We start from the raw sequence: 144,179 nt of genomic DNA on the forward strand, positions 1-144,179 counted from the left end.
GAGAACTTGCACCCCACCTCGTGGGGTTGTTATCTGAGAGAAGGGGGGCTACATGATTGGAGAACGAGAGGCCCCGAAAGCGGCCAGACAGGTAGAAGGTCTTTGTCTAGGTCACCCCAAAATATCTGGGTCACGGGCCCAAAACCTACAGCCTCCTAAGAGCTGCTCCACACCAGGCAATTCTTTTTCCAGGGACACTTAAAAGAGTTACAAAATCATCACTATTTCTTAAAAAGAGTATTACTATCTGCATTGCCAGCACTATGCCCATAACCCTTTAATCTATGGCAAGAATCCTATGTGTTTGCGCCCTTATTATCCTACGTCGTAGATGGCAAAACTGGGACCAGGGAGGCCTTGTCACCCGCACAGACCTTCAAGGGCAGATGGATGCCAGGTGAGGCTGTGTCTGAATCCTCCGACTGACATCAGGGGCTCTGTCCTGGCAAAGCCATCACCAAATGCCACTTCGGAAGTCCCGGCCCTGACTCAGGAAGTGCAAAAAGAGACAGACGGACGTGTTTCCAACTTTTCAGAAATTTTATTATAAAGAAATTTGAGAGAAGCGCTGGGCACCGAGCCGGACATTTGCCAGGGCCAGGAAACAGCTGCAAACAACAACAAGAACCCAAACCCAAACCAAACCCCCAAAACCACGCACACTTTATGATAAACTGCATATCTGTTCTCAAGTTTTCCTCATAAATAGGCAAAAGTTGTTGTTGGCAATTTTAAATAGGAGGACCTACGGTTAAAATGTAAGAAAAAGCGCAATGCCCCCAAGTGTGGCTGGCTATCAATTGTCCTGTCCTTGCTGTACAGATGATGAGATGGTTCGGCAGCCGCTTTGGTACACGTCTCCCTCAAGATAAAACTTAAAAAACAAAAAAAAATGTGCTAAGGGTCATATAAAATGCTTTTTTACCTTAAAGAAAACTACTTTCCCCTCCCCCCCCACAAAATAATCTTACAGATGTCTTCATCACGGTTCTAAAACACTTAGTCAACTACTTACACGGAGCCAACAGTTTATAGGTTTCATAATCTCTTGTTTACACTGTAAAACCACAGTTGCACGTCCGTGGCTGGGCTGGTCCCTGCCCCACGCATCTGGGGGTGGGTTTCTGTTGGTCAGGGACCCCCCTCCAGGGGCAGCCCACGTGCGCCTGGGCTGGGGCCAGGCGTCCAGACTTAGGGTACGGTGCGCAGGACGAGTGGGGTCCACAGTGACCCTGGAGCAAGCAGGTCAGGGGGCGGAAGGTTCCTGCAGGTTCTTTGGGCTGGCGGCAGGCCGTGGGCTGCCTCTGCAGACTCTGGTAAAGAGGTCAGGAAGAGACTCAGCCCTGGAGCACTGGCGCGTCTCTGTCAGCCTCGGGGCATTGGCATGTCACTCCTCTCTCTCCTAGGTCACCCTGCTTCCTGCCAAGGCCTCTTTTCTGCTGTGGGCCCTTCCAGCAGCCTCAGGAGGTGAGGAGAGGCGGGATTAGGTGAGGTAGAGAGATTTATCCCTGGGGAGCAGGCTGTGGGAGAGAGGAGGGGCCATCAGAGCCAGCTTTCGGGGGCCTGCGCACAGGGCCCAGAGCACCACGACGCCTGCCCACTAATCCTCACTCCCACCCCGGATGCAGCTGGCTCTCCAAGGATGAATGAGGGTCTGCACTGGTCCCTCCCCGACTGCAGGGGGCTGCCCCGTCCGGTCCTCGGTGCTGGGGGAAGGTGGCCGTGACATGTCTGTCCTTCCAATACCTTCATCACCCTCAGGTCGGTTTTTAGTCACAGTGTTTCATTTGTAAATTTCCAACAGGATTAAAAGAGGGTAGGTGCTTTGTTTGTGTTTAAAATAGGGTGCTCATCTGTAACAGCATAGGTGACCCTTGGGGGCATTGTGCTAAGCGAAATGACTCAGAGAACCACAAGCATTGTATGATCTCACTTCTATGCGGACTCTAAAATGCAGCAAAACGAACGCCCTCCAAAACCTGAGCTCATAGATACATAGATACAGATTGGTGGTTGTCAGAGGAGGGGGCTGGGCGTGAGCAAAGTGGGCAAAGGGGATCGAAAGGTACAAACTTCTAGTTATGAAACAAGGAAGTCCTGGGATGTCACGCGCAGCTAGGAGACGGCGGTTATAACACCATGTCGTATACTTGAAAATGGCTAAGAGAGTAATTCTTAGAAGTTTTCATCAAGAAAAAAAAAAAAATGTATAACTTGTGTGGCAATGGTTGGTAACTAGACTGATTGTGGTGATCATTTCACAATATACACAAATATCGAATCATTGTCTCGTACACCTGAAGCTTACAATGTTCTATGTCAATGACATCTCAGTTACAACAGATACATAAAATGGGGCGCTGCTGTGGTCTGACTTCCTCTGACATTCTGTGACGGTCCATTAAAGACTCCCCTTCTCCCCAGTACTCTGACTTTGGGGAGTGAAGCCGGTGGGGGGGATGGGCTGCGGTGGGAGGGTCAGTGCCTGGGTGGGTGGGGGGAGGGACTGGGGCTCCCTGCTGAGCTGAGTCTGCCCACCCAGGTAGACCTTCTCACCTGGCACAGCAGAAATGGGAGCACATGCCATGTTTGCTTGCTCCCTGGCGGGCCTGGCAGGGTAAAGAGCTAGAGGCCGACAGCCAGGGCTGGGGCAGCTGGCGCCCGGTGGCAGAGATGACCACCTGTCCACAGAGATGGCCGCCTGTCCACCAGATGTTAGCGCCCCACCTTCCATGTGGAGGGGCTGCTGCGACAGCAGCCCAGGGCCGCATTTCTCGGGTGTGGCAGTGGGGTTGGTTCTTGTCGGGGGGATGGGAGCTGAGGTTGGGGGGTGAAGGAGCAAGTGTGGCCTCTGCTCTCCTCTCCGGCTGGCTGAGATGAGGAGGGGCCGGGCTAGAGGAGGGTGGTCCTCATCGGTTTGGAAGGCTGGGCTCAGGACAGGAGAGGGGGCGTGGAGGATGAGGGTGAGGCGCACGTGAGGACCAGGGAGGGGGCAGGCGGCGCTGGGGTCTGCGTGTGGAGGGGATGTTGGGCCGCAGCGGGTGGTGGGGACCACTGAGGTTTGTGGCTCCGTGGGCTTGAGAGTTGGCTCCTTCTCCTAGGCTGCCTTCGATGCTGCCGGTGCCTCACCCGCTGCCCTTACCTGTGTTCCCAGCCACCCTCTGCTCCAGAGCTGCCCTTGGCAAATTGGGACCTGCCTTGCCCAGGGGGCTGCGTTCTCTGTGGGGTCAGGGGGACCCCACAGCCATGGCTGACTGACATGGGGTTTAGACAGCCCTAACCTCGAGGACAGAGGACCCATCTGTGAATGGCCCATGGATGCACTTGTGAAAACCACTGAAGACTAAGACGGGCTTCGGTTTCCCAAGCGGACCTCGGCACCAGACCAGCTGAGCCCTTCTGGGGCCCCGCTTCGCTCTGCGTCCTCTCCTGAAGACGGTGGGCGCCCGGTGTCCCTGAGGCACTCCCGCGGGGCTGACATCAACTGGCAGGGCCTGGCCGGTCCCCAGCCCTCCCCCCTGTCCCCGCCCCGTCCCCGCTCTCCTGCGTGGCTGGACTAGGGCAGCACTGACCTGCAAGTGCTGATGCCACACTCCCCGCTGGGGTAACTGCTGTCCCAGTCTCCGCTGTTCGTGGGGTTGGACGGGCCAGGCGAGCGGGACCCGGAACCGCTGGGGAACTCGGGGAGGTGAGGGAAGTCCTGCCGAGGGGGAGGAGGGGGGAGGTGGGTGAGCACAGGCGAGAGGATGGGGTGCTCGGTTCAGGCGGGGCGGGGAGGATGGAACCGTTCGTGCCCAAGGTGTTCACAGAGACACTTCCTCCGGTCCCGTACAAAACCTCCACGCTGCCTCTGCCGGGAATGCTGCCTCCTACTCCCCGGTAGGGCACCTTCTGACCGATCTGACCTGGTCCTAGTTAAGTCAAGGGCTTTGGGGGCTTTTCCCATCCTGCAGAACCAAGTCGTTGTGCTGAATGACCTTGTGCAAGTCTTGGAACCGTGTCAGTGGAATAATTAGTGGGGTCAGGCCTCGAGGGCTCTGGGCAGAGCCAGGGGCTGGGGCTGACCTGGCAGAAGCCGCAGGGGCTTCGGCCCCTCAGGCTAGAGAGCAGAAGGGGACAGAGGGTGAGAGGAGAGCCCGGAATACCCCACGGGTCTGAAGAATCTGTCTGGCAACTAGTCAACGGTTTGCTGCAGCGAGCGCATCTCAGGCCAGGTGCACCACACCCATTTCATTGAGGTGGTAAGTGAGGCTCAGAGAGGCGGGGTACCTAAGCTGTGGCTACACAGCTGGTGAGTGGCAGGGCCGGTATCTGCAACCCTAAGCTGCCCCCTTCCCCCACAAGGGGTCCCAGAAGGGCAAGTTTCTACTCGGTCCTGCTTACCTGTGGCCCTGAGGGTGAGGGGCTCATAGCCAGCTGCACCTGGAGCGCCATGGGGGCGGGCAGGACGGGAGGCTGGGGGGCCGGGGACATGCTGACGGGGGGCCTGAGGAGGGCGCTCTGGGCGTGGGGGGGCAGTGGCAGCTGCTGGTGCAGAGGGGGGCTGAGCGGGAAGGAGGGTGGTGGCGGGGGGGACGCGCTGAGGCCTGGCAGCAGCGACTTGGAGCCCAGCGTCCGGGCCAGGCTGGCGGGGGAGGCCCCGCCGCGGAAGGCGGGCAGGTCCGTTGGCGTCAGGAAGGAGGCCAGCCCTGGCATGGCGTACATGGGCGGCTTGGGCGGGAGCATCTTGGCCGGCGGGTTCACCTGGGCGCTCTTGGTCTCGCCCTGGTCTGGGGAGCTCTGGAAGGAGACAGACACCGGTCACACTGGAGAAGACGGAGAAGCCAGAGCTTGGGCCATGAGACCGGGCCATTCTGCAACCCATCGACATGGCCCCTGGCTGGCTCCCTGGCCCGTTGGGGGAGAGCTATGGACTGACCAGAGATAATTCAGGGTCCTTAGTGCACTTGGCATTGGCCATCCAACCACCCCCTGCTTTAACTCCTGGGGCTCCCGTGGCCCTGGGGAACCCACAGTCCTCGGCCGGCCAGTGAGACCAGCACCACCCAGCAGGACCAGCCTCTATTTACGCCCCTCCCCAGACCCTGTGCCTTTGCATGCGCTGATCCCTCGGTTTGGAGCACGCTCTTTGCTTGGCCCTTTAATGGCCTAACCCAGAGGCCACGTCCTCTGTAACAGCGTCCACACACGCCCTTACCCCAACCACACTACACGTCCGTGCCATGCTGAGCCCCCTGCGGTGCCGGTGTTGACAGAGGAGGCAGAGAGAGAGCTCAGCAGTAAAGCCCAAATTTGAGGAGAGGCAGAAGTGGGTTTGAATCCCACTGCAGCCATCTAACATGCTGGATCACATCAGGCAAGTCGCTGAACTCCTCTGAGTCCTCGGTTCTTGTTGGAAGCACTGAATGAAATATGATGCATATTTGTGGCCAGCGTGAGCCCGGCACGCAGTAGGTGCCCTGGAGAAGTGACCTCAGTGGCTGTACCCATCCATCCTTTCCAAGACCTATGGTGTGGACCATCCCCTGGGCTCAGTTCCTGCTCCATCCCTCCAGTGCCCCCACTCTTATCGGGCTGTGCCCAGGGTCCAGGTGTTTGTTACCTTGGAGACGAGGCTCGCCCTGTAGGCTGCCAGGGCCTTCAGATATTCTTTCTTTGCTGCTTCGGTCTTCCTCTTGTAGGCCTGAAAGACCCAAGGTGTGGGCAGCATTGCGGAGAGTTTAGGTGGTCAGCCCAGGTCACACAACTGGCAGCTGCCATTCGCTGCATTTGCCTGTGACCTCGTTCTGTTCCCTGTTTCCTCAGAGGCCTCAGGCATATGGTCAGTGGGATACGAAAGCTCTAGTCTAAGCCCCAGACTTTGAGAGTTGGAGGAACAAGATAAACGGGGATGCTCTGATTTGACAGATGAGGGAGCAGAGGCCCAGCCGGTCAGGACACTTGTGAGCACAGCTGGAAGACAGAACTGGAAGGGACCTCACTTCTCAGCTTGCAGATGGGCAAACCAAGCCCCGTAAGGACCTCTGTGGGAGCCTTTAGTTCCAGAGGCCGGGCCCAGGTCCAGACCCTCCAAGTCTGTCATTGTCTCCAGGACCTCAGAGCCCCAGGGGATGGCCCGAAAAGGGACTGAGACTCACCTGCTTCTGTTCCTCTCCCAAGCTGTCCCACATGGAGGCCACAATTTTGGACACATCCCCGAAGGTGGCGCTCGGGTTCTGTCCCTTGATGGCGGCCTGAGTGTCTCTGAAGAAGAGGGCATAGGCCGACACCGGCTTCTGCGGCTCATTGGGGTCCTTCTTCTTCTTCTTCTTTGGGTTCTTGGCCTTTTTTCCAGGGTCAGTGGAGGGTCTCTTCTCTCCTGACATCTACCCAGGTAGGAGGAGTCAGAAAATCTGAAAAGCCCAGGGCCTCCGCCAGCTAGAGCTGGACTGTCCTCGGCAGGCCCACCCCAGCTTTGTCAGGCCCTATTAACATACAGACAATGACTGGGCGCTGGGCAATATCCCAGGCTCCAACGCTGTTGGCATAGCCACTTCCTAGGTGGAGGGAGCAATGGGTAGATAGACAGACAGATAGACAAACGGACACACACACACACACACACGCACACAAATACTGGGTTTTTTGTTTAACTCATTAATGACAATCAGCATGATGGTAAAGTTGATTCAAAGAAATACAAGAGAAAGAGAAACTGGTTAATGCCCTGTAGAGCAATGAAACTATCTTTTTGGGGCTTAATTTAATCTTTTCTACTGAACAGTAGTCAATTATACCTCTGTAGGGACAAACTAATTTGCCTCGTAATGAGACAAAAATCATTTACATCTTTATCACCTTTTCCAAGTTAACCTTTACAGAGTATAAAAATCTTCTAATCAATAATGGAGAATGAATCAAAGCAGTTACTTAACCTCTCTGTGCCTCAGTTTCCCCATCGGCCAATCCGAGATAATAATGGCAGCTACCACAGAAGGTTGTGATAAGGATCACATGCATTAAGACTTAGTATGTGCTTAGAACACTGGCCCATGGGAAGTGTTTTAGAATATTTGGTAAATATATATGTAAAGAAAGAAAAAGGAAGGAAGGAAGGAAGGAAGGAAGGAAGGAAGGAAGGAAGGAAGGAAGGAAGGAAGGAAGGAAGGAAGGGAGAAAAGAAAATAAAAACCACCCTGCCTGGCCTATGGTAGAGATGAAGTTATTTTGAGGATGGAGCTGGACCGGGACCCAGAGGCACTGATTCTAGTCAGGAGGTCAGGGTCTCTGCTACATGGCATGGGTGCCATGGTAACTGCCCAGGCCTCTGTGGGGCCACCTCTGCGGGGGTGTGAGGCCTCATGAAACTAAAAAAAGGGAGGCAGGAGGTGTGGGATCAAGTCTTGATTTTGCCACTAGCTCACTGGGAGACTCCGGGCCAGCACATCCACCCCCGGCCCTTGTGGGCCTCTGTTTTCTGCCCCAGTTAAATAAGACACTTCTAAGAGGGAAGGAGACTTGGAGGCAGTGCCAAGAAAGGGCCGGAGCCTGGACAGCTGGCGAGCTCTGTCCTGACGTGCGATTGAAGAGGAAGGACCATCCCAGCTCCAGGAATACTGGGCGAGCCTAGTCTCCAGGGTTGGGGTGGGGTCGTCTTTAGTGCCCTATCCTAAGGTCAGTGCTGCCCTCTACTGAACCGCACATTTTTGTCAGACTTCTACAAGGCCATAGAAACCATGAGACGTGACCCTGAGGATCTTGCCAATGTCATCAGTACCACTGAAATGACCCACTGGCCATTCAGAAATAAGACTTGACCATTTCCCCCCCATTCTTCCTTTTTCTCCAGCAAAGGTACAGTTATGAACTCTTCTGGTCTTTTTTACAGGTAGACGATGCCCATTTCCATGCGGGGCCTGTCCTCCGGCTGACAGGAGGACATCTCAAGGCTTTGCCTCTCCACCCTCCGTACCTTGAAATGTGCTTCTGACTCCTCCTCCTGAGTCGAGCTGGAGGGAGAGGGGGTCGCCGACTTGCTCCCTGGGGGCGACGGGGAGCTGTGGGCGATGCCGCTTCGGATGCCCATCTGAGAAATGAGCTGGGACTGGCTGAGGGCGCTCATGTGGCTGGCCAGCATTGCCGGGCGGCCCAGGAGGGGCCCTGGCCGGCCGGAGTCGTAGGCGGCGACCTCCGAGTGGACCATCTCCTGGATCTAAAAGAGGAGGACAGGGCATTTTGAGTTAGAAAGGACCCGCCCTGCCACAGCATGACATCCACCTACGGGACCCAGAGGAGGGGTGTGTAGATGAAAAGCGGAGGCAGCTGGCTCCTCCCTGATCTGCTGTTTCCCCATGGGTCCCTCATAGGTGAGGGTCTATGGTCGTCTGACCCCTGCATGATTCGGTGACGCAGTGGGGGGCCCATGGCTCCTCGAGAGTTTACCATGCCATTGACATTCACCCTAGACAGATGGTCAGCATTTCAGCCCTTGCTGGACAACTCGGTCCAGCTGTGAATGGATCATGTTATGATGCTGAGGCTTCTCCCCTGGCCACACGATCAGTCTCTGCATTTACTCACTATGCAGCATGATAGCAAAGGGAGTGGACGCTGGAAGCTGACTGTGTTTTGGATCCTGGTTCAGCCACTTATAAGCTGAGTAACTTTGGCCAAGTTACTTAACTTCTCTGTGCCTCAGGTTCTTCATCTGAAATAGGCAGGTAGGTAATAATTAAACCCACCTTCTAGGGTTGTTAAGGATTAAATGTGCCTGGCACATAGTAAGCCCTGTACTGTCTAAGGGTTTATTAAATATATAGAATTATAAATCCCTTAATAAAGTTTCGCACTTTTCTTCCCATAGGTCAGTAATTTTCTTAACTGTTCTCTATTATATTTTCCAACTGGTTATTTTAGGAATATAAAAAAGCCCCTGATTTTTACATATAGCCATTTGTCATACAAAACACATATTTAGAATAGTGTGTACTCTTCACATAAACACATATATACACACACTGTTCAGTGAGACCTACCGATTCACGTACTCATAATTATTTTTATTTCCTCTGCATCTATGGTATTTTCCCTTTCTCATTTCTCTTGTTGAGTATCTGTGATTTCCTCTCACTTTTTCTTCAGTAGGCAAGATCATGGGTTGTCTATTATACTATGTGGGGTTACTTTTTCTCCTCAGAAGAATCAAATCTCAAATTTGTTGATCACATCTACTCCTCTGTTTTCTATTTCTTTAACATCTAATTTTATCTTTATTAATCTCTTCTTCTGATTTTTAAAGATTTCTTATCGTTGCCTCACCTTGCATTTGAGTTGCAATTTTAATTCATTATTTTCATTCTCGATTTTCAGAAATATGTTTCATGCTATGAATTTTCCATTGAGCATGACTTTTTAACATTTTTCATAAACTTCAGCATGTAAGATTTTGGTTATTGTTCTTTTTTATGTATATAGTTTTAATTGCGATTTTAATTTCTTCTTTTACCCAAGAGTTGTTTAAGAGGAGTTTTGAAATTTCTAAAAAGTTAATTTTGTTTGTTTGTTTATTTTCCTTTTTGGTACTAATTTCTAGTAACAAAAGTGGTCACAGAATATGGTCTATACTATCTGCATTTTTGGTTAAGTTTTCCTTTGGAACCCAAATGCGTTTAAAGTGTGTACGTAATCCATAGTACTTAAAGACAAAGGGTAAGCTGTGTTTGCAGATTAATACAGGAGTACAGCATGGATCTGTGTGGTCAGTGGTGACTACATCATTCTGATTCCTCTCTTCCTTTCTGGCTCTTGAATCTAACACAGACTGTCTAGATTACTACAGCTAGGGTGCTTCCGTCGAAATCTCCCTTTAATGCTTAAAGTTTTTGTTTTGGGAATTTGATGCTGGTTTTTATTGCAAAAAAGAAAACTGGCAATTATTGCTGCATTGTGGAGCGAACTTTAATATTATTATAAAGCATCTCATTTTTGCCTTGAATTCAGTGGAGTCTGATGTTAACCAACATTGCTATCTTTGCCTCTGTGTGTGTGTTTGAATTCATCTGCCATGTCTTCAGTTCCAAAGAACTTTGTTTTTTATTTCTCCCTCAGTTTCCATTTTTTAGAGTTATTGTTGTCAAATGTTGGTGTTTATGTTTATGGTCAGCTTTAGAAAAAAAACCCGAGACGTTTCCTTTTTTCTTTATGCCCCGGACCAGTAAAAACATAAAAATTATGTTTTCCTTAGAGAAATGAGTTTAGATATAAAACGACCTGAGGCTCAGTGCATTTTGAAAGATTGATTTTCCATGGCTAATAGGTCTGTTTTAATTTCCATGTTCTCTTGAGTTAGTTTGGGTAAATTATATATATATTTAGAAGATTACCTACTTTATCTAGATTTTGACACTAATAGCTTATAACTGTAGAATAATATGGGAATATAATAACTGGGATATTATCATATTTTTAACTTACTCAATGGTTTTTGTAGTCAAATCCCTATTCATAATTATAATATTCTGAAGGTATATTGCTTCTGAAATTTGTCTTTCTCAAAAGTCTATATATTTTTAACTGTCTATCCAAAAGACCAGTTCTTATATTTAAAAAATCAATTCAACAACTCTTCTAACTATTAATTAAATTAATCATTAATTAATTGACTTCTTTCCCCTCCATTAATGTTGACCTCAGGTACCGTGTGTTTCTTTCATCTAGCTTTTCAAATTAAACTATGTTTCACAGCTTCTTTTTTAGTGCTAGAAAGATCTAGGGCAGAGGTTCAAATAGGACAATTTTGCCAGGTAGGAGACATTTGGCAATGTCTGAAGACATTTTTGTTTTTCACAACTGGTGTGTGGGAGTGGTGGGCATGCTATTGGCATTCAGCGAGTGGAGTCCAGGGATACCGCTAAACATCCTACAATTAACAGGACGCCCCCCAAAAGAATTATGTACCCTGAAATGTCAATAGCACTGAGGCTGAGAAACCCTGTTCCATAACTATGATTTTTTTTTCCCCTGAGGTGGATTTTAGCAGCCCGATATAAATATTTTAAAAATATTCTACACCGAAGATTCGATTTTCTTTTTTCGGCCTTAAGTTATTTGAAAAAGAGTCTTTATTTAATGTATCCTTTTGTTATTGAGGCCTGAGGACATGACTCCTAGAACTTTATATTTTTGGCACTGAGGTTTTCATTATGGCTTAGGATATAATCCATTTTTATAAAACTTTCATGTACATCTGAAATAATGTTTACTCTGTATCATACACATCGCTCTATGTGTTTATTCACTAAACTGTTTTGGCTACTTTAGCTGTGAAACCTCGAGAAGAATGAGTTAAAGCCTGCCATGGCTATTGTGTTCCCAGCAGATTCTTCATATATATCGATGGGAAATTATTCATCTCCATAAATGTCCCAGAATGCAATATTTTCATTATGGCTTCTCATTTTTTTTAATATATAAAAAAAGCATCTTTGCGTCAGTTGATGTTTCTGTCTTAAATCCTACTTTATCTCTGATCATCATTACGCTCTTTATTTTTCCACTGTTTTATTTTTGTCCTGCACTGCTTTAAGTGGGCATCTTATAAACAGCATATAGATAGATTTTTGGTTCTGAGTTCTTAATACAATATATTGTGAAATATATAATGGATTATTATGTTAATCATAAACTTGAGAAACAATTTAAAAAATGGGCAAAGGAGTTGAATAGACATTTTGAAGCCGGACAAATTTGCCAGCAGGCATATGATAGGGCGCTCAATATCACTAATCATCAGGGAGATGCAAATCAAAACTATCGACTCGCACCTGTTAGGATCGCTATTATCAAAAAGACGAGATAACGTGTTGGCAAAGGTGGGAATTTAATTGGTGCAGCCACTATGGAAAACAGTATGGAAGTTCCTCAAAAAACTGAAAATAGAACTACCATGTGATCCAGCAATCCCACATCTCAACGTTTATCCAAAAGAAATAAAGTCACCACCTCGAAGAGGTATCTGCACCCTCACGTTCATTGCAGCATTATTTACCATGGCCAAGACATGGAAACAAGTGTCCTTGAACAGATGAATGAACAAGGAAAATGTGGTGTACATACACTATTTATTCAGCCATGAAGGAGAAGGAAATCCTGCCTCTTGTGACAATATGGGTGGACATTATGCTAAGTGAAGTAAGTCAGACAGAAAAAGACAAGTACTATATGTCCTCACTCATAAGTGGGATCTAAATAATTGAATGCAAAGAAATAGAGAGTAAAATGGTGGTTGCCAGGGCCAAGGAGGTGGGCGGCACGGGCGGAGGTGGTCAAAGGGTACAGACTTCCAGCTCTACGATGGTTAAGTTCTGGGGATCTAATGATGAATGGGATGGTGACAATAATTAACTTCATTATGTACTTGAAAGTTCTAGGAGTGTAGATCTTAAAAGTTATTACCGCACACACACAAAGGTAATTAATTATGTGAGGCAAAGGATGTGTTAACTAACCTTACTGTGGCAATCACATCACAACGTATACACCTACCAAATCATCACATGGTACACCTTAAACTTACATGTGTTATATGTCAGTAATATCTCAACAAAGCTGGAAAAATTTTTAACTCCTCCCCCCAAAAAGAGCAGAAACTTTTCAAATCTAAAAATCCCTCTTTCTATCAATACGTACACACTCTTCCTTCCATAAATCCTCAACAAGAATCCGACATTATTTTCTCAAGGGCAAAATGACATTGGGGCTCAGTGTTTAGGGCTTGTTTTTTATGTTTTTTTTTTCTTTTCAGCTGCCTGCTTTAGAATTCTTTAACCAGATATTCCTGACTCAGTAATTTAATATATTGCCAACACTTAATAATGGAAGGCTTTTGAATTTTTGCAAGTCTGCAAAGTGTAATGCTCTCACAGTTGCTCTGATTCACACTGTCCTGATTACTAGAGAGTCTGAATACCTTTTCAGAGGTTTACTGGCCATTTGGGTTTCTGTTTATATTGCTGTTGGGAGTGTGAGGTAATTAAACACTCTAGAAAGCAATCTGATATTTACTATGAATATTTACTACTTTTCCACATGCACAAGAAGACATTTATGCTGCAAGAAAAATTTTAAAGACTTTGAAATGGGCAAAGGAGTGTCCTTTCAGTGGACTGCTGGGCATTGCCTAGAGGACTCCGGGTTCTCTGTTTCTAGAAGAATGTTTGCTTTTGTCTTTGACCAGGCTATTTTATAACTTTGTAAGCTGTAGGAAAATGACATTAGTGCAACTTATTTTTTACCATTAAAATTTTTTAAATCGTGGTAAAATATACGTAATGTAAAATCGACCACCTTCACCATTTTTGAGTACACACTCCAGTGGCATTAAGTATATTCACACTATTGTGCTACCATGACCACCGCCCATCTCCAGGGCTCTCTTCATCTTACAAAACCGAAACTCGGTACCATTGAAACACTGACCTCCTTTCCCACCCTCCCTCCCTGCAGCCCCAGACACACACCACTGTTGGCTCGGCCTCAACGATGAGTCCTAAATCCCTCCTGCTCCTCTCCCTCCCAAGCCGTGGTGGTCTCTTTTCTTATTCCTCTGCCTCGTCTCCCCGCCTTCACAAACACCAATCTATTTCCCATACAACCTCCAAAGGGATCTCCAAAGTATGTCGGTCAGACCATGCTACTCTCCTCCTTAAGATTCTTCATTGGCTTCCTGATCCCCCTTAGAGTAAAATCCAGTCCACTCACCACGGTTTTCTAGGTCCTGCATCATTGGACCCCAATAATCTAGGTCTCCAGCCCCTATTGCATGCTGTCCCCATCGCGTACTGCGCTCTGGCTCAAACCAACTTCCTTCGTTCAGGTCATCCAACACACAGAGGCCATCCCTGCCTCAGACTTCTCTCGGATGGGAGCATTCTTCCCCGTGGGTCCTGCATGTGGATCCTCATTGTTCAGTCCTTAACTTGAATGGCGCCTCCTCAAGAAGCCTTCTCTGACCACCTTGTCTAAGAAACCGCACCTCCCTGCCATTACTTTCTATCATCGGATCGTTCGTTTCCTTCGTAATTTCAAGCTACACTTATTTTGTTCAGTTATCTGTGGATTGTCGCTCTTCCCCTCTGGAAGCTCCGTGAGGAGAGGCCTATCCTGTTCACTTGTGTATCCTCAATGCCTTTGGTAGTGCCTGAAACGCAGCAAGTTGGTACTTTTAAAAATATTTCTTGAAGGATGGAAAAAGGAAGGGAGGGAAGGAGGCCTCACCTGGTAGGCAAAACTCCCCACTTGCCTCTTTTCTTGAGAATGTGATGGGATGTGAGTTGGGTATGGCAACAGAATGAGGCGGAATTGGTACAGATAGGAAGAAGTATACCATTGGTTGAATATTCCTTTCTCAGAATCAGACTCAGGATAGGACATAGTCATTCCCCATGGAATCAACAATCTCCTATGAGTTTATGAGCCAAATAAGACTCAATCTTCTCTGCGTCTTTTTGAGTTTCCTTCACTTTCCTTTGCCCTTGGCTGATTTGGGGGCCCCTACTTTGCAGAGGGTAACTACATTTGCGGATGGCTTCCTGGGTCTCCCTGCCTGGAATGCTGAGCAAGTAAGGCCCCAGGAGTGACCCTCAACCAGTGAGGGACAGGACGTTGTGGACAAAACCTTGGCTTCCTCTCCCCTCAGCGGGACAATGCTGAGTTGCATGCCGTATGCCTCCCAGAGGGTCTGCGGCAGGACTATGTTCCAGTTGCCACAGTGGTTACAACTTGTCAACCCCCCTTTACTGACTTTCTTTCTTTCTAGTGGCACCTCCCTTCTCCCTCCACAGCACTTCCTGGGATCACTCCCCAAACTATTTGTACCCAAACCTTTGTGTCAGGGTCTGATTCAGGGAAATCCCAAATTAAGACATCAGCCCTCTCTCAGCCTCCAGCATGGCTTCCTTGAGTCTAGGTGCCATGCTGGCCACTGGAGTGACCCTCCTGGAGTGTGAAATGTCTCCTCAGAACCTTTCTGAGGCTCCCCTGTGTCCTGCTCGCATTATCCTAGGCTCGTAAAACGCCCACGAAGGTCTGTGCCCTCGCTCTCATTCTGACCTCTCTGGCCCCTCCCCAGAGCTCCCCGGGAACATGGGGGCTTCTTTCTAGAATGAAGCCTTTCCCTCCTTTGGCTCTCTGGTCCTTTCCTCCATGTCATTGTCCTTTGAGACTCACCCGAAATGCCACCTCCTCAGAGAAGCTTTCTCTGACTGCTCTCTCCTCCTCCTTCTTCTTCCCTCCTCCGGCCACACCCTCCTCCTACGCCTTTCCCAGGGCTCACTACGGTGGGTACCAAGCATCTGCTTATGTGCAGAGACACATAACGTGCCTCCCCAGCCCCGGGCAGGTGGCCTGGCATACAGCTGGCACTTACGAGGTGTCTGGTAACCAAATGAACCAAGCCTCCTGCTTTTCCCATGGAAAAAACATAGGAACGCTTCCAGGAGCTGCGTCTGCACCCTCTCCAGGAAGGAAACAGTAACGAGGCTCTGCCACGAACGTAATTAGGTTTGCCTGGCTTAATAGATTCTCAGGGCTGCAGGAACACAAAGGTGTTTTTCACAAATTCCCATCTGCAATCTCTGTGGAGAGCAGCCCAGGTGCTCGGGGTATCCCCACACGGTGGGGAGGGAAGAAGAAACGGTATCTTTCTCCTTCCCGCCTTCTGCTGATTCAGAGCACTAACACCCCGCCCTGCTCCCCTGCAGGGATGAGGTGTCAGTAAACACAGCCTCACACTCCACCCGGGCATCCGAATGTCCCTCCTGGAAGCCAAAGCGGTTCTGCTCGTAGTGTTCTCTCCTTGAAGCCTCTGCCTCAGTTTCGGAGGGTCCAGGAACTTCTCCTTAACTTCCAGGCACAGTCAGATCCCGAAGGAGAATTAACAAACCACTGATGAGCATTTTACAATCCCTCCCACGGTCTCGGAGTAGCCCTTCCTAATGATAATAACATCCCTGCTTTATAGGGGATGATAACGACAGTAATAATACTATTATATTTAAGGAGCACTCATGAACAAATTTGTTTAGGAGCTTCATGAACAAATCTTTGACATGATGAACATATCATCACCCCCATTTTACAATAAAGAACACTGAAATTGAGTGACGTTAAGAGACTTTCCCAAGGTCACACAGCTAGGGGAGTGGAAAAGTCAGAATTCTGACTATCTTCCAAGACTGAGATTTCTTTGTTGTACCAACACGGATCTCAATGGCTCTAACACGGGTGGAAAGTCATGAACCTGCTGTCATGGGGTGACGGTGAGGACCCAATGTAAAGATAACCTGTATAGAGCCTGGCACATAGTAGGTGTTCAACACTAGAAGGTTTCTTTTTCCTTCATCCTGTCATGAATTTGCTCAAGGTGTGAATTTGAATCGAATCCCAAAGGGGCTGAGAAGAGATCAGACACAATGGAAGTTTTTGGAATATTAAAGAAGAGGGAAACCAGGAAGAAAGCTCCAATGACAATAAAAATCACAGTGCAAGGCATAGCACAGGGGCGGTCCACAAACACTTGTTACATTTACTAGTTCAGGAATTGGCAAACTTCTATAAAGGGCCAGATATTAAATATTTTAGGTTTTGCAGACAAGGTGGTCTCTGTCATAACTACTCTGTGGTTGTGGCACAAAAGCAGCCATAGGCAATATGAAAATGAAGAAGTGTGCCAATAAAACTTTATTTACAAAAACAAGCAGAGGGCCAGATTTTGCCTGTAGCCATAGATCGCCAACCCTTATGTTAGTTGAATGCTACCCTTTATTTGGCAGTTACCATCTGCCGGGCACTGACCTTCTGACCACATTTAATTCTCACCCAGTGGTGTGAAGAAGATGTATTTATCATTATCAGTTTACAGATGAAGAAGCTAGTGCTCAGAAAAGGAAGTAACCGCATTTGGAGCTGGGATTCAAATCAAGGTCTGTCTGGTTCCCATGCCCATTTCCTCCTGCACTACACCACTAGCCCACCCACCCTGCCCTGGCCACCAGCTGGGCTCCTGCTCTGACCATTTAAAATCAGAAAGCCCTGGCCTGGTGCCAGACAGTTGGCCACTGTCCTCTAACTCTGAGCTTCCGTTGCTGTCTTGTCCTTCACTGGGCTTCTGCCTTGAGCTGCCCTTATCTCTGTGGTCATTGTACTGTTCTAATTCTCCCAGGGCCCCAAGCCTGCTCCTGTTATTCATTCATTCATTCATTCATTCATTCATTCATTCGATATTCCCTGAGAGCTGCTAGATGCAGGAGGTAAATAGCAGACTAAAAACTCTCCATCCAGAGTTTGTAATCTAATGGGGGAGGCAGACACATCCCTACATAATTTTAACCAGTGCAGCAGCAAAGGTATGCAGAGGGACCTGGGGTGGGGGCGGCAGAGAAGGGGCCCCTCCAGTGCCTGGAGAGCCAGAGAGCCTTTCCACATGAGAAGACTCTGAGCTGACTCTTAAAGGGGAAGGTTGCAGAATACGAGGGTGGGGGGGGTGGTTATGTGGAGGGCATTCCCAAGGACAGAAACTGCATATGCAAGGGCACAGGGGAATGGAGCTGGGTGATGGTTAATTTTATGTCAACTTGACCAGGCAATGGGGTGCCCAGTCATTTGGTCGAACATTATTCTGGGTGTGTCTATGAGGGTGTTTCTGGATGTGATTAACATTTGAATCTGTGGACTGAGTAAAGCAGATTGTCCTTCCCGATGTGGGTGGGCCTCATCCAAGCAGTTGAAGGCCTGATTGGAACCAAAAGGCTGAGTAAGAGGAACCTCTGCCTGCCCGCTGGGACACTGGTCTTCTCCTGCCTTCAGGCTGGAACCACACCATCGGCTCTCCAGGGTCTTCAGCTTGCTGACTACAGATCTTGGGATTCCTCAGCCTCCATTATCATGAGAGCCAATTTCTTCTAATTATCTATCTATCTATCTATCTATCTATCTATCTATCTATCTATCTATCTATCTATCTATCGCACTGTGCCTGCAGGTGCTGAGAGGACGGCCCAGGTCCATGCCGCTAGCTGCCAGGTAGTCCTGGGATCTGCAGCAGAACCACCTCCCTGGGGAAAACTGTCTCAGGACTCTGAGAAGTAGCAGAGATCTGTGTATTATTTCCTATTGCTGCTGTAACAAATTACCACAGCCTTGAACACAAACTCATTATTTTACAGTTCTGGAGGCCAGAAATACAAAATCAGCCTCTGGGCTAATGACAAGGTATTGATGGGGCTGATTCCCTCTGGAGCCTCCAGGGAGAATCTGTCTCCTTACTTTTTTCTTTTCTTTCTTTCTTTCTTTCTTTCTTTCTTTCTTTCTTTCTTTCTTTCTTTCTTTCTTTCTTTCTTTCTTTCTTTCTTTCTCTCTCTCTCTCTCTCTCTCTCTCTCTCTCTCTCTCTCTCTCTCTTTCTTTCTTTCTGATGGGTGCTGTCCTTATTTCTTGTTTCATGGTCCTGTGTCACATGGCCTTTTCTCTCTGCTTCCAATGTCACATCAACTATTCCAGGGGTTGCCCCTCCAATCCCCCTCTCATGAGGACTTGTGATTACAACATTGCAGCCACCCGAAGAATCCAGAATAATCTCCCCACCTCAAGATTTTTAACTTAATCACATCTGCAAAATCTCTTTCGCTATGTAAGGTGACATACAGCCTCCATATTAGGACATGGCCATCTTGGCAGGGGGGGGGGCGCATTATTCAGTCTACCACACCCCAAAATCAACGACGTGGGAAGTCACAACCTAAGCCCCCACCCCCATCCCTGCCAACCTTCCCAGGGCACGATGCTCTCTGAAGTTTCCTCAAGCTTTAATAGTCAACTATTTAAACATTTCCTTTTATGAAAAAAAAAAAAATCCAGCACGAAAGACAAGGGAAAAAAGCCAATAGAAAACCTTCCCCAATGCCTGCCCCTCACCTGGAATCCTTGTCAGTAAGTATTTCTAATAAACTTTCATGCTTGGTGAGAGAGAGATCCTTTGCACGCTGACAAATTTCTCCTGAAATCTGAGATGTCTTGTTTAGAATAATAGCTATAGTGCACAGGTGCCCAGCTGCTATTGTAAAATCAGTAAGCATTTAATTGAAACAAATGACTATAATAATAGTACATTATCCCCGCAGGCCGAGCATCATCACAGTTTTAATTATTGAGTTAAGAGTCAGGCTAATTTATCCTTTAAAGCAACAGCTTCATTCCTGGTTACACTGATCATCCTGTTATGAATATGAAGGTGCCAGCAGGGAAGGATGTAAATGCAAAGTAATTTGTCCCCTTTGGGCTGGTTTTGTCTTTGAAGAAAGATTTGCAAACACTGGGCAGTGAGACACTGGATCTGCAAATGCCAGGCTTGAGGTGTGAGGTTTCTGGTCAGGTTGGGATGAGGGCTGTGGTCCTTACGCTTCCCATCTCTGGGATGCAGGCCCTCACTCCTCTGCTCAGAACCCGTACTAGCTCCCCACTTCACTTCAAGTAGAAGCCTAAGCCCTCACTACACGACAGGCCCCTGGAACAACCACGCCACCACCTGGTACCTCTCTGTCCTTCTCCTCCTGCTGCTCCGCCCTCTACCTCTCCTCCCCTGTGAACGATTCACCTCCTTGCTGTCCCTTAAACATTGCAAACATCTTCCACCTCTAGCCTAGTGCCCCTGCCCCCGCCCCCGCCTGAGGGGACATTTGGCAATATTTAGAGACATTTTTGGTTGTAACGACTGGGAGATGCTACTGGCATTTAGTGGGAAGTAGCCAAGGAGGCCGCCAAACACCCTGCGATGCACAGGACAGCCCCACAACGGAGAATTACCCAGCCCCAAATGTCAACAGTGCCAGAGGGGGGAACCCCTGTAAGTTAGCTGTTCCCTCGGTATGGGATGTTCTTCCCCCACCTGGGGGTTACCTACCCCACTCACCCCCTCACTCCGCCAGTCTTCATTCTCCCCTCCCCCTTCCTATGAGGTCTTCCCCTCCCCCACCACTCCTGCTTTCAAAACCCCTTCCTGCTGCCCTCCTTTCTTTCCAAAGCACCAATCACCTGGGAATACACTATATGACTTATTTATTTGTTCACTGGGTCTTATTTTGCTCCCTCTGCTAGGACTAAGTTCCACATGGGCAAAGAGCTTTGTTTTGTTCACCGGTGCATTGCCAGCACCCAGAACAGCGCCTGACACACAGCAGAGGTTCGGTGAATGTTCGCTGAATGAATTATCTACCTGGACTGCTCTTTCCTTCACCTCCCACGTCCTCTCAGCCTCCAGGTCGGGTACATGTCACCTCCTCGAGATCTTCCAAAGCCACCCCCTTCTTGCCATGGTTCACAGCTTGTTAATTTTATGTGTCAACTTGACTGAGCTAGGAGATGCCCAATAGCTGGCTGGTAAAACCCTGTTTTGGGGTGTGTCTGGGAGAGTCGTTTCTAGAAGGAGATGCCATCACCACTGTGTGCACCTGCCAATCCACCGAGGGTCCTAGCAGAACAAAAATGGGGGGGAAGGACCCATTCTCTCTTCTTAAGCTGGGACATCCATCTTCTGCTTTCGGACGTTAGAGTTTCAAGTTCTCTGGCTTTTGAACTTGAACCAGCCCTCCTGGTTCTCCAGCTTGCAGACAGCACACTGTGAGACTTCTCAGTCTCTGTGACTATGGGAGCCGATTCCTATATTAAATCTCCTCTCATACCTATGTCTCTACATATCCTACTGGTTCTGTTTCTCTGGAGACCCCTGACTAATACAGAGCCCATTTCTTTTTCCTGAGTAACTAAAAGTGTCTTAATGGGCAGCAAGTGTTTTAGGGTAACTCCCATGTGCCACATGGCACATTCCTGGTTTCTTGAGGGCAGAAGGTGAGGTCTGTGATCAAAGACAGAGGGCCCACATGGTAACAACCTGTAAGTCACAGACAGGCCCTGGGACACGAAGAAGGCAGGCACAGGCCCGGTCGTTCAGGCGGGACCCCCAAGTCTAGCAGGACAGAGAGACGAGTGATCCAACCACGTCAGTACACCGCGACACACACTATTAAGGCACTCCCCATTAATACACACGCACGCACACTCAACAAACGCAGCGTGTTCCACGGCAGCCTGTGTTCCCATCTCTTCTGGTGAACAGGGGAAGGTCACGCCGCAGGGGAGTCCCATTCAGGGGCGTCCCGTTCAGGCATAGGTGATCCTTCCAGCACGTTACTATTTTGTGCCGCTAAGGAACGGCCTCTTGTGGATGTTAATCCAGCTGAACTCAGCAGGCAGTGGAGGAGTCCACGCTCTTCCCCCTGCCCCTCCGGCCCGCCTCCTCCCCCTTGTCCTGTCTGGGCACGTGGCGTGTGAAAGTGCACGCCTCTCCCCAATCTGTGTGCTTGTCCTTGTCTCCGTAACTCAGCAGCAAAGAGGTGTCTTTACACCCACTCCCATCAAGCTGCCTTCCCAGTTCTTACTGAGAGATTAGTAAGAATTTAACACGTGCGTTTTTTTTTTTTTTAAACTGCGTTGGAATGTGCATTAGGATTGGTATGGTTTTCTGTTGGTGCTCTGGTTACAAAGTTGCCTAGACCTTGAGAAGTTTGCCTCAGCACCATTTTTTCTCACAAACTCTTACTATTAGGATTCTGAAGTATTTTCAGGATTGTATCTATTGTAGTATAGCAGAAATATCTGCATTTACTAAGCATCTGCTATGTGCCAAGCACTGGGGACTCACGGTGGGTAACGCAGGTGCAGTCCCTGACCCATGGGAGACAGATCTCGATCAGTTCCACACCCAAATCAATATGTAGTCTCAGGGATGAGGAATGCTGGAAGGAAAGCCGTGGGTCACCATGAGGTTGTTAGATGCAGACTGGAGGTCTGGCTGGAGTGCAGGATTATGGGGACAGGTGAGGAGAGGGAGAAAGATGAGTTTAGAGAACCAGGCAGGACCGGCCTGGGTAGGGCCTTGAATGCCAGGTGAAGACATCTGGACTTTACCCTGAGGGTTCCTGGGAACCCGGAAGGGTTTTAGGCAGAGCAGTGACTTGGCTTTTAGAAAGGCCAGCTTGGCTGCTACGTGGGAGGTGGCGGCTTCCGGGCGAGAAGTGACGCAGACACCATCCGAGATTCGGATGGGTGGGACGTGAGATGGCCGTGAGCGATGCCGTGGGAGGGGATTCGGGGCTGGCCATGGCCGGTGGTCAAAGATGACACGTGATCACCGATGACATTCACAGGCCGGTCACAGGGGAGAAGCGACATGTCCGTCCAGGCGGGGGGCAGTGGCCAGCTGTGAACAGGCTGAGCTTGGGCACGGATGGGGGGGAAGGTCCGTTACATGGCCTGGTGCTTAGAGGAGGGAGGGAGCAATGGACACTGACCTGGGGCCGCCAGTGGTACCCACCCGGCCACAGCAGCGCAGAATCAGGCAAAGGGGGGGGGGGATGCAGGAGGAGCCTGCAAGGAGGCCGGGGAAGGGTGGGCTGAGCAGTCGAGGACAGCAGGAGCATCGCAGTCACACAGGCACACTGCAGAGGAGGGAGAGAGGGTCGGAAGAAGGGGCGGCCCAGCTGGTCTAAGATAGCCAAGTGTCAAACGTGATAAAGGCAGCACGTGCCCAACGGATTGGACAATAATGAGGCCACCAGGCCCCGAAGTGGAGCAGTTTCGTAGTCAAGGGGGAGGCGGAGGCCAGAGTGAATGGGAGGGGAGGACATACAGCCAAGCAGGGGCAGAGGCCTCTCCTGCAAGCTTCGCTGGGACCGTGAGAGAAGTGGGATGGTAGGCAGGTGTCAAAGGATAACTTTCTATTTAGATGCCAAGGGGAAGTACAATTACGGAAGGCGGGGCTTCCTGTCACAGTGATGCCCCCACGGGGACCTTAGCTGCAGAACTGATGCGCCACAGCACGACTGTGACATTCATGAGCCACGTTCCCAGCTTTGGTCTCAAGCAAGCCTCTCGACAGCCCGGGGAGGTAGATGCTACAACTCCCACTTTACAGATGAGCAAATGGAGTCTCAGAGAAGTGAAGTCAGTTGCTCCTTGTCTGCAGCTCACCTGGAGCAGGGCCGGGATCCCAACCTGGGTCTTTCTGACCCCAAAGTCTGAGCAATTTTTACTACTGAGGACAGAAGGGCTCGGCTGGCCCCCGGGGACAGAGTGCCGGAAAGGGAATGGTTTTGTTATCACCACACAGGGAGTGGGCACAGCTTATCTGTTTTGTTTTGACTACTTCTGAATTCTTCTGTATCTCTGTGAAGAATTGGGAGGAAACTGCTGGACAGAAACAATGACAAACCACCAGGAAACTGCTGTGAGTAAATTAGAACCAGAGGCGAGCTCAGGGTCCAGAATCAGCATGATGGTTGTCCCCATGTGTCAGGGGGCTGCTAGGACTCAGGGTTCACTGGGGCCAAGGTAGGGATGAGGCTGGTGGAGCCCCAAGGGGCAGATCACAGGGGATGAAGGCCGGTCCTGCAGGCACTGGGGAGCCTGGTGGCCAGTGAGATGGGGACAGCCCAGGAGGTCTCCTCCTGGGTCATAGGCCAGAGGCGGGGGTCAGGAGGCAGTTGTGGCAGACATGATGGACCAGGGAGGCTGAGGAAGTGGATGGAGCCAGTGTGCTTGGTCACAGGAGGCTGATAACCAAAAGGAGCTGTTGAGCTGCGAATCTTCCATCTTCCCGATTTCGACCTTCAGTTCCTATTTCAAAGGGAGCCTGATGCCCTTGCCCACAGCACTGGGGCCGAGCCACATTCTGGAAAGGGGCATTTGCTTATCTGGCAGGATCCTTTGCTTCTGTATCTAAGGGGTGGGGAGGCTGTATTTTACTATTTTATCTCATTTGTTGGTTTATCTCATTGGAAGGTAAGCTCGGTGGATGAGGAGTTGTCATTTGCTCAGGGCTTGGGAGAGAGCCTGGTACATAGTAGGGGCTCAATAAACGTTTCTAGAATGAATTTAAAAAGTGCATGAGCAAATCCCAATGAACTGAGGCTGAGAAACTCCATGTCCTGCTCAAGGAGCCAAGGTTTGGATTCAGAAAAGGGGGTCATTTCCCTTCCAGCAATGAGCTCCCCATACACAGACATCCCTTTCCCATTGCTAGTTCAGGGCCCACTCCTATTACCAACCCACCCGCCCCCACACAGACACACACCAGGCCACCGCCAATGACCCTACTGGACCCCCATCCTCAGTACTGTCTGGGGATGGGGTGACTCTGATGGTGGCCCAACACCCTCTACCAGCAACTCAGTTTGCCTCCCTAACCCCTGCTCGCTTTTCAGAACTCAGCTCAAATGTCACCACCTCTAGGAAGCTCTCCTACCTAAACCAAGGTGATTGCCTCTCTTGGCACCTTCTTATTTGTTCATTGACCTTGCCATGATCGCAACTATACATTCACCATGTGTGTATAGGATTCTGGTTGTGTGCTCCATTCACGAAGGCGAGAACCTGCTATGCTTGGGGCTGTTGCCCCGGGATCCAGCGTCAGGCCTGGCACAAAGCAGGCACTCGGCAGATGCTAAAGGGACAAGCCGGGCAGCCCTGGGAGCTTGGGGCCTCAGAGCGGCAGCCTCCGCAAGCTCCAGGTCAGCCCAGTGGGTACCACAGCCCTAAGTGGGACCTGTCTCCTCCACCCTCCCTCTCCAAGCATTTGACATGGCGTGGCCAGGCCCCGGCTTCCTTCACGCCTCTCTTCATCCTGCTCCTCACGGCCAGTCCACACGCTGCATGTCCCTGTCGCTTTGGCTTTGCTAATGCTGTTCCTTCTGCCAGTGATGCCTCTCCCATCTCCACACACCTACAGACTGGCTGAAGTCGGCTGGTCCTGCTGTGCCCCTGGAGGCCTGAATGACCTTGACAAGCCACTTCTGGGTTTCCCCAATTGAGGGGCTGTACAAGGGGCAGAAGTAGCACCATACTTGCATTTCAGAAAGCTACACTGGCTGCTCCGGTGGGAATGAACCAGTTCGTGAATGACACAGAGGGACAGAGGGAGAAAGACAGAAGCAGGGAGACCAGGTCAGAGGCTTCCGCACTGGCCCAGGCTGTGACAGGGGGCGTCTGAGCTGAGATGGGGCAGTGGGCCTGGAGCGGGGAGGGATTCAGGAGGCAGGCCCGGCATGGCGCAGAGGTTCTTGGCAGGTGGTGGGACCCCATATGAGAGGGAAACACAAGGTAAAGGAAGGGTTACACACCCCCTTAACGCTTAACACTCCACATTCAGAATTACCACACGGTGCTAATTAAAACCATCTTTCAAAGAATTTATTATAGGATATTCTGAGCTAATTATAAAGTCTCTGTAGCTGTTCCTGAGCAGTTGGCTAATGCAGTGTTGAAATCTCTTTGGCCACCCTCATTTAAATTATTCAGCAGGCCCGGCAACAGTTGTGAACTGTAATTTAAACAGGCAGCTCATGAATATTCAATTAACACAACAAATACTGGTGTGTTTTACTGCGTTGCTGCTCAATATTTTGTATCCTCACCCGTGTTTACATGTTTTCATGAACCCTTGAGAAAAGCGTTGCCTATTGAAGTCCCTGGTTAAGCCGAGATTGAAATGCCCAGGAGAGGGTTGGAGGCTGCAGGCGTATCCTCTCTCTCTCAGAAGAGTTCCAGGTGGTTGGGCTGGAAGGATGCAGGGATGAAAGGCTCAGAGAGGGCAAGGACTGGCTCTGAGGTCACACAATGGGTCCAAGGCACAGACAGGACTCAGTTCTGGGGAGGTTCCTATTGCTACTCGGCCACAAATTAATTGACGAAGGGGGTCTGGGGATGTCTGGCTCTGAGACAACGTCAGGAATGTAGAGGGAAGTATTCTATGCTGCCCAGATGTTTAAGGGCAGATGCTGCCAAAGCAGGTCCAGCTGTTCAGGGCAATGGGCTGTTTCAGATTCCAGGCTGGCTCCACCCTTAAAAACCAGAGTTCCCACCCCTCCATGGCCAGGTCAGAAGAATACGTAACCCCTTTCCCCAGCTGCGAGCCCCTACAAGCCAAAAATAGTTTCGAAGGCTCCAAAATGGCTCCTCACTTTTCCTCACATTCCTCCTCTGAGGCAGGCACCAGGATGAGTCTCCTTTTTACAGAAAAGGAGACTGAGGCTCAGAGGGCTAAGAAGCTTGCCCAGGAGAGGGCTCTCCTCTCCTCCCTCTGCTGACACCCGCACCCTCAAAAACTCATTTTCACAACTCCTAAGGAAGCTCCCAAGTGTTTTATAATAGGGGAAAGTCAGAAACAGCCTAAATGTCTGTCAGTAGAACACTGCTTATGTTCACAATGAAACATCCACTGTGACGAAGGACTGTTATGCGACCACTGAAAATAAGGGCGTGACCTATCATTATGGACACGGAAATACATCCACATGGAAATCCTGTTGCAGAAAACTGGCAGGTCTAGAACAGACTAGAAAGTACAGGACAAGGCACCATAATATAGTCCCATTTATGTAAATTATATGTGTACAATTCACAAAGATCTGACTTGAAAAGATACTTAGCAAATGGTTAGGGTAGTCATGGTTATTTGTGTTTGGTGCCGTTTTAATGATCTTTTATTTCTTCTTTGTATTTGCTTGTGTTTAATTTTTTTTTTAAATGAACATATGCTATTTTTAGAAAAACCAATAAAGCTATGTTTTTGGAAGAAAAAAGTAAAAGACATAAGACTACTTCATTTCAAAAATGTATGGGATACAGCTAAAGCCGTACTCAGAAAAAAACGTACGGCCATTAACTTTTTATTATTAAACAATAAACAATAAAAGTAAATGAACTAGAGAATCTAAAATGAAAAATTTAAACATTTACAGGAAAAGGGATTACTAAACATAAAAAGAGAAATGAATAAATTAAGAAAAAAGAAAAGTAATAGTATTGAAACATAATTCTGATGATTAGTTTGCTAAATAAAAGGAATAAAACAAAGTAAAGCAACTAATAACATGGATAAAGCTCTGGTAAAGATGAGCAGGAAAAGAGAGAGATACTACAATATACAACTTTAGGATTATGAACGGGGATCATTACAGGTACAAAGCCTATAAAAATTATACGATAATACTAAATACAATTCAATGGCAATAACTATATAGACCTCAGTGTAATGAACGATTCGTTTTATGAAGATGGCATAATCTGCATAATGGTTATAAAGATTATAGTATAATCTGCATTTTGGTACAGTAATATGAGAAAGCTAAGTTGTAAAAAAATATACAGACCTATTTCACTATAAAAATGTTTAAAAAAATCTCAAATAAAAGAATAGTACATTAAATCATCTCATGTTTTTTAAAAAATGTATGCTTTAACATGTACATATACACGTATACCACGACCAAGTCTAATATATAAATACTGACACATCTATTAATAAAATTCATCATCTCAAATATACTAAGGAAGAAAAATTATATGATCATCTCAATGCATACTTAATAGGCACTTGATGAAACTCAACAAAAATTATAAGTAAACTGAAAGATAAAGAATCTTTTTTAAAACCATGCTGAAGAAAACTGACTTCATGCTTAGGGTGAATTTCATTCCCATTAAACTGGGGGTAAGGCAAAGATCACTGGTCATTGACCATCACTACTTAGTGAAAGCTTGACTCAACGCAATGAAACAAAAAGAAATGAGTTACAACCACCGGAAAGCATCTTCTTTATAGATGAAATAGAATTTCTAGAAATCCCCAAAACCTCAAGTTCTAAGAAGTTAGCTTATGAGATTGCCAGATAAAAACAAATACAAGAAATACACTGATTTCTTATTTACCCACAAAAAATAATTATGTTAGAAAACATAATCAAAAAGTTCTAAACATAATAGCAATGCAAAAATATAAAATTCTAAAGAAAAAGATTTATAAGAAATATGTTAGATCCATATATATATATATATATACATAATACTATGTAATACTATAAAGAGAGACTAAATTATTTAAATAAATGGAGATTCATATTGTGTTTCTGAATGGAACAACTCAATAGTGTAATGCTATGAAAAACTCCCCATTTTAACTAGTGGAAATAATAAAGTTCCAATATAAAAAAGCCATGGTTTTGTCAAAGTGACTTAAAAATTCACCTGAATAAAGAAATGGGTGAGATGTGTCAGCAAAGAGTGAGAAGAAGAAGAGCAAGAACGTTGGAAAAATTGTATCGCTAGACATTAAAACACACTATGGAGCCAGAGGGATTTAGAAAGTGTGGTGAGGACGTGAGAAAATCAGATCAGATGATGAAATAGAAAAGAAAACCCAGAAACTCGTGAGCATGTTTTTCTAGCTTATAATAATAGTAACAACTCGAGTCAGTGGGGAAAAGGACGGATTTTTAAATAAATGATATAGGTAACCATCTAGCATTTGAAAAAATAATATTAGAACCAATGTGATATTTCGTTGGAGAAGGGCTTTTCTAAGTTTCCCATTGAAGGCAGAACCAGAAAAGAGCACATGATTAGATTTGGGTACACAGAGAATGTAAAAAAAAAAAAAGGTTTAACATAAAAAAAAAATGACATGAGAAGGAAAATATAATCTGAGAATAAATACTTGCAACAAACATGACAAAAAGGATAATATTAATATATAAAGAGCTATGCTAAATAAAGAAAAATTCACAAATGCCCCAGTGGACGACTGGACAGTGTGAAAGAAAAGACAAATCACGAGAGAATACATTAAAATGTCCAGCTACTGGGCAAGATGTGGTGTCATTGCTAGAGCAGATTAATAAGGCCTTCGGCACAAGGTATGTGACCACTGGTTCAGCAAACATGTTTCTTTCTGCTCCAGTTAGAAAAGAGACTCAGAAATGTCCAGATGTACATGGGGTAGACATAATATTCATTTACGATTTTGCCTCAAGGGTGTGGCACCTCTCCTGCCCTCTGCCATAATATAGTTTGAAGCTATCTGGGAACCGCACTGATCTATTACACTGATGACATCCTGCCAATCAGCCAGGATCAAGCCAGAGGTGGCGCACGTGCCCGAGTCCAGCATATACTCTAGAGGACGGGGCACAAACCACACGGCACTTTTCTAGGGGTACAGTGAAAGTGAAAGGTGAACGTCTGCATCTTGCTTTCCCTGCCGCATAGAAAGGAAGCACAGGGCCTATCAGGCCTCATCGCGTTCTGGGAGTTACACGTTTCACCCCTAGGAATGTGCTCAGCTCACATACGGGTGATAGGGAATGGTGCTCGCTTAACGTGGGGCCCAGATAAGGAAAGGGCTCTATAAGAGTCCAGGTTTCATGCAAGAGGCCCTGACCTTTAGGCCATCTCATCCAGCAGGGCCCATGGTGTTGGACCTGTCCTCAGCGGGAACACACAGTTCGGCATTTCAAATCACTTTGCAGGCCCCCAGAATTCTGAGTGGAGCCACACCACTTATAGCATATAGTTATATACTCCTTTCAAGAAACAGCTCCTGGAGTATTTATTACTGCACTGTGGCAGAGACAAAATGCTCAACAAGGGGGCACCAAATAGCCATGCAGCTAGAACTGCCCATCAAGAGCTGGGTTCTCTTGAACTAACCAAGTCATAGCATCAGACGGGCCCGGATGGAAACAGTACATCTAGGACCAAACCCGAGCAGGACCAGAAGGCTTGAGTCAGCTGCACAGGGAGAGAGCCCAGACTCTCATGTCATGTGCCACAGTCACACCAATGCACATCCCTCAGCTCAAACCTGTGGCTGTGCTGGGGAGGGTGACCTCTTGCACAATCGGCTGAAACAAAAAGAAAAGGCCCAAGTATGATTTACAGATGGGTCAATTCTCTACGTGGGTACAAGTCAAAAGTGGGCGGTCACTCTATTTTAGAGACATTCATGGAGTGGGGGTGGTTCTGAAAGGGAAAAGAGGGAGGAAGATCTTCCCAGGGGTGGAGCTGTGAGCACTGCACCCAGCCATCCGGCCAGTGTGGAAGGAAAGGTGGCTTGAGGTGAGACTCTACGGTCAATCTCATTATTCATGGTAGTTCTAGAAAGTTCTATCATGTCACCACGAACACTGAATTAGCATGAACATTGCTCCTACAGAAAATACAGGTTTAGGTGCCTGTGAGCCTCTGGGCACAATATTTTCATCAACTGATCAATGTGTAGCTTTGTTTTATGTGTGTTTCTGTTTAAAAACACCTTATTTGATTATGCATTGTTGACTCATTAACGTTGAATTTGAGGCAAATAACTCATGCCTGAATATACAACTCTTTTCTCTGTAAGGCGCATCACAGCTTTCCTGACTTAGGAACACTGGACAGCCCTTCGGCGCTATGCTTGGGGCCATTTGAAACAGTGAAATCAGCCACAAAGAACATGAAAATGCAAAAATGTGGCATGAACTACTGAGAGTTGAATCAAGAAGGCAGAGTGTCACCTTGTTTGACCTCAGCTGGGAACCTGTGCATTGGCCGACATGACTTTTTTACCATGTGCGTGTCCACGAATAACCACAAAAGCACAATAAATACTGATTTGGAGGTTATAAATAAATTTTAGCTAGTAGCTAAATTGGCAAATACAGAAATCTGCCAATAATAAGAATGGATTGTATATAAATTCACAGCCGGGGCCAATGGCCTGGCTGTCCTGTCAAGAGACCTGGGAGGACAAGAATTGTGGACTTGGAAACAAACTTCTCTGGAGGGTAGAAGCACATGGATGGAGATATGGGAGTGGACGTGAAATGTGATTTCTGAGTCACACTTGGTCAACCAGGAGGCATTCACCACGGAAGAGGCACGAAACAATCACGTGAACAACAGGGCTCGGCCCGGTGTCAGTAGCCGGCCTCCATCATCATCACTGGCCACTCCGGATCTCACACTGGGCACACACATGGAGTGGCCACGGTGGCGAAGTTGGAATGACGGGAACTCCCAGTTGCCAAGGCCAGTCTAGCTGCTGCTGCCCCTGAATGTCCCATCTGTCAGCAACAGAGACCAATGCCAAGCCGCCAGCATGGCACGCTGCCCTAAGGGAACCAGCCGGACCCTGGATGCGGAGGTGACTATACCGGGCCCCTTCCATTATAGAAGGCCCAGGAGTTCATCCTCTCAGGGACAGATACTCTGGGCGTGGTTTGCCTCTCCTATCGGCAGAGCCTCAGTCAGCATCACTCTCTGAGGATGATCAGAAAGCCTGGACCACAGGCATGGAATCCCACATAACACGGTATCCAAGGCGGCCACTTCACAGTGACAGAGGTGTGGGGATAGTCACCATGGGATCTCTGGGTCATATCACACAGTACACCAGTAGCTGGACTCACAGAATGTTGGAGTGGCCTTCAGAGACACCACTCCGAAAGGGCGAATGCCGTCGTTGGAAAATGTGAAGAATACAGGGGCCGAAGCAGGGGCGCACCTCCTCATCCTCACTCCTGATGACCCACTGGGGGCTCTCGTGCTTCCTGACTCTGCAATTCTGGGCTCTGCTGGGCTGGTGGACCTGGTCCCCAAGGGACCCAACAGGAATGGCTGCTTCCAGGGCCCTTTGGACTTATGTCTGGGGATTGGCAGGAGAGAGCAGGACTCACCATCATGGCGGGGGGAAGTGAACCCCAAGAGCGGGAAGAGGCAGGGCTGCTGTGATTGAGCGGGAGCAAAGATGAACATGTGTGCAACCCAGGTGATCCCCTCAGGCACTTCCTGCCACTTCCTTCCCCACTGCAACGGGGAATGGACAGGTGTGGTAACACCGACCTGTGTGTGGGTGCCAAGGACTCAGGCCTCTTGGGGGCAGATGAGACACATAAGCCACCCTGGCAGCAAGGTGATAGCTGAGGTTAGGGCTGGGGAATTACCTGAGGATGAGGGGAGAGGACGAGTACCAGCTGCAGCCCCAAGACCCGAGGCAGCGATGGGGGCTGTAATTTGCTCCATTAAGTTTCCCCCGGGAACACGGACCTGGGGTACCATGGAGATGCTGCTTCCTCCCCCGCATGGAGAAGTGGAGCTGTGGGCGCGAGGGGCGGACTGTGATGGCCATGAAGACATAACACTCAGCGCTCCTGCTCTGGGAGCCCCGGCGATCGCTCTTCTGGCTCCGTGAACATGCTCTCGCTGAAGCCACGCTTCCCATGGGCCACCCCGGGGGTACTGTGCTCTGACTGAGCACACCAGGGGTACCGAGGCAGGGCCATCTGGTAAGACACGCAGCTCCTGCAATGGGTGACTTTGGCTCAAGGACTCTCTATGGCTTGGCCAAACCTTTCTTGGAACTGTGCTGTAGTCTGAGACTCTTCCTCCCCAACCTCCCTCCCTCTTTCCACAGGGGTTAGGCCTGCGTTTTGGTCTGAAATTTCCCCCACTTCCTGCCTTCTCTTTCTCTCCCCTCGACAAATCTCTTACATGTCTAGAGCTGCTTCTTGGTGGACTTGAACGAATGCGACCAAATCTCTCATTGGGGTAAAACTATACCGGTTTGACTAGTATTGAGAAAGGCACTGATGCCCTGCTCGGGGTGGAGGATGGAACATAAGGATGCTCGATTAAAGCCAAAAAGGCCCTAAACTAACCTCTAAGGAAGGCAGGTCCTGTTGACGGAGGAACCTTCGTTCACTTGAGCTCAGAGGTACGTCTTAGGTGCGGGGTGAGACGTTGAGACTGAGGAAATTATAGCATGAGACAGAACCGAAGGCAGCCTAATGCTGAACAGGTGTGTGCGTGGGGGGGGGGGGCAGGGATAAGAGAGAAGTTATAACAGAGTCAGTGTGGCCGAAAGGGGACTTGGAGGTATGGAGCACACATCTGTGGTGGGTGCCCCCTAAAACCCTCAGGGAACTGACCTTGTCCACCAATACTGTGGCAGGTGGATTTCTTAAGGAAACTAGAAAGGATGCAGAGTTTTCCATGTGGGTTGGCAGGGAAGAAAAACAAAGGCAGCTCATACAAAAAGTGCTTAGAGACAAATAATAGCACCGCTATGGCTACCATGCTGAGCATTTTATAAGCACCATAGCATTTAATTTTCAAAACAACCCCATAAGGAATAGTAGCATATTCATTTTACACAACAAGAAAACTAAAGTTCAGAGGAGCTAGGTAACTTGTCCAACACAGTAAGTACCTGGAGGAATTCAGATTTAAATCCGGGTCTCTCGAAGTCCAAGGTCAGGGACGTTAATTAAAGCACCGACCCCCTCAGCAGGGCATGGGCACAGAGGCACAGTGTGAGTGTCCACCTTCAGGGGCCACAGCAGAGGTCTCCGGTGTCATCGGCCGGCCTCTGGTCACTCGCATTGCGGACACTTGCTTGGGTAGCAGCCCTTTGCCATGTGCTGGGGCACAGTGAACCTGGTCCCTACCATGGTTGTGAATCGTTTTGCAGGGGTTTAGGAGAACATACAATTTTTACTTAGTGTGATCAAGGTCCCAATGATGGGGACGTATAGAAGGGCGTGGCCAGTTTGGGGGCTGGAGTTAAATCTGTTTGTCCCAGCAAGCAAGAATATATCAAGTTCTCCAGGAGGACAAGGGAGCAGGCAGAAGGGAGTCTCCAGTGAAAAGGCCTGGGGGCCCAAGGGAGAAGAGGAGTCCGGGAGGGGATGGCAAATGACCATCTCAGGCTGACCCTTCGGGTCCAGACTCTCCGGCGGGGGCCCCACAACTCTCTGGCACGCAGAGATCCCAGTGATCTCCCCTGGTCTGGGCTTTCTTTCTCTTCCTCTATTTCATTCCATTTCTAATCCTGCCTAGGCCCTTGCTGCTGTCCAATTACCCATGAAGCCTCACACGGATGAGACAGTCTACAGTCCAGGGAGATCAGGCCCGGCACCTTTCTCATCATAGCCTGGGATGGTCCTCGTGGCAGGCTGTCTACTCCAAAGCCTGAGCCAGCGGAAGGTACGTGGGGCTGGGAAGACTCAGGAATCACAGGCAGAGGTGTGGACCCTCCCATTTGTCTGGGGGAAAATGCTTGCAGCTGTCACAGATATGATGAAACCCTCGAGGCAAACGGAAACACAAGTGACAGCCCCGTGTGCCCTAAAAACATTGGAGAATCTGGAACTCGGCTGAAGATGGTGGTCGCTGAAAAGGCTGGTTAAGCACAGGGTGAGAACCTAGGGTGGGGCGTGAGTCTCACAAGTTCCCAAGTGACACTGATCCTGTTGGCCTTAGGACCTCATTCTAGATGCAGATACTGCCGGCCCACCCCGCTCCGCAGATCCATTCCCGAGAGTGTTCGCTGCCAAAGGCTCACAGCTGCCTTTCTCCAAGAACTGCCCCAGGTTAAACGGGACCCAAGTTATGCACAAGCCACACCTCCATTCCAGCCTGTCACCAATGATCGACTCACAGACTCAAACCGCGGTACAAATGCCAGCAGCTCTGTGGTCTAATTCAAGCTTGAGAGCTCCCTCCCTGTGGGACCGGGCTGACAGACTTCCCATTAGTGTGGATCTGAACACCATCTGCAATATCTCATTCACGCCTTGCAACAGCCCCATGAGGAAACTGTGGCACAGAGAGGTTAAGTGGCTTGGCTGAGGTCACGCAGCTGGTTACAGGTGCAGCTGCCTGGCCCCAGAGCACTCCTTTGCCACCCGCTGGGCTCTCCAGACTTGTGGCTCTGATCTGCCACCCCAGTGACGGCCGCCCCCTGCAGGGCCCATCCATAAAATGTTTTTAGAGATGTTCTCTCCCTCTGCTTTCCACTGCTCCCTATGGAAATCTGGGCTTTGTCCAATCAGCATATGAAAGATGTGAGGCTGGCGGGGAAGTGACTTGCCCTACACAGCAGTGGCAGAGACAGGGCGTGAACCCAGGTTTCCTGACTTGGGTCTGCCCATCAGTTTCTTGGGTGACAGGAAGAATTAGCAATAGTTCATTCAGAAGACAGTCTTCAGGGTTGCAGCATCCCAGACGCACAGCTCCATCCAACAGACACAGCCCGGCGACGCTCTCACTACTCACCCCAAATTCCTCTCCCTTTTCCTTGCTACCGAGGGTTTGGAGAAATAGCGATTGAGGCTAACATTCTTGCCTCTCCCACCTGACTGTGTCTCAGTGAGAGCTCTGTCTACCCACGCTGGACAGAGCGACAGGGGCGAGAGTCCCACAGGGGCAGTGGGCTGGAGTGAGGGATGCTCTCTACCGCATTAAGGGCGTAAAATGCTTTAGGTCAAGACAGTGACGTCCTCGTGCTGCCTCCACAACTTCCTGGCTGTGTGTCTCTGGACAGGCCACTTGCTGTCTGAATCGCAGGCACACATCCGTAACTGAGGATAATTCCATCTCCCTCCAGAGTTGATGAGAGGGCTAGATGAGATAAGGTGGTCAGCACGGTAAGAAAGAATAGGCTACAGGGTCCCCACTGGCTTTCCCACCAACTGTGATGTCATGGTACCCTACGGTTTGTGAAATATCTACACAGGCAGCACTTATTTTTCATTCATTCATTCAGTCAGTCAGTCAGTCAGTCAACAAACTCTTATCAGGCACCTGCTACATCCCCCGCACAAAGCTAAGCACCAGGAGTATTTCATCAGCACATTTGCTTCAGCTCCATCGTACGCGAGGCTTCAGAAAGAGACACTAACGCCCAAGGTCAACCCACCAGGGCAGAAAAGGAAGCCCAGGGCTCCAGACTCCCTGTTATGTGTGATGGCTTGGACACCAGGCTGCCACCATCATGGCCGAGGGCCATAGGCCGACCCCGCCGGTGTGCTGGAGTCTCCCACGGGGCAGTCCTCTCCTGGAAGTGCTCCTGGCCCAACGGCGCGCTGACACTCTCTTCTGGGGCGTTACCATTTCGATGAGCTTTATTTGTCTTGCTGCCTCCTTTTATGAAGACTCCCGGTTGTAAGTGGAGAAAACTGCAAGACGGGAGAAAGAGCACCCCGAGACTGACTTTTTATTTCCCAGGCAGAGCAGAGGGAAAATGATTCCAATAGATCTCAAGTTTTATGTGCACCAGACACTCCGCGGAGCCAGAGATGGTTTCTCAGCAATGCCGATGGCACATTAAAAGCTCATTTTCCCAAACATGGTACTGAATATTCAGTTGGTGGGGAAAGAGCCATTAAACCAGGTAATATCAAAGCTGCAGCTGACGGATGTTGCCGTGATTTTTCCCGAATGCTCCTTCATGACTCGGGAGCAGGTCTCAGAGGGAGAGGTACTCTGCCCAGCTTGGCATCTTGCCCGGGATGGAAGTTAAATGTCTGGCCTTTGCACTCTTCACTGCCAGAGGGTCATGCCTCCACTTAGGAGCCTGCCAGGGGGTTGAGAAGATGGGCACCAGAGGGCGCCTAAGCGATGCTAAAACATCACAAACTCTACTGCGAATTCCAGCAGAAGGGTGGTGATTGGGTCTGAACAGGGAAGTTCAGGCAAGTGTGAAATCTCCTCCTCTCAAGCTGCTAAGGCATAGCCCTGAAGCCACCACCTCCAGGAAGCCTTCCCTGCTACTACTCTCCTCTGAGCACCTCCGTACCCATCTGTTCCTTGTTCTATATGAGCACCTCACGCTTCATGCTGTGAGTTACTTATAAATGTGAATGGCTTGGCTTGGGATCAGATATATGCACTGGATCTCAACCTTGGATCACACACTCTTTTCCTTATTCATTTATTCATTCACACATTCATTTGAAGACTGTACAGGTTAGATATTGAGTACGCAGGCTGGGAAACCAGCCTGTCTGGGTTCGAATCTTGGCACCACCATGATAGTCATGTAGCCAAGTGGTTAACATCCCCCTACCTCTGTTTTCTCATCTGTGAAATGTCAACAATGACAGCACCTGCTTCTTGGGGCAAAGGACTAAATGACATACAAATATAAAGGCCTTACGTGGATGCTGAGCACATAGTAAGTGCTAAATAAATGTTAGCAGATTACCGGTGCAGATAATTCACCCATTCATTTAGGAAAAGTTCACCGAGAAGACATGGGGTCAAACAAGGTGTAGTCCTTTGTCCTCCAGACGTCAAGATAAGCATCAGGGAGCTGACAGCTCTTGCCTGAGGAGGGTTGTGCAGCTGAAACCAGACAGCCTCAGGGAGACCCAAGTGGACACCAAGCTGAAATCATGGCTGCTGTTGCCTGTTCCCCTCCCCAAGGCTGTGAGCACCCCAGGGCATCTCCGAATCCTTCATGGCGTAGGCACCACTCTGCCACCAGGAGCACAATCTGGAGGGTGCAGACAGTACTGGGCTTGGAGTCTGAGGCCCAGATTCAAACTCCAGCCCTAGCCTTTTTCTTGCTTTGTGACCTTGGACAAGACCTCTCTCTTTCCCCCATTCATTCAGTCAATAGACAGACATTCAGGTTCTTTGCTGGCGAGGCCCCTCTGCTAGATGCTGGTGCCAGAGAAAGGCAGAAAGCACAGACCCAGTTATCGGGTTGTCCCAGGGTAGGGGGACACAGACAGGTATCTAAATGAACGCCGCCTATCGCCATGAATCCAGACCGATCCCACCTTTATTTAAATTTTCGATTTACTGTTCATCATTTTTGTGGTCATCTTGATTTTAAATAATTTTACATGAAAATATTATTTATCTCGATGACTGAGTTTTTTGTCTTTCCCTTAATTTCTGTGGTTGAAGCCAGTGGCTCACTTGCCTTACCCTACTTCCAGCCCAGAGGATCCGGACAGCCTCAGAGAAGCCAGCCCCGGAGTCAAATCCTAACGCATGAATAGGAGTTCAGCAGGTTGACAAGGGGGCACAGCCTTCCAAGCAGAGGGGAGCAGCAGGCAGTGGTCCTCAACTGGGGCTGATTTTGTCCTCCGGGGGACATCCGGCAATGACTGGAGACATTTTTTACTTTGATTTTGACTCGGGGAGTGCTATTAGAGGCCATGAAGAGCAGGTAGAGGCCAGGGATGCTGTTAGACACCCTACAATGCATAGGGCAGTCCCCCCACAACAGAGGATTATCCCACCCGAAAAGTCAGCAGTGCAAAGCCGAGAAACCCAATACTAAAGCACAAAGGTGTGAAACCTCATGGTATCGGGCTACTTTGGGGCAATTCCCTGGCCTCTCTATGCCTCAGTTTCTGCATCTGAAAAATGGAGATAGTAACAGCACCTGTTTCAGAGGGTGGTCGAAAAGAGGGAATGGCAAATCTGTACACAGAAGGTCCGAATCTGTACACAGAAGATGCTCAATAAACGCTCCCTCTTTACCCACTTTGGACGCACTTCAAACTTTAGAGCAAACAGTTCTTAAAGAGATAGCATCCCCAAGTTGCAAAGAAGACTGGAACACAGAAAAGGACACATTTTATTCTTTCCCGACCTTTCTCTTAGTGAAAACCTTGAGTCTTATCTCTCAACAAACGCGAGGCTGTTCACAGTGAACTCATGTGTTGGCTTATCACTGGCCTGAGTTTTAACAGCGAGTGAATTTTTATGACCGAGTTATAAACCTTTGCAAAAACCGTTTTTAAACTAAAAAATGCTGACGGGTTCTTAACTACTATAGCTGCTAAATTAAGCATGAGGGATGGGGAAAGGTGGGGGGCGGGTGCGAAGGAAAACAAAAGTGCCCTTAAAAGAGTTAGCGGAGGTAAAATAATGTTCATTAAAAATAGAAAAACAAACACACACGAAAAAATCTTTTGTGTTCAACTTCAAACTCGTACATCATAATGTTCCAGTAAAAGGCCATTTCCCCCTGAGATAATAAAAGAATTGAATTTTTCCTTATCGGTCATCTATTTTTCTAGCTGAAGCTATTACTCCCGCTCTGGGGTTGCTAGGCAACAAGAAATATTAATAGCAGCTTTTATTAGCTTAGCTTTTGCAGCCGAGTACCAGAATGAGAAAATGGGAAACATAAATGTGTTACATAAATCTTTCAACCTTTCAGAGCTGGTGTTAGTCTCTGTTTTCATAATGATTTATTGAAGTGATGGTTCATTTATGAGAAAAAGGAGTGCAGGATAAGAAAACGAAGCAGTCCCCTGCAGGAGTGTTTGAAAATAAATAATTATAGCAGGGGAGCAAAAGCTGTTTAAAGCCATTTCTCTGAGTTTTATAAAATGTAAAAGATATATTTCTTTTGCTTACTGCCTTTGAAAAACAGGGGGAGGGAGTTTCATCCAGACTCTTCTGAATATAAAGAAACTTCTGGGCCTCTGGTTACCCCCGTTTGGGATCCTCAGAGGCCCATTTGGGAGATTGGCACCCAACTCCCACTCCCAGAAATGAGACAAAAGCCTGGCACCCAGGAAAAGCCCACCCGGAAGTGCTCTGTAGACCCCCTACTCTTACCAGGAGGGTAGGAGCCCGTTCATGCAGCCAAGAAGAGTTGGGTTTGGGACCCTCTCTTTCTTGGCAAATGGCGGAACTGTCACTTTGATATTACTCTCAAACCCTAGGCCCTGACCGAGGTCCTGGTATAATTAATATGCCCTCTCCCTACCTACCCACTCCTAGATGGGGACCTTTCCCTGCCCCCAGCCAGCTTGGTGTCTGATCCACCTCTGACACCCGTCTCTTGGACCAGCCCCTGTTGGTGAGCCAGCCTGACCACACTGCCCCAGAAAAGCCAACCCCCAGCAGGTCAATCTGGACAAACATAGATATGAAGCCACCCAAAACCCATCAGGAAAATGAATGAATGAATAGAGTAGCTTACATTTATCGAATGCCTATTGTGTGCTAGGCACCGGGCCGAGTACTTTTCCTACATCTGATCATTGAATCTTCATAAGTTCCTATGAGACAAATAATATCAGCTCCATTTTACAGATGAAGATACGGAGGCTCGGGGGCAATTAACCCCTTGCTCTAAGTCACAGGGCAGAAGGTAACAGATGCTGGAGCTTGTTTCGAATTTAGATCAGCCTAACCCCAGAGCTGATATTCCTGACTATGTATTGCTTATATGTCAAAAACCAAAAACACACAAACCCCAAACTATCACAATAGATTACAAAATGGCCACAAATTTCTGCCCTCCCTGCCACACTCTTCTGCAATGTGACCCTGCCACTTCGCCCTGCATCTGGGCTTGGCCGTGTGACTTGGCTAATGGAACGTTTGAAAATGTGATGCAAACAGAGGTTCGCAAAGTGCTTGCACGTTGGGGCCTATTCTTTATGGACGCTCTTGGAAACCCTATGACCACAGCCGTGTGAATAGGCCCATACGATGACAGACCTGTGGCTGAGTCACCCCCATTGGCCCCAGTTGATACTGAGCCAACTGCCAAAACATGAACGAGGCCATCCTAGACCATGGAGCACCAGACAAGCTGTGAGATGACCCCAGATATGAGCCAAGCCAGTCCAGGTCAAAAGAACTACCTTGCTGACCCACAGAATCATGAGAAATAGTAATAGTTCATCATTTTCTTTAAGCCACCAAGTGTTGGGGTAGTTTGTTACATAGCAAAAACTTAATCAGAAAAACAACAAAAACATTTATACATTAAGAGCTATAAAATGAATAGGTTGGACTGGGGGGGGGTCCCTACTGCCCCCCAAGGCTTGGAGGTCTTTGGTATCTTTACCTCAGACTTAGGAGGGGGTCCCCTGAATCTCGATATTTGAGAATCAAACAGAGATAGACCAAGTCTCCTGGGGGTGGGGGTGGGAAAGAGGGATGGGGGGGGGGGGAAGGAAGGAGAAAGAGGAGATCAGAGGAGAAAAGCAGAGAATGGGAGAGAAGGGGACAGGTGTTGTGGGTATGAAGGACTGCCCAGAGTCAACACGCAGGCCCTGCCCCTAAGCTCTGAGCCCTGCCCCGCGGCTCCCGACCCTCACCCAGGGCTACAGGCTGTCTCATGGGGACCAGCTCTAAAGCAAGGGGTGAAGTAGCAGCTAAGGTACTGCTCAGCCCCCTCCCCAACAGTCTACTCCAAGATACTAGCCTGGAAAGGCCCCTCACTTGACATGGGGGGGTCCCTGAGCCACAGCCCCCTAGCTCTCCCTATGTCGGGGGAAGGACCATTCCTGGTGAGACGCTTTGAGACAGACACTTAGAGCACAAAAGATCTAAAACTACCAGTCTAGCACTCAGGATTTTGATCCAGGGTGATAAGATCTGAGCCCCCAGGCCAGTGGCCTGTGTGACAGCAGCAGTGGAGGGTCCGCCTAACCTCAAACCCACACGCCCATCCAGTGTGTCACAGCCGACGAAGCCATGATTTCCGTTTTCCTATTTGTGAGTTCGCCAGAGCTGGAATCCCAATCCCCATTCCATAGATGGGAAAACTGAGGCTGGGAGAGAAGGGGCGTGTCCAAGGTCCCAGAGAAAGCAAACAAGAGTCAAAGCTGAAGGAGAATGTTTGAATGACTGCTGTGTATGAGCCCTGCGCTAAGGCCCGAGACTGGACCACACAGCACCAGTGACCCACAGGGCTTGGCCCAGGAAAACCCCATTATTCTCTGAATCACCAGAACCCATGATTGGTGTAGGGAGAGCTTTGCCAGAACTTATTTCCCATCAGGCCCCATCTGTCCTCACCTGTACGAGGCTCTCCCAGGAGTTTCTCTGGTTTTGTCAAAGGCGCAGGTTCTCTGGGAACTGGTTTGAGAGCATTGAGCTTTGCCCTCTTCCCAGGGTAATTGCTCTGTGGTAAGCCAGGACTATAAGCTCGAACATTTCCCAAGGATGACTCCAAAATAAATTATTTCAGACTTACCAGAGGCTGCTTAATAAATTCCACATTTCTAGTTTCTTTGGATATTTTAGAAGCTGATTTATACATACAATATCTCTCTCAAAATGAGACAATCAACACAGGATAAAATTATTGAGTTATGAAAATAGGGGTCAGATGGAGGTGCAGTGCTTTAAATTAAACCAGCAAAATATATCTTTCATACTAAATTGACTCTTTTTGTCTTGGAAATGAATGTTTAATCAGTTAAGACGCCGAAGTCGAGGGAGAAGCCTTAAGCATATTTAATTTCATAAAAGGGGCCCAATCCCACTACTGCACAGGATTCCTGTCATCAGCCATACCTTTAAAACAGAAGGGCCAACTTAAGGGCATGTCGGGAGGCCCCACAGGCCAGGACAGCGGCCCAGAGGGAATTGGTGGCCTCTGGGATCAAGCCATGCGGGCTTGGCATTAATGAGATGACTGTCAGATGCCTCGGCCTCACCCACCTCTCCAGGGACGATATTCTTATGCATGTTGGTCTGTCCACACAGCATCCGTGGTATCCTGGCCATCAGGGCAGCTCTGTACTACCTGTGGCCCTGCAGCGCAGCTACTCCAGCCCTTGAGCACCTGATAAAACGGAGTGGTGCGTGGTAGGGGACATAGCTGGGCTCGAATTCTGGTTTTGATGCTTAATAGCCATGTGACATTCCTTCACTCACATGTACTTATGGAACCTATTATGTGCCAGGCCATCGCTTCCTAAAGGTGTCTCTTCCGGGTGCATGCAGCAGCCGACACTGATTTTATCAGAGCATTTACTACATTTTCGGAAATGGAGTATTTACCCGTCTCTCCACCTGCACGGGAGTTCTTCGAGGGCATCTAGTGGAGCCAGGGCTCAGAACAGCACTTGGTACCCAGAAGGTGCTTAATAAAGGCTGCTGCACAGCTGATCACTGTGCTAGTTTGAAACATGGCCCCCTAAATATATCCCTGAAGCCCATAAACATTACTGTATTTGAGGGAGGGAAAGTTTTTGCAGGCGTCATTTAAGTTAAGGTTCTTGAGATGGGGAGATTATCCTGAATTATCCCCAAACAATTATCCCCGAATGCCCTAAATATTATCATAAGCATCCTTACAAGAAAAGCAGAGGGAGCTTTCACTGACTGATGAGAAGGCAGCCTGAAGACAGGTAGAGATTAGAATGATGCAGCCACAAGCCAAGGACCGCTGGCAACCCCTAGAAGCTAGAAGCAGCAAGGACCGGTTCTCCCCGGAGCTTCTGGAGGAAGCTCACTGCTCCTGACAGCTTGAGCTGGGTGGGCCCAGTGATACTGATTTCAACTTTCAGCCTCCAGAGCTGTCCGGGAGTCAATTTCTGGTTGTTTTAAGCCACCAAGTTTGTGGCAATTTTTTAAGAGCAACCACAGGAAACTAATACAGCCACCTACCTGCTCTGAGCCTCCATTTCTCATTACAGTGATACCTGCCACACTCAGTTTTGGAGAGCATTATGTGAGAAATCATTTATAAAGCCCTCTGCATGGTGCTTAATACCTAACAGGTGATGACACAAATTCCAACAACACTCACATCCAAAAACGCACATACAACGCGCCTGCACCCTGTAGCTTGGACAAATTTTTTAAAAGTTGTCCTTAAGGGCGCTTTGTCTCTCTTTGCCAAATAGTCCCAATGAATGACCATGTTCTTATCTGGTTTCCCAGTGGGTCCAGTAGCTCTTCCCTGGGTAAAATGGTTTGGCTTACCTTTCATTACATAACAAGGGAATATAAAACTCAGCGGACCCTTGAAAACTCTGTCTAATGGAAGAATTAAAGCTATCTGAATTTGTGAAGCATCTTTAACATGAGCTCATTTTAAAGAAATCTGGAAAATGACTGCAAAGTGCCTATTTGGATCGAGCCCAAGAAAAGCATTTCCTAGGCGGAGTGATCAGGGGTCATCTTTGATAAACAGATAGCATCCTTTGTAATTATCAGAGCTATTATAACCAGGTGGCCCTAAAAAGGTACCTGAGAGCCTCTGCTGTCCATTCCTTCGGCTAAATGAGACTTCCTGGAAAACACTGCCATTTGCTACAGGGCGGATTCATTTGTATTGCTAATAATAACAATAGCAAATATTCCCCAATTGTTTACGCTGTGCCAGACATTTGCTAAGACTTTACATATATTACCTCGGATGTACTTCGCCACGATCTGGAGGCGGGTACTATTACGATTCCAAGAAGTGGAGCCCGGCTCTAACGCAGGTCTGTGGGACGCCAGAGCCCACACGCAACCACTGCTCCACACGGTCGCCACCGATCGCCAGCACCGAAGCCCAGGGGCACTGTGGCCCAGAACTGCAACCATACTTCCCCTTGCATTCATGGCCCTGCCTTGGCTTGTGCTAGCGTAAAACCCCAGCTTGGGACAGTCTGCAGTGGTGAAGCTTTCGTTAGGAAATTAGCCAATTAGCCGGGCGAGCAGCTAAGATGCAAGCATTCTAACACAGTGGGATTAAAACCACATGGCCGTGGTGCCTCCTGGAGAGAGGAGGAGGAAGCTGAGGACCTGCATTATTGACGGGCCCAAAGAAAAGCATTCCTCAGGAAAGAAGGCATCGGTTTCCGGTTTCCACGGAGCTCTTTAGTCAGACCCTGAGCAGCATAAAATGTGGGTCTTGAGTTGACTGCCTCCCCACCCCCCTTCTCTCCTTTTATTTCTCACCTTGCTATAAAAAAAAAAAGAAGAAGTGATAAAAACCACGCAGAGTATATCAGTTTTTTTTTAAAGCATGGAAATTTGGTGGTGGTAAGAGTAAGCAATAAATAAACGAGTCAAGATTACCAGAATATAAACCGTATGCCTGAAGGTACCAGGTATCTGCTAGAATTGGGATGTGGCCTCTGAGTGGCGTCTGCAGAGGTCAACACGATCCACCCAACACCAGGCGATCCTCACAGGAAATCCGCTAAGTGGCACTTCCTCCCCTGCCACAGGTGTGTCTGTGACCCGAGCTGACAAAATTGAGGACTGAGTCCTCCTAGACACAGTGGCTGGTCCAGCCATGCTCCATCATGGTCCTTCCTGGAAGACCCAAACGGCCACCTGCCAGAGATGTCGGGGAGACGCTGACTGCCAGCAGCCGTCGTGGCTGCTGCGTGGCAGTGGGGTGGGACGGGACCCTAACGACACTGCTGGCCCTCCTGGACCCAACCATGTCTGAAAACCTTTGTCCACCGCTGGACATTTTAGCCTTTGTTTTTTTTTACTTAAGCTAATTCCAGTTTGGTTCCTGCCACTTAGGAATGAACTTAGAATGTTGACTACTATATAGTCATTGCGAAAAAAAAAAAAGCAAAAATAAATCACAGTTATTCAGGAGACGAACTAAAATTCTCTTAAAGAGCTTTTTCTATTATACCAAAAAAGAAAAAAAAATGCCCTACCGGTTTTCTATAGGTCTTGATTGATCAAATCAGCCATTTATGCTAAAAAAATCATACATCTCTTTAGCATGGGATTCAGGACCCTTATGATCCAGGCGCTGCTAGCTCTTTCTCTCCTCTCTTCCTCCTTGGCTCCAGGTCCTTTCCCTCTAGCCCAATAAAAAGAATAAACCACATGCTGTTCCCAAGCCTGACATGGGCCTCCTGCCCCCTGCTTTTGTATATGCCCTTCCCCCAGCCTGGAAGGCCTTTTCCTGCCCTCGCCTGCCTGCCAGATTTCTGCCTACCCTTACTTTAATGCAGTAATCACCTATCTCCCAATAGCTTAAACAAGACATAGTATTTTAAAAATAATATGATTCTATTTCTATGAAACGTCCACAATAGGCAAATATATAGAGACAGAAAGTAGATTAGTGTTGCCTAGGGCTAGAGTTTGGGAAGCGGGGATGATGGCTAAAGGGTACAGAGTTTCTTTTCGGGGTGATGAAAACGTTCTAAAATGAATTACATTGATGGTCACACAACTCTGTGAATACACTATAAAAGCTGAATTGTCCATTCTTAAATGAGTGAATTGTTTGGCAAATGAATTAGCTCTCAATTGAGCGGTTAAAAATAAAAATGAAGGTGAGGTTATACTATTAAAAATAATATTAAAACAAATAATACCCAGTATTATAAACAGAGCTCTGGAAGCAAGCAGTGTGAAGACATAAGTTTCCCTCCATGCCCACCCCCCGTATTCTGCAGACCCCCATGCAAGCAACCGAGCCCAGACCCTGCACGCGAGGCATGAGCATCCTTCTCCCCTCTCAACCTGCTTCCTTGCTTTAACTGGCAGGAACCATGGCAGGTGACAAGGACTCACCGTGGGCAGCTGGCCTGACAGCAGATGGCTGTCCTGAGCCAGCATGTTAGACACCATGATGGCTGGGAGGTCCATGGCCTGGTAGGAGTAGGCAGGCAGGAGTCCGTTGGGTGTGAGGCCGTGGCACAGCGAATGGTAGCTGGCTTCGTGGTCCCCCAGATGCAGGAGGGATGGTTCCGGGAGGTTGGGCGGTGTTATCGGGGGGATCTCATAGTCTTCGTTGCTCTCGTTCTGGCTGCTGTAGGTCTACAAGATCAAAGGGCATGCTGTCAGAGGTCAGGGTCTTACCACTGCAGGACATATAGCAGCTCTAACAGCAACGGCGATAGTGATGGCAACCGCCTGGCCAAGGAAAGAAGGGATGAGCCCTCTGTAAGGCAGACGGCCAATATGGCCCCGAGAGCTGGTCAGCCTCCTGCTCCATCCCCAGATGGTGCTTCCTCCCACTAGAGGGTCTGCACCCAAACACCCGCCCCCCTGGAGAGTCGGGCCAGTTCCAGTTCACCCGTTCTCTGTTTTCCCACCAGATCTGGCCACTACAGTCCACCACGAGGCCATGTTCCCACATCCACCCATCTTACTGGTGGGAGAACTACTCAGATCCAAGAAGGAAGGGGGCTCATCCAAGGTGATATGAGTTGGGAAGAGAGCTGACGTACTCCGACTCCCCGCCTGATGGTTTTTCAAGGCAGTTGGATGACTTTCTCTTACATGCTCCCAACGCCCAGCCCTACCAGGTGTTCTCCTGGTCGTTCTCATTTTGGTAAACAGTGCAAACATTCCCCCAGGGGCACGAGCTAGGAGGCATACTGGACACCTTCCTTTCCAATCCTTATTTGTTCACTTTTTCTTCCTCGCCGCTCTGACCAGGATGTTTCAATATGATGCTGAACAGAAATGGTGAGTGGCCCCTCTGCCGGAATGCTCTGCCTCCCACACGCGCTCCCTTCATCTGGCTCAACCCTACTCATCCCTCAGCGATAGGTTTGGTTTAAATGTCTCCCCTGATCCTCTCCAGAGTAGATCAGATCCCCTTACACACCCCTAGATGGCCCTGCATTCCTCCTTGGAAGCGTTTCTCCTTTGAAGCACTCATCGACCTTGCAGTTAACTAACTTCTTGTATAATTATTTGTTTAATGTTTAATGAGTTCTGCCAGGACAGCCCCTGTATGTCTTGTTTTCCAGAACCTGGCATAAAGTAAGAGCTCAAAAATAATTAGTCGAATGGATGAATGAGCTAGGTCCTAGGGCAGACAGCATAAGCACACGTCTCGGCATCTCATTCAGTCTTTGTGGCTGCCCTGGATGTGGGCGTTCCTGTCCCCATCGTTCAGGAGGCAGTCTGGTGCAAGCAGTCAAGAGCCAGAGAGCCTGGATTTGAATTCTGGCTCTTCCACATATGAGCCGTGTGACCTCTGGCGTGTTACTTAACCTCTCTGTGCATGTGAAAAGAGGGTAATTACCACAGAGATGCTATGAAGGTTAAATGAATCGATACGTGCAAATTGCTCAGGACTCTGCCTGGCACATAGCCAGCCCACTCAGTTGTCAGTTGTCGTTGCCGTCGTTGTTGTCCTTGCCTGGAGTCTCAGAGACGTTAAAGAACTTCCCCAAGGACGCAGAGCGAGGAAACAGCAGCTCATGCTCTCAGTGTCCTCGCTCATCTTCCCCACTGTGAATATTCTTAACTCCTCACAACACAGGTCTGTACTCTGTGGGGTGATGTCTGTCTTCGGCCTGACCACAAGATGGGCTGGGGCCCGGGGGTCTTTAGATGGGACTCAGCCACAGGCATCATATCTCCCCAGAAAGCAGAGTCCCAGGAAGCCTCCCCCAGCCCCTCGCCTATGCTACAGCGAGACTCCCCTCCCCTCATTCTCCCTCCGCAGCCCCCTGTATGCGCTCCCCCACAGTATCATTACCTCCTGCAATTATTTCTGATTCTTCACTGACCTTCTGCTTATGTCCCCTTTCCCCAGACCCCCAGGCTCCACAAGGGCAGGAGTTAAGGCTGTCTTGTCACCAGTGCCTGGCATATAGTAGGTACTTAGAATACAATGAATGAGCACATGAAATGGGTGAATGTGTCGGGCTTTAGGTTCAGACCTCACCTAGGTGTTTCCGTGTCTGTCCCTCCAGACTATAAGTTCCTCAGTCACCTATGTCACCCATTGTTATCTGCCAACCACCACTTTCCTCTCTGCCCAGCAGTGCACCCAGGACAGGTGTTGGCACATAGCGTGTGCCCAGTGAACACTAAATGACTGTACAAGTCCATTCCTTTCACTTAAAAATCGAAACCTCAACACACTGGAACCAGCCCAATCAACCAGAAGCCTTATTGCAAAAATAAGCATATGTCGTATCAAAATATTGGAACAACACAATTATGACAATTCATTTAAAGAGGCAATTAGCGCACTTAAAAATAACTAAACATGCAAACACGTACCTCCTTCGAATGCAATCAAATCTTAAATGCATGACATCTGAACACCAACCCATCCTGCTATTTATTCATATCGAGCACCTACTGTGTGCCAGGCACTGGACCAGGCTTTTCCACACACATTCTCCATTTAACCCCTATGAGTTTTGCAAAGTAGGAACTATTTTTGTAGACTAAGCTGATGAAGCTTAGAGAGTAGAGGCATCATATATCTATAAGTCTTGGGTGGGATTCAAACTCGGGTCTCGTGACTCTGAATCCTGCATTTTCCCACATTGGGTCTGAGGCCTCTTCGGGATTCTTATTTCTCACTCCCCCTAAGTAAGAGATGGGCACTCAACAGTGCCTAATCTGTTCTCTGACACCAGTGTTCACAGGAGAATGTAGAAAGAAATGCCAAGTTGTAAGAGCCCTAGAAGCTGAAGTATTAGCAAAACCTTACAGGGAAACTTCTGGAAAGAGTCGTCTCTTCCTTTCTACCCATTCTCTCTTAAACCCTCTCAAATCACATTTTCATCCCACCATCCAAATAACCTGTTACTAAATCCGATGGTCAGATAGATGTCAGCGCCCACCTGACCGCTGTGACCTTCTCAAGCAGCATTTGACATAGTTGGCCACCCCCCTTCTCCTGGGAACAAATTTCTTCACTTGCTTCTGGGACATCCCAGATTTTGATCTTGCTAAACCACAGGCCATTTCTCCTCCGTGTCCGTTGCTAGTTCCCATTCTTTTCCCTAACCGATGAATGATGACATGTCACAGAGCTCAGATTCTACCCCTCTTCTGCAAACACACCTGCTGCTGACCCCTGGCTCATATCTCCAGCCCTGACCTCTCCCCTGAACTGCAGGTTCATATAGCCCATTGTTATTTGAAACCACTTTTTGGATTCTAATAGACATCTTACACTTAACATGTCCCGGGAAGAACCTGTCCATCCATGATCTTCTCCTCAACTAATAACAAGTCCAGCTGCTTAGGCCAAATGCCTCAGCACAGTCCTTGACTCCTCTTTATCTCTGACATCCTACACCAAATCTGTCAGGAAATCCTATTGGCTCCACCTGCAGAATAAATACAAGATGTGACCACTATGGTCCAAGCCATCATCCTCTCTACCCTGGATGATTGCAGTAATCTCCTGCCTCCACCGTTGCTATGGTCTGTTCTTACTCGGGGGCCAGTATCATCCTGAGAAAATGTAAGATCATGTCACTCCTCAGCTCACCACCCTCCAGTGGTCCCCTTCTCACTCAGCAGCAGAACGGGGCCCTTTCAATGGCTACCTAGTCTAGATCCCCCACTCTCACCTCTGTCCCTTTTACCTCCCTGACATTGTCTCCTACTATTCTTGTTCATGCACTCTGGCCACACTAGGCATGCTTCTGCCTCAGAGCCTTCGCACCGGCTGGTCCCTCTCTCTAGAACACGCGCCTCTCACATAGCCACACAGCTCATTCCTTCACCCTCTCTCGTCTTGACTCAAACGCCCCTTCTCAATGAAGTCCACCTTCGCCACTCGATTTAAAATCAGAATCCAGCAGCCATACTCTATAGTTTCCTTTTGCCACTGATCACTTTCTAACATCCTATATATGTTGTCAGTTTATTATGTTTATTAATTACTACCTGTCTCACCCCGCTATAATATCCCCTCCATGAAGGAAGACATTCTCATCTGGTTTGTTCACTGCTGTATCTCATGTCTTCAACCGTGTCTGGCAAGTAACGAGGTGCTCAAAAAGTAGTTGCTGAATGAATGAATGAATGAATGAATGAACGAACGAATGATCTACTCACGAAATGCCTGAAGAACTAGCGGAAAGCAAATGAATGGATTGGCAAACCAGGAATATTCCCCTTCTAGGAGAAAGCTTACTCTTGGCTCTGACCCAAGGGTAAGACACAAGTTGTTTGAGTCAGTCCAGCATTCCTTGCTTCATGAGACTGGTGCATGATAAACTGTGGCTGTTCTTTTCAGGGAGTGAGTTGGGGACTGGAGAGGCATTGAGGCAAATGGCAGGGCCAGGAGATGGGGGCTGAGCAACACATGGAGAGGTAGAGCTCCTGAACCATACAGAGATGGGTTACGAGACTGCTAGAATCACCTTGTTCCTCAATCCCTCCATTTGTGCCTCTTCCCAAATCAACTAAGGGATGAAAATTCAGAGCAAAGCAGTGTGGCTGGGGTCGAAGGGGCATCCAGAAGGAGGCTGTTACTTTTTCCTGGACCAGTTCCAGGAACAGAAGAATGCTGGAGTGATTCAAATGACCTGCGGCTTTTCCCTTAAGTCAGAGAAGGGTAAGCATTGTCCTGGAATTCCCAGGGGGAAGGGTCTTAAAATATTAAAGGTGATGACTCCTCCAGATAGGGAGTAAATGGGCAAAGGGGAGGCTTCTGTTTCTTGAGGAGAGCGTGGTGAGGGAGGAATCTAAGAATATCCAAATGGGCCAGAACCCTGTTGCAGGGATAAGCTTAGGTTCTGTGGAATTATCAGAATAAACTCATTTGCTCACCACAATAAAATAACATGACAAATGAATCAAAAAGTCAACCACAGGAAGTAAATACACACACACATCAAATAATGGTTTAATATATATATTAAATGGTGATACCACACACACACACACACACACACACACACTTCTTTCTGAAACAAATACTCAAAGCTTGGACCTAGAGAATGAAAAGTGAACCCAAGAAAGAGATTCTAGGAGTGGTGAACTGAGAAACCACTACAATTAATATTAATTCAAAATAGCTGTTCATAAAGTGACTGCAGGACTTAATGAGATGATTTTATAAGGAGTCCTAAAATGGAAGAGGCATAGGATTGTAAAATTAATAATAAACACAAAATAAAAACCTAGAGGATTTTAGATAGAAGTTGTGTTTTTCCTAAACAAAAAATTATAGATCCTGATCATTTATGTTGCAAGGAACATTTAAGTCTAAATATACGTATTATAGTTTCTTTAAATTTATTAAGGTAAAATTTACATAACATGAATTTTACCATTTTTAAATAAACACTTTAGTGGCATCTAGTACATTCACAATGTTTCAACCACCACCTCTTTCTAATTCCAAAACATTTTCGTCAACCTAAAGGAAACTCCATACCCATTGCTCCCTATTCCCCTGGTCCCCCAAGCCCTGGTAATCACCAACCTGCAGTCTGTCTCTGTGGATAGACCTATTCTGGATAGTTTACCTATTCTGGATATAGATGGAACCATACAATATGTGACCTTTTGTGCCTGGCTTCTTTTACTTAGCATAATGTTTTCAAAGTTCGTTCCTTTTTATGGTTAAATAATATTCCATTGTATGTAAATACCACAATTTGTTTATCCATCCATCCATATATCCACACTTGAGCTGTTTCTATCTTTTGGTTATTGCAAATAATGCTGCTTTGAACAAGTATGTACATATATTTGTTTGAGTCTCTGTTTTCAATTCTTTTGGGTATATAACTAGGAGTGGAATTGCTGGGTCATATGGTAATTGAATGTTTAACTTTTGGAGGAACCGTTAACTTTTCCACAATGGCTACACATTTTACATTCCCACCAGCAATGTATGAGGGTTCCAATGTTTCCACATCCTCACAGCCAACACTTAGGACTCATTGTTTTCATTATAGCCATCCTGGTGGGTGTGAAGTTTTGGATTTGTATTTCCCTGATGATTAATAATGTTGAGCTTCTTCTCATGTTTCTTGGCCATCTGCATATCTTCTTTAGAGAAATATCTATTCAGGTCTTTTTCCCATTGGGTTGTTTGTCTTTTCGTTGATGTAAGAATTCTTTATATATTCTAGGTATTAGACCCTCTATATTTCTCTCCTATTCTGTAGGCTGTCTTTTTATTTTCTTGATGTACAAAAGTTTTTAGTTCTGATGAAGTCCAGTCTATTTTTAATTTTGTTGCTCATGATTTTGATGTCATATCTAAGATCCATAGTCAAATACAAGGTCATGAGGAATTACCCCTATGTTTTCTTCTAAGAATTTTATGGTTTCAGCTCTGAGACTTAGATCATTAATCCAGTCTGAATTAACTTTTGTATATGGCATGAGGTAGTGTCCAACTTCATTATTTTGCAGGCTATCCAGTTGTCCCAGTACTGTTGGATGAAGAGACTGTTCCTTCCCCACATTGAACGGTCTTGGTACCCTTGTTGAAAATTAATCGGCCATAGAGTAGAGGTTTATTTCTGGACTCTTAATTCTATTCCCTTGGTCTAAATGTCTGTCCTTACACCCTTACCACACTGTTTTGACTACTGTAGCTCTGTAGAAATTCTAAAGTGTTAGCCATCCAAATTTGTACTTCTTTTTCAAGATTGTTGTTGCTATTCAGGGCTCTTCACAATTTCATATGAATTTGAGGATCAGCTATTCCATTTCTGCCCAAAACAGGCTGCTGGAAGTTTGATAAGAATTGCATTGAATCTGTAGATCACTTGGGTAGTATTACCAATAGTAAATCTTCCAATCCACAAACACAGATGTCTTTCCATTTATTTAGGTCTTCTTTAATTTATTTCAGTAACGTTTTGTGGTTTTTAGTGTTCAAGTCTTTCACCTCTTCAGATTTATTCCTACATATTTTATTCTTTTGGATGCTATAATATATGGAACTGGTTTTTTTTTTTTGTTTCCTTTTTCAATTGGTCAGTGCTGATGTACAGAAACATGACTGATTTTTGTGTATTGATCTTACATTCTGAAACTTTGCCGAACTTGTTTATTAGCTATTTATTATAATTTTAAGAAAAAGCAGAAATTCTACACCATTGGAGGAACAAAAGAAAAAGAGGAAAAGAAAATAGACCCTGATCAATCTAACAGAAATCTAAAAAGAAAAAAATAGAAATGAACTCTGAAACATGATAATAAAGAACCTATATAAAATGACAGTATTAAGAGTAAACATTAATAATCACAATAAATATTAATGATCTCGACTTCCTTATTAAAAGATAAACATTAATTTTTTGATTAAAATAAATAAATCTAGCATGACATTTATAAGAGTCATGCCTAAATTAAAATGACATGGAAGGTGAAAAATAAGCAAATATATCAGGCAAATAAAAAGCAGAAGTGGTAAAATTAATAACAAATTAAGTATAATTCAGGGCAAAAAGCATTAAAGAGACCAAGAGGAATACTTAAGTTGACAAATGATACAATCCACTAAGAAGAAATGACAAACATAAACTTTTATGTAGATTGATAAACCACAGGAATATAAAATGTAAAAAACTGTTAGAAGTACAAAGAGGATTTAATGAAACCATAAACATAATAAACACTAATACATCTCTATAAAACTGGACAAATCAACCAGATAAAAATGAGAAAGAATAGAAGAGTTGAATAACACAATTTACCCTCTTAATGTGTCCCAACATTTAAAGAATGCATATAATTTCAAATGTCCATGAAACACTTAAAACACATGACTATATACTAGCTACACAAATAATCTCAAGCTTTTCAAAAGGTAGAAATGATATAGACCACATTCTAGGATCTAAATGCACTATCCTAGTTTTTAACAAAAAAACAAAGAATGTAAAAAAAAATGAGCAAAAAAAAAAAAATGGAGAGAGGCAGACACTCCTAAATACTTAGATGCTTTAAGAGCAACCTGCTAAATAACTTTTGGGTTAAAGAGGAAAACACACTTGAAATTACAGATAATAAAAACACTGTCTGGCAAAACCTGTGAGAGGTTAACAATGGAAAATTTATAACTTTTTACCTAAATGCATTTATTAGAAGACAAGAAATACAAAATAAATGAACTCAGCACTCAACTGAAGAAGCTAGAAATAGAATAACAAAATAAACCAAAAGTCAGTAAGTAGAAGAGTAATAAAAGAGAAAACGAATTTCAGATAATAAAAGGAAGAGCTGTTTTTTTGTTTTTGTTTTGTTTTGTTTTTGTTTTTTGAAAAGGCTAACAAAATAGTAAACCACTGAAAAAGAAAAAAGGTATCCAAAAAGGAATGAAGATTATGCCAAGTCTTTGAAAGTCATTGAGAATTCCTATGTAACACAATATAAGGATAATTTGCATAAATGTTTATTATTTCCAGCTTAATTCTGTTGTTTAAATCTTCTAAATAACTTTGTGTTTTCTTTTTCTGCTTGATCCATTGGTTTCTGAGAGAGAATTATGTTAAAAATTATGTTAAAAATTTTACCACGTTTGCAATCTTATTAATTTCTTCTTGTATTTCTGTCTTTTTTTATTTTTTATTTTTTTGCTTCATATATTTCAGACTTAAGTTGTAAAATACTTGCAAATTAATGACTATCGTACCTTTTGGAGGAAGCGTACCTTTCCTTATTCGATGGTTTCCTACTTTATCCCAGTTAATCATTACCACAGGGTTCTCCAAATGACACTTGAACTACCCATTTCCATCACCCACTCCAACGCTGTATAAGAGAAAGGAAGAAGATCCACTGAGAGGGAACTGTAGGAACAGAGAGTGGCTTGACTTTTCTCCCATTCTGATCCCCCCACCATCAAGTGGGAAAGGCCCCAGTAGCAGCACAGCTGGCTGAGACTTGGAGTGCAGCACAAAACAGGAAGCGGCACCTCATTCCCTGGCGAAGCCCAGAGGGTAAGGGCTCTCAGGAGGACCCGACTGTGTGGCCATAGTTGAGAGGCTTAGGAGGACGCCATCACTGGAAGATGTTGGAAGATGGGCAGATAGCTGGAGCTGCCTGAAATGGCAGGGCCGGAAGAGATTGAGAGAATGAGAGAGAAAGAGACAGAGAGAGCGCTAACAATCTGAACATTGGGTTGGCAAAGCAAAGATGTGTGAGTTCCTGAGGGCAAGTGAAAACGAAGGGAGGCAGCCAGCTGAAGGCATCTAAGGAGTAGCCTGACAGGGTAGAGGGACCTCAGCAGCAGCAGGAGTATCAACAGCTAACTAGCCACACAGCAGGTCCCAAGAGGTGAGCTGCATGCAGCGTGAATCCCCAGCTCAATGTGCCTCATGCAAAAGACCCAGCATGTGAAGATCTGCTACAGCAGTGGGCACAGATGGCAGGCCATCAACACTGCTAGTCAGCAAAATGTTTGCCCCGACTTGTTCAACCCCACTTCGCCAGGTCCTGAGCCTAGAGTCTTGGGTAACAGCAGGGGAAATAGGAGTAGAGGGAGCGGCAGCAGGCCACCCCCAGCCCCACGACAGGTTTCCAAGGCCATCGGCCAGGGAGGAATGAACATGAGACGGCCCTCTGCTCTTTTGTACCTTGTGGGGCCCAGAGTGACAACAGCCACGCCGTTTGAAGACATAGGACCTTGGGGTTCCAAATGATTTTAGGTATTTCAAATATTTTCCCCGAAAAAGCTTGAAGATTCTTAGAATTCATCATCAGTGAGTACCAATTTTTTTCATCTGCAGAATGTTGGTTTTGGAGTTAGACTGACCTGGGGGAATTCCAATCCTGTCACTTACTTGCGGAGGGACCTTTGGCAATTTATGCCCACGGCTTACTCTTGAGTGCCCTTATCTAGGAAACCGCACCTAACAGCTGAGAGAATTACATAAGGAAACAGATGTGGAGACACATGAACAGAAAGTCAGCATCCTCCCCTCCCCTATACCCAAGGAGGGAAAAACAGCCCTCAGGCGGGAAGTAGAACGAGTGTCCAACCTCTTTTTCATTTTGGAACCTGAGGTTCGAAAAGGCAAAATGACTTATCCAAAGTCATACGAATAGCATTCATGGAAAAATGGACCAGACGCCCTGACTATCTAAAGCCAACTCATGCTCTGCCACTATCTGTGCCCCTCCTGACACACACATTAACGACCAGCCCAGGACAGTCCTGCTTTATGCCCCTTATTCCAGGAGCATTTTTAATAGGTCCTCTCTCACTCTAAAATCGCCCTGGTTTGGACAGTAAGTGATATGGCCGCTCTACCATTTTATCCTTTGAACACATAAAATCCACACGTCCTAAGAACATCTCAGCTAAAGGACCGTTGTTCAAGTCAGTGTTTCCTGACTCTGTTCTCAAAACAAGGAAAATGATACTGTCTCCAGTTACCTGAAGCCCTGGCAACTGGAGCAGGGCACCCCGCACTGTAACTTATTATGTGTACAGTGATTTTATGAATTCAGTGGGGAATGAAATGCAATTTTGTCGGGCTTGTCTGTGTCCATAATGACCGAGTCAAATTAATCATCCTGGATAATACCCCTGTGTCGCCCGTCCCACAGATGTTTAATAGAATCTTTCTGATTCATGTCTCGTAGTGCATCAGATCTAGAGTATTGCTGTACTTCTGAAAATCAGTACAATTATGCCTTCTTGTTGGGCTATCATTTTCCTGAACTAAAAATGCTTCTTAAAAAAAAATAAGGCTATACCACATATAAATGAAATAGGAGTGAAAAAACCACCCTGTTAAAATTAAATGTGGATGCTGGAAGAGCAGTCGGGGAGTGGGGGGTGGGGGGAAGACTGTCCTACATTTTTAAGCCTTTATTTAAAGGTGGAACCTCTGAGTGTGGACGGAGGGCGTCTAACACCTCCTTATTGTTGGGAGAACCCTGACATGCTTGGATCAGAGCAGACAGACGCATTATAATGACACAATGACAGCCAGTCACATTAACAAGAGTTTTGTTTACTAAAACCATACCTGGAACAAACATGATAATGCCCAGGTGTTATTGCTCAGAAACTTATCTGAGACATTCAGGCAGTTTTCCAAACTGATGCACTGTGGAGGGGGTGGGGTTCTGGAAAAATGAGCGATTAGTGGTGAGTTTCTTTCTTTAGGAGAAAGTGATCCCAGCAGAACTGAAGGTGGTGAGGCTGGGGATAACTTGGGGCCATGGAATTAGAGGGAGGCAGGGGTGGCCTGAGCTCCAGGCAGTACCCCACTTTACAGATAGGAAGCTCACTCTTCCAATAAGTGGCAGAGTATCCAGCCGCCTCCCTGACACTTTCCCTTGAATGTCCTAGAGGCGAGATCAGCAAACTTTTTCTATAAAGGTCCAGATAACACATCTTGTGGGCTTTGTGGATCATACAGTCTATTCAACTTTGCCTTCTAGCATGAAAGTAGCCATAGACGATATTCAAACTAACAAATGTAGCTGTGTTCCAATAAAGCTTTATTTACAAACTACAAGCAGAGGGCCAGATTTGGCACACGGGCCATAGTTTGCTGAACCCTGTCCTAGAAGTGGTTCTTCTTCCTCATAGAACTTTTACCATCAAACATGCAGTATAGTTGATTTAAAAATATATTTATCCACACATATAGATGTCAAATTATAATGTACACCTGAAAATTATATAATTTTATTAATCAATGTCACCCCAATAAACAATAAAAAAATTAAAAAATAAATAATAAATAAATAAATTTATCACCTGTTCCTTTCACTAGAATGTAAATTCACTGTTTGGTCACTGATTATTCCAAGGGCCAAGGACAGGGCCTTGCAAATAGTAGGCCCTCAGCAAACATTTGCTGAATAAACTAATACATGAATGAATGAGAATACAGGTTTTGAACTGCTGTGTTCATAGTTATGTCTCCACCACCTAGAGCACTGCCCAGCATGCAATGGTTCTCAGTAAATATTTTTTGAATAAATGAATGCACAAATGATTGATTGATGGCTATGGCATAGGGCTGGGCAGGCTCTCTACCACCTTCCCTATAAGCTCTAAGAAGTCAACAAAGGCCTGAAGTGGCCTCCCCCTAAGAGATGCTGCTTAGTATAAAATTAATCTAACTTGAAACAGGAGGGTCTGGTGGTTCCCTGTCCTCATCATGGAAATGATCTTCCCATGAAGGTTTGAGTCCCAGCTCTGCCCCTGACAGTCCGTGTGACCTAGGGAAAGTCACCGAAACTTTCTAGGTCTCAGTTACACAACTTATGAAAAGAGGATATAGGACCAAGGGATTTCTGAGACCATATTTCATTCATGTATGCGCCACTGGCTTGCAGGTACACAGCCAGAGATGAGGCAGCGCTGATTTTAAAAGCTTTTTAAAGTGATGAGTAGGCTCTCCAGTTGTTTCTGTGTTAAAATAGCTTATGGAAAAAAAATATGTCTATTTGCAGTTTCTTTTCTTTTCCACTTCTACCTTTTGAAAACTACAGAAGTAGCATTGCCTAAAAATAGGCCAAGCCAGCTGCCTGGGGACGAAGGCAAGGAAGTTCTCAGAGAGTGGCCTTTGTGAAGTCCTGCAATGCTGGGCTGGGCCGGGAAGTCCCTAAGTCCATACTGCTCCGGAGATACTGCCCTGCTCAGACAGGCCCGTTGCCTACAGAGCAGGGTCCTGCATCTGCCCAGCATCCGAGGCCTCCTGGACCAGGTCCTGCAATGTCACCTGACACCAGGTGCAGTGAGTCCACTACAGCCCCCAGACACCTCTGAGCTGGGCGGCAATATGCTCTTGCTCAGGCCATTGTCCCCCAAGGTGATACCCACTTATCCTTAGGACTGCCACAATACCCTTCTGCCTTCCCAGGTGGTGGCACCAAGGACTCGGTCCAGCAATCTAAGCCTGGTCTGAACAGAATGGACCATGGCCTCCTCCTATTGGACTCCATGGTTCTGTTAATACGCTCCTGGAAGTCCCATCGGGAGGCTGCGACCCAGAAACCATCCACTCCCTAAGGTTTATTGATTTCCCTCTGTGAGCCTGGCTTGTGCTATCCTGCTTCTTTGCAGCTTTGTTCAAATAATGACAACGACATCAAGAATTTATATAGCACTTATCATGTGCTAGGTGCATCCCTGCTCTATGTACTTTTCATACATAAATTTATTAGTCTTCACGACAACTCTATGAGGCAAGTGCTATTATTATATCCATTTCACGGAGGAAGAAATGGGGGCACAGAAATGTGAAACTTGATGAAAGTCACACAGTTAGGAAGGGACAGAGCCAGGATTCCTACTCAAAAGTCTGGCTTAGAGGACCTGAATCCTGCCAACAACCCCCAGATGAGCCTGGAAGCAAATCTTTCAGTCGAGCCTGCGGATGAGACCACAGCTTTGATCAACACATTGACTGTAGTCTTACGAGATCTTGAGCTAGAGGCACCCAGCTAAGCCATGCCTGGATTTCTGACCCACGGGAAACACAAGATAATTAATACATATTGTTTTTAAATTTAAAGTCTACGCATGAATTGGTAACTCCTTATGATGGTGTGATTCTGCCCCTTGATGACGAGGCGAGGCTGGGCTTCCTCCTGTGCGGTGCTGAGCTTCTGCATGGATTCTGTCTTCACAGGCTGAAGGAGACAGTTGCAGGCCGCGTCCTCTCCTGTGCTCCGATTGCTCCTCTGTAGTTGTCCACAGGGTGGGCATGTGCCTGTGGCCCACCCGGCATGGACCCTAATTCCTCTTAATGCCGGGGAGAGGCAGTGTACCATAGGCGATGCTTCTTAATCTGTAATCTGCACACAGATCACGTGGGGTCCTTGTTAAAATGTAGGTTCTGACTAAGGAGGTTGGGGCGGGCCTTAGATGCTGCATTTCCAAGAAGCTCCGGGTGATGCTGCTGGTCCATGGATCACACTGTGGACAGCAAGGCCTTAGGCACTAAAAACACAGACTTTGACCCGACAGACCATCGTTCATATTCTAGTTCTGTCACATCCCAGCTAGGCGTCCTTTACCTCGGAGAGGTAGAAAAATTCCCCCAAGGTCACATAACAAATTAGAGTTACCTGGAGCCACAAACGGAACCCTGTGCTCTGACTTCCTGTCCAGAGTTTTGAAACTACAGCTAACCCCGCCTCCTGAGTTCTGGACACATCTGTTTTTGGGTGTGTGTATCTCCCTGTATACATCTACACACATGAATGAATGAATGAGTCTACAGATAGATACAAACGCTTGTGCAAATGTGTCCGTGAAGGTGTCTAAATGTCAGCATGTGTGCCAGTGGATTTAAGAGAGCTGTTCATTCAGTCATTCATTCTTTCCATCATTCACCGGATGTTAACTCAGCTTCTACTATCTGCCAGGTCCCTGTTCTTTTGAAACTAACGGTCTAGGACGGAGGCAGCCATTAAACGAATAAACACAAATAAAAATCTCACTCGTGTGCACATGCACACGCATGTGTGTGTGTTACTCGCAACAGCCCCAAGAGCTAGGTGCTATCATTATCTCTTCACTGAGGAAACTGAGGTACTGAGAGGTTAAGTAACTTGTCCAGAGTTACAGAACGATACTCAATGTGTGAAAAAGTGCGTATGCCTGCATGAGCGCTACATGCGCATATGCTCATACTTGTGCGTGAATGTGTCTGCGTGCAAGCATGTGTGTGTGCCCAGAGGCACTTTTCCACAGACATCATCAAATATGCCATCATCAAGATCTTTCTGGCACCACAACATTGCATAATAAACACACATACACACACACATTTTTTTTTAGATGTTCATGTTTTCAAACATTTTCTAAAGCTATCCATGGAGAAATGGGAGTGAAGGTTGGAGCCCGCAGAGCTGAGTCCACAACACTTGTTTCCCTGGGGTGAGCCACTGGCTGGAGCGATTTCACAGCTGATCATCCATTATGAGGCTAAAATAATTCTTCCCCTCCCAGGAAGTTAAATAAATTGCTCAGGTTGCAAAGGGCTAGTCGTGCACACTACCGGGGGGGAATGTGCTACCCTTGTGAGCTGATTGACACAGGATGCAAATGACCAAATCTGGCGAGGTTCCCTTTCCCATCACCCTACTTGTACAAATACCTTGATAACATTTTTTACTCTTTATTGAAGCATAGAACACCAACAGAGAGTGCACATGTCATCAGTGCACAGCTCAATGATGAATCTTCGCAGAGCAAACAGACTTGTGTAAACAGTACCCAAACGAAAAGACAAAACCGAGCGTCTCTGAAGCCCCTCGAGGCCCCTCACTCCCTCGCCCAGTAGGGGAACCACGAACCAGATTTCTATCACCATAGATTAGTTTTGCCTATTCATATACTTTATTTATGTAAATGGAATCATACAGAATAATCCGTGTTGGCGCCTGGCTTCTTCCATTCACCCTGGTGTCTATGAGATTCACCATATTATTGCATGTTCATTCATTCTCATGGCTGCATAGTATTCCATTGTGTTAGAATATTTTACAATCATTCATCCAGTCTATTGCTGAGGGACACTTGGGTTGTTTCTCATTTTGTGCTTTTATGAAAAGTGCTCCTATGAACGGTCTTTCATGTGTCTTTTGGTGAACAGATGACAGCATTTCTGTTGACCAAACACCTAGGAGCTAAATTACAGAGTCCCAGAGCTTTAGATGCGGCAAAACAGTTTCCCCAAGTGGTCACATCAATTTAGACAGCAATGTACCAGGGTACCAGTTCCTGTGCATCCTTGCCGGCTTGTTGGAGTTTTCTGTCTTTTCCATTTTCTACATTTTGGGGAGAATATTTCATAAATTTCAAAATGCCTTTCTCTCCCATTGCTACATCTGGCCATTGTTGATTGAAGCCAGCAGCAGGAGTGAAATTACAACTGCACCAAGTTTACCCATCACACAGGTACAACCTCTAGCCACAACACAACAGCCCTCGAGGGCCATCTTGGCACAGTAAACGGCCAGAAGCCACACAGATCCGCTCCAAAGGCCCTAAGCTGTTACAGAGGACTTTATTTAAGGTTTCCTTGAGGGGACTTTGAAGACATGATCCCTCCCACTGCAAAACAACATTCCCATCAGGCCCTCCTGCCCCATCTCCCTCTCCAAAGCCCTCAGTCCTTCTCCAGTCTGCACGCCCTCCTTCAAGGCCATGCATCCCAGCCATCCCAGGCTTCCGTGAGCCACCCTCCGGACACCCAGCTGGGGGCCCCTGGTTGGTCGTTCAGACTCTGTCACCAGGCAAACAGGTCCAATTCAGAGACCCGCAGTGCTGGTCTGACTCGAGACTCGAGGGCCTCTGGGCTGGATTTCTATTTACCTGAAACACAAGCCTCACCTTATTCATTCCGCCCCTGTCCTACTTAAAATGTTCACAGAAAATGGGAGCCGCCAGGTGTTTTCCCAGCTCCTTCATGAGTTTGCTTCTCTTCTCTAAATTATAAATTCTAACAATAACAAAAACTTTATCAACTTTCTATCATAAGTAGCACTGGTAGAGCTGGTTACCTTATACTCACTTAACTAGTCCTCTTAACTAACCTACACCCACTTAACTAGTCTAACGAAACTAAATTACTTAAGTAAACTACACCCACTTCTGATTTTAACTAACCTGCAAGGGCGGTATTAACAGCCCCCCGTTTTACAGAGGTAGAAAGTGAGGCCAAGAGAGGTTAAATAATTTGGTCAAGGTCACACAGCAAGAACAAGGCAGAAGAACAAGGAGCCCCCTGGAGCAGAGATCTGCCACCCTGAGTCCCACACACACTCCATACTCTCATGGGAGGGGGCAGGATGAAGGATGCCGGGTCTGGCAGAAGCAACAACCTCATGCCTGGACCTTTGTTCCCCATCGGAGCCACGGGCTTTAAGTATATGAGAGATGAGAAATTGGCTGTCTGGACCCCAGGAAGGCCTTTCACTATTAATGAGATGTGAATTGAGGAGGCCTGGCAAACCCAGCTGTTCCTTGAGTGCTGGGCTGGAGGGTGGTCAAACGGAGGGGGGTAGGGAAGAGCCCGCATCGTTAACGGGCCAGAAATCATCAGGAGGTATCTTTTACTAATTTTATTATGGGGGATGCATTTTTTTTTTTTTTGGCACATTTGAAAAGCAAGATAGTAGTTCCACTATTGTGTTTTCAATTTCAACCCTTAACATAATTCGATTTGCATTAGGTAAAATAGCTAAGCGGCTCCCCCTTTGCTGCTGTTTCTGATACTGCATTCGACTCCGGCAGCCACCATGTCCTGGGGGGTGACCTTGGTAAGTTGTTCTGCCCTCCCGAAAAAGCTTTGACACCTGCAAAATGGATACTTTAATAGCACCTCATGCTAACTATTATCTGCCACGTACCAAGCACTATAACAAGACCTTTGGGCATAAATGCATCTAATTTACTTCTCCCTGAATCCCTTTGAGGAATTTCTAAAGACAAAATCGAGGCTTGGAAAAGTTGGTTGACCTGTCCTAGGTCACACAGGCATGAAAGATCAAGGCTAGAATTTGAGCCCAGGTCTGCCTGTCTTCTCATGTCATTACCCTTATAACCCATTCAACCAAGAGCACCTCTTATCGTCACCAGTGGTGGTCTGAAACCTCATGCGGAGCCTCAGGGGCACCCTCAGCATTAGGACGACTCATCCAGGTGGGGGAGATGAGTCTCTGGCCTGCTGGACAGACCACAGTCCCTTCTAGACTCAGGCAAGGGGTGGAGGAGGCCAATCTCTTGGCAACAAGACATAATAACCTAGAGGGTCCCTGGGAGACACCCATTCAGACCCCATTCACAGATGCAATAACCAGAACTCAGAGAGGGCAAACGAACCCACTCGAGGACACACAGTGAGGGCCAGACCCAGGCTCCTGACCCGCCAAAAGCTAAGGACCCAGCACCATTCTGGTAAGGTCCCTTATCTGGCCTCATTTCTACTTCTTGTGTGAACAAATGTGTTAAATCAGGGACTCACCCACCCTCCCCAGCAAAGACCCAGACCCTACAGAAGATGCTAAGTTCAAGGCGGCTGGGAGTAGGAGAAGGATGCTGTTTTACAGAAAATCCCTGAAATCATCACATTTCCAACCCACTGCCGTTCCCTCCCCCACCCCATAAACTTCCGGCATCTTCATTGTTTCCATCCCATTTAGAGCGAGGGAATGTTTCCAGGGATTCAATTTCTCTCATAATAGTTGGAAGGAAACAAAACTATATGCTGTAAACATTCACTGCATTGTATGAAAAATACCTTTATCGCAGGGGAGGCGCAATAAATGCAAACGAAGGTCTCCCCACCCCAAATCTGCCTCCTGGTGCCTCCAGGCCTGTGCCCTCAAATATTTAAACATCTCGCAGCCGGAAATCGAGACCTTTAAAATAAATCTACTTTTAGCCATTGGAATGCAAAGTTAAGACTGGCGAGGTGTGAGTGCCGATTCCTCCTCAGCCGTTTTCTCCCAATGAAAACTAGAGCGACCAGTCCATTTTCCCCCAGCACGTGTGAAAGGACTGATGTGGGAAAGCTCATTAGTTCAATCTGACACACGCCCGATTCTTTCCATATACATAGGATGGGTTTTCCCCCCCTCCTTGCCTTTTATTCTCCAGCTGTGCGACGATATTAAACTTCATCAGATTTGAACAAAATCTATGGTCTTGAAACAGTTTCCTTTAAGGCCTCTCATATTTATTCAGAATTCATGAATCATGTTCCGATAACACAACCATAATTATTTTTAAAGTGTGATGTTTGTGGCTTTAATAGGAAATGCTTGCAAAAGGCCTTTTCTCTTTGATTGTTTGTAATCTTAGCGGTAATCGCTGCTGCTCCCTTCTCCACATCACGGCAGGCAGAACACGATTTCATTTTAATATGAATCGCGAGCTCTTCGCCCAGGTTTTAATTAAAGCAATAAAAGCCATGTTGTCTTTGCCCTTTACCACGACGACGTACACAGATCCAGAGGCCATAGTTACCCCAGCCTAGAATCTTAGATTTCACCAACGGCAGGAGAGCCTCCTGCCTCCCCGTGCCCTAACTGGAAAGCATTTTTGTTCGTTTCAAAAAGACTGAACCACCCCCTCTGTCTCTGTGTTGCAGTTTCCGCATCTGTAAAATGGGACAGCAATAGTATTTGCCCGACTGAGTTCATGTGAAGATGAAACGAGACCAGCCATGCAAAAACGTTTAGCTGCAGTGCCTGAGCCCAAAGAACTGCACAGTAAATGTCACAGTCATTAGCATCGTCATTATTTAGGACTGGAAAAGCCAACCGACCCTCATTATTCACATGAGGAAACTGAGGCTCGGAAAGATACCAACACAGGAAGAGGGTACAGAGCAGAGCGGAGCTAAACCTGGAACTCAGGGTTCCTGGCTCCATCCTGGTTCTAGGCATCCTACACTGCCCCCTGCTGCAGGGAGGCTGTGCCTTCAAGGCCACAAGGACAGTGCCCAGGGCCTGCAGGTTTGACCCTGACCGGCTCCCCGTCTCCTGGTTGTACCATCAACCCACTCTAGGTCTATGCTTGAGCCAAGTGGTAAGAAAAACAGGCCGGGCATCCCTGGGGATCTATGAAGAAAGGCCGCCACACAAACACAGTGGTGTTCAGAACCAAGAGCAAGAGTCCGCGTGACTCCGAGTCCTTGCCGGCCTGTAGCGGCCGGGCGTGGTGTCAGGCACTGGGAGGCCTCGCTTTGTAGTATGGGAATCTCGCGTTTACCACGGGACAGCCCCACTGCAGCGCCCGTTCTGCCGGTCCATCTAGGAAGGGACCCGAAGGGGCAGCGGACGGGCAGGGCCCACACTGAGCGCCGCTCACACCTGGCCGCGCTCATAACTGTGGTATTCGCCGTGCTCCACGGGCCCCAAGATTCCCCAAGGAGCACCTCAAGGGGGAGTAAGCCCCTCACCTTCACGCCTCACTGTGCAGTACCTCTCCCCTCGCAAATAGGCGCCGGGTCCATTGGGGGTCCCACTCCAAGAACGACAAAGTCCCCGTTACCCAGCCACTGCTTAGAACACGCCCTCCCCTCCGTCTCCTGCCTGAGCGGGAAGCTTTCCTCCTCCACATGCTCTGGGGATGAGCTGCCCACGCGCCCCGCCCCCACTCCCCCACTGGGGGAAGGCGGAGCCGACATCCTCCTCCCTCCCCACTGCCTCCTCCAGACTACTGTCCACCTTCCCTACAAACCCGCCCCGCCCCACTCAGCTCCGCCAGCATCTGGCCACTCACGCTGCCCACGTGTCTGCTGCTTGTCCCTTTCCCCCGTCGTTCCCTTAGCCTCTGGCTCTGGGCTCCCGCTCTTCATCTACTCCACCCCAGAGTCATCCTGGGTCCCTTTGGCTGTCGTCAGCCACCAGGCTGATGCTGGGCTCCTGGCTCCTCACCTCCCAGGAGTTTCTGCTCCACTCTGTGGCACCTGCCCGCTCCCCGGACACACCCGGGACCCCATCCATGCCCACAGCTGCTCACCTTCGAATCACCACCCCACTTCCCACGCGGTGACTAAGGTGTCCTCGTCGCCCAGCTCCTTTCTCGGGGACTCTCTGACCCCAGGATCCCCTTCTCTCTCCTTACCCAGCTTGGATCTCCTGGTCCTTCACTCCACTCTCTCTTTGGGGCAAAAGAGCTTGAGTGTCCTTCTGGTACCCTTGCCTGGCAAATCCCTACTCTGGATTCACTCAACTGTCTGCCCCACACAGCACCTGCACCACGCACTGCAACAAATACCCCAGACCTTTTCCACCCTTCAGACCCCCAGCCCTATCTCAGCAGGTGACTCGCCCCCCAACCTCTCTGAGAAGACAGATGCTCTCAGGTGCAGACACCTTCTGCGCCCGGCCATCCCATCTACAAAGCCACACTCCTTTACCCCTCCGTCCCTGCTCCTAGCTAAAGCCAGCGCTTCCCTCTCTGGGCAGGACCCGCTCCGCCTTCTCCCCAACACACACACCATCAATTAACCCTTCCCTCTCTAGAACGCGGAGCTTCACCCTCTCCTCCGGATGCCTTCCATCAACAATTAAAGATTCTAAAGACTCTCTTGTCTTTAAAAAATAAATAAATAAATCCCTTCTAGGGAGTCCTCATCTCATTGCGTTAGGGCCCTCACCCATGTCCCTCAAAGCCAGAACTTCTCACACAGCTGGCCCGTACTCACTGTTGACGTCCTCACCTCATACTCCGTCCCTGATTCACCCAGGGCCTGCGCAGTACCTATCCCCTATATCAAAACTGCTTTTTTCTGTGGTCCAGGATGGCCTCCTTTTCTCCTAAAACTATTGAACACATATCGACTCTTATCCCAAGCAACCCCTCAAAAGCCTTTGACCCTCTCGTTTAAATTCTATTTAAAATTTTGAAATTACAAGAGATCCCCATGGTTTAAAATCCTTGACATACAAAAAGGTACAGTGAAAAGTCTCTTTTCTATCCCTGTCCACCTTCCCAGTTTTCATCACATACACACTAACATGTACACACAATCACACACACACACACACACACACATAATGTACAAAGCTACTGTTATTAGTTTCCATATACCCTTCCTGACTCACTTTAATGAAATATAAGCCCATAGAAACATACATTCTTGCCCTTTTCTGCACAAATGGTAACGTACTGCATTTACTGGTCTCCGTCTTTTTTTCAAGGAAATAACGCATCTAAGGAACTGCTATATCGCTTGTTCCTTATTCTTTACAGCCACACGGCATTCCACTTGATAGATACACAAAATTTCTTTAATTAGTCCCATATGATTGCACGCTGGGCTGTTTCCAATCTTTTGTCATTGTTAACAATACCAAAATGAATAATCTTGAGTATGTCATTTCTCATGTGTGCAAATATGTCTGTGGGATATATATCCAAAAGGGGAATTGCTGGGTTAAAGGTTAATGCATTTGTAATTTTGACGAGTGTCACCAACTTGCCCCCCGAAGGGGTCACGCCGATTTACTTCAGTGATGTAAAATGCCTCTTTCCACACAGAGGCTCCAAGAGTGTGCTATCAGACCTTTGGGTTACTGCCAGTCTAATAAGTGAAACATGGTAGTTTTAATCTGTTTCTCTCATGAACTATTTTCAGCATCTTTTCACATATTTAAGATCCATTTGTATTTCTTTTTCTGTAAACTCCTGGATCATATCTCCTGCCCCTTTTTCTATCTGGTTAATTGATTGCTAGGGACTCTTTATATATTAGGAAAATTAGTCCTTGGACTATATTGTGAGTTGAAAATATTCTTGCCCAATTTCTCATTTGTCTTTTGACTTTACTTAACGCTGTTTTGGCCATTTGAAAGTTGTTTTTCGTTTTAACTTGTGGTCGAATTTTTAAGCCTTTTCTTCTAAGACTGTGAGTCAAACAAACGTCTTTCCCACTCTGAAGTTGCAAAGTACATCTTAAAGACTTGGTTTCCCCGCTTACCCCAACCCCCCCCCCCCGCCCCCAGTGCCTTCATGGTTTCCTTGAAGACATTTAAACCTTTGACTTAGTTCAAGTTCACCCTTTGATAGGGAGGGAGCTGTGAATCCAACATTGTTTTTCCCCAGCTCCCCTCCCTCCTTCCTGGAACACTCTGCCGTCGGCTTCTAAGGCTCCATTTCCCCGACTTCTCTGGCCACTGCTTCTCAGCCTGTTTCCCAGCCGTCTTCTCCTCCCCGACTTTGCTTTCAAATGTTGGAGCTCAATATTCAAGAGTCACTGGTCCTCTGTTGTCTCTTTCTCTCTGTCTCTGTCTCTCTCTGTCTCTCTGTCTTTCTAAGTTTCATCCTCACAAAGTTTTAATACCTGGGGCTAAAGGTTTCCAAGTTCACTTTCCCCAGGAGCTCCAAACTTTTGCAGCCATCTACCTACCTGGACGTCTCCACTTGGATGAGCATCTCAGATGTAACATATCCAAATCTGACCTCATCGAATCCGCACAGCCCCAAGCTGTCCCCAACTCAGAAAATAGTACCACCATGCTGACAAATGGGCTGATGCTAGAAGCCTGGGAGTTATCCCTTTATTCCTCCATTTCTCTCTCCCTCGACATCTGCCACTGTCAAGACCTACCAACTTCACTTCCAAAACACATCGCAGACCCATCTACTTCCTTCTATCTCCTCCGCCTCGACCACGATCATCATCCTTTGCTTGGCCCATTACCACATCCGATACCCGTGTGGTCCCCCTGTATCCACTTGTGCCATTGAGAACTTTTAAAACTGTAAATTTGGTCATGTCATTCAATCTTGATCTCTCTCAATAACAAACCCCAGTGATTCGCTTTGACTAATTGAACGTGCTAGAAGTAGTCATATGCCGGTTCTTTTCTCTCTCTCTCTCTCTCTCTCTCTCTCTCTCTCTCTCTCTCTCTCTCTCTCTCACACACACACACACACACACACACACACACACACTCCTTTTAATAATTCTTAGGACAAAGTCAGAAACCTCTAACAGAAATAATATTTAGTACAGATGAAACTTATTGGATTTCATTAACCAATGTTGCCATAAAAAAATAAATAAATAAATTTTAAAAGGAATAAACAAATAAATAAATATAATGGAATATTTTCTTTAAAAAAAAAAAAAAAGAAGAAGAGGTAACATTTAGAGCCATGAGAGTGGAAGAGCTCCACCCACAGCCAGGAAGTCTGTGCCGAGGAGGTGACATTTGCAGTGCCCCTGAAAGAACAAATAGGCATTTGCTGGATGGAAATGGCTAGGGGGTTACTACCAGAGGAAACAGCACATACAAAGGCAGAGTTGTAAATGAACACGAGAGGTGACAAGAGATTCGTCTTGTGTAACCGGAGTATTATTTGTGGTAATGAAAACAATAGAAATCAGTCATTGCTAGTTTTATGGAACATTGGTACTTTACACACTATCTTAGGTTAGATTCCCCTGAAGTAGAGCCTGAGATACAGAGTCCCACGAGAATGACTTATTGAGAAGTGACTCGGGGGATGGGAAGGGAGGGGAGCAGCACAGCGCAGGGGAAGGAACTGAGCGAGGATGTGGCCTCAGCTGGAGTCAGCTGGAGCCCCACGGGGAGTTACGGAGCGGAGTTTGGTTCCACCGAGAGACAAGGGGCCTGGCCCTCTAGACCATCCTCCACCACCACCTTGGCCCTTTCATGGTTCCCATCTGGCAGAGGCCAATTCTCTGGAGAAGAGGCAGCTGTGAATAGTTAGCAGTAATAGTGCACGAGGCAACAGCTGGATGACGAGTGCCCTGGAGGCACCCACAGAATCCACAAGACACATCTCCTGTACCTCCCACAACACCTGGAGACAGGCCTTACTCTTCTCATTCCACAGGAAGCTGACATAACTTGCATAAGAGCATCCAGCTGGGATGTGGAAGAGCTGGAACTTGAATCCAGGTCTGCTGAGACCCTAGGACGGCACCCTCATCCAGGAAGAGGGAGATGCTTCCCAGGTCACATAACCAGGAAACATCAACCCCTGTAACTCTTGGGCAGTGTCTTCTACCAAGCCCTCGACCCTCAGCAGCTGCAGATGGGCCAGAAGCCATGCCTGAGACCTGCGTCTGTCTCAGACCACCCAGGTATCTCATACAAAAGAAACACAAGGTCTGGGGAGGGTGAAAAAGTGATAACGTGGGAAAGCTAAGGCAGTTATGCAGGAGTTTTGTGAGAGACTTGCAAAAAGCAATCAACAGAACATGCATTTGCAAAAGAAATTTCAAGCCCAGAAGAGCTGCTTTGAAAGTTTTTACAAGGGGGCATAGTTGGCTGATATACATCCTGTAGGAAACTGTCTTAGCTGCAGTTTCTAAATAAAGAAGATGGTGTTTCAGGAGGTTATATTAAAGAGCAGGTTTTCAACATGATGAACATGGATGTTCTGGAAGCAAATGTCTTCCAGAAGTGGCTTCCGGCCAGAGCTTTGCAGCTAATAGGTGCCCAATAAACATTTGTTGAATGGGTGAACCTTGTATTTAACTGTATTTGTAAAATGCACTTTATACCATTTAGAGTGTTTATCCTTTGAATCTTCTATTGCCTATGAGACCTTCATTTTGCCCATGTGTTTATGTCAATTCTTCAGTAATTGGGACAATACAATTCCTGCAGCTGATGAGGCAACATGCCATGATAGGGTGTTCATGTGTGTATGTGTGTATGTGAGTTCGAGCAAGCATTCCAGGGGAAAAACTGAAAGAAAACATACAGAACTTTTGCAATTAAGAACTAGAGGCCAGTGGAGCCCCACTAAGCCAGTGGGAACTGTAGGTCCCAGAAGAATCTAAGATATTCTTCAGCAAAATCAGCATGAACAACATCCCACATGTTTACCGTATGTACTAGTTTGTTAAAGGACCACAATGCTTTGCAGCCTCTCCCATCAACAGGTGGAGTCGATTCTCTTTCCCTATTTCTTGAACCTAGAATGGCCCTGTGACTTGCTTTGACCAATAGCATATTCTGGAAATAATCATATGCCAGTTCTAAGCCTAGACCTCAGGAACCCTTATAGCTCCTGCTCTTGCTGCTCTGGGAACCCCTCTCTTATTGTGTGAACCTCAGGCTAGTCTGCTGAAGAACAAGCAACCATCTAGAGTACAAGTGAGTCCCCCAACCCAACCAGTCCTCCACAGCTGACCTGGCAGCTTCCTGCTGCCGCTTAAATGATCCTAGTCATGACCAGAAAAGCCACCATCTAAACCCAACCAACTATCAACCCATGGAATTATGCACCAGATAAATATTTGTTGTTTTAAGATACCAAGTTTTGGAGTGCTTGTTATGCAGCAAATCTAACTGATACACTATAAGAAGTCTAGACTGTAATTGCTAAATCTACCCACATCAAGCTTGGCTCGTGCTACCAGGTGGACTTAGTCAATCTCAAGGAATCGTGGTGTCTTCTTTATATAAAAGTTCTAAGTTAGGGAGCCTCTCTAAGTGATGGCACAAGAGACTTGGAAGGTCCCTTGGGAAGTCCAACCATCTCATTCCACTGTTAGGGAAACTGAAGTCAGAGAAGAGAGTTGCCACATTCACTCATCACGCAAACATTTCCTGAGTGCCTTCTAGGTGCCAGGCTCTGTGCTGCACAGGGGTCACGACAGTGAAGAAGAGAGACCAGACCCTGCCCTCATGGAGGTCACAGTCTAGAGTGGAAATCTGATGTTAAACCAAGTCATCACACAATTAAGCAGATGACCACAAACAATGACAAATGCCTTGAATTAAAAGGACATGGATGCCATGAGAGAGAACCACGGGGAGGGGACCTAATTTGGGTTTGGGGGTTGCCAGGAGCTCTCCGAGGAAGTGACATTTAGGCTGAAGCAAGTTGGTGACAGCCTTGAGGCGGGAATGGAGCTCTCCACAAACACGGCAAGGTAATGTGTAGAGCTTTGAGTCCCAGCTATGCAGGTTCGAATCCCAGCTGTACCGCTCCCTGACTGGTCAATGAACATCCTCCACTCCAGCTGCTCCATGTGTACAATGGGGTTGATGATGACATCGACTTCTCAAGACTGTTACGAAGATCAGCCGCAATAACCAGTGAGCAAAGGGCTTTGCAAACTGTAAAGTGGCGGGTGAACAGTCGAGGTTGCTGTCAACAGCTTGCCCTGTACCTCCTCTCCAAGGGACTGCGCCCCCCTCTTCCAAGGCCTCGAGCAGGCACAGAGTGCCACCGAGTCCCACTTCCCCTTCTTGGCGGAAGTCTAGTGCCAACACTGTCCATCAGGCTTCGCGGCACGGCCGACTCCCCCAGATGATGGGTCTGAGAGCCAGGGCTCAGCGTGTTAACACAATTCGATTTAAATACTGTGAAAGGGCTCAGATGAGATGTTCGTGGGTAAGCTCTGGTCTTCACCCCTGAAGCACATTTCCAGGTTGATTATGGACAATTAAATGACTTCAGTGGTCTCTTCCAAAACGAGCATTTCTGGGACCCGGAGTCCTGCCCACCAGTATCTCGCAGGTTGGCACACATCAGTGCAATATAAAGGCAGCTTTGCAGCAGGCTGGAGAAGGGAAATGGCATGGCAGCCCCGGCATGGCAGCCCCAGCATGAACACCCCTGTGGGGCAGGGGCAGGGCAGGGGTGTGCGGCACCCGGCAGTAGAGCTCCCACACCTGTAGCTGGGGCTACAGTATCTTCCCTCACTGGCAGTGCTCCCTGAGGACTGTGTCTTACTCATCTATGCCCCCACATAGTAGGACACACAAATGTTTGTGAAATGATAGGCTTCTGTTTCCCCAGCTAGAAAATGTAGACCCGGCCACCCAGCTTGAATTGTCACAACCATCACGACTGCCTAGGCAGAGGGTGGAGGTCAGCTCCGGGGACAGGCCGCCCCCAGCTTCCTGGGTTTCTCAGCAGCTATGGGACTCCTTGCTTTTCCATCCAGCACCCTGAGCTGCTGCCGCCCTGTGGGCACCACTGCCATCCTCCAGGTTGCCACGGTCCTCAGCAAGGGCCACTCTGGCCTCCCAGCCTACAATGAGAACTGTCTCTGGAATCCGAATCTATAGTGAGGATGCTCCCAGCTGAATGAAACCTTAATTTTTTGGAGACCAGGTTCTCAATGAAAAATCATATTCCCACTCATTTGGACTCCCAGTGGGGATGGGGACAGCCTTGCCCGGGGATGACTCAGACCCCTTCACCATCGGGGAGGACTATACAGGAGGCTTCTGCTGTCATCTCTTTGCACCAAGTCCCCAGCATTAGACAACTCCAGATGGGCGGGAGGACCCTGTGTGGCTGCACAGGAGTCTGCGCCTCCACACCAATGTACGTCCCCAGGGTGCTGAGTGGTGGTGGGAGGCTGGTGCCCCAGGGAGCGTATGACATCTCTACTCACTACTGCTGAAAATGGCCCCCCTGCTCATGGGGAACATGAGCAACACACTGTGAATTTTATCAAGTTTTTAATGATGCCCATTTTAAGCCAACGGTAGCCAGGCCTTTACCGAGGACACCGTAGTGTTAGTTTATCCCTTTTAAGGGGACTCAACTGATAGGCTTGATCATTCTGAGAGAGGACAGTAGTAGGATGTCACCGCCACCCGGCACGCCTCCTCACTCCAGGAGCAGCCTGGGTCCAGCCAGCGCAAGGCTAGACTCCCACTCAGAAAGGATGGGGCACTTACCTGGCTGGTTGAGAGAAGCTCTGGGTTTCCGTCACTCATCCCCACGTAGGTGCTGTCACCATCAAACTGGAACAGAAAGAGAGAGAAGCAGCTCTGAGTAAAATGTTCTCAAGAAGACCCCGGGAGAAGGAGCCAGAGGAGGCCGGGCGACCGAAGGCACTGTGGGGACAGGAGAAGCGAAGATGGAGCCAGGATGCCCGGGCTCCCATTTCGGCAGGGGCCCTGTGGTCCCTGAGGGTGAGCACCACTCATCACACTTAGGATGAAGAGAGGAGAACCTTTCTTCCCTTTACACCCTGATCGTAAATGTGCCAGGCTGCCTCGTCAGATACTGAGCTCCCCACCCCTGGAAGCAAGCAAATATCTCTCTTGACCAAAATGACAGCTTTTCAGCTGGAGCTGGAGTTCCACATGGTGGAGGGAGGCCAAGATCCCCAGGGCCTTGGAGTCGTGACAGCCTGCCCGGATGTGTCCTACAGGTCTTACCATCCTGTGGTAGAAATCATGCACAGGAATGACAGTCCTGTGTTCCGAGAAGCTGCCAAGTTTGAGTTCAGGAAGAGCTGCCTGCAAGAGGGAGCAGGTATAGTGAAGTGTGGCTGCCCTTTTCCCTGAAGGTGACCTTGAGCTGGTGTCTGAACTTCCGAGGTTTCTCATCTGTTAAATGGGGGTGATGACATGGTTCCCTCTCTACAGGATGTTGCACGGAAACGAGGAGTTTGTTCGATTCCAGTCCGTTCCCTTCCTGTTCCCTTTGAGACGGGTGTCTTAGATTGCATTCCCTAGAAGCGGAGCCTGAGACAAGGCTTGAGATGCATGTGGTTTTTGAGAAGTGCTCTTTAGGAATAACCTCACAGGGCGGGAGGGACGCAGGACAGGGCAGTGGAAGGAGCTAAGCAAGGATGTGGTCTCGGCTGGGGACTTGTTGGAGCCTGATCCCACGGGGAGCTCTGCGTATGAACTGTACCACAGAGTTAAATCCCAGCATGAAGCAAGGGGCGGGACTTCTGTAGCCCAGGTCAGCCAGCCACTGGGAGGCAGGGGGAGGCCTATGCTGAGCAGGGTGGCCCCCTTTGACCAAGGACGGTGCTCCTGAGCATTGTGCCAGCTGTGAGCCACTTGCGGCCAGTGCTCACAGCAGATGGGAGATGGCCGTGCTGGCTAGTAAAGAGCTCTGGGTCGGGGACCAATGGCAGCTGGCTATTTTAATTGAAAATCTTATTTTTTATTAGGTTATTTGCACGTGGTTCAAAATTCCCAAAGTACAAAAAAGCAACAGAGTGAAAAATTTCTTCCCACCCCACCTCCCAGCCATCCATTCCCCCTCTCCAGAGCCAGAGGCAAGCACTGAGTTCACCAGCTCCGTTTACATCCTCTCAGAGATGGTCTGCATATATACAGTTTATGGTCGTTTCTTTCACATAAACGACAGCATTCTATACATACCACTTTGTACCTTATTTTTCTCCTAGCAACACATCTGTGAAAGTCTTTTATATCAGAACATCATTCTGTCTTCCGGAACCTCGCATTCCACGGGATGAATGTAACATATATATTTAACTAGCCAAGCACATGGGCAATTGACTTGCTCCTAGTCTTTTGCTGGTCCCACACCGCTCCCATGAATAGTTTTGTACATCCATCCTTTCGCAGGGGTGTGAGCTTACTGTAGGATTAGTTTGTATAATCGCTGGGTCCAGCTGTTGTGTGCATTTGCAACTTTGATAGACACTGCCGAGCGGCTCTCCTAGAGGCTGTAAAAAGCCTCCCACGATCAGGCACAAGACGTCAGTTCATCTCTCAGAGAGGCTTCACTCAGAGAGGCTTTCCTCCTCAGCCGGCTCCGAGGCCAGCCTCCCACCTCTGTGGACGGCGAGAGCCCACCACTGCCACCGCCATTCCCCATTCCCTTGCCCCGCTCTACCTTGTTCTTTGTTCCATAGGCCCTTTTAACCTTCTAGCATCTACATAATTTCCCAAGTTCTTTGGATTTCCTCTGCTAACATGGAGACTCCTAAACACCTAGAATAGTGCCTGGCATAGACTAGATACTCAGTAAATGCTTGTGGATGTATGGATCTATGGATGGATGGATGGATGGATGGATGGATGGATAGATGGATGGACGGATGGACGAAACCACCACTGCACCATTCACTGTCTTTTACCAAGCCAGTCTTCCCATCGAAGCAGTGGAATTGGCGGTTTTAGCCAAGTGCCCGATCAGAACGGGGAGGGGTAGAATCCTTCAGTGACTGCTGAATTACCAAAAGTAAAGGCCAGGCCAGGTGTAAGATCTGGGTACTGAAGCCCGATGTAGTGCTCCAACTACCACATTGCACCCAGAGCTCATGCTTCAAGGCCCTGTTCAAAGATCACCTCCTCCAGGAAGCCTGCCATGCTGTCCCATCCTCTGGCTGTCCCTCTTAACACATAGATTGTCTCCACATCTGTCTTCTACCCTGCGTGGGGCAACATGGAGGCTGGATAGCATCCTGGTCTTTTCCAAATCTCTCGGTGCCTGGCACAGGCTGGTATCAGGAATGGGATTATGAATCGGGCAGGCCAGGGAGCTTTCAAAAATAGCTGGGTACTGTTCGACGTGTCACCATGGCCATGTGTTATTTGGATAAAAAGAAAACTTTTATGTTCTAAAAGAAATAAAGATAGGAAATAGAAAGGGCTAAGTTTAACCAGGTATTTTGTAACATGTGATAAAGCAACAGTAATCAAACAATGGGGTATAGGTTAAAAATATAAGAATATATATCAAAGGAGGAGAGGACAAGATGCCCCCCAAAGGACTGTGTCACAGCCCATTTATTAAACGCTGACTAGAACGGAGCCGCCACAAAAGGAGGAGCCTTGTCTGCTGTCCCCCCCCCCCCCCGCCACCCCCAAAGCACAGAGCAGGCACTCAATGGATAGCTGGTGAATGAGTGAATACACCTGGTACTGAGCAAAATGCTTTCCACAAAAGATCCCGTTTAACCCTCACAAAACCCCACAGAAGCCGGTATTGTTTTCCCTGTCTAAAACCAAAGAAGCCGTTGGAGAGGACAGGCAGACGCCCGAGATGGTGCAGCTAGGGAGAAGCCGGACAGTTAGTTAGTTTCAGAATGGTCTGTTTGCCTCTTGGGCTTGGTCTCTCCCACCCGGCTTTACGCTCCTTGTTGGCAGTTGCTGCACCACGCACTGTGCAACCGATCCTTAGCCCGGCCCTGGCACAAACAGGTGTTCGATAAGGATGTGCTAGTGGTTCGGGGCGGGAGGGCTCATCCGCAGTGAGCAGCGGGCAATGGCGCTGGGGACGCGAGGAAAGGCTACCCTGGTTCTTGATGTCTGTGTGCTGGGGGTAGGAATGGGGTTGGGCACTCGGTCCCCCTGAAATCACCAGAGCCTGCCTCGAGTGGGCTTGATGTTCATTGACTCGTTTATTCAACCAAGAAAGAGCTGCCACAAGCTGGGGTAAAGCTTGCTTCCTGCTTTCAAGGAGGCCCCAAGATGTTGGTGGCAGCTCTTGAGACAGGGCCCGGGTCTGCCTCCATTTGGCTATCCTTGGGGGCCTGGCCTGGGCCCTGGGAGCACCCTGGGCTGGGGACCTGGCTCCTGAGGAGCCTGAACAAGACGCCCTGAGGTGGTGGTATAACCTGTTTCCTGCCCACCTCTGCCCAGGATTCCAGCATGTCAGAGACCTTGGAGGGGGAAAGCAGGGAGGGAGGGGCACCCGAGGGCTCCTAGACTTCCCCCGCCCCCCACTTGGCCTCCAGTCTGTGGTACTAAGGCCTGGAGCTTTTCCCTCCGCCCTCCACTTGGGGGACCCTTTCTAAAGAACTTATACCCAAGGGGAGATGTCACAAGGCCAGCCCCTGTGCTCAGGCACAGCGGGACCACCTCCTCCTCAATGTGCACAAACAAGATCAAAACACCCACATCTATACCCACTGCATAGCGAATGCTGAGTGTGGATGTGACCCCAAAAGTACACGGCATGTGCAGTGTGCCCAAGCATGGTGACAACTTAAGCACCACAAACCAATGGGGGCCGATGGTCACACACAACACAGTGCTCAAGGCAGCACCCAGTCGCACACGTACCACATCCATGGGCACCACAGACCCACAGGAACAGATGGGTCCACAGCACAAGGGTGAGTGTGCACGTATCGCAGACTCTTTACAGGGCTGAGTACACGATGCCCACAGCACGCACACACGGAAAGGAGGGGAGGTCCAATGAGAATAAATACACTCTCCGCAACCGTGTAAATGTGACGCGCGTAAATGCACACGCAAACACATGCGGCGTGAGCATGCACAGACATACAAAGCGAAGATGCACATGAAGTTAAATTCTGTGCATAGTTCACAATTCATCAGTCCCTCGGTCAAAAATCCTCTTTCCCCATCACACGACCTTTCATATGCTTCAAAATGTGAAGGGGAAAAAAAATGCAGGGGGAAACAACGGCCTAAGAATTTCCATGAAACGCCAGAATGTCCTTTTACCACCGACTGGAATAGATTAATTTTCCCCATTTCATATTCTAATTATAATTCCTTTTCCCATCACCATCTTCAGTCCTCATTACAGCTGGAAGATTGTTCTGCAGAAGCCAGGCCTTCATCTTCTCTTCCCAAGAGTTTTGTCATGGAAATGAGTTTTGGAATCTGAAAGAACCCACATTTTTTGCAAATGCCGAATGTGTGGGGATAACCCTTTCATGACAGCCACCACCACCGGGGACTCAGTTCACAGAGGCTTCTAAAAGGGCAGTCTCTCCCCACACAGTGAGGTCCCCTTGGCGAGAGGGGCTCCTGGGCCCCTATTCCAACAGCCCCCTCCCCAAGCTAGATCCTTTATTTTTTTTAATATTTAAGTGAACTTAGCAAATAGGCAGCCAAGGTGAAAAATGAGGAGCCCTGATCTTACGTGAGTCAAATGATGCCGGCTCCATCCATGCCACCTCGGGTAAGCTCCTGTACTGCTTGGAACCTCAGTTTCCTCATTCTTATGACCCACAGAGTCACTGATCCATAATAAGTGTAAATTAAATAACTGTGGAATGGACAAATGTGATAAGTGGGAGGGCGAATAGATGGGAGGGAGTAAAGGATGAGATGGATGGATGGATGGATGGATAGATGGATGGTATAAATCAGCACCGTCAAATGGAAATATGATGCAAGCCACTTATGTAATTTAAAAGTTTACAGTAGCCACAGTTAGTTAAAAAATAAATATATACAGGTATAATTAATTTTTAATGACTTTTTTATTTAACCCAATATATTCACAATATTATGATTTCAACATGTAATCAGTAGAAAAATTATGAATGAGATGATTTACGTTTTTTGGTAATGTCTTAGAAATCTTTAAGGAAACTTGGCAAATAACCAGCCAAAAGTCACGTGTTGCTGGTGCTTCACATAGTGAATAGAGCAGAAAATAGTTGGAATGGGTGAGATGAGTGAATGTATGGTGGGTAGGTACATGGGTGGGATGGAGGGGTGGAGGGATGGAGGGATGGGGAGCTGGGCGGGAGGGTAAGATGCGCGGTTTGGGGAGTGAATGGACCAGTAGATGGATAAACAGCTGATACCACAGCTGGATCAGAAAGCGGGATGGGTGGGTGGAATGGATACATGTGTGGGCAGAAGGGCGGGTGGGATGTGTGGGTTGGATGGTTGGGATGAAAGGGAGTAATGGATGGATGGATGAGGTGGGATGGCTAGATAGGCGTGAAGAGACAGGTGGATGGGAAGATGATTGGGATAGTGGGTAAGATAAACAAAGGTGGTTAGGATGGGCGTGTGGGCTGCATGATAGATGTCTGGGTAGATGAGATGCCTGGGCAAATGGAATGTTTTGAATGGGTGGATGCAATGGATAGGCGGGTGGATAGGTGGGTCTGGTGTTTCCTTCTCACGCTATTCACGTTTTCCCTGGACAATGTCGTAACTTCTCAGGGTTGCAACATGTCACTGACTTTCAAATGCTCATCTTTAGCTGTGTTACCTCCAGAGTCCAATGTACAGGTCCCCCCTGGACATCTCCCCGATTTGGTCCACGAGCACCTCAAATACAACACACCCAACACTGAACTCGTGACACCTCTATGGACCTGCTCACTCTCCAGGGTTCTGTCGTCATAAGAGAAGGTGCCACCTTGCACAAAGTGCCATAGTCAGGACCTCCAGGGCAACTCGTCCCCTTCCCTCCTACATCCCCCCTGAGCCAATCACCCACAGAAGCTTTTTGCTCAGCCTCCCCTCCCCTCAATCCATCTTCCACCCTGGCTGTCACTGGTGGTCTTTTGGCAATGCCTCCACTGCTCAGACTGAGAGCCTGCAATGGCTCCACACCATGAACCCTAGCATCCGGGAGGCTCCATGGCAACCAGGCCTGAGCTTCAGCTCCCACAGCGTCCCAAATGTTCCAGGACTTTCCAGTGCCAACTGCTTTTGCACACACTGTCGCATCATCAGTGTGGAGTACCATTCTCCCTTCCTCTAACCGCTGAAATCTAACTCTTCCCAGGTTTTTTTATTTTCTGGCTATGCACTCCAGCCTTAACAGTCTTAGTAGCTTCTATAAACACATATTCTTGGGCCCAACCGTAAAGCCTCCATCCCAAATCAGCTTTGGACTTAATTCAACTTCCATGTATAGTGTGATCTACTGGGCAACATTTCAGCATTTATCCCTGAATTGAAATATTGGTTCCACCACTTAACAGCTGTGTGTGACCTTGGCCTTAATCTCATTTTGCCTTTGGTTTCCTCACCTGTAAAGTGGTATTAATGGCAGTTGTTAATTCTTGACTCGTAAGTTAAATATATGTAGCGTAATGCTTAATAATGGAAATGACTTTTGACAGGTGCTTACTACATGCTCTCTACTATTGCTATTCTATGCTGAACTCTTGTCCCCCAGCAGCTGTCACCCCCCTCAGTGCAGCAGGGAACCATGTCTCCCATGGCACTGAAGCCATGAGATATCCCCTCCAAGTCGTTCACCTTCCCCACATCGCTTACATCACGCCCATCCTGACCTTTCCTTGACTCTGATGGGTGAAGTGTGTCCCTCCCGCTCAAGGTCAACCCGTTCACCTTGACCCCGTCCCTCCCATGTCTTCCCCTCATTCATTCCCACTCTTGGTCCTGGGTCTAAGATCTGAAGCAATCTGAAATCAGTCAATGCCCTTGTTGTACCAGGTACTGAAGCGCCTACAATGTACTACGTAACACGCTCCCACCCGTTGGAGATTTATGATAAGTAAGGCTCGTCGCAAGGCATTGAAAAGAGGGAAAACCAAAGGAATTACGAGGTTACAGAGGGGCGATGGCCATTGTTCATTGACAGGTATCTGATGAGTGCTTACTATGTACTAACATTGCATTGACACCAGGCATGTTGTAATGATGATGACAGCCCCTGCCCAAGGAGCCCTCGGTCCTTTGGAGAAGCTTGGGAGAAGAAAATGCTCCTATTCCCTGAGTCTGAGTAAAGAAGATGGGCCAGTCTTTGGCCATAGTCCCAAGACAGGAACAAGTAACCACAAAACTTGTTTGTAGCCAGTCCCTATTGATTAGTGACAGCTTTGCATTCACCCAGCCCCTGAAAATCAAGCAATCAGTATTAGTCTTACTCCAAGATTCACATATCCACAACCAGGGGTCAGCCAGTCCCAAAACCTCCTGTTTCTGAAAGTCCCCTTATCCCAGGATCCCATGCTTCCCCAAACCCTGCAAAGATGAGCTCTTGCTTGATTTGGAGAGACTAACATCGCAAAGTATAGCAACGAATTCAGCATCCTGTTTAAGATATCGAATGATGGCCTCTTCTTTGACCAATGTGACCACGACAGGATAAGGTTATCACAGGGGAGTGGAAGCAGGGAGGAGGGCCTTTCAAAAGCAGCATTCTGACAAAGGTGACTTGGAAGCTCCAGAATGTATGACAACCAGGAGTTGGCCAGGTAAAGAGCAGGGAACATGACATCCAGGGCTGCTGTGAGCACAGGATAGTGAGCGCCTACTGTATACCAAACCTCACCCCAGAGCTGTGCCTGGTCATCTCATTGGAACCCTCCCGGAAATTCTAAGGCTCCATGACCAGCCCCATTGCAGAGATGAGCAAGGAGAGACTAGGGGTGGTTGGGAAGCTTGCCCAAAGCCACCCAGTCAGTTCTAAACTTGGCCTTGACCAGGTACCAAAGCGACAGTTGTTCTGTAGAAGCTGCTGCCCCTCCCCTCTGCACAGAGACACAGATCAAAGACCAAGGATGCACAGTCCTCAGTCCAGTCAGTCACAGACACCAAGAGATGAGCCTCACAGAGATCTAAAGAGGAAGCAATCAAAGCCACATACACTGCTCCCGCCTACCCCCACACCAGGCCATGAGAGCACTCGTTCTGTACAGATAAAACACAGCTCGAAAGATAGAGGCATCTAAAAAGAAAAAAAAGATAGAGGCAGCAAATGTGGCAGCTGCACCCTGGGCCCTGCCGAGAATGCGGTTTTAGGTGGAAGTCTCACAGAGAGATACACATCGGGACCAGGAGATGTTGGGGGAGGGGGCAGAGAGGCGTTGCACGGATGAAATGGAACAGAGGTAGAGCCCCAGGCTCGAACCCTGACCAGGTCCTGTGTGTTTAACTCCTGGCCCGCCAGCACCCAGAGAAGGATGATAGACATAGTACAGTAGTTGCAGACATGGGCTCTGACGCCAGGCTTCCTGGGTTCAAATCCTGGGCTTGCTTTTCAAGCTGGGTGCCCTTTTAACAAAGTTATTGTCTCAGTTACCTCATCTGGAAAATGGGTATGACTATTGTTTGGATTAAATAAGTTAACATACAGAATATGTTTAGATCATGGCCTGGTACAGAGAAAGCACATAACTGTCGTTAGCTATTACTTATATTATTATTTAATCCTCGCGACAACCCTAGAAGGATGCCATAACTGCCTCTCTTCTGTAGATGAAGAATCTGGGGCTTCATGCAAACCTTTGAGGTCCTGAGCATGGGAAAGACCCCTGATGCCTCTAGCCACCATATATAATTTGAAATAAAATTCATAAATTAAAATCTTCGTAAGAGAGTCCAACTGAGGCCTGATTTCTTTCCACGGCGATGACTTGTGCTTTCTTCCTGAAATATCAAATATCAATTTCTTTCCAAAAAATGGTTTTCTCCTTAGCTCTCGTTTTGCCAGACATAACACACATTCTTACTCTGCCCTCTGAGAAATATAATCCAGAGTGATGACTGAGTCCCAGAGAGGTTAGAGGATCTGCCCAAGGCCACACAGGCAGAACATGCCTGAGCTGGCCCCCCAAAAGTCCACGCTGGCTTCCCACCCACACCATTTGCAAGCTGGTGATCCCACGACTCTGGGCCTGGGGTCTTGTCTACCAGTAAAAGGGCCGACACCTTGGGCATGGCCTGACAGCAGGGCTGGGAGCGTGCTGTGGCCACTGCAGGACCCTCTTCTCTACTGCTGAGAAGAGCTGGCCTGGACACCACCACTTGTTTTAGTCAATATAAAACATGGAGAGGCAGTGTGAAAAGCCAGTGATCACTACAGCTTAGTGGTGGAGTGCTACCTGGCAGGTGACCTAGCTCCTCCGGAAGGTGGGGATCACTGCCCCTGGTTTATAGATGTGGAAGCAGAGCCCTCCCACCTCCCACCAGGCTCCAATTATGCTCCCTGTAGAACCTGCTCTGTCCAGTATGGAGGCCACCAGACACACATGGCTATTGAGCATTCAGCATGTGGCTAGTCCAAATTGAGACGTGTTTAAGTGTAAAATACATGTTGGTCTCAAAGCCTTATTACAACAACAACAACCAAAAAGAATGTAAAATGCCTCATCAATATATTTCCATTGATTATATAAGATTTTAGATATACAGAGTTAACTAAAATATATTGTTAAAATTAATTTTATCTGTTGCTTTTTACTTTTTTTAACGTGGCTACTAGAGAATTGAAAATTACACATGTAATTTGCATAACATTTCCACTGGACACTGGTGATCAAGATGCCGTCCCAGCCACCCTCCGCTCCAGACCCAGAACCTCAGAGATGGAAGAGTCCACTTCGGCAATAGTGGAATCCAGTTCTCCTGGTAGATATGAGGAAACTGAGGCCCATAGAGGGAGAGGGACTTGTTTAAGGCAAGAAGATGGCACAGAAGCATCCACTCATTCCAGAAATGTTCATTGAGTTCTAGGTGGTGGACGCAGCAGAAAACAGAACACTGAGCCGCACCCCAGCCCAGGGGTGACGTGGTGATAGTGCAGGCCTCCTGGCCTGGCCAAGTGCCCCTGGAGACCAGGGCAGTTAGACTGGGCACCAACCCCTCATCTCCCCACAGTTGGCTCTGATCACAGAGCCCACAGACTGCAGATAGAAGCTCCAGCTCCAACCCAGAGCAGATAGACCTCAAAGACCACAGGTGAGCCCCACCATGGGGCGTGATCTAGCTGCAGCTGCCGAGAGGGCCCAGTGGGCAGAGTATCCCAGTGGGCATAGCATGGCCGCCTGGCAGGCCTGTGTTTCTTCCACTGGTGGTAGCTTACACGCCATCCGCATTACCGCAGATTTATGGCAAAAATTATCCTTTCTCTCAGTTCCATTTAAAGCCATTTGGAGCTCGCTCCCATCCTCGATTATAAATCTAATTGCACATTCCAAACAGACAAGCGCTCATTAAGCTTTAATTATGCACATGTTGTTTTCAACAAACATTTTCATTTGGCCGCTCCGAGGGGGAATGATTCCAAGGAGGCTTCACACACTGCCTATGGCCGCAGGGAGCAAGGCCTGGGAAGTGGGTCGGGGTGTGGTCAGATGAGGCCATCCAAGGGCAGGGCCAGGGCCCCATCGGTGCTGGCTCATGACTTTGATGGCCTTCCATCCAGCTTCTGCTGCAGGAGATGCCAATGTGTGTGTTCCCAGCTGGTCCCACCTGTACCCCCAGTGTGCCCAGAATCTCATCTAAGCTGGCCAACGGGCCTCTCTGGGATGGAGAGGAGGGAGGGTAGGGGCTCCCACTCCTAGCTCTGAGGGATAAACTCGCCATCAGTAGGAGATGGCTTCTTCAGAGCCTTAGGGCTTGTCCCCCCTCCCACCCCACAGACTGCGGCTGGGCCATCTTTCTCCAGCACGATCTTCCGCTCCCTCATTCGTTCACTCATTTATTCCACAACTATTTACTGAGTACAGACTTAATCAAGTGATGCAGGGCCCATGGGGATCGCAACAGAAAAGGCCCCTGTCTGCTTCCGCCCAGGCCATTCTCTTCAAGCCCCATCTTCTCCACTAGAGAAAAGTCAAATTCTTTACTGTAGCGTTCAGAGCACTTGAGAACCTGCCCCCTGCCAACCTGACCATCCAGGCTGGCCTCTCGTCCCTGTCACGCTCCTCCTCACCTCTGCCTGAGATGTCCGAGCTCCCTGCATGGACCACATGCCCCCACACGTCTAGGCTCCTGTAGCTTTGTACTTTCCACCTGAGAACCTTCCTTCTCTTTCCTTTCTTGGCAGATAATTCCCATTCACTACCAAGTCGTCTCCCTCTAGGAAGCCATTGCTGACATCCACTCCCAGATTACACTGGCTGCCCCCGGGGGCGGAGCATCGACAAAAGCATTTATCGGACCATAACGCCATAACCGGCTGCCACATGTCCATTTCTAAGACCAGCCTGCCCTACTATTTCCCTTAAGAATCATCTCCTCCCAGGATGGAGAACAAGGATGAACAAGGCCATCTTCTGTCTGGCCTCAGTTTCCTCATTTGTACAAGGACAGGCTGAATGAGCAAGGCTCTCTGGGGCCCTCAGTGGTTCTGTCTGTGTTAAGTTTCGTGGTTTGTCTGGGAACTAGGTCTTCCTCTTCTCACCTGAACAGCGTCCCAAAGCCGCGACCTGCCTTCAAACATCCAGCCAGGACCCTCCGGAGCAGAGGGAGCTGGCCAAGCCATGTTTATCAAGCACGAATGGCACACGCCCAGAGAGGGGAGGACAGGGGTGACGCAGAACCCCCAAGGCCTCTCCTCAAAGAGCTTCTGGAAATACGAGCAAGGAAATACACATGTGTTTTTAAATGGATATCGAGATCCATTCAGCACCTGATGGTTACTTGTGGTTTTAGGTCAGCGTCCCAGGAAACTGAGTTGTGAGGTGGGACGTTCAGTGGGGAGCCCTACAGGGCAGTGAGGAAGCAGGACTGGGCAGAGGGACAAAAATGGACTGTGATGCGGCCACGTCAGAGGCCTGGGCCTGCCCCAAGTCTGGAGCTGGGACGGTTCCGCAGAGATGTCCCAAATTGAAGCAGCGAGCTGAGCCGCTGCATTCTCAAGCGGGCGGTCAGTGGACCCGGCTGCCTCTGTGGAGGATGATGGATAACGTTGGCCAAGCCCCACCCCCCCTTCCACCAAAGGCAAAACCTGGAAAGAGACACAGCTGTGAGGTGGTAGCAGCCAATATTCTCAACAGCTGGCAGGATGCGTGTCTCAGTCAGGAAAAGATCTGGGTGACTTATGACAGTGTCCGCTAATGCTATGATCCTTGGTTCGAATCTGGGTAATATTTACACGGCGCTTACCATAAGCCAGGCACTCTTAATCGATTTACGAATTTCAACTCGCGTAATCCTCACAACGACTCTATGAGGCGAATTACACTCCTATGGCTCCCGTTTTGCGGAGGGGAAAATTGAGGAGGAGTGAGGTTAAGTGGCTTGCCCAAGGCCACACAGCTAGTAGTGGAGTCAGGATTCAAACCCAGGAAGCAGAACTCCAGAGCGCAGGCTGTAATGACAAAGCTATGCCACTCCTCTGGCTCTGTCCTGCTGCTCCGCAAAGGCACAGAGCCGTCCACTCCCAGCCTCCACCCCAGAGGCTGGGCCGCGGTCAGCGGTCAGCGGTCAGCAGTCCAGAGCCTTGGGTTGCCCAGCGCTGCCAATATTTGTGTTTGACAATTATCTATCATCCGAGCAATTGGGAACAAGTCCCAAAACAGATCCTTGCCAAAGACAATTAACTAACAGCCACATGAGTATATGTCAGGGCAGGGGGGGGTGGGGACTGTGGCATCAAGGGGGTGGGGGAGGGCAGAGTGTGGCTGGGACAATAAGCAGCAGATGAGCTGGAAGATATTTTCTCCCCGGCTCTACAAAACAAGCCACAATCATGCCACAAAGGGCTTGTATTGTTGGAAGGGAAATATGTCAACGACAGTGTTCAATCATGGGGCAGTTAAAAAAAGAAGAAAAGAAAAAAAAAATCTTTTGAAAGTGTAATTTGACCTAGAAAGGTTTTCTAGGGCAGCTGAACTTGGCACTTTTGCATCTAACCCCAAAACCTAACACAGACAAAGTGCCATGTTCGCTTCCTTCTGTCAATACCAGATAACGCAGGAAATGGTATTTGTAAACACTGCGGCTATGCGTTTTTAAATGCTGTATTAAAATCAGCCTTTGGACTTGGGAGCGCAGAGGACCCTGGGGCAGGCCAGCTCTGGAAGCCTGCAGACCCGGGTTCACACTTAGCCGCTATGTGGCTGTGGCAGGGGTCTCCCAGCTCTGGTGCTCACGGTCGTCTCCTATAAGATGGGAATGGGACCAGTGGGCTTGTGGTGCCGTCTGGTCGTGTGTGGGCACGCCAAGGCGCCCTAGAAAGGCTGGGTCTCAATCCTGCCCCAGCTGCCTTCCCAGGTTGAGGGCCACCCTCTGCTCTCGACTATCGAATTCCGCTGCCCCAGGTCTGGGCTCTCCCTGGTAACCTTGAAGCACAGGAGCCAGAAGGGCAGAGGGGACAGGGACTGGGGGGTGCTTTGTCATAATGATCTTCTATCCCCAGAAAACACAGAGTGAGCAAACCACGCTCCCAAGGCACGGCACGTGCCAATGAGTTTTTCTATTTCATTTTTACTATCGAGCAACCCAGGGCAAATCAAATCACGGGCCTCAGGTCCTCAGAGACATTCCCATGATCCCACTTGGGAAAACTGAGGTTCGGGCTCGTAGATGGTCCACAGTTGCTGGCAACAGCGTGCTGCGGGTGACAACCATCACGTTACCCGGTTCCCTGAGCCTATGCCTCCAGAAGAAGCCAGAGTTAGCCCTGTCACTGTAAAAACCAAGGATGCAGGCAGCATCCTCACCTTGGCCAAGCCCTGATCTAACCACTTACTATGGACTTGGCCTTGTGCCAGGCTCTCACGGGCCCAAGAACACAGAAGTTTGGGAAGTTTGGGGTCCACAGCAAGTCTAGGCATTGCCACCAAGGCACTAGGTGGAGGTAGGCCAGGTGAGAGCAGTTGATGCGCACCTATCAGGTGCAGGGACCACCAGAGTGAGCAAGCGGTAGGCAGCTGGGAGAGTAAGGAAACTGTGCTGTATGTTGGAGGACGGGGTCTAGGTGGGTTATAGTGCAGAGTGGACATGAGGAATAAACTTTCAATAATAATAATAATAATAATAAAACAAGGGTGGGAGTTTGAAGCAATAGTTCTAAAAGAAGGGCCATGGAGGGGTACCTGGTTTGGCCAGAGAGTGAAACATTCCGTGAGGAGACAATTAAATGATGAAAGCAGTGTGGTTGTGATGTCAAAGGAGAACTTTAAATCGTTGAAACAGACGAGAAGGTGCAGAATTCGTCTCAACGATGTATGGAAACACATCATGTTAAGGAGGGCACATACTACATGCTTGGCACCATGTGACGTGCTTTGCATATGGCATTTCACTCAATCTTTACAACAAGCCTGTGAAGAAGATACCGTGATCCTGTTTAACAGAAGGGAAAAGCTCAATTTAAACAACACGCTCGAGGATCACATAGCTAGAGAGCGGCAAAGCCAGAATCTTAACCTCCTCAAGCTCACGTTTATACGGCTACTCTACTTTGTCTCTCCTTTTGGAAACAAAGAGACAAAGGCCAATTATTTAATAAACAGAATGGGGATGACAGGGTTATCCTGCTCTTTTTTTCAGGAACACTGAACTAGATACCCACTGCAAGCCACCCACCAACATGTACTTAAAACGGATTAAAGAGTTAAGTATAAAAAGCCATGTTATAGGGAAATATCAGAAAATAGAACAGAATGTTTATCAGATTTGCAGCAGGATAACTTCCTCAGCCCTCGAAGCAATCACGCAGGAAGGGAGATTGACAGATTCAAATATATACGCATTAATATCTTCTGTAGAAGGAAGCATAATAAAACCAAAATGAAAAGGACATCAGACTAGGAAAATATCAGCACCAACTATGAGACAGTTAATATATTCGATGTAGAAACAGCTCAGTCAAATTAAAGAGACAGCAAGATGCTGAAAGACAAAAAGACACAGGACAAAAACAGGAAAGTGACACAGGCGGCAATCCACCAAGAAACCAATACGTTAAAAAAAAATGTATACTTGACTCCATGACAAAGAGAGAAATGTACAAGACACACAGGCATCGTGGTGAAGCTGGGCTGTTCCCCACCACTGGTGTCCTGGAAACAGTCTCCAGACTACTCGAAAGCAACATGGTACCCACCCTCGGGCAGACAGCCAGCCAGAAGCAGGGTACACAAGGACCCGAGACCTCTGCCTGCTGCCTCAGGAGTCACCCCCTCACCACACATTTATCTCAAGTCCATCCAGTCTTGCTTAAAACCACCTCTGTTCTGCGTGCTGGGGAGGGTACCAGTGATGGATGGGACACGGTCCTTGTCCCCCTGAAGCTATGGTGTAGCGAGGGGAACATAACTAGGAATTAAAACATGGGTGGTAAGTATTCTGGGAACCAGGGTACATGGGAGCCTAGAGACTTTTCAGAGGACATAGCTTCTAAGCAGATCTACCTGCAGGCTGAGTGGAATTAGCCAGGTGAGGGTAGAAGTCACCAAGTGGAAGGGAGAGAGCAGTGGAACAGCATTCGCCAAGGCCAAGGGCTGGAGAGGCGGGCCCGCTCATGGAGGCGGGAGGCAGTGAGAGCTTAGATGCAACAGCGAACAGCGCCCTATCCCCATGGGACTCAGGGCTGCCCTGGGGAGTTGAGACTGAAGCCCAGAATCTGAGCTCCATTTTAGAAACTGGACTCTGGCTTCTGGATGGAGAATGGGTTAGGGATGGTAAGGTGTGAGCCTATCTAGGAAGCCAGGCCAAAGCTGCTGTGATGATCCCAGAGCCTGGGCAGGGACGAAACAGTCAATAAAGCAATAAGAATTAAAACAGTATGGCAGTGATTCAAAAAAAGAACTTTGTATTGTTGGCAGAAAGGGAAGAAAGGTTGGAACTAGAATAAAATCACGACGGTCCCCAGTGTGTTTTCCAAAATACAGAACTGAGAGTCTCAGAAATGAATGAAAGCTGCCAAGAGCAAGGGATCCCCAGGAGTCGGAAAAGGGGTGACTCACGTAGTTAGTTCGCAAACCCTAATTTCCTCTCCTTGGTCACACACTTCCTTCTGACTTCTTTTTCTGATGATTCATAAAAAAAAAAATTTGCCTTTTAAATCAAACCAGAAATGCTTGCATACCTGGGCTCACTGTGCCCAAGCTTTAACCTCTGCCCCTGAGCAAACCCCAACTTAACCCCAGGTGACAAAGAAGACTCTGGATGCCACAAAAGTGAGAGGAAATGAGATTTCTGGCTCACTCCCATGCCCCCCAGGGGTCCACAGCAGCAGTACACACACAGGTCCACACCTCCCTTAGCCAGAACCCATGGGGTTTCAGAATTCGGAATTTGTCTGGATTTCAGCTAAGGGAGGTTAGAACTGAATCAAGTACTGGGAACACATGGGCTAGGCCCTTGTTAGAAGACCATCCCTCTATACGCCCATTTTACAGATGAGGAAACTGAGGCTCAGAAAGTAAAAGAAACTGCCCAAGGTCTCATAGGTGGCTGAGCGGGGATTCGAACCCAGATCTGATGTCTTTCCTCATGCATGTGTGGAGTGGATCCTCCAGGCTGCCGAAATGCCAGGCAGAGCATTTCCCATTATGGGGAATATGGGTGGCCCTGGGATTGGGCCAAAACCAGGTGTCACGGGAATTGGGCAGCTCCTCCTCAGGTGCTTGTCTCCTCAGACAGGTCCAGGAGCATCTGGCCACCCTCGAGGCCCGGAGCTCCCAGCATCCTCCGCAGACATGGTCTCAGCCCTCGCAGGCCTCAAAGTCCACTGGGAGAGGCAGGCGACAAGCAAGCAAGCATACAAAAGTGGCTACAATTCTGATAAACGCTGTGAAGCCAGCTGAGAGAGTTCAGAGATAGAAAACGGAGAGAAACCTCCTTGACGAGGTCTCTCTCTAGAGATGACCGTGCAACTGGGGGACCCCTGAAGGAGTGGAAGGAGCCTGCCACATAACAAGTAGGGGCGGGGGCACCGTGGGCAGAGGAATCTGCCAGTCGCTGGGGTCAGGGGGCAGGAATAACGCGGCTGGAACACAGGAAGTAGAGGGGGGGCACAAGGAGGAGTCCAGAGCTGCCAGCAGGCGCCAGACCAGGTGGGGCCCTGGGGCCCTGACAGGGACTTGGATTTCATCCCAAACAGGAAGCCTTTGGAGAGTTTTTGCAGAGGAGTAATATGTTCTGATTTATCCTTTAAAATACGACCCAGTCTGCCAGATGGAGGATGGATTCTGTGCGACTCTGTTCTGTGAGTCTCAGTCCTCTCATCCACGTGATGGGTTCACGAGACACCTGTGAAGAGCACAGCCAAGGGGTTTCTGGCACAGGGCTGACTCCGAGAAGGTGGAAGGGTTTTTGCCCCTAGTCACACCCCAGGAGAAGCCCGTCCTAAATCATCCATGAGTCACTCCCCTGCTCACACTCCTTCAAAGTTCCCACTGTCCTCAACTCTTCCCCTTGGTCCCCAGGTCCTGCTCGATCCGGTTCCTGCTGACTTCTCCACCTCCCATCAGACCTCTCCTCCCCTGTCCGCGGAACCACTCCTGAAACATGCCAAGGCCCTCCCTCGGCTTGGAGCATGAGACTCTTCTGCACGGGCACTGCTGGCAGCCTCCCCTTCCTTCCCACAAGCACTGAACCGGGCATCAGCCCTGGGCCAGCCCCATCCCGAATACTTAGAGGCTCAAGAAGTAGCTGAGGACGTGTGTGTACATGCTCATTGTGTATACATGCCTGCGAAATGAGAACCCAAACGAATCCAGCCTGGCCCTCTTCTGCCTGCTGGGCTGGTTCTTATCCCCTCCCTCGTGCATCCACGTCCTAAAGGAAGATTTATTGAGCATCCGCTTGGTGCTGGGTACCATGTCAGGTCCCTGGGATATAGCAGTGACCAAAAAGATCCCTGGAGTTTCCCTCTTGCATTGGAGACAGAAAACAAACAATAAGCCTAGTAAATAAGTCACTTACATAGTATGGTAGCAGGTTCTAAGAACTACAGAAAGAAGAAAAAGGTGACCAGGTGAGATGAACCAGAGTCCCGGGGTTGGAGGGTATATAAGCGTAAACAGGGTGGTCAAGGCGGGCCTCATCAAGAAAGGGACGGTTGAGCAAAGACTAAGAGGGGAGGGAGCATGGCCGCACAGTGGGAGTGTGCCGGTGGAGACGGGTAGGTGGGCAGAACGAGCGAGGGGGGCAGGGAGGAGAAGCCAGAGAGGCAGCAGGGGATGGAGTGTACCCCACAGATGGCACTGAGATTACCCTTCCCCAGAGAGAGGAAGCCGGCACTTTTTCCGTGGCCTTATCTGATGCTGTGGTCAGAGGAGCCAGCGAGGGCAGGGGTGAAGGCTGCGTGCCTCGGCACATCCGAGGCACCGCAGTGGGGCCTCCGAGCAGCTGACATCCGCTTGGCCTGCGGCTTCTTCCTGTGGCTTCTGCATCTCAGGGTGCCCCACGGTTGCTATTTTTGCTCCTGTTTGGGGTTCTGTGCAGGGCTCCTCTGTGCGCGACACTAGGGGCCGGTGGGCCTGGCCCCTCTTTGGGTTTTCTCTGCTCGGAGCAAAGTGGAGGGACCATTTAAAGGCTCCAAGTGTCTTTGGGGACATCTACTGTCTAGCAAGTGGGAAAGAAGAGGGAATTCGTTAAAGGTGTCATTTTGTCACTGCTCATGGCCCTCCAAAATCAGAGAGGTTAGGCGACTTGTCTAAGGTCACACGGCCAAGTCAAACCACAGGCTGAGGATTCTAACCCAGTCTTTCTAGGTCTGAAGGCACTTAATTTGCAAGGAGTTATTTGCACTTACTACCTAAATAAATGTTTCCCAAGCACATACGCTGTGCTATTTGGCCTTCCAGAAGGCGGAGGGATGAAGGGGCATCTAGTCCTCTAGAGGGCATCGCAGCACAGATGGGGAGGACTTGATGGGGTAGGCACAGAGAAGGTTCCCTGGCACAGACTGTGGAGGGTCAGACAAGGGGGCAGTCTGAGAAAGTGTCTGGAAAACAGTGATGCCATGCCTCTGTCTACATGAATAAGCAGGAATTCAAAGGGTAGAGGAAACATATTCTCGACAAAAGGGTCTGCATATACGAAACCGAGACGCGTGACAGCTTGGTCAGTGGGGAAGGGGACTTTCAGAAGCGCAGGGCAGTAGTTGTGCCTGGGAGGGAGGAAGCAGAAGCTAGCCTGGGGACTGCAAAAACTGAGCTCAGACCGGTGCCCCAGCCCCCCAGTGGGGCATATTAAGGGTATCCTCGGAACAGATCCAGGAGGCCACTTAGGACCATGCAATAAAAGGCTTTAAGCAGGGGAGGGGTTCACAGAGAGCCCACTGGCTGCTGTGAGGAGAACAGACTCTAAGGGGGAAGGTAGAGGCAGGGAGACCTGGGTGAAGGCTCCAGTAGTCGCCCAGGCGACAGGTAATAGTGAAGCGGGGAGACAATGGCTGTACCCTGAAGGTGGAGCCAGTGGGGAGTGAGGCAGAGAGGCGAGTCAAGGATGACTTAAGTCAAGGAGTAGACAGTCATGGTGTTTACAAAAGCGGGCATGATGGCAGAGGGCATGTCAATCGGGCGTGATGGCAGAGGGCATGTCAATCAAGATAAGGACCCTTTAAAGCCACCTTCTCCTTCAGATGAACCCTCTGGGGACAAGGAAGTGCAAATCAAATCTGCCTTTCTATAAGACTTCCCATTCTTTTTCCTTTTCAACTACAGTTGACATTCGATATTGTATTAGCTTCAGGATGACTTCCCCTTTCTTAAGGGGCTGCTGTTCCTTTGGCCTCCATTGTTCTGCACAGCAAGTAGGACCCAGAGAAGGTGAATGTGTTGCCTAAAGTCTCATAGCCAGAAATCAAGAGAGTGAAGCCTGTCAGCCCAGACCCGCCTGATTCCTACTCCAGGGCCCATCTCGGCAGACACACGGCAGCAGGAGACCCCCATACCTTCCTGGAGAAATGGCCCCCAGGGTCCCGGAGAAGCCGGAATCCACTCCCCACCTATGATATGTCAGGGCTTCATTTATGAATGTCCACACACAGGAACATTTGCCAGGCGGGGCAGAGGTGGGGACTCCTGGGCAGCCCTTGGGCCCCTGTGAGGCCATCTGAGCTGTCCTCTGCTCCCCATTTCATTAATTACTAGTTCACGAATGTGCAAGGCAGCGGGGGGCAGGGAGTTGTCACAAGTGCCACTAACTGTGGAAAGGAAATTAATTTCAAACATGAAACTCGCGCCCTTCTGGCGGTACCAGCCACAGCCTGACTTCCAGCACAGAGTAGACAGTCGGGGTTGGTGGGACCAGCCTGAATTACTGTTCTGAGGGAATCGGAGACCAAAGGAAGGTGAACTTGCCCCAAAACAATTACATAGCAGGACACACACGCATGACCTTGCTCCCCACTCCCCAGACACTTCGTTCTTTCCATAAATACTCAGCAGACACCCTGGGCCCCAGTCGAAGGCTCCGCAGGGTCCCCTCACCAGAAGGGGAGAGCATTTTTATTTACTAAGCACCAACAATGCGCTATACATGTCTCGTCCCATTTAATCTGCCTAACAATCCGCCATTTTGTAGGCAAGGAAATTCTGGCTCAGAGAGGGTAAGGTGAGCTGCTGATGTCACACAGCAAACAAGAAACAGAGCCAGGGCTCAAAGCCAAGTCTTAAAGCCAAGTTCAGTTGCTGCATTCCAGGTTCAGGGGGTGTGCAGGCTGACCATACTCCAGCCACACCCTCCCTTCTAAGGTCTCCTCCCTTGGAAGGCCTTCCTCCCTGGCCAGCCCAATAAAGCAAACATTGCTCTACTGGCTGGCAGTTGTCCTGAGACCCCGCCAACACAACGCTGTTCAGAAAGTATTAAAAATAAAAGAGTCAGTTCTGTTTCAAGACAGCCAGTAAGTCCCTGTTAATCCCTCTCCCAGAAGTGACCAGAGACATAAAGAAATTCATGTCAGCCAGGGCTGTGAAGCCGACTGTGGCCCTGCAGTTGAGCTCGCTAAGAAGAGAACCAGAACACAGGGCCTCTGGCTACGAGCATAAGAGGAAGGCTCCCCAGGACATACATGCATGTGCACAGAAACACACACACACACACACACGCACACACACACAGTGTGAGCCATAAAGCCCTCCTCCCAAGCAGAACTGGATGTTCTGGGTCATTTGTTCATGCATTCATTCTCTCAACATTATGGAGGTCCTACTACATACTAGGCAAAGTGTTAGGCTGTGTGTATGTGTGTGTGTGCATACACACACACACAATTATTACAACACAGGGAAGGAGGTATCAGCGTCCCCATTTTATGGAGTGAGACTTGCAAGGCTCAGAAAGCTTGCCCTAGTCACGGATCGTATTCAGGGCAGAACTGAGATTTGAAACCAGCACCTAACCCAGACCCTGGTACACAGTAGGCACTAACTAGTTATTTCCTCAATGGCTGGCTGGCTCCAAAGCCTTCCCCAGCAGACCGGAGACCTGTGGCCTCTTGCTCTTGGACCCAGTGTGGAGAAAGCAGGGATCACACAGGGGACACAGAAGCTCCTGTGTCTTGGTCTCTCTTGGTTCACCTGGGATATTTCAAGGGGGGCAAAGCAGGTGTGAGTGGGTGGCTTCCATTTCTGGGACACACGTGCACGAAGCCAGATTTTCAACAACAACTGTGATAATTCAGAGCGCCAGAAGAGGTCAGGCCTCCCGCACAGCTGGGTCCAGCCCTGTCGACCGCAATAAGCCCCGCCCCCAACTCGGCCAACTCCCATCACAAAGGCCAGGAGGGACAGCTGGAACATGCCATTAATGTTAGGTCCCGGCATCCAAAATCTGCCATCTCTTACGTGTGGATGTGGCCGCCCTTAAATCTGTGATAACATCCTTCCTCACATTTTGCTGTCCTTTCTTCTACAAAAATGGCGACTGGAGATCTCAACTGGTTATTTTTCAATATTCTTGGTGGACAAAAGAAAAAATTGGCACTCACCAAATCTAGGAAGGAATTTTTATTGATTCCACAAATTCCAAAATCCAGTGCATGAGGCAGCTCGAACTTGTCCCTGGTGACATTTCTCAGCTACTCCTCACCCTTCCTGCCTTGAAAGACCCTTCCCACTCCTCACCCAGGTATCTTCTGGGCTCCTACCATGCCACAGGCTAATCCCACCATTGCTTCTGAGTAGGCAAGACTCCCCACCCACACCTGGCCAGGCCTACTGCTGGGTATGCTAATGTATGAATGAATGAATGAATGAATGAATGAACAATCAAAAGTTCCCTGAGCATTCTGGGTACCTATGATGCTCTGGTCCCCAAGACCCTGCTCTCCAGGGGCCAATCCCAGTCACTTCCAGAATTCCTTTTCAAGAAGGAGCTGCCAATAGCAGGCCTCCTGGACTTTCCAAAGCATCTTTATCTTACAATGTGGCAAGCACCAGTCTAGGTCCCTGCCTGGCCCCATTCGGGCATCATCTGTCTTTACCCCGCAGCAATGGCCTAAGCACCTCCATCCCAGGAGGCAGCAGGCATCCACTGCTTACCTTCTGCTGAAACACACCTGCAATGCACCACCGTCTTGCAAGTAGAAGGAGCCTGAGTCTCATTCCACAGAAGCCCAGGCAGCGAGAGAACGCACCCGCGACAGCCTCTGTGCGATTCTGCTGCATAATCAGCAGAGAAAGAGAAAAAAATGCCAGAAATAGCAAGCTTTATAAGCCTCCTGACAACTCTTGGTCCTCTATTGGCTGGAGGCCCAGCACCCCCACCCCCCATCCCATTCCTGTAAGGTGAAATGGAAAAACCTGTTATTTAACCTCTTTTCTCAAAATCCATCTTTTATTCCAATTCGGGCCCATGTGTTCGGAGCTCCTGGCGGCGGTCCCCATGCCAGGGAATGGAAGGGGGAGGCAGCCCAGATCTACAGCCCAGCTCAGCCTCACTGGTGGCTTAAGAGCCTTCCCCACTCATGCAACTGCCTTGGGAGTGGGTGTTGAACTGGAAGGGCTTCCTGAAGGCAGTTTGGCAGCACCTGTCAAGGTGTGAAACTTGCATGCTTTTCATTCAGCAATTAGACTTCTGAGCATTCTTCCTGCAGAAATACCTGTACTTGTATGCACAATGCATGCCTGCGGGCATGCACTGTTTATTCCAGAGAAGAACTGAAGGCAAGCTAAATGTTTAAAACCAGCTTGAGTCAAGTGGATTGAAACACATCCATCTATGGAATATGATGGAATGAGGAAGGTCTATAGCTGCTGAGTTGGAACTGGTTGGGAGAAAGTCAAGGGCATGATCCCATTTTCATAAAAACAATACCTCTGTGTGTGTTGGGATACGCACTGTAAAAGGTGCCAAACTGTTAATAGTTCTCCTGGGTGTAGGAGAAGGAGGTAGTTTCAGTTGCTGCTTTTTTCTTTCTTGCCTTGTTTCATTTCAAAAACATTTTCCCACAAGTATGTATTACATTTGTAATTTAAAACAAAAACATGAAAGCCTCCCCTGGTTCCTTCCCAGTCCTCTAAAGTCAGTTGGCCAAGGGCCAAGGTCACCCGCCACAAGGCTGGGTGGGGCTTGGGAACCATGGATGCCCCAGCAGCATCCTTCGCTCTCACGCAGACAGGTGCAGTTAAACCAAGGCTCCATGAAGAAGGCAGACTTTGGAATAAGATAGAACTGGGCTCAGATGCTGGCTCTGCCTGCCGAAAGGGATAACCTCCCCGAGCCTCAGTTTCTTCATCTGTAAAATGGGGATGATGGTGCCTATTGAGTGCCACGTCCTCTGGGTACTGTTCAACCCATTTTAATTTTTTGGACATCTTGGAAACACCAGAGGCTGCTGAGGAAGTGTCACAGAGCTGAGAGCATCCAGAACGGAGCGAGAGGAGTTCTGGGGAACCCTCTTGTTACTTGTAACAGTGTTAACCTATGTGACAGAGAGAAGGGCCTGGGAAACAGCAAATGTCATGTGATAAAGGAGGCCAATGCCCAGCATGTCTTAATGAGAAAAGGCTCCAGAACGGAAGAAGTCCTGCTTCTGTGCCTCTGTACCTTTCTCATGCTGGCCCCTCTGCCTGGGTTGTGCTTTCCCAGCTCTTCATGGAACAGACTTCTCGTTCTTCGTGTCCCGCTCAAAGATCTCCTTTCCTCGCCCAGAGAGGGCTGCCCTGATCTCACCCACAACTGAATGATTTTCTTCATGGCCCACTCCTCCAGCCGATGGTTCCTGGTCGTTTGTTTTGATGGTTTTTGTTTCTCTGTTTATTGTTCGTCTTCCTCTCTAGGCTGTGAGCTCCTTGATTTCAGGGACCATCTGCCTTGTTCATCTTTGGGACCTGGCTCCTAGCACAGGGCCTAGCACACAATAGGTGCTCAATGAATAGGAAGTACACGCAATTTGTAGATCCAAGGCCAAGAGCCAAGCACATGGAGCTTGTCTGAAGGAAAGGGAGATGAGGATTTTGCACTGTGATAGAAAGATGGATGAAAATTTCAGACATACTAAAGATTTGGCAACACATATACAACCAAGCTGGAAGGTTGCTAGAAAATACTATTCATGAATACTTACATAAGCTTAAGATAGAAAAAGATTTTCTAGGCCCAAATTCATGTGGACATTTATTTCTTCATTGCAACATTATTTATAAGAAGATGGAAATGACAATAAAACTTATTGATGGGAATTGGTTAAATAAACCATAGCTCTCTGTATGGTGGAATACTATGCAGCCATGAAAATGATTAGCATTTACTGAAATAGAAAGAGGCCCATATTGTTTGTTGCATATTAAATTTGCGATTGGAAACCAGAAACTCTGATAAATAAAAGGAATTAACTGTCACAGAGAAAGTGTGGAGGTAAAATTCCTTCAATTATCTTTTATTCATTCATTCACTCAACAAGGATTTTCTGTTCCCTCTGCCTACTCCCTGTTCCATGCAGGGCACAGCTCCTGATGCCAGGGCAATGTGTAAACAGGAAAGTGTCTTTGCCCTCAAAGCCCTCCAAGCTCGAGCATGTAGGTGAGAAATTACGATGTGAGGGAGACCGTGCTCACAGCTACAAGCCCCAGGGCCGCTGGCTGAGTGAAGGCTTCATGGAAAAGGTATCATTTGAGCTGGGATCTGAAGGAGGGGCAGAGTTTGGGGATATTGAGAAGGGAGGAAGCATATTCGGAGGCAGAGGTGGGACAATATGGGAAAAGTGCAAGGAGTCTCTTCATTCTCCATCACTTACTGAATGCCGCCATGTGCAGGAAAGGGAGTCTGTCGGGGCTGAGTCTGAAGACAGAACTTGATCTTGCCACATGTCCTGGAAGGAGGCATTCTGGGCTGGTGATCATGTGTACTGACAGAGCAACTTTTCCACCATGACTCACTCACCCTGAGAAAGCCAGCCTCATGGGGCAGGCGGGGCTGGGGCAGGTGCACCCACCTGGCAGGCTGGATAACCGAGGCAGCAGGGCAAGCTCTAGTGTGTGAGATTCTTCATTTTGCACTATTTGGGCCAAAGTACCCCGTGTGGAGGGTGGGGGGTAGGGTCTCAATTCCACAGACCCTCTGCTCAGTTCCTTCTGGGGAGAAGCCAGGGAGGGGCTGCTGCACCTTGATGGAAGTCAGCGTTTTTTAGTTTTATTTTAATTTTTTTGGATTTTGACGCAGCTCGGCAGTTATGGTTCAAAACAAAGAGATGACTCAGCTTCCTGTGGAAGAGCCGCAGCCTTTTGGAAAAGATATTTCTGTTTTAATGCTTCTCTCTTCTCTGCCATAGAGGTAGCTCATCCAGACTGCCTTGCTGTCTTGATATTTAACTGTGCCCGGACGGAGGGGCAGGGACAGCCATCAGGCTCTGGGGGTCAGACTGCCTCTGAGTTGGGATCCTGGCCCTCCCCCACACTCGCTGAGAGGACCTGGGCAAAGTTACACCCTCTCTGAGGCTGCGTTTACTTAAGGCTCCAATATCATAACTCTTGGGGTTTTGCCTTTGTATAATTCTATCTATATTCAGATAAACGTTTAGAAAGATGTATTGCGAATAACTTATATGTCAGGACTATAGAAGGCAGGAAAAATGCCCAAAAAATAAAGTATGATTTTAAAAAGTGGAAAAAAGAAAAAAAAGCAGCCATCACCTATGTAGAGGGTCTGGTCTGGTCCTGTGCCTGGCACAAAGTATGTGGACAACAATTATCACGGTTAATAACAACAGGCCCCTGTGCTGAGGTTCTACTGTGCCTGGATTATCTCATTCAGTCCTCAAACCTGCCTGGCACAAGATCCCATTTGACAGATGAGGAAACTGAGGCTCAAAGCAATGAGTTGACTTGAGTTTCCATCTTCTCATTCTTGAGGGTCAGCGCACACAACCGAGGCCGACTTAGACTCGAGTCTGTACAAGCATTTCCTTTTGTCTGACTCTCTCTGCACCAGCAGCCAAGTGCACGCCAGCCCCTCACCGTCTTTATCTGTAAAATGGGGACAATATTCTTGGGTTGTTGAAATATTCTAGCCAAGGCTTAATGAAAATAATTCCACAGAAGGCTCAGAAACCTTCAATAATGTACATCATTCCTTCCTCTGGAATAAGGAGGCATTAACCAAAAGCTGAGTTCTTCACATGAACACCCCAAGGAGGAGACAGGAAGCTGTTTGGAAAGCTGAAAAAGAGGTGTGAGTTCATGCAAATAAAAAAAAAAAAAAAAAAAAAAAGGACTTCTTTTAAAGGAGCCATCATTCAAATGACCACCCTCCCCATGACATTAACACGGACATCTCAAACCTTCGTCCTGGAACTAACTTAAAAAAAAATAAAAATAATTAAAAAATTGGTGCAGGTGAACACAAAGAAACTCAAGACAGTCAAAACTCAAGTTTCCACCCCCATTCCCTGCATCACCCTGAAGCATATGCTGACAGAGCAACCTTAATAGTAACTGACTAATTTTAAACCCTGTGATTACCAGGGTTGATTTCCATGGAACCTTCCTTTCACGGCACTGAGAACCGCTCATGAGCGGTAATTGCCAAGTTCAATTTTAGCTCTGTCATAGCCAGCCATCGGTGCTAACTAAGGTGGCTGCCTCCTCGCCAGGTAAACTGGTAATGAAGTCAGCTTTGCTGCTTAATTTCACAATATTGTGATGCCTCCGTCAGCACCTGTAAGTGCTGGGAAGCTCTAAGCTTCTATTAAACAAATCTCACCCAAGGGAAGCGGCTGAAGCCACTTCGCACCTCTGAGGTGCCTCATGGGGATCCTCACGTCCACTGGGACATCACGGTTGCTTAATCTCATGTGACTTCTACCTGAAAACGCTGACCACCTAAGGGCCACGCTACACCCCCGTGGGTACACTGAACATTGCCTCTCTCTGTCCTCTATAATCACCTTCCATCCCCCATATTACCCCCACAGCCCTCCCAGAATTCAACCTTATGTCTGACTGCAGAGATGCCCCTGCAAATGGGCCCTAAACTTGTCCTCCAACCCCGCTACTTGTTTATGGGGCTTATGCACAATGCCATGTGCCAGCCTCATTTTGTCAAAATGCCCCGTTGGCCTTGGCATCTGTCCTATTATTAAGCAGCTTCCACCGCACACACACACAACCCCCCTCCCCCGCCGCCGCCTGGCTTCTGACAGCAGAACTGTACTCTCGGCACAGCTGGGCATGTTTGGGCTGACTTTGTGCTGACTTCAGCTTTTACTCAGAAACTGAGAGGAGCTAGCTATGACAGGGCAGAGTGATGAGAACCATGCCTTCCGGTGCCCACCGCACACCAGGCATGCACCAGGAAATTTATACCCACCCAATCCCTGTCATCAGCCAGGGAGCCAAGAAAACAAGGTCTTATCCTCTTTTTTTTTTTTTTTTTTTTTTTTGCATCTGGAGAAACTGAGGTCTGAGAACTTCCACGAGGCTGGTAAAATAAATTTCTTTTAGTTCCAAATGCCAGTTAAAAATGTGCTCCCCGTAAGGAGCTGCCAAGCCTCTTACCTCTGAACAAAGAAATTATGGAATAAATCTATTTCCCTTTTTACTTGTTTGCCAGGAAGCCCAGAGCCAGATCAATATCAATAACTATAAGGCCAACATATCTGTTCTCATTTTCTACCTAGAATTGGTTCAATTTTATACTTGCCTTGGCTCTCACTTTGTTATGCATTACATATCATATCTTTGTATGTGTTCTTGTGAATGAATGGCCAAAAATAAACAAGCGACCACCAAAAGTGGGACTCAGACAGGTTAGCTGGGTGGCCCAAGTTCCCATAGCCAGCCCAGTGGTCTGTCTATCCCAGTACTCTCCCTGCCGACCCCATCTCCTTCCCCCACCTCCTCAACCTAAAAGCAAACAGTTTCTGAGCATTTGCTTCCTGCTGAGCATGGCAGGTCCTGCTCCATTCAAACTGGCTTCCCAACATCTCCATGAGGTAGACTAGTAGTAGCACATGCTCCGTCCCAGGCACTGTTTCCTGTGTTTATATATATATTGGTTCTCATGATGATCCTATTAGGTAGATGCAGTTATTATCCTCATTTTCCAGAGGAGGAAACTGAGGCACAGAGAGGTTAAGTAATGACTTAGATGTACACAGCTAGCATCACAGACAGGACTAGAATTAAGGTTCTGGGCCCTATCGTCCATGCTCACTACCACGATGCTGTCAAACGTGTCACCATGTCCCTCACCTTACAGATAAAGACCTGAGGCTCCACGAGCCGAGAGTTTGGGCTTTGACTGTGCAGTCTGTGCAGTTGCAGACACTAAGGGAGACACCAGGGGTTCTAGGAAGCCTCACACTCAAATTCCAGCCAAGGCAAGGCCATGATTCTAGAGACAAGGACACAAGTCCACTCCTGCCACAGATCCACAAGGAGGCTGCCAGTCAGACACACAAAGACTGGAAAACCTTGCCACTCACCAAGGCCACCTCAGCTGCCCCTCCGCCCCAGACCCCTCTCTGCTGGGGGCAGGCATGGCAGGCCAGCTGCACCACATTGGGGAGCTGACAAGGGTTCTCCTGCCTGCCACACTGGCACCTGAACCCCCAGTTCAGTCAAAGGCCATATGGACATGAGTTCCGCTTGGCCACTGACCAGCTGTGACCCTTGGGTGAGAGAGTAAGTGTCTCCGGAAAGTGGGGTATTCATGCCATCGCATCACTGAACGTCTGTGGAGACTGCAGAGCCCACTGGCCCGCGCCCTGATTCCCAGAGGTTTCCCGCCATTTCGGTGTGAGCCTCGAGCAGAATCCTGGCAGCTCCTTCCAGGGCCTCACTCGGGAGATGACAGAGGGAGGAGGAGGGCAGGGAGGTTTGCTCCCACTTATCTCATTCAAGACAGAATTTCCGGGACAGAACTGAGAAATAAAATTAAATAATAAAATCCGAAGTTGAGTAGAAACCCCAAAGAGCATCTCAGTTTGACCTCAGGCCGGAAGGGAGGGCTAAGGGGGTCCCCGTGGGTGGTCATCTGGTGGGCACCTGTAACAGGCCCTTGTCCTGGCCATGGGCAGCGGGATGGGCTGCTGGCCCACGTGGTACATCCCGGTTGCCATGGTGTCTGTTTACTATGGGGAAGACAGCTTCCTGGACATCCGGGGCCTGGTAAAGAGACGCGTTTGCTACACTCTGATGGTGCAGCCACTGAGGTCCCCGCACTGACACAAGCGAGATGCAAAGGCCTCCGTTCTCAAATTGTGCTCCACTGACCAGCCCTGAGCATCACCTGGACCTTGTTAGGAATGTAAAATCTTTGACCCCCACCCCAGACCTACAGAGTCTGACCTTGTCTGATTCGCATGCATGATGAAGTTTGAGAAGCGCTTGGGTGCTCCGTGTTGTTCTGGTTTGAGCTCCAACCCTACACACCTACCTTGGTCACCAGAATTCTGTTTCTCTGATGCCACAGGAATCAGTCCCAGAGTTTGCATTAGTTAGTTAAAGCCTTTGCCTCTACCTCCTTTTTAAAGGACCCTACCCTGACACCAGGCAGCTAGGAAAGGTTCCCCAAGGGTGCCCCTGGGGAAGATGCTGGAAAGAGGGGCGGATGGGATTGCCAGGGCCTCGGAGGATGTTGGGAAGGGGAGCGAGGCCACCGATGTCTCTACCTGAGAAGAAGCAGCCCCTGGCCTGCCCTGAGTCAGAAACCCCTCTTCAAGAGGCCCCACTCCAGTGTACCCCAGGGTGTGAGTCCCTCGGAGCCCCCTCCCAAGGGATGTCCATGACCTTTGCAAAACTAAATGCAATAACCAAGCCCTATGTGCTGAGCAGACCCTAGGGCCAGCCTAGGAGTCTGCAATAATCCAGACATGTGTTTGGACAGGAGGCACCCTGCAAAGCTCGGTCAACTCTGCCTGTCGCCTGCGGAGGGAAGCGGCTCACCTTTTGCTAATCGCCCTAATTCATTTTTTATTACGAACTTTCCTGTTTTCTATTTGCCATCTGATTGAAGATATTACCACAGGCATTTAAACAGCATCAGACTGTACCACCATGGCAAACATAACTCTTTTTATTGAAATCTGCATTAATATACATATAATTCCCTGATCACAAAGATCTCATGGTCCACATGTTAGACCCTAAGTGAAAGCGGATTTGCCAAGAGGTATAGACACACTTGAAGGCTGTTCGAAAGATAACAAGCCGCGCCTGGAGGGTGCAATAAAATGGGCACTTTCTCATGCTCTCGGTGACCATGCTCTCCGTGACCTTTTTGAAAAATGGCATGACAACCTGAATTAAGAGCTATAAAAATGCTCACGCCTTTGACCCAAGAGTTCTACGTTGGCCCATAGCCAACAGCCTGGGTCTCACCCTTGGCGCCCCCTCTCTATAACACCCCACATCCAACCCGTCCCTAAATCTCACATATGCTACCTCCTAATGTCTCCAAACCCCTCCACGTCTCTCCATTCCCGCCCCAGCACTGCAGTCCACGCTGGAATGGGCCAACAGAGCTTTCTGCAATGATGGGGAAGTTCTATATCTCTCCTGCCCTGCAGGGGCTACCACAATTGCTACAGAGCACAGGAAATACAGCTCGGGTGACCGAGGAACAAAATTTGATTTGATTTGATTTTAAATGTAAATCACCACATGTGGCTAGTGGCTACCATATTGGATACTGCAGCCCAGAACCATTATCGATCTTCTCCTAATCATCTCCCAGCTGTCGTCCTGCACCCACTTTTGCCCCCACCCAATGTTTTCTCCATAAGACGGCCACAAAGATTCTTCTAAAATGCAACGCACCTCAACTCCCGCCACCTTTGAGACAGAGTCCGAGCTCCTGGACATGACCTTCAGGGCCCCCTCTCTTGGGGACGGACTGCACCCCAGCTCTCGGGGAGCCTGTGGTGTTCCAGGTGCTGGAAGGGCGAGGGCAGTGGCACCAAGGAGAGCAGTGAAGGCCTCCCGGAGGAGGTGGCACTTGAGCAGAAATTTAAAAGACATGGATGCAAGCGTTTTCGGATAGGTGGGGAATGCAGAAACCAGAGGCACAGTGGTTAGAGTTGCTCCAGCAGACACGTCCATGAGCAAACAGCAAAGCCCCGCCCTTGTGAAGCCGATGTGCTGGTTGGCGGGGGTGGGACATAAACAATAATCATAATGAATAGGTAAATCATACATGTTAGAAGGGAAAAGAGAAAGATGGGAAAAGGATTTCTGGGGGGCGGGGAGGGCTGGAGTGGAGAATTCGCAGTATTGACTATTAAGAAAGGAAAGCGCCCAAATAAAACTGTTCTTGAGTCTGCCTGGGGGATAGGAGCAAGTAATTTTTCCTCATTTCCTAAACTTGTGGGCAGGTAATATAGTCTTGATAATTTATAGTTTAATAAAAAGAAAGGGGTGACAAATTTGAAGAGAAGTCACCACAAAGTCCTGCCTGCTCAACAGAAACATTCCCATGGTCTAGAGAGAGGTTCATTATCTCCAAAGGCCACGCTGGCTTTGTCCCCAGATACCCCAACCCAAGCGACCAGGAGTGACACCTTCCTCCTGTAAATGGCAAGGTCACCACCCACAGGGAGACAAGAAGTAGGTTAAAACAGGGTGACGATGTCTGCCAGTCCTTGTCCGAGAGAGTCAAACACTGATTAAAAACTATAAGAATGAGGATTTCGAATGTCACCCCTCATGACTCCCATTTCTACTTTCTTCCTCGGGCTGGGCTGGAGGTGAGGATGGCATGTTATTCCAATGGGAATTCACATTTATTAGCACTTGCAAACTCCAGACACTGAGTCTCTCCCATCGGTGTGTTTAAGCTTCCTGGCAACAATGTCCAAGTAAGTGCGGTCCAGAGAGGGTGAGTGAATTATTCCTGGGAATGCAGCCCGGGATATGTTATGGTGGCCACCTCTGGAAAATACAACTGCCACATTGATTCCTTCATTCTTTCAACAACTTTTTATTGAGCACCTGCTACATGGCAGACACCATGCTACGGTGCTGGGACTAAGTGACGGAGAAAGCTAACATGACTTCTTCGGTGGTTTGAAAGCTTACTGTGCTGAATGTAGAAGAGAGGCCCTCACAGATACATCATGCGATGGGGGGTGGGGGGGAATACGCTAGAGGCTATGATAGAGAATAATGGGAAACTGCACAGATTAGGGGGTGAGAGTCTCTGAGAAAGTGAGGATAAAGCTGAGACCAAGATAAGCAGGAGCCAGGTCTGTGGAGAATGAAGGCAAGACCGTTCCAGGCAAAGGGAAGAGCACATGCGAAATCCTCAGGCAAAAAAGGGAGGGGAGGGGGAGTGTCTGAGAAACAGCAAGAAGGGCTGGGGGCGACACTGGAATCCACAGGGGAGGCTGGCTTTGTTCAACACCATAACCCCAGCACGGGCCCTCGGTCAGGCTGGAAAAGCAGGCAAGGGCTGGATCCTGCAAGAACCTAGGGGCCAGAAAAGGGAGCTGATGTTATCTACCCACCGGGGGAAGCCACGGAAAGGGTTTAAGCCCAGGTCTGATAGGTCGGTGAGAGTTCTCCAAGCCATTGAGCAGTTTTGCCCAGAGAAATGACAGGATCCAATTTATACATCAGAAAGATCTCGATCATGGCCAGGATGGCCCCTTGGCTCATCCTGATGTGTGACTTGTGCTCGCTGGATAATAAATGTCTCCACAAGCTAAGCATCCCCACCCAGCTGGTATGTGGTGGGAGGTGGCCACCTTTGAGAAAAGCAAGACAAAGCAGCAAATGATAGGATACGTTGACAGCAGACAGGCGTGCGGTGTTGGCAGATGGAAAATTGTCCCGGAGAATACCTTAACAGGGTCGTGGCTTGTTGTTAATGTCGAGCCATTAAGAAAACACAATTATGTGCTTCACTGACACTGTGAGACATAATCCAAGACAGCGTGCAAACATTTAACGCTCCATCCGAAAGAGAGGGAGACAGCAGAAGAGCCGTGGGGGGAAACGCTCGCACCGCACAGGTGGGTGGCCGGGCCCCTGGGTGCTTCTCCCCGTCTCGTTTAAAATCAAAGCCTGGCTCTCAGGCATCCCTTGACAGAGGTGGAACGGGAATTAAAATTAACCATCCCAGGGGCTTACATATTCATTGTTATCTCATTTAATGTCATAAACAGGTAAGCATTGTTCATCCCATTTTGTAGATGAGGAAACTGAGGTCCGGCGATATTCAGGAGCTTTCTAAACGCCATGCTCCCCTCTCCGGCCTCATCCCTTAACACTCTCATCTCTCTCCACGCCTTTGCACACGCCGTTCCTTCTACCTGGAATGCTTTTCTCTACCTTCTTCACATGGCCAATTTACCTTCAAGCACAGGCGGGTGTCCCCTCCTCTGAGAAGACTTCCCTGACTACCCCCAACCTGGCATGGTGGTCCCACACCCATTTGGAATGGTTCATTTTTGCCTGTCTGTCTAATAAGACAGTGGCTTCTCAAGAGCAAGGACCAGGTCTTAGTCACCTGCTCTTGCCTGCCATCTACCACATAGCCCTGCAGACAACAGGCAATGCATGTTCTTCGGATGGCTGAATGAATGAATGAATGAATGAATTCTTAATAAGTTGCAAATCCAGGATTTGACCCCAAGCCAACATAACCCCAAAGCATATCTCCTGGCCAGAGTTTGTGTGTGCGTTTTATATGAATCAATCAGAAAATGTACACAAATGTGAACTCTATTACAAAACATACTGAGGGCTTCATTCATCCTTCCAAAAGAGGCTGAAAAGTACCACTCCTTAGGGGAAATTGGATGTGAATGTGGATAAAAAGTTAAGCAAACTCTTTCCCTTTTGCAAGAGAATTTCACCTTTGTTAATTATCTAATATAACTCCCCTGGAAACCTGTCAAAGTTAGGATGTTAACTATGTAAGTAGGTAACTCTGCTTATGATAAAAAATGACCCATGGAAGGAACTATAAATAAATTATAAACATCTGATAAAGAAGCCATGCTTTAGGTCGTCCTGAGTGCAGTGACTCTTGAAACTGACAAGTCCCTGGCAGGGACCCTTGAAATGAAGACTATGGAACTGTGACAAGAGATACGGGTCTTTGGCGAGATAAGGTGTGGTGGCTTATTCTAAGCTAGGGTGGCTTCCAAACCCACCCATTGTGGGTCTCAAAGGAGTTGGCACCTGAAATCAAACCTGGGGTGGCAGAGGGGGAACTTAGCAAAGAGAAGCCCTCCCAGCCACCTCCCTGGGCTACTGCAAGAACTACACCTGCAGATCATGCGCCCTGCTGTTAGGCAGGTGGTAGTTTCTGTCCCAACTTCTTCTAGGAGACAGGTACCAAGTGTCACCTGTATGAGCCTTGTGTGTCTGAATGTTTAATTGAATCTTAAAGAGTCTCTGTGGGAGCTGCAAGGAGACAAAAGGGAACTGATACAGGAGAGAAAAGAGACCACCTCAACCCAAACCACTACGCCTATTCTGAACTAGATAGCTCTTTAGACTCTATTATTCATAAAAGACATAAAATTCTGGGATGGAGCCTATACGCGCTGTCCTACAAGGGGCCCCGATGATCTGAATAGCGTCTGGCAGGAAAAATGAGAGAGGGGATGGACGACTCACTTGATCTCCCAGAGGCCTCACCGCAACCTGAGATGAGATGCAAGTGTGGTTATGTGAGAAAACAGGGACTCAATGAGGTCAAGTGACAGGTTCAAAGTCACACAGCTTATAAGTGTCAGGATATGAACTCGGGCACTTACATCAAACTCAGAAGTCACATTTGAATTTGCTATCTGGTTTTCCATAAAAATTAACTTATAGCTCAGGTAGACTTATAGAACAGATAAAGCATGAGGGTGGGTAGAGTAGAGGGAACTTTTTAAAGAATGTAGGTAGCACCCAAGAGGTACTCAACATATGTTTGCAGAATAAATAAGCAATCAAAGACCCAGAGTTCATCTTCCACATTATCAAGTTCAGTTCAAGTTGAAACGCAGCACAATAGAACAAGAGAATTTATGCATGAGATTGACCCTGGGTGATGCTACTGAGTTGGATTCATTTCCAACAGGTTTCTAAATCATTCTTGCAAATTACGCCCAACTTTGAGATAAGCACATTTTAATTAGCTATAATGTGAAGGCATTTATTAGCAAATGACATTTGAAGTTGAAAACCAAGGCGGGCGGCCCATCCGGGAACCCTCCAGATCCCAGGAAGAGCCAATGCACCAACAGTAAAAACAAGGGCGAGCTGACCCACTCTTCCGCCCCTGCAGAGGGTGGGGATCCCAGCCCCTTGGAGGCTGCAGGACAGAGGAGCAGGGAGGGCACAGTCTGACCCCAGCTCTCCCGACCAGCTCCTCTGCTGCCTTTTTTAACTCGTTTACTTGGATCTCATCAGCAAAATGGGGACGCATGTGCCTAGCACGGTTCTTACGAAGACTTCATGAGATGATATGTAAATAAGCCTGAGATGTGATAAAAATGTTCAGAGAACAATTTGTGCTTATTTCTACCCTACTTTTCTCCATAGAAATCGCACACATTTTAAAAATAAAAATCAGCGAGAGGGGACTTTTTGTTCAAGATGGTGGAAGGAACACATACTTTTTACCTTTCCTGTCTTCTAGACCCCCACTTTTTTTCCTTTATAGTCTAATATTTTTCCGCGTGTTTTACAGGAACAAAAACAACTTTTAAGGTAAAGAATGACAGGACTCAAGATGAAGGGAGAAAATGATAGAAGAGTGAAATGAAATCGGAAGTGAGTGAATGAGCCAAAGGCACGCCATGATGTCCTGTGTTACGGCAACAAGTGGCCCACTCACTTGCTTCTGAGCTTTCTGGGAGCTCAGAGAAGTGAAGGGAATGGTGAAAGGCAAGGCCATGGACACTGACCTACATCCAGGTGGGAGCAGGGCAAAGAGTCTCTCTTCGAAGACAGTACTCTCTTCTTGCGACAGTACTCCAGCCGCAAGAGAAAGCCACAGTCCCCTGCTCAGGGGTGACTCCCTGAAGCATAGTCCAGAAGCTTCTCAGATATCGGTCTGGCGTTCTCCCCACCACACAGGGAAATGCGTGACATCTCAGCACTAGAACGGTGGAATCCAACCCGGAATGTGTAAGAGAACCTCCTTGGGCCCCAGAAATTCCACCGATCATGATTTTTCTTCACCCCACTTGGACCTTAGAAGCAGTTAGCCTTCAGCTCTCACTCACATTGTAAGATTTAAAAAAGAAACTTCAGCGAGTGATTCCAAGTCATTCTAGATCATCAACATGGTGGCCCTGGATCTCCTGGGAACCAAGGTAAAGGTGCGTTTTCTCCCCAAGGTGCATCTCTCCGAAACGAACACAGTGGGGCTCTCCTCTCTATGCATTCGTCCCCCAACTACTGGAAACATCGGTGGCTGGGGGACAGCTATAGCCCCCACTGGGAACTGCTCTCTGCCACAGGGAACGACGAGGGGACTTCCTGCAGCCAATGACTGGATGGTACAAGAACTGAAAGCATGGGCAGCCCCTTGGCCTTAGCTGGGGACAGCGCTGGAGAGCGGGGCCGGCCCCAGTGCTCCCTGTGGCTTGGCTCTCATCGGTAACCATATTCCGGGCCAGTGTCTCCTTCTGCCCAATCGTGCACCTTCTGAGAACATCTCCCCAAATACACCTTCCCCAGGCAACCCCCCATGTCGGAGTCTGTGTCCAAGGAACCCAGTGTAGGATTTTCTCCAAGATGGGGACTCCCCCATGACCTATCAGAGGCCTGAAGAAGACAGGAGTCTCTAGGACACCTACCCACATCTCAGCCAGGACTACATGCCCCAGGCCAGAAGTACATCTCTATTGCCCTAGGCCAAGGTGAGGAAACCCACCTGTATTCTAGTCTAGAGCCATGTTCTCCGAGTGTGCTTCCCAGACCAGCAACATTGGCATCATCAACTTGTTAGCACAGCACATTTTTGGCCCCTCCTCAGACCTACAGGATCAGAATTCTGCCAGTGGTACCCAGCAATCTGGGTTTTAATGGCCCTCCAGGTGATTCTGTTGCACGAAAGACTAAGAAGCAAAGCATCCCTGACTACTGGGGGGAAGTCACTAAACTTTCCCATCTGCAGAAGACCACGAGACAGCTGCTGACAATGGTCTGAACCCAGAAAGGGAAAACATCTCATGCTCTGCACAACCCCTCTGGCTCCCAAGCACCCCTCTACTTAAAACCCAGGGGCTGAGCTGTCACCCTGTGATGATCTCTGCTGGTATTCCAGCTCCTCCTAGGCGGGCTTCCCCACCTTAGAGGCTGATAGCGTCCCCAAAACCACCCCCCGAGCCACCTTGGAATGGCTGTTCCCTCTACCTAAAACACCCTCCCACCACTCAACACTCACCCCAGTGTCGCTGCTGGCATTTCCTGTAAGACTCTGCCCCGTGGGAAGCCTTCCGACACCCCTGGCACTGTCACTTCTCCAAATAATTACATATTTAATTATGACTCCGCATTTTTAGCCAGTATATTATAGATCCACGCAGCCTTTCCTCAAAGAAAGGTGAGTTTCCTGTTGAGTCGTTGAGCCTTCAGGGCAGGGCTGAAGTCCCCAGCATACAGTGGGCACTCAAAAAATCTGTCGAACACCTGAGAAACCCAGCAGTAAATAGGTAATTACATATTGAAAAACCACAACCTTGTTGCTCACTCTAGCAGGGCCCAGGAATCACAATTGTATGGTAGCAAGTTTAAGCTTCAGGATAATTGATCAGAATTTATTATCCTGTGTTATACAACATGTTTTCACTAAGATATAAAATTACAATTTACCACGATTCATTAAGTTAATAATTACTTACCATATGTTTTAACTGCTGCTCCCAAACCATGCTGAAAAATCACTATGTAAATTGTTTGGTCTATGTAAATAAGATGACTGTCAACCGTGTGCATAACAGGATTTACTAATGGGGAAACCCAGAGCTAAAATACTGGACAGAAAGCACGAGCCCTAAAGCTCTTCCACTATCATCATCATCATCATCATCATCATCATCATCATCATCATCTAGTTTCCTGCATCACACTTTCTGGATCAGTGGTTCTCAAATAGGGGTGGCTTTTTTCCCGCAGGGGATTCTCAGCAATGTCTGGAGACATTTGGGGTTGTCATCATGAGAGAGGGGATGCTATTGGCATATAGTTGGTGGGGACCAGGGACTCTGTAAAACATCCTGTAATGCATGGGACAACATCCACAACAGAGAATTATCAGGTCTAAAGTGGCAATGTGCCGAAGTTGGGAAACGCCGTTCTGGATTAAAGGGAACTTCCTTATCTGCTACATTAATCCGAGCTTCCTAGCAACAATATGAGGAAGGCATTGCTGTCCCTTGTACAGATGAGAAAACTGAGACCGGAAGCTGTAAACGATGTGCACGAGGTCACCAGCCCATGCCAGTGAACGGTGCAGCAGCAATGTGAACCAGTCTCCTCTGCCTCCTAAGCCCACCTCCCCTCCCACAGAGATTCAAGAGAGAAACAGAAAGATGCAGAGGAAATGAGCAGCTCCCTGTCAATCCACGATCCTGAACAGTCCAACAGAAGCCCTCTTCAAACCAGGAGCCCTAGGAAAATTTGATCCAGAGACCAAGGCATGGCAATGCCTGATACGAGGAAAACCCTCCCCCTGCACTGTGGGGATGGCCTATCCTCCAGCAGCCTGAGCTGAAACTAGGTCCCCCTCACATTTTTACTTTCAATTGTGCTGCTCTTTGTGAAGAGAAATGAATGCATTTCCTGCTGGGGCTGAATGCTGTATATATGCCTGATCTCCAGCCCTCCTGGCAGGCAGCCCCACACGTGTGGGGGGAAGCGATGTGCCCATTTTGTAGATGAGGAGACTGAAGCACAGCCCGTGGCACGGCAGCAATCAAACCCAGGTCTGCTGGGTCCCAGAACCTATGCTACCGTCATATCCTGAGTCTGTCTAGGAAATCAGAGATGCAAAACAGACGGCCCTACGGAATCACACGAAGCTGCCAGTGACACTGCAGGGGAATCCTTGGGACAAGGGTGTGGCGTGGGGTCTTATCCTGCATGCGCAGACCCAGAACAGCTCCTCCTGGCTAACTGGCGGCTCCCCTGCTGGGCTCTGTCCCCTGGGTGTCCTCTGTCAGGGAAGGCCCTCTAGGAAAGACATGTTGGCCAAAAGATGCTTGTCCCTGCCCTGTCCTGGACTTGATGTGCTCACACAGTCTTCAGATTATAAGAACCAAACATATACTATGTTCCTCAAGCCACAGGGGACAACAGGCCATTCCTAAATTCATTTATTCACTCATTCATTCGGTAAATATTTATTGAGCATCTATGTGCCAGGCCAGCTCTGGGAACACAAGAGTAAAGGTAGACACAGTAGTTCCTGCCCTCTGAAGCATATGAGGGTTCATCATCTCAGAAAGAATCATCCTCAGCCTTGCTGGGTACACCACACTCTACAGTTCTAAAGGGCATGACCATTCTTTATTTTGTTGTATTTTCACAGCACAGCTCCCCATCTCACTAGGCTGATGGTCACCAATTTGCTTTCCCTTTGCACAGAGGGAAACAGAGGCCCAGAGAAGGGCACTGTCATGCTCAGTCACCCAGTGGACTGGGGGCAGCAGTGTCAGGCCTGGGCTGCCTCTCCTGACATTGGTAAGGTGCTGAAGCACTGTCCTAGAGGACCCTTTGGGATGGGCTGGAGGAGGGGCTATAGGGAACACATTTGGATGGAAAGTAAAGACGAGCTTCTTAACAGAGATGCAGGCATCCTTCCAGAGTTCCCAGGGACCCACCATCTCAGCTCAGAGCTCACCTGACCCAGGGCTCCTTCCACAGGACCCACACACAGCCACCGGCGTCTCTGTACAAAGAAGCTGTGGGAACCTCATCCAGCAGGGATGCTGAGCAGGCCTCATGTCTCTCAAGCCCGGATGAGGTGGGAATAGCAACTCCCACACCATAGGTTTTCATCACAAGGAGACTCCAATCATTCATAACCAAGCCTGTCTAGATCCCATCCATGTACAAGATGCTGTACCCAGAGCTCTGTGGGTAGAGAGTTGAATCATTCACCCACCAGCATGTATTTCCTGAGTAATTATGGGTCAGGCACTGTGCCAGGTGCTGGGCATGGTTCCTGCCTGCTGGGAGCCCACAGAAACCTGTACACAAACAACCAAATCACTGCTACACACAGTGTGGTCGCTGGACCAGCAAACAGAAGCATCGACTGGGAGCTCATTAGGCATACAGGTTCTCAGGGCCCCAGCCCAGACCAACTGAGTCATAATCTCTGGGAGTGGAGCCCAGGAATCTGGTTTTAAAATCTTGCCAGATGATTCTTAATGTGTACGGAAATTTGAGAACTACCGGTCTAGACCACAAGGCCTTCCCCGACCTCCTCACTTAACACTGCAAACCCGAGCCTAGCCTTGGCACCCTTAACCCTCTTTCCTGCTTTGCTTCATTTTCTCCATAGTTGTATTGTCATCAGTCGTAATATAATTGATTTTACCTATATATTTATGAATGCCCATACTAATATATACGATCCAGAAGGCAGAAATTTGAGTCACTTTTGTTCACTGCTGTAGTATCCGTTGCCTAGCACAAAGAGGTACTCAATAATTGTTTGTCGATTGAATGATGGATGACAAAACATGCCACATCCTGTACAGCATCACTTTTGGGAGGGCCTAGAGGAAGAAAGAAGGTGGTTGGCCATGCAGCACTGCATGGAGACAGTGGTACCCGCGTTGGCCTTGATGGATGTTTGGACCAGTGATGATAGATGCTTGGAACAGAGATGATAAGCCTCTTACCAGAACAGGTTCCAGGTGGCTGATACCATCATTATGTAATTAGTAGCTTCTATGTGACGAGAACTGTGCTAGCCTACATCATCTCACTTAACCCTCTCAAATTAGGCAGTGTTGTCCTCAATAGGAAACTGAGGCTCTGAGATATTAAATAATTTGCCCCACCCATATAAAGACCTGTATAAGAATGTGCACAACAGCTTCATTTATAATAGCCTCAGTCTGGAAACTAACCAAATGTCCATCTGCAGGTGAATAGATAAACCGATTGTGTTTTATCATGCAGTTAATATTACTTAACAATAAAATGGAATAAACTACAGATATACACAACACAATGAATCTTAGAGACACTGCATTGAGCGAAAAGAAGCCAGACACAATAATATATATACGGAATATGAAGTTCTGTAACTTAAACACACTTAGTATACTTAAGTCAGATAAGTAGTTTCCTCTGGTGAAAGGGGTGTTGACTAGAAAGGAGTATAAGGGAACTTTCTAGGGTTATAGAAATATTCTATATCCTGGATTGGGATGGTGTTTACCATAAAAACTCATGGAACTGTACACTTAAAATTTGCCTTTTATTGTATGTAAATCTTATCCCAATTAAAAATGAACTAAGAAATCATTTGCCCTAGGTCACAAAGCCAGAGTGGGGTGGGAAGATGCAGGCAATGCCCCAGCCTGGTAAAGTGCCCTGCCAAAATCCGAATGCAGGGTGCTCACAGTTACCCTAGGAAGGATGTCACAAACCCCTAACCCCCAAACTATGACACAGACTTGTAGGGAGGCCAGATGAGTGTTAAGCTGGGAATTAAGGAACTTGGGTTCAGGCTTCAGCCTTGCTCTTTGCTTGCTATGTAGCCTCTGAGTACACTACTCCATGACTCAGTTTCCCCTTCTGTGAGCGAGGAAAAAGGAAGGGGTCAATTGTTCCCAGCATGGAGCTACAGATTTTGGGGACTGCAGGACCACAAACAACTATGCTCACCAGCACTGTTATTCATGAAATAAGTAATTTGCCTGCCTCATATCTAATAATCTATTTTTCAAATGCATGCTAATATTGTGATTAATAAAATACACATCTATTTCAAAGCAAAAATGGAACCATAGCAGCTTTTTGCCATTGTGTATTTTCTCAAACAAAAGACACCGAGAGAAAAGACACTGCTCATGACTTTGGTTTAAAGAGGTTAGAATCTCTGTGTAGAGGATCGCTAAGGGGACAGTCACCAAGGGAACGGTCTCCAAGGGCCCTTCCAGGTCAACTGCAGTGGTTGTCCGGCATCACTTGGGCAAATGCTTGCCCTTGTGTTTCTCAGGCCTAGGTTCCTGTGGGGACAAGTCTCCTGTCTGGACTCCAGGGACCCAGCCTCCAATGTGGTTATGCAGCCCAATCTGTAGGCACCAAGGGTAGTTAGTCACTGCTACACCTCGGGCCTCAGTTTCCCCTCCAGTTCTGATAATGATCAGCTATAAGGATGAAGCCTGGGCATTTCTCTCCCCAAATCCCTCATAACACACACACCCCAACTACCACCGATGAGGATCGCTATCCACTTGGGATCTGCTACCAACAGGCCTCTGACTCCCTCTTAGCTGAGCCTAGTGACTTCTCCTGCCTTGCCCTGTCACAAGCCTAAAGGATTGAGAAGCGTGTCTTATATCCAAGTGCAAGGTCAGACCTTTCCTTCACCTATCCCAGTGGTCCAGCTGGACACTCTCCTCCATCTGGACACACCTTCAGCTCTGGTCCATGCGAGGGTCCTAAATCACAGACGGAAACCAGAATCACCAGCTTCTCATTCCCTGTGCATTCCCTCCTCACCCAGGGTTTCACAATGGTCCTTGGTGCTGAGTCAGAGCTTTACAGAGCAACAGAATAAAGCAGGGGCCCGCAGCTGAGTGCCACCACCCAAAGGCTCCCACATGGGACCGCCCTGCTCTGATGGGGCTTACAGAAACACCACCCCCAAAAGGAGCTCTCCCCAACGGAGGGGCACCCATCCACCCAGACTTTGAGGCAAAAATCACCAATCAAAGGCTGGAGCCTTGCTGACTTCATATTTTAAAAAATAACAAAGCCAAGGGCACAAGACAGAGCAGCTGCCCCCACACGCAACGGTCTTCTCCCTGAAGACTTCACTTGCTACTTTTAATCAATTTTCCCTCCATCAGACTGGAAGCGGCCCCAGAACCGGCCTTCTCTTGAGGGCACCATATCCCTCTTCAGCTCCTAACTTTGCCGGCCACCGGACAAAAGATAATCACCCCCATCCTCCTCGAGACCTCTCTTGCCGCCCACCCTGCCCCCACGCCGACCAAGGCCCCGGTGCCCCGGGACCCCGCTCCTTGTCCGGGGTCAACTCCCTGTCGGGAGACTCCAGAAGCTGCTCCCCAGGGCCCGAGAACCCACTCAGAGGCCCAGACCCGGAGGCCCCGTGTTCCGCGCGGGGACGCCCCTTCCCGCAGCGTCCGCACAGCACGGAGCTCGGTGAAAAGCCAGTGGGGTAGGGTTGAGACCCCGAGAGGGCCGCGGATCCAACCACCCGACGCGCACTCACCAGGCAGAGCCACCGAGCCCGCGCGTCTGCGCCAGGGACGCGGGGAAACCCACGCGCGCCGTTCAATCCGGGCTCCGAGTGACGAAAAGCCGCTCTCGGCTCCAGCCGGTCCGGACCGACGCACCCACGGGTGGACGCACGGACCGTCCGGCTCCTAACTAAGTTTGAAAGTTCCCTCCCGGGCGAAGGAAGAGACGCGGACGGCGCAGGTGCACCTGAGGGCTCCGGGCTGGGCTCGGCGTGGGGAGCGGGCTTTGGACGCGTCCTGTGCTGGGTTCCAGGCGCGCGAGCTTCCATCGAGCCCCGCGCAGGGCAGCAGGGGCCTGGCTCGGGGTGGGGGCTGCAGTCTGGGAAAGGGGTGGGCGGTGGCCCTCCCTGCAGCCCCGGCCTGGAGGAACTCCCGCTCACCGTTCCCGGGAGGGGACAAGCCTCGATTGGCCATCGCCAACTCGGAATCCGAGGTCCCGCCAAGCAGTGACGGCCAATTAGTAAACGGCCCACTTAGTGCGCGGCGACGCCTAAGTGGAACCCAGACGCGCGGGAGTGGATGACCGAGGTGGGGGAGGGGCAGCGAGAGGGCTGTAGCTGTCCCTGAGTGACCGCCCGTGACTGTGTGGCCGTGAGAGCGAGGACGGCGTCTGAGGTTTACCGTCCAAGGGGTGGCTGTATGTGACAGTGTGCGCCTGTATGGGTCACTGAGTGCAAGCGTACGACTGTCGGAGCGACTTCTTTGTGTGCCTGCCCCCAGTTGTGCCTGGGTGTGACAGCGGATGGGGGCATGTAGCAGAGTGTGTCGCACAGTAGCGCTGGGGAATGGGTGACTCGTACGTGGCGGGGTGGCAGGCAGGGTACGTGGGCGAGTGACTGCGTGTCATTGTGTGTAAATGACTGTCGGTGACTCGTGTGGGGCGGTAAGACAGTGTAAGGTCACAGGGCTGTCTGTGTGGGACAGGGGTCACGGTGGGTCAGCTTGCGAATGGATGTGAAGCTGTCCGGGGGAGGCGGACGAGTATGAGTGTCTGTGTCGCCGTGTGAGTGACTGTCAGGGGCCTCTGCCTGGGATCCGAACAACTCAGGGCGTGAGCGTGAGTGGCATGTGCCCGTCGGCGGGGCTGAGGAGTGCGTGTCCCTGCGCGTGGACACCTCGGGCAACTCCCCCCATGTGTCCCCGAGAGCGCCGGCGTCGCGGGCCGCCAGGTGACTCCTGCGGGGGCTACAGCCCGGGACGCTCTGGCCCCCGCGCGGGGTCCGAAGGCGCGGGCCGGCCCCGCCCGCCCGGGCCCCCACCCGGCCCCCGCCTACCTTGCCGCAGTGGTAATAGTCCAGGTGCGCCAGGCCGGCCGGCTCGGCCCCGGGCCGCGCGCCCACCGCGGGCGCCGAGGGGTACAGGCGGACGTCCATGGCGGGCGCGGCGGCGGCGGCGGCTCCCGCGGGCAGTGCCTGGGCGGGCGGCGGGTGGGAGTCAGTGTGAGAGCGGGTTTGCGAGCGCGGGGGGCGGGCCGGGGGCGGCGCCCGGCTGAGCGCCCCGCCCCCACCCCGCCCCGCCCCCCGCGCTATTGTTCCGGCCTCCGGCGCCGCAGAGGACCCGCGGCCCGGGCCCAGTCGGGGACGTCCCTCCTTGGGGCGGGTCCGCCGCCGGGTCCCCACCGTGGCCCTTTGCCCCTGGGCGGTCTGAAGGGTTGCACGCCTGTCCAGGCAACCGTTTCCCGTCCTGTTTTCCGCTACCTAGGGTGAGACGAGGGAGAAGCCCCTAGGACACCCCTCTCCAGAAGTGAGACACTCCCCGCTCTAAATATTTAGGACAACAGTTAGCCCCACGCAGCGTGATGAGGGAAGGGGAGGAAAGTGGTGACAGGTACACTTTCGGAAGTGGCTGCTGTCTTGCAGGGGGAAGAGCACGACCCAGGGCCTGAGGCTCATCTTGGGATGCCCTCCCTCCTTGTCCCGCTGGTCTGAGTCCCTGCAGAAGGGCCCTGGGAGGTTGCTGCGCTTAAACTGTCACTTTGCATAAGAGGAAACTGAGGCAAGGACTTGTGACATCAGTTACGGAACTCCCAGGTGCGTGGGCCCCGCTGCCTCCAGAGTGTACAAGACTGAAGCCACTGGAGAAGGCAAAAGGACCCTGTCCCCTTTAATGAGGGGGAGGTACAGGGACACCTGAAGTTCTGAGCAGAAGTCCAGAATCCGCCCTGCCTTATGATCTCCTGAACAGAGATGGGATCGCTTCCATGGTGAGGCAGAGAGGTGACTGAAACAGGCTCACTCTCCCCACTTACACACACAAAGCCTCCCAGCTCCTCACAGCACCTGCAGCAGCTGGCCTGTTGCTCCTCCCCTTTTCATCCAAGAATTGTGGACACTAGAAGTCTCTACTCCCAATGACTGCTCCGCCACTGGCCTCTCATTGCTGGCTGTCACACATGCACACACCCAGGATGCCTGGCTGGGAAGGGTCATGAGGCCAGGAGGCAGGAGTGGGTCAGAATGGGACCCAAGATGCTCTTCGGAGAAAAGGGAGTAAGCTTCCTCCTGCCCACCCAGGAGCCAGCTTGGAACTTAGCTCCCAGCTGCTTTTTGGGCTTTGCTGCTCCTGGCCCAGAGCTAGGACCACTGTTTGTAATGTGAACGTAAAATGAGGCTGTATAGCAGACCTGACCGACTCAGGGGGGCTACATGGCAGGACTGACAAGTTCAGTGACCGAAAGTAACCACACAGGATGGATGGTCTGATCACAAATTCCTGACTGATCAGGTCATGGTGGGTAATCACTGTTCCAGGCCCATAGCTTCCTTAACAAGGTCAATCTTCACCTTAAGCAAGCCCTGTCCATATTTCTTATGCATCTAGGATAACATACCTTTGAAATGTCAGAGTAATTTTCTTTTCCAAACCCCTCAGAGGCACATCCACTGACACCAGCACACAAGACCACAGCGAGACTTCTCATTGTTTGTTACCTTGTTGCCTGCATACTGTCTCTATTAACTGTAATTGCTGAATGTTAACTATCTTGTACCGACCAATGTAAAAAAAAAAAAAAAAAGTGTGTATCTCTCCATTTTACATTTTATCCAGTCCTAGAGATTTCCCCACATTGTCTTCTTCTGCCTCCTTAATCTACCACCAATGGATTTTATGTAACTTTCCTTACATTCTCTCCTTTGATTCTAAATTCATAAAAAGAACAGCAAAACTACCATTCTCTTGAGCATTTCCCAATACTCTGAGATTTTACTTCCGGGTCAGGCCTCAGATTTGACTCAAATAAACTCCTATATAATTTTTCTATAGGTTTAAACTTTATTTCGTCAATAGTGACCATAAAGATCCACTAATACATGATATGTGTGGGAAACACTTTCACTAAAGATTTGGGAACAACAGAGGGAAATTACGGCTCAGAAAGGAAAAAACTTCTAAATAAATTTCAGCAGTCATTGTTTCTAGAAATACTTTGCCATATCTCATCAGAAGGAATTTCCCACTGGCCCCTTCCCTTTCCTTTTTTTCCATCTGGATATCCAACTGACCCAGCACTATTTATTGAAAAGATCACCTTTCCCGCCCACTCCCGACTTCTCTGCAGTGTTAACTCTGTCATTAATCAAGTAGTCCGCATGTGCATGGGACCGTTCCTGAATTCTCTAATCTGTTCCAGTAGCCTATTTTTCTCTCCTTGAGTCATTTTCACACTGTCTGTATTACTGTATTTTTAAAATAAATCTTTATGCTCCACGGAAAAGTCTACCCACTTTTTTCTTCAATATTGTCTTGGCTATTCTTGACTTTTGCACTTTCATAGAAATTTTAAAATCAGCTTATCTGTTTTCACACAAACACACACACACACACATACACACAAGTGCGTGCACTCCTGTAGGAATTTTGATTGCTATCACATTGAATTTTTAGATCAATCTGGGTAATATTGACATTTTCGATATTAACTCTTCCTATCCATAAATAATCCATAAACATGGTATGTCTCTTCATTTATTAATTTTGTTTTTTTTAAGGTCTCTCAGCCATGTTATCTATGTAGAGACCTTGCGCATCTTTTATTAGAGTTAGTCCTGGGTGTTTTATGTCTTTTAAACTATTATAAATGGTTCTTTTTATGGTGTTTCACTTTTTGCTTATTGCCAGTACCGGGTGGTGGTTTTAACACAAGTCAACACATTCTTTGGCACTCATGGAGTCTTATAACCTTCCTCTTATAAAAAATTGGTCTTAGCGAATGGCTTAACAAATAGAATATGGCAGACGTGATGCTACATGACTTCTGACTCTAGGTCGAGAAAGTTAATACATCTCTTGCCTGGCTCCCTCTCTGGGGACATTTGTCCTTGGAACCCTAAGCCACTATGCAGAGACCCTGAGACTAAATGAAGGAAGATACCTAGCTATTCCACAGTTGGGCCGGCCGCCTGCTATTGCAGCTCTGCCCCCTGCCTGACTGTAACCAAACATCCAGCTGAGCCCTTCCCGAATCTAACTGCACAGAAACCATGAGAGATAATAAGTGATTATTGTTATTTTAATCCATGAAATTTTGGGGATGATTTGTTACTCAGCAATATAGATCTGGAACATAGAAGTAGATTTTTGTATAATGTATCCAGCAACATTGCCAAACTGAGTGATTCTAACACTTTATCTGCAGATTCTTTGGCTTTTAAAAAACATATATCATATTCTATCTTGTCTGTAAAAATGAGAGTTTTAACTTTTTCTTTTCGGCCTTTATACATTTTATTTATTTTTCTTGCCGTGTTGCGCTAGCTCATGTTGCCAGTACAATTTTGGAAAGAAGTGACAATAGCAGCCATCCTTGTCTCATTCCTGATCTCAGAAGAACAGCTGTCAATCATAGTGCTTGCTGTAATGTTGTGAGGTTTTTTCATGGGTTTTCATTTGTTTGGTTTTGTGTAGATGCCTCCTCTGTTGTGGATTGGGAAGTCTATCATCGCAGAAATCCTCGGAGTCAGGAAATAAGCCCACTATGGCCATTTTACAGATGAGAAGAATGAGGCCCAAGATGGAGTGCTCTACATCAGTGAATAGCAGGACTAATTAGCAGTACCTATGCCTGAAAACCCCACCTGGAACACTGCCTGCTGCCCGTATTTCCACAGTCTTGGTCTCACTAACTCTGGCCGGAGCTCTACAACAGCATCCACTAGAGTTAAGGAGGCTCATTAACAGTGGGTCAACAGGGACGGCCATTGGGCTTCACTGGGGTCTGCCAGCAGCAAGAAACACCAACCCTGTCAGCTGCTTATGTTGATTCCCTTTCTGGAGGAGAAGGGTCAACAGCAGAAGTTCTCTGGAAAGCCTAGCAGTGAAGCCATGCGGGGGGGGGGGGGGGGAGGCACAGCTTGGGTTTACCCTTTTATGTTGGTGATTGACCAGACAGGAAGTTGATGACTTAGTTCTTCCAAAGACACACCCCATTTGCTGCCTTTAGGGTTGGAGAGGGACTTGAGCCCTTGTCTATTTCTCTTGAACCCACGTGGAATCTCTGAAAGGGGAGTCTCAGGTCTCAGCCAGTGACCAGATAGCCCAAGCCAGCTTGGTCGTGCCCCACGTTTGGGGACCCAGAATATCTACTTGTGTATCTTCTAGTTCTCAGCTGCTGATATGTTAAATAGCTGAGATATCAGAAAATAGGTATGTCTTAACATGTTGTATTATTAGTTTTGAGTATAGCAAGGCAAACAGATCAGGAGACGATTGCCACTGAAAAGATGATTCGTTACTCACAGCTCCCAAGAGGAGGAAGTATGCCGTGCCCCAGGGGGCCACTGGGGAAGCACCAGGGCCAGTCAGGAGTGAGAGGGCCAAATTGCGGGAAAGAGCCCTTATTGTGGTTTCTGTAGAAAATAACAGGTGAGGCAGGATAAGCAGATTTAGGATTGGCTAATTTGAATAATTTCCGTGGGCCCCGGGGCGTAGGGGCTGTCCCTAATTGCCTGGCACTTGGGCCAGGGTGATTAGGGCAGGTAGATAGTAGCCTGGAGTATGAGAGCCAGATAAAGGAGGAGGTTGGTGGTGTGGACTCAGGGATGGTTTGTTTACATTAGGAAAGTACATGCACAGGAGAGTTACTTTCTCTGGGAATTGGCTAACCCTAGAAGGAGCAGTCCTTCCAGGGTCTGCAACGCCCCAGACGTCAAAGCATCAAATACAGAGAATACACGGCTAATGCAAGATGTATCCACTTACCCATGGATCCTGCTCCCCCTATGACCTTTACCTGAGGAAAGTTTCAGCTTTAAATCAAAGTGACCGACCCCTAAAGAACACCTGTGGCAGAGGAGCTGAATACCCACTGTGAGATTCCTTCAGCTTGACCGTAAATGTTCTGCCCCATGGCAGAATTGTGCTTCTCTTCCCATATGGACTTAAGTGTGACTGTGTAGCTCACTTTAGCCAAGGGAACGTGAAGGGAAGTGGTATGTGTCACCTCCATGTGGAAGCGTGAAAGGTCTGCGTATGCATAGCCCCATTATCTTTTCCTTCAACTCAAAGTCCAACTCATTCTGTAAGACCCAATTCAAGTAATGCCTCTTTGGTGAAAATTTCTCCAAGACTCCGACTCAGTGCTCTGATTTGTTGTTCTAATAATTGTCTGCACACAGGACTATCGTTGGCAATTCCACCAAACGGTAATAAAACATTTGCCCTATGAGTATCTCCAGGGCAGAGACAATGTCTCCCTCATCTTGACGCCTCCTGTGACTTGCATAGGGGCTAACACCACATGAATGTTTCATGCCCTCCTCCTGGGGAGGCAGAGCTTTCAAGAACTCTCCTATCCACACAAACGCACACAACCAAAGAAGAGCCGTTAGACAAGGAGAGCAGGTACCAACAGTCAGAGGTTGGAGTTTCATATGCCGAAATGCTGAGATTTGTTTGGCCGTGGATGGAGCACCAGTAGTTTCTGCTCAGATCGGTCTAATAACAGAGTAGAACTCTGCTTCCCTTAGGCTGTCTAACTCCGTGTATATGTGCATACGTGTGCACATACATCTCCCTCAGGAACTTGGTTCAGGTGGGTGATTATTGTCTGGGGGCAGTAGTTAGGCGTTCCTGGGCACTCCCCCCTGTCCCAAGCATAAGGGCCAAGAGACAGACATCCATCTTTTTTACCTGCCTAATTTCTACTCATCCTACGGTGACCAGTTCAGCATCACCTCCTTCAGGAAGCCCTCCTTTGTGTTTATATTCTACTTTGTACTCACCTCTGTTATGTTTATTATATTGTATTTAATTGACTATTTACTTGTCTGTCTCCTCAATTCAGTTGTGAGCTACTTGAAAGCACAAATAATGTCTCGATTATAGTTGAATCTCTAGTCTCTGGCATGTGGTGAAAAATATTTTGGTATATTAATTTAGCCAATATTTGCCAAACATTTTTTAAGTGCCAGGTACTTTATAACATATTATCTTTGTTTTTAAATGTTAATTTTTTAGCCAGTTACTGTAGAAAATTTGGAGAGCAGAAGAAAATATAGAAAATAGAAAATATAGAATATAGAAAAAATATGATCTAATGAAATGGAAAAATTTAAATATGATTATTTCAGAAAAAAAGAGATAAATCTTAGGTGATAGATACAAGAGAGTTTTAAATCCACAGGAAAATAGTATCTTTTTACATCATATATTTTAAAAATTAGAGGAAATTAGTAACTTTTCTAGCAAAGTATAATTTACCAAAATTTACTGAAGGAAAGCATAAGACAAAATGATCCAATTATAACTTAAGAAGTTAAATCAGTTATCAAAATTCTGCTCCAATTCAGGTAAAATCAGTATTACCTTGAAACACAAAACTTGGCAATAGCAGCACAAAAAATTTAAGAACAATTTCAATTAGTAATATAGATGCAAAAAATTCAAAATGAAATAATTGCAAATGTAATTTAGCATGGTGTTAAAAATAAATTATGATCAAATCGAAATTCTGACAATTATCTCAGGAATTCAAGGATGGTTCAACATGAATAATACCTATTTATATAATACACAATAGTAATAGGTTAGAAGATAAAATCCATATGATTATTTCAATGGATGCTAAGAAAGCATTGTAAACTATAACCAATTCACGCCAGAAAAAAAAAAAGTCTCTTCGCAGACTATGAATAGAAAGAAACTTTGTTAGCCAATGTAGAATATTACTAAAAATTTACAGTAAGTGTCTTAATGGCTGAATAGTGGAATGTAAGTAGTGTATTGACTGAAATAAAGACGACAAGATTTGCTGATTACAAGAGGTCTATTTAACATTTATTCTAGAGGTGCGCAACAGTGCAATAAAAAAAGACGAGAGAAGATGATTGGAAAGGAAAAGCAGAAACTCTCTCTTTCTCTCTGCAGATACCATGATCATCTATGCAGAAAGTCTAAGAGAATCCACAGAAAAACTGTTAAAACAAGAGAGTTTAGTAAGTTTCCTGCACACATGATAAACTTTCAAAACTTTAATGGTATGTCTATACATTGAGAAATATATACATATGATGTATAGTAACATAATATAGAAATATTAATGTATCTCAGAGAAATATATATAATCTCAAGGATATCTATATATAATCTCTATATAAAATCAATATGAGGAAATTATTTTACTATAATGGTAAGTGAAAGGCAAACGACAAAATGGGGGGGTATGTGTGTGTCCTTGTGTATGTCAGGATTGACTGAGAAGGAGCATGAGAGAACTTTCTGGAGTGATCCTCATGTTCTACATGTTGATAAAGATTTGGGTTACACAGGCAGATGGAGTTGTCAAAACTCAGCAAATGTACATTTAAAAATGTGTACATTTCATTGCATGTAACTTTCAAATCAAAATAAAAAAATGTAAACAAATATTGGATTATAATTAATGGTACATGTGCTGATATATTTTAGGGGAGTTAAAGGATGTTTTTGTGTAAAATGTATAAAAAATAAGGTGGATTGATGGGTGAACAGAGAAATGGCTAGATGGATTATTATGTGATAAAGTCGGGAAGAGTAAAATGTTAATGGCCGAATCCAGCTGGTGGATATGCAGGTGTTCACTGTAATATTCTTTCAAAATTGTTTATTCAACTGTCATAATAAAGCATTGGAGGAAAATACCTTGTATATTGCAGTGCCAATTGTGTAAAAACATTTGTGCCTGACATTTTTGCCTGCATCCTGCTATTTATGATGCTTTTCCCTGCTAAAATGATCCTTTCTTCGCTCCTTTTCTCCCTCATTTCATCCAGCAAATAGCAACAAAGTGCCAACACTGGGGGTGAAAGCAAATCCCTTTTCAGGTTCCATTATCGCCCACCTCTCTTTCATCAAGCCCTGCTCAGCCCCCTTCCCCCCGCAGCATCAGTTACTTCCTCTGATGGGGAGCTGCCTAGACCCCAACTAAAGGCAGAGTAGAGTTGTATGGAGATCACACACACGAAGCCTACTATGTTCACTTGGTGAGCAAGGACCAGACTTATCTTTGCCTCCCCACATGGCCTGGCATGTGGTGAATCCTGCAGGGTAGTTTAGGGAAAGCACAGACAGAGATACAGAAACAGTGTCCTACGTCTAGTAGGTGGAATTTCAGTTGATTTCCCCACCCCCACCCCCCGCCAAACTTTCTTTAATAGTGTCCTATTGCCTTTTGGATAAGAACCCAGAGCTCACCCAGGGGCCTCAGTGATGCTCTGGGCAAGGCTTTTCACCCAAGTTTTTCCTTGGAGTGGGGAGGAGTCAGCATACTGACTTACAATAATGTTTGTTTGCTTGGCTATGTGTTTATTGTTGGCTTATTTATTTTTTCTTTTGTTTGCCATATGGTTCTTTTAAAATATCCGGAGAAGGAAACAACTATACATAAAGAAATTTGAATTTCTGAATGCCTGCTTCCCATCTGAAATGTCACTTGCACGTTAAGTCTGTGTCCCTGAGTTGCTGTGGCAACCTCTGCAGCACTCTTTGCCCAGGGTGACAAAGGGGCCCTTTGTTAGCCGGGAGGCCAGGTCTGGGTGCAGGGACATCCTATTCAGCTCATCGCAACAAAGGAGCACACGTCCCCCTCTCTGAGCAGGACAGCCGCCAGCCGATTATGCCTGTACTGTTGACAATCTTCCATGGGGAGACCGGGAAAAGAAATCCCCTATTATTGGCATCTTTGAACTAAAGTTGTTTTTCCCCCTTTTCTCTCTCTCTCTCTGCTGCTTGCTGTACAAAAACCCCTGCAAAGGCCCCCCACTCATGTTCTCGCAAAGAAAAACACCAATTGTAAGGCCTCCTTGGAAGAGAAATGAGGCTCCCAATCTTAATTGAATCTCCTCAACTTGGTTATTAAAATGGCAACTCTAGCAGCAGTGGGTGAGCAGATGGGTTCTTCAAATTTTAGCAAGCAACCTGGCCCTGGCACTGAAAGGGTTCCTGGTGGCCCCCCGGCCTTGGAGAGGCCTTTGTACCCAAGAGCAAGGGGCTGGCACTCAGGGCAGGCCCCTCATGTAGTAGGATGCGATGTGGGGCTTAAGGGTCATTCGCCCTTGGCCTCTCCTTTTCCCTCAAAGTTGAAGCCCAGGGAGGAGGCCAGTGCCTAGACCAAGCTAGCTGAACTGGTTCCAGGAGAGCAAGGCTGGGGCCCAGCCAGCATCCTGACTTCCATCCTAGGCTCTTCAAGGTCACGGGCAGGTGGAGAACAGCCTCAGGCTGCAGCCCATGGCCCTACTTCCCCTCCCAGAGCCATGGGGCTCCACCCCTCCTTCCTGCACAATAGGCCCATTTGAGGCTCTTGTAGCCCATTTTCCTTTCCTCCATCACTTCTCCCACAAAATCATCTTTCACATTTCTCTTTCTGATCCGGTGATGTTTATGGAAGCGGAGACTGGATACTCCAGCATAGCCAGAAACGGTGTCTATCTTATTCACAGTGCCTGGCACACAGTCCATACTCAGAAATTGTCTACCAGTATGGACTCATTTCATCCTATTAACCACTCTTCGAGGTTGAAGCCATTTTCCTTGTTTAATTCTATTTCCTCCTGTCCTCTGTTGCCAGGTCCAGGGCTAGGGCAGTGAGTGCCCAAGGGGATTACCCCAAGAGCTGCAGGAGCTGGGGGTAGAAGATGCAGGAGGCAAGAAAGAGGGGTTCAAGGAGTACAGGAAGAGGACACTGCCAAACAAAGGAATGACCACGAGCTGGCCAAGAAAGCTTCAGTCAGAAGAAACAGCAAAAGCAAAGGCAGAGTGGTATGAAGTAGCCTGTTATGTACGGCTCCCCTCAATGAAGCTGGTTATTTTTAGAGAATACTGGGCATGGCAGAGAGGGCCTGGATATAGCTGAACCAGCCTTAGGAGCTTAAAGCCATGGGGACCCCTGCACAGTTGTATAAATTGTGCACTGTGTAAAAGGGGGGAGTATAGTTGAAATCCAGCCTGCGATCTTCTTGCCAAACCCTGTGGCCATGGCTGAATCCTTTCACTTAAAGAAGGAGCAAGGTCGGCATGCAAAGGCATCAGTAACTCAACTGCCTGTCCCCAGGGGTGGGCAGCAGTGTTTTGGGCGGGGAGAAGGTGCCAAGTCCAAAGCGAGGCCAGACAAGAATTAAGATAAATGAGTAGGCCCCGGAGATCCATTAGGGGCCACTTGGGCTGCCACGGATATCTGAATATGCACCCCTCAACCCACACGGATTCTCCAGCCTTCTGCACAAGAGGTGAAGGCATTTGCAAAGGAGCAGTGAAAACTCTTGCCCTTCAGGTCAATTCTAGATTAAGAGAGAAAGGAAGGCAGGATGGGGCAGATTAAGAGGAAAGAAGGAGGTTGTGGTTTTGGAAGTTTTCATGGCATGCGGCTAGAGGAACAGTGAGAAGGCCAAGGATGTACAGAGAGGCCTGCAAGTGGGACATATGAATTTAAAATGGGCAAGTGATAGTACTAAGAGGGAGACGATCTCTGGGATGTGTCCTCAGCAGTGAGGATGGCATGGTCTTTGGAGGAAGGGAAGTCCAGAGCCAGAAGACTGGGCAATGGGCTGGATCCCAAGGTGGGAGAATAAGGCCTCAGGCCGGCAGCTGGACTTGGGGATAAGGGAACAGTCTAATCATGATCTTGTCGAGGAAGGGTGGGGATGGAATCTGCATTGTGTCCCAAGTGCCCAGCCCTGCTCCTCACACATGATAGGTGAGCTATAAATATATGTTCGATCAATGACTGAATTGATAACATCAGTGACCTAGATATCCTGAATGTCATCTGTGAATGTCTGAGAGGTTTCAAAGGGAAGTGGGCAGAGTAGCCTGTGCCAGGGTAAGCAAATACATGGAAAGTATGCATTTTTAAGGGTAACCTTAGCTGCTATAACAAATTGCCCCCAGATTTCAGTGGTTTAACTTCACTGGAGACTCCAAACGAGTTGTTACTCCTTGGCTGGCAGTTTTCCTCCATGCAGTGATTCAAGAATCCAAGTTTCCTCTATCTCGTGTGCCACCGTCTCCTAGAGATTTGGAGTCCTATGCGTCAAGCTGGCGGATCAGGAGCAGTGGAGAAGCCTCAGCTGTGTCTAACCAAGAAGTGACACATCACTTCTGTTCGCCTTCCCTTGATAAAGACTAATCCATGGCTTTTCCTAGATGCAAGGCAGGCTGGGAAATGTAGTCCCAGATCAGAAAGATACCTCCTCCAAGCAATGTTACCCCAGCACAGATTTTTGGTGCACCTGCATAGGAGGTGACAGGTATGTGAGGAAGTTGGAGCTTCAGGGTACAGATTTGTGGTAGTGGCCAAGAATATCAGGAACCACCAAGTAATCCTTGAATTCAGCTCTCGGTCTTTTTTGAAATTCTAACTGGATTGTGGAGATAAGTTGGGGGTTGGGGTGGGCAGGGGATTGACTGTCTTGCTGACTGATTGCTACATTTGATCCTCACTTAGCTTGGGAAATGGGGCTCAGCAGCTCATTAGTCTCTCTCTCTCTCTTATATATATATATATATATATATATATATATATATATATATAATTACTAATTTAATTAGAGTAACATTGGTTAAAAACATTATATAATTTTCAGGTGTACAGGATTATAATTCTACATCTATGTATTCTACTGAATACTCATAAGCTAACGTCTAGTTTCCTTCCATTACCATATATTTGACCCCACCCACCCCCTTTTTTTTTTCTAGATGAGGAAACAGGTTCAGGGAGAGTGCGTTGAGCAAAGCCACCCAGGATGCAGCCAGAGCTGGAACCCGGGGCAGCTTTGCTAACTTCTCTAGTCTGCTGGATCTACATTAATTCTCCAGAACGTCACCGACATTTTTGTGCATTCCAGAAAAACAACATATAGCATGTCACATCACAACCTTTCCCCCAAGCAAGGAGGGAGCAGCCTGTTGCTGTCAGAACTGGGCATTTTTTCCCCTGACAGCTGGGAGGAGGGGCCTTTATTCCCCAGCCCCCGTGGGCAGGGCTTGGCCAGGCTCACCCTGCTGTGTCAGGAATTCTTCTATTATTGCTCAGCAACTCGGTTACAAAGTGAAGATCTTTGAACATGTTTTTAAGCACTGTAAACTCTGCCCTGTGCTCCTTACATTTTCCTTTGTCCTACAGCTGGACCCAGACGTCTTTTCTATCAAAAATTCAGTGGGGCCCTTACAAAGTGACAATGGATTAAATAGCAGCACTTATAATATAAGATTTCCCCCCCCCACATCCTCTTTGTTCTTTTGTTTTTGTTTTTGTTTTATGTTTTTGGCCCAGTACCAAAACCGAATGTCAAAAAGTCAACCTATCTCAGCTGCTTCGAAACAGGCTGTGTCAGTCCAAAGGTTGTTTCACTTTGGACCCTGTGTGACCCTCTGTGACCCTGCATTTGGGCCTCACATTATACACAGGAGGATAGTAGTGCTATAATTATAGGGCCTTGCCCAGTGCCTGGCACAGCAGCAGTTTCAAGGTGGACACCCACAATTCTGACCCCCCTGAAAGGCAGTGAATTAAAGTTAGCAGGGAAAATTGTTATTTGTTTCCAGTTTAAACCCAAGTGTTCTCACATTGCCTTCAATGTTATAAGTACATGGCCATGAAGAGTATGTGCCCAGCTCAGTGCATCTCTGAGTAAATAACCAATAAATCATGTGTTCAATGAATGAACCAGTTAAGTGATTAATGTCAAGATGGGCTTTCACGAATCATACTGTTTCTGAAAACAGAACATGAAGATGGCTTCCCTGTAGCAAAGAGAACTCATGGCAAATTGGAGGACTGGGAGGTGCAAAGTGACAGCTCTGGGTCCTGTGACACCCCACCCCCCCTGCCCCACCTCTGGTCTGCCCCCGAATCCTTCCTGCCTGTGGGTCCCTCCCCCTACATCGTCTCCTCTACGCCCTTCTCCGCTGCTGCTCACAGCCTCTGCATCGCCTCCCCACCCCAGCCTTTGACTCTGCTCCCCTCACAAGTCCCCCCCCCACCAGTCTTAGCCCCTCATCTTTCAGCTCCAGTGCCCAGTACAGCCTCCAGGTCCCCAGGATCACTTTCTGAGGGGAAGAGAATTCACATGACCCCGTCCTGGTCCCCATCATTACCCCTTAAGGGAACAGAAGGGTCGAGGGTGTGCCACCTTAACACTGGGCCCCAGAGCGCAGACTTATTCTCAAGGATTCTACTTGAATAGGTAAGTAATTCAGTGATAAATAACTTTGTGCAAATGAGTCTTCCTAAGGTTTGAGTATTTTTCTCCTTATGATCCTTTCCCTGAGCAAAAAAGCCATAGAGAATGCAATTCCTTCCCAGGTCAGTACTGGCAGTGGCTGGAAGGATTCCTGCAGGATTAGCTTGGCCCAGCACAGAAAGCTTAAGGGGACCAGGTTATGAAAGACCCCTTGTCTTAAAGTTAAGTTTCCATGTTGGTCTACGAGGATAGCAATCTCAATTTGAAATGCAAACACGGGAGCTACATTTAGAAGGAAATTGTGATAGACTGCAAAGGAAGGAAGGGAAGGCCCCTCCATCATATGTGGAAAAATGATCTCTGGAAGAGTCAGTCCTGGGTTCAAAACTTGGCTTTCCCTCCACTCACAGGGCGGTCTTGGGGAAAATAACATCTCCTGAACCTTCATTTTCTGGTCAGTAAATGAAGATAATGTCTAGATGTTGTAGGTATTCATTCATTCATTCATTCAACAAATATATATTGAGTGCTTGTCAAACACTTGGCATTGTTTTAAACACTGGAGACCCAGCACTGATAAAACAGACAAAAATCCATGCCTTTGTGGAACTCACATTCTAAGAAAGGACAGACAATAAAATAAAATTATAAGAAAAAGTAGTAAATACTAAAAAGAAAAATAAAGCAGGAAAATGGAATGGAGTAAGGGGGTTGCATTTGAGGTAGAGGATTCTGAGAAGGACCCTTGTTAAGGTGACATCTGACTAGGGTAGGTCAAGGGTAAAAACAGGAAGAATGTTTAGATGTTTAGATGCTATGACAGTTATTTAGGAGAGAGGTGACCGTGCCTTAAGATGGAGCGGTAGCCACGAGAATGGTAAGGATATCTTCAAAATATTCAGCCATAGAAATGACAAGGATCGAGTTGCGATTAAGTTGACATGGAGATTGAGGGTGGAATGGGTTTGGAGGGGATGAGAAGTGGGGACAAATTCCACTGGGGGTGTCCGTTCACTTCCAAGTGGAGAGAACAGGCAGGTAGCTGGAAAAATAAATGGGTCTGGAGACCAGGGAAGTGGCCCAGACTAACAATAGAAATTTAGGATTAAATAAGAGAATCAGGTAAAGTGTTTAGGCCACTGTGAATCTTAGAAGAGACAGTCAGACCTGTGCTGTGCACTTGTCTAGGCTCACTCCCTGCTAGCTTGTTCCAGCATGTCAGTGTGCACCATTTAAACAGATGCCCCTGCAAAATCACACATATTCTATAGGCCTCGGTCCTTCCAGGCCTCTCAGAGACAGGTTTGAATAAACGGCGTCCATCAGGAGGTTCTGCAGAACTTTCTCCAAATACCCATTCTTGAGTTGGTTGTGCCCTCATGGATTCCAACTTAATGGATCTAGGTCTTTATTTTGTAAAAGCTCCCCAGATGGTTTTGATGGACACCCCCAAGTATCATCCATCGCTCAGGACCTTGCATACTAAACTCATAAGGCCAAGAGTATTGTAAAAGAAGAACAAAACTGGAAACAATCTGAATATCCAAATAGTAGAGGTGGGTGTTCCTATCCTCACTTTATAGATGAGAAATCTGCAGCTCAGAGATTAAACGACATTCCAAAAAAAATCACATAGATGGTGATTGGCAGCCAGGATTTGACACAAGTTCTAGGTCTAAACACTGCTGCCATGTTACTCGGAATTCCACTGAGGAGGGGGGAAGCTACTCTGATGGTTTAAGTGACAAATACCTATCAGGAGTAAGTCACTCTGCCCTCCTAGCCAACTCTTCAGCCTGAAAGGAGTAAGAATTCCGTGCATTTCCAATCATGGTGCACTCAGAATCCCCAGGAGGATTTCTGTACATCGGTCTCGAAAGTTGTGCTTCATTAGGTCTGAGTAAGAATCACAGCCTCAGATGCAAAGTGCTGGCTGCCCCAAATGTTCAGTCACTTCGCAAAATCTTTTCCGCACTTCCATGGGTGCCCAGCACCAGATCATGACCCTCCCCCACCTCAGCCCTGGTTCTTGGGGTCCCGGCAGGAGAGGGTTAACGTCCTGAGAACCCAGGGGCTCTTCTCTCATGGGAATGGAATGTGGAGGGGAGTGAGCTGATCGAGATGTCTGATGTGTGGGCTGTCCAGTGCTGAGCATGGCCATTGTCACAGAACAATTGACCTGCAGGAACAGGACAGCAGACGCTAATTATGGGACACTTGTGTTGTCTGTAATTATGAGGCCTCTGTGACTATTAGCATAAGAAACTAAGCTCACTGGCTTGTTTTAGTCATAAGTTTCTCCAAACTGCTCTGCTCGGGAGTGTGGAGAAGTAAAACTATTAACTCAGAGCATCATAAAAGATAGCCCAGAAATGCTCTAATTTTGGTCATATTAAAAGCACCCAGATGCTTGATGAGCATGCAAACCCTCAGGCCCCACTTCCAGAAACTTGGTGGGTCTGAGTGGCAATGAAAGTGGTTTAGCCATTGAGATCCACGCGGGTCCAAATTCAGCCTTCCTTGGAGGCTGGCAGACGCCCTGGCATTTATTGTACCTTTCTTAGTACGCTTGCTCCTTCAGTAAGGACTTTGATGCCCCTCTGATGTTGCCTGAGCTTTGTGAGTTAATAATCACATCCTTAAACTCTGCTTGAATGCCAGGCTAGCACACCAGGAAGACCACCTCAGATGACTGCTCGCACAGGGCCTTGGATCTGGAGGAAGATAAAAATCACAAAGACAACAATGATACAAAAATGGAATGATGGGGCCTCTGAAGAGGGGAGAGAGTGGAGGAGGAAAAATACCTTATCTGAGGGTTCTCCAATCCCCGACCCCTGAGTTTATCAGGTGACTTTACAAAAGGATCAGAAACCTTTGGTAATCCGCTTGGGCAAAAAGGATAATTGATGGGTAGGTTTGCTTAATATGGAAAATGCTGCAGCTGGCCTCAGAAATAATTAGAACCCAAAGTTAAATGGCTCTGCAACTCTCGATAGGCTTCATTCTTACACACTGGCTTTCTGGGTCACCTGGACCCCATCAACTCTCTGCCCCATGTCTTCTTACCGATTCTAAATGAAAGATGCTATGTCTCTTAATTCCAGTTTGAAAATTCCCAGAAAGGTTTCTGATTGGCCCAAAAGGATCCATGTCCCCAGCTGTGCCCAGGAAAGTAAGCAGCAATGATTGACAGCCCACAGTGCCAAAGGGTGAAAGTAGGACGGGAAGCTTCTTCCCCAAGGAGAGGAATGTGGAACTAGGCAAATGTGTTCCCTACAGCTCTTCATGTACCTCATTCCATTTAAACCCCACAGCCACAGAGTGAGATAGGTAGACTTATTTCCTACTTTGAAAGATTAAAAAACTAAGACTCAGAAACTCGAGTGACTTTGTCAACGTCACACAGCTAGTCAGTCAGTGGCAGAGATGGACTTCCTGACCAGCTCTCCCTGTATCCCAAGTCCATGCTCTCTGCTATGCTGTGCTGAATGGCATGTTAGATGAATGAGGGAGAAGTCCAGGTTCACTGGACTGTTTGTACAGGCATAGCTAATGCTGGGGGAAAACTGCACAGGACACTGGACAGGTGAGCTGGGATCGTGTTCTAGAGAGACATGAATGTTAGACTAAAACTTAGTCTCTTTCTTAGAAGGCAATGGGGAACCAATGAAGTTTTCTGAGCAATGGCATCCTATTGGATTTTGGCTACCAACCCAGATCTCTAAAAGCTGGGAATTGGCTGGCCAGAGGAGAGAGAGGTTAGGTTCTCAAGGATTACACACTGTTCACAAAATCATAGACCCTCAGATCCTCCATCTCAGCAGGTATCCGTCAGTCACTCTCACCTGGACATCCTCAGTCCTTGGGCTGGCCAGGTTCTGGACTCAACATCTGTGAGTCCCTCAAGACAAGGATGCCCATTTTCACCACTTTTATTCAACATAGTATTGGAAGTCCTAGGCACAGCAATCAGACAAGAAAAAGAAATAAAAGTTATCCAAATTGGAAAGGATGAAATAAAACTATCCTTATTTGCAAATAACATGATACTATATAGAGAGAACCTTAAAGATTCCACCAAAAAACTATTAGGATTGATAATAGGAATGTCACTGATAAACGAAGTCAATAAAATAGCAGGATACAATGTTAATATTCAGAAATCAGTTGCATTTTTATGCACCAATAATGAACTATCAAAAAGAGAAATGGAGAAAACAATTCCATTTATGATTGCATCAAAAAATACCTAGGAACAAATTTAACCAAGGAGGTAAAAAACCTGTACCTGGAAAATTACAAGACATTGAAGAAATAAATTGAAGAAGATACAAATAAATGAGAGCATATACCATGCTCATTGATAGGAAGAATTAACTTTAAAATGTCCATACTATCCAAAGCAATCTATGGATTTAACGCAATCTTTATCAAAATACTGGTGGCATTTTTCAAAGAACTAGAACAAATAATTCTAAAATTTATATGGAACCACAGAAACCCTAAAATTACAACGATCTTGAGAAAGAAGAACAAAGTTGGAGGTATTATGCTACCTTTTATCAAACTATACTACAAGACTGTATTAATCAAAATGGCATTGTACTAGCATAAAAACAGACACATAGATCAATGGAACCGAATGTAGAGCCCAGAAATAAACCCGTACCTACATGGGGAACTAACCTATGACAAAGGAGGCAAGATTATATCATGGGGTGAAGACAGTCTATTTAATAAACGGTGTTGAGAAAACTGGACAGATACATACAAAAAAGTTGAAACTAGATCACCTTCTTAAACTGTATACAAAAATAAATTCAAAATAGATTAAAGACTTAAATGTAAGACCTGAAATCAAAAAACGCCTAGAAGAAAACATAGGCAGTAAACAAACAAACAAACAAAAATGTAGGCAATAAACTCTCTGACATTGCTCTAAATGATATTTTTTTTCTATGTCTCCTTAGGCTAGAGAAACAAAAGAAATAAATTAACAAATGGGGCTACATCAAACTAAAAAGGGTTTGCACAGCAATGGAAACCATCAACAAAAGGAAAAGAAAACCTACTGAATGGGAGAAATATTCGCCAATGATACATCTGGTAAGGGGTTAATATCCAAAATTTATAAAGAACTCATACAACTCAACACCAAAAAAAAAAAAAAAAAAAAAAAAAAAGGGCAGAGGACCTGAATAGATATTTCTCCAAAGAGGACGTACAAATGGCCAATAGACATATGAAAAGACACTCGATAATCATCAGAGAAATACAAATTAAAACCACAATGAGATATCACTTCACACCTGTCAAAATGGCTATCATCAACAAATCAACAAACAAGTGTGGAGAAAGGAAATCTTCATGTACTGTTGGTGGGATTGCAAATTGGTGCATCCCCTATGGAAAATGGTATGAAGGTTCCTCGAAAATTAAAAATAGACTACCATATGACCCAGCAATTCTCCTCAGTATTTATCTGAAGAAATCCAAAACACTAATTTGAAAAGATATATACACCCTTATGTTTATTGCAGCACTATTTACAATAGCCAAGATATGGAAGCAACCTAAGTGTCCATCAAGAGAGAACTGGATAAAGATATGGTACATATATACAATGAAATATTACTTGGCCATAAAAAAGAATGAAACCTTGCCATTTGTGATGACATGGATGGACTTAGAGGGTATTATGCTAAGTGAAATAAGTTGGACAGAGAAAAACAAATACCACATGATTTCATTTATATGTGAAAGAGCAAAATAAACAAAACCAAAACAGACTCATAGATACAGAGAACAAACTGATGATTGCCACATGGGAGGGGAGTTAAGGAGCTGGGTGAAAAGGAGGAAAGGATTAAGAAGTACAAATTGGTAGTTACGAAATAGTCATGGGGATATAAAGTACAGCATAGGGACTATAGTTAATAATATTATAATAACTATATATGGTATCAGGTGAGTATTACACTTACCAGGGGGATTACTTCATAAATTATATAAATGCCTAACCACTATGCTGTATACCTGAAACTAATATTAAATAATATCGAATGTCAACTATAATTTTAAAAAAATTCTGGGAATCCCTCTTTAACCTCACAACAAGGATGAAATAGGTGTGGTGGTCCTTGTCATGGGATCCTGGCTAGTAGCTAGAGCTTTCAGAGGATTCAGAAGAAGGTAGGTAGGGTCACGGGCTGTCAACCAGACTGGAGTTCAAGGTGGGACTCTGGGTTCAGAGGAGAACACACTTTCAATTTCTTTATTTTGAACAAAATTCCTGTTTGGGGAAGAAACATCAACCTGAAATGACCTCAATCAATGCTGGTTTGGGATGACTAGAGGTGGCACCTGACAGAATCAGTGAATAAGGAAGGCAAAGAAATTTGACAGAGATTTAGTAATTATTGCTGGGGGTATTGCCTCACAATTGCAAGTGTCAAGATGTCTTTGTAAACAAGCCTTTTAAAGCACACTTTAAAATCAATACAGGAAATGGTGTCTGTGAAAATCATGCACGTTCTCTACCAGGACAAATTAAACAACCCAAACCCTGTCCTCACATAATGGATTATTGTGGCTTGGGATAAAAATTTCTATGATAGCAGAAGTAAAGATTCAAACATCAATGTATCTCGAATGCCTCAAATGGACATGAAGACAATGTGCCTTGGAAAACTGTGGTGGATGATTCCAAAAATGGCTCTGCTGACGACAAAGACACTAATGTCTAAGACGCCAGTGATGAGTCTGAATGAAACTGCTTCTTAAAATATGAGTGGAAAAAAAGCAGGATATTAAATTAGTTTATAATACATCATTTAAAATGTGTCTGTGTAATGAAATTCTTCCAGTAAAATTTATAAGTAAATATCTATTTCAATTATACCCTAATGTTTTTTCTATTTAATATTCTTATTTTATTTTTAATTTTTTAATTAATTTATTTTTTATGGTGATGTTGGTTAACAAAATCCAATATGATTTTTTTTTAATTTAAATTGGCCAAAATTTTGGAGGTGACTCTAATTTGGGTAACGGATGAAGGTGCTTTATACTCTTGGTTGCCCTGTATTTAAATATACATGGTATTGGATATTACTATGGCTCTGGCACTTACCCCATTCCATGTTGCCCTGAGGGTTCAACAAATATAGAAAAATGTACCAACTTTCAGTTAAAGATGATGAATGGAACCCAAGCTTTGAGGTCTACTCCCTTTAGAAATTCCATTAAAGCAACAATAAAGGATCTAGCAACAACAAATAAGGCATATATTAACAAGCACCAACAGGGGAAAAAGCAGCAACAATACTTTGGAAGCTGGAAAGCAGGTGACAAGTGAAACTTATTTAACCAAGAACTAAAAGAGCTGAGTTCTAAGACAGTAGAAAATAAATCCAAGAACCAACTCAGTTTAAACAAAAAAAATTCCCCAAATTATCAGCAATTGTTATCATGTGTCTCCAGAAGCAGAGATGAGGATTTGACTAAAAGTTGGAGGATTGGTTGAAAGTGTGTTTAAGACACAGTTGGACACTGGACACCCCTACCCCATGCCCTCCAACTCTTTACACCCCCAAAAGTCTAGTCACTGCAGAAGGTCACCAAGCATAATTCCAGGAAGCAAAAGAAGTAAGTAAACATATATATCCTGGATCTTAAAATCCCCAAGCCTCTTGCCCAACTCAGCTTGCATAATTCTGGTGGCCAACTCTTCCTCCTCCAGCCAGGAGACTGTCTCCGAAGAGAAGCCTTCTCTTCTTTGGGGAGACTGATTAGCACAACAAAAAAGACCTTAATATCAATGATACTGACATTGGAGGTCACCTCAGGAAATGGTCAGCCAGACCACCCAAAGCGAAACAACAAGCCCCACTCATGTTTTCATAGCTTTCCATAAATTTCTTAGTCTCTTATTATTAAATATGTTCAGGTAACTAAGGAATACCAGATATCTCAGGAAAACCTTTAATATGAAAATCAGCACAGAACCAAAAAAAAAAAGAAGGGGATACGGTGGGCAGAATGATGTACCACTCTGTCCCCCAAAATGTCCATGTCCTAATCTCAAAAACTAGTGAGTATGTTATGTTATGTGGTACATTTGCAGACTGAAGCCTGCAAATGCAACTAAGGTTGCAAACCAACTGATTTTGAGATGAGGAGATTAGTCTAGATTATCCCAATGAGCTCAATCGAATCACATGCGTCCTTAAAAGCTGAGAACATTTCTTGGCCGTGGTCAGGGAACCATGTGAAAACTAAAAAAGAGTTCAGAGAGATGTGATGTTACTGGCTTTGAAGATGAGAAAGGGGGCTATGAGTCAAGGAATGTGTGGGTGGCTTCTAAAAGCTGCAAAAGTCAAGAGAAGAGATTCTCCTCTAGACCCTCAGGAAGAAACAGTCCTGCAGACACCATGTTCTTAGCTCAGTGAAATTCATAATGAATTTCGATCCTATAGAATGATGACATAATCGGTTTGTGTTGTGTTCATTTGTTACAGCAGCAATTAGAGAGCAATTCAGGGGAATTTAAAGAAACAAGATTCAGGAAGAAGAAAATCTCTTTTCAAAAAGTATTAAAGGAATGAATATTGCAAGCATGAAATACACATGAGATGCTATTTTTTTTTAAAAAGCATCATTCTGAGAGCAATAAAACACTCCCGAAGTTAAAAATATTATAGGAGGAGTATTTTTAAAAAGTCAAAAGCAGGGCTGGAAGATATAGATGAGAAAGTTTTCCAGAAAGTAGATTAAAAAGGCAAAAAGGTAGAAAACAGGCAAGAAAAGAAACTATCCCGAAGATGCCACATCCAAATAAGAATTCCAGAGAAACATAGGGGAGTATGTTGGCAACGAAACAATAGCAACAACCTGCCCCAAACGGAAGAACATCAATTGCCAAATTGAAAAGGGCCGTGAGCACCCAGCGAGATGAACGAAAACAGATTCATGCTCAAGTGCACATCGGGGAATTTCAAGACACCGGGAGCAAAAATAAGATTTAAAAACATTTCTGATTTATTTTTAGACCACCCAATCTGCCCATTTCTGAGAGAAATACGATAAAATGTCCAACAACAAATAATTACCAACATCTCCTTGAGGTTCTGTCAGTTGCTGTTTGATCTATATCTATATATTTTTTTTGGCTTGACATATTACAGTGTACACTCTTAAGTGCATATATTTTTGTGATACTTATATTATCTCGTTATATTGGTCCTTTTACTAACTTACTTTATTCACTATGAATTTTTTATATTAAATGTTATTTTTGCACGCGTTGAAATTGCTGCTTTCCATCTTTTTTGATATTTGCCTGGAATCCAATCCTTGTCTAACTTTCTTTTCCTTTCTGTATTAATTATATTTCTCATTTTTTAAAAAAAAAATAATGACTCTTTTTTCTAAAAAATTGAATCTTAGGTGTCTATCTTTCAGTTTGTCAGTTTAATTCATTTTCATGTATTGCAATTATATTAGAGTATATTTCACAAAATTTACACTTACAAAAATTTGTTTTCTTTTCTGTTTTCCATTGGAGAGGGGTAATTTTCTTTTGCTAGTTCAAAAGTTATATCTTTTTCTTGTGGTCTTATAGTGGTTGGTTGCCCTTAGTTCAAGTCCCATAGTCAAGTTTATTTTCCCTTGTTTGTTTCCTGAACTTGACAATATATCTGCTCCTTCTTATTTTCCATATTACTTCAGGTACCCTCTTGATGGCAATCTGATTCTTATTTGCTGGTAATCTGCTTCATCTCTGAAAACATTTAGAATGTTTTGCTGTTGTGTGTGTCACTCTAACGCAGGTATACGTTTTTCCTTATCTCTTTTGTTTGGTGTTTTGCAAGCCTTTTCAAGCCAGAGCCTCTCATCTCCAATTTTAGAAAGTTGAATCTTCATTGTTTCTTCAATGATTTCATCTTCTCTACCTTTTCTCTTCTCCTAGAGTTCTTATATTCTGAATATTAGCAGTTCTACTTCTATTCTCTATATTTCAAAGCATTTAAAAATATTTTTTCCCTCTTTATCACTTTCTGCTGCTCTTGGGAGAGTTTGATCTTTTAAATAAAAGATCAACTTGATCTTTTTATTTCATTAAATTTTTCTCCAGCTGTTTCCATCCTGTGCTATTAATCTCATATCTTCTACTCTTTACTTCAACAATTTTTCACACTTAATATTTCCACTTGGCTTTTTAAAAACAACTTCTTCTTCTTATTTTTTTTTTCAAACTCTTAACACCTTCTCTTACTTCCTTAATTCTTCTTATAATGCTTATTTTAAATTCTGGATCAACCTGTCTTAATGATACTGCTTCAGAGGGAATGTATTCAGTTTCCTGTCTTTCTTTCGTAAGAAAGGTGTCTAGTTATTTAGGCCCGAAAGTTCATGGGTTAGTGATGGCCAGCAGAGCGCCCAGCTGTCTTGTGTTTACTCTACTGATAGGGGAGGTCTAGACTGTTGCTTCCAACTTCTGTGATGAGGTGTCAAAGACATCATCAGGGCTTTTCAGGTGGAGTGACAGGAGCAGCACTTAAAAAAACTTTCCTCCACCTAATGAGTTTTGATCCAGGTTCTGCATTAGAATCATACGCAGACTGATACAATCAGGATACCTGGGATGAAGCCTGGAAATAAATGAGTATCGATTTTTCTCATTATTGTATTTTAGGGAAAAAAAAAAAGTTAAAACCCACAAAACAGTTGGAAAAAAATAGTACAATGAACACCTATATGGTCTTCACATAGAGTCACCAAATATTGCCATATTTGCTTTCTCTCTCTCTCTCTCTTTCTCTCTCTCATGTGGGTGAGGGGATTTTGGGATTTTTTGCTGAATCTTATTTGCCAAAAATAAGTTGCAGATATCATAACTTTCCATCCCTAAGACTTCAACACGTACGTTCTAAGAACAAGGACATTTTCCTACTTATCACTGTTATGTAGTGTGTGTGAA

General features: G+C 47.4%; 1 protein-coding gene across 4 annotated transcripts; it reads right to left on the reverse strand.

Annotated features, from left to right (window-relative positions):
- Positions 1–1,122: 1,122 nt before the first annotated feature.
- TOX2 (TOX high mobility group box family member 2) lies at positions 1,123–119,911 on the reverse strand. Of its 4 annotated transcripts, none has more exons than XM_036229379.1 (9): positions 119,813–119,911; positions 74,222–74,287; positions 45,941–46,186; positions 7,952–8,191; positions 6,138–6,365; positions 5,603–5,683; positions 4,384–4,779; positions 3,573–3,700; positions 1,123–1,313 (listed from the first exon to the last, which is right to left on the reverse strand). In XM_036229379.1, the coding sequence occupies exons 1-9, from the start codon at positions 119,909–119,911 to the stop codon at positions 1,247–1,249; spliced, it is 1,551 nt and encodes a 516-aa protein (XP_036085272.1). In that variant the 3' UTR covers positions 1,123–1,246. The 4 variants fall into 4 exon arrangements, with proteins under 4 accessions (XP_036085272.1, XP_036085271.1, XP_016007918.2 ...); XM_036229378.1 differs by lacking the exon at positions 119,813–119,911 and adding an exon at positions 97,183–98,187; XM_016152432.2 differs by lacking the exon at positions 119,813–119,911 and adding an exon at positions 97,183–98,187 and having other exon boundaries at positions 1,140–1,520.
- Positions 119,912–144,179: the final 24,268 nt, after the last annotated feature.

Source organism: Rousettus aegyptiacus, unplaced genomic scaffold (assembly GCF_014176215.1).
Source record: "Rousettus aegyptiacus isolate mRouAeg1 unplaced genomic scaffold, mRouAeg1.p scaffold_m13_p_12, whole genome shotgun sequence".
In the NCBI taxonomy this organism is placed as follows: Eukaryota; Metazoa; Chordata; class Mammalia; order Chiroptera; family Pteropodidae; genus Rousettus; species Rousettus aegyptiacus.

What these genes read in the sequence shown, in the direction of transcription:
- TOX2 (XM_036229378.1), bottom strand. Translation starts at nt 97,308, where the DNA reads ATGCAGCAGAATCGCACAGAGGCTGTCGCGGGTGCGTTCTCTCGCTGC. An exon ending in AGCTTCTCTCAACCAGCCAG is followed by an intron (nt 46,187 to 74,221) that starts GTAAGTGCCCCA and finishes TTGATCTTGTAG; the next exon opens with ACCTACAGCAGCCAGAACGA. An exon ending in TGTGGCATCAGCACTTGCAG is followed by an intron (nt 1,314 to 3,572) that starts GTCAGTGCTGCC and finishes CCTCTTTACCAG; the next exon opens with AGTCTGCAGAGGCAGCCCAC.